The following is a 144,179-nucleotide window of genomic DNA, read 5'->3' as shown; positions in this document are numbered from 1 at the left end:
CCGCCGTTTTATCAAGAATTTTAGCAAAATATCAAAACCCTTATGTGATTTGTTGGCCAAAGATACTGTTTTCAATTTTTCACCAACTTGTGTAACTGCTTTCGAAAAACTAAAGTCTGAATTGACTTCAGCACCCATCATAAGGTGTCCTGATTGGAGTCATCCTTTTGAAATCATGTGTGATGCATTCGATTATGCCATAGGTGCTGTCTTAGGTCAGCGAGTAGAGAAGCTTCCCCATGTTATTCATTATGCGAGCAAAACTCTAAATGATGCCCAATTCAACTATTCCACCACTGAAAAAGAATTGTTGGCAGTTATTTTTGCCTTAGATAAATTTTGCCCCTACCTGATAGGATCTAAGGTTCTTGTTTATTCCGATCATGCCGCCCTTAAGTACTTTCTTACAAAGAAGGATGCTAAGGCAAGGCTCATTCGTTGGATCCTATTGTTTCAGGAATTTGATCTCGAAATTTGAGACAAAAAGGGATCTGAAAATGTAGTAGCTGACTACTTGTCCAGACTGATTGTTGAGTCATCTGCAGAATCCTTACCTATATCCGAAACTTTTCCGGATGAACAACTAATGATGATTTTCCATACCAATGTTTCAAGGTATGCTAACATAGTCAATTACCTCGTTACTGAACAAATGCCCAGCTCTTGGACCAAACAGGAGAAATTTTGCTTCCTAGCTCGTGTGAAGTGGTATTTTTGGGAGGAACCATACCTATTTAAATATTGCCCTGATCAGATCATCCGATGGTGTATCCCTGAATACGAACAAAAGAAAGTCCTTTCCTTTTGTCATGACCATACTTGTGGTGGTCATTTCAGTGGTAAAAAGACGGGTGCAAAGGTTTTGCAGTGCGGATTCTATTGGCCCACACTATTTCATGACTCACACGAGTATTGTAAAGCATATGACCAATGTCAAAGACTAGAAAAAAATTCAAGAAAAAATGAGATGCCCCTGAATCCGATCTTAATTGTAGAAATCTTTGATGTTTGGGGTATTGATTTTATGGGTCCTTTTTCTATGTCATTTGGGCACCAGTACATACTCCTAGCTGTTGACTATGTGTCTAAGTGGATTGAGGCTATCGCGTGTCAGAACAATGATCACAAAGTAGTGATCAAGTTTCTTAAGGAGTCTGTGTTCGCTCGCTTTGGCACCCCTCGTGCTATCATTAGTGATGGGGGGAAATATTTTTGCAATAGAATTTTTAAAGCCCTTGTTAGGAAGTACAACATCACCCACAAGGTCGGTACACCATATCATCCACAAACGAGTGGACAAGTTGAGATTTCCAACAGAGAAATTAAGACCATCCTTGAAAAAACTGTCAACCCATCTCAAAAGGATTGGTCCCTTAGGTTAACAGATGCATTGTGGGCATATCGAACGGCCTACAAAACACCAATTGGAATGTTCCCATATAGGATTGTTTATGGCAAGGCTTGCCATTTACCTGTCGAGTTAGAACACCAGGCCTATTGGACAATCAAACGCCTAAATTTCGATCTCAACGAGGCAGGAGAACATAAAAAGCTACAGCTCCACGAGCTTGAAGAAATTAGGAACGATGCTTACGAGTGTGTTAAGAAGTACAAGGATCGCATGAAAGTCATGCATGATAAAATGATTACTCGTAAAAAGTTTCACCAAAGACAAAAAGTTCTTTTATATGATTCTCGATTACATCTATTTCCTAAAAAACTTAAATCTCGCTGGACTGGCCCATACACGGTAGAGAAAGTACATCCGCATGGTGCGGTAGTAATATGCAATACTAAGGATGGTAGGTCATTTCAAGTCAATGGACATCGTTTAAAACCATACCTTGAGTATTTGAATCCAGAGTCGAGGAGACACTTCTGACCGACCTTGTCTATCATGAATGATTAAAATTGTCTGGCTGAAGACTTAAAACTTAGCGCTCTTGAGAGGCAACCCAACATGTAAATATTATAAAAAAATAAAATAAAAAAACAAAATAATTAAATAAAAAATAACTAACATGCAGGTTTGGGGGTTTTCGGCCCTAATTGTCACTTTACCCACCCATATCAGGTAACTTCTTCTTTGTCCTATTACTGCTTTAAATTTTCTTTAACATTGAGGACAATGTTAGATTTAAGTATGGGGGTGAGAATATTTTTGATTTTTTATGCAATTTTTTTAAAAAATTTAAAATTAAATTAAAAAAAAGAAATTTCAAATTTTTAACTCAAACTCTAATCTTTTTGGCTATACAAACTAGAAATTGCTTTGACAATAGCTTTGAGTTAAGAAATATGATAGCAGTTCTAGCTTGAGTTTTCGTCCTACCTATCTTTTGCTAACATGATACAAGATGATTTAGCACCTACACGTAAGCACATGAATAGTGGGGTATGTATACTTGCAACTAATATGAATACTTTTAATCTTCGAAATAATTTAAAGTTATATGTGTGATAAACACCCTAATAATAATAATAAAAAAGATAAAATAAAATAAAATAATGAGTTTATTTTAAGTCTTCTCACTAAGTAACCGGGCCTCTTGCCTGGCAAGCAGCGAGTGTTCGCGTAAAAAGATGAGGATGATTGAGATTAAACTCTGAGGGACTAATTTGGCCTTGAAGCCTAGTTAAATTGAGTTATTAAGCCTGTTAGGGTGTCTCTATACCTAGTGCCCTGAGCCATCTAGATCGAGAGTCATTAGCCTAACACTCGCTACATGGGTCAGCTAGAAAGCTTAATAAGACTAGATATTGTATAAATCATTCTTCTTAGCATTCAGTCTGATAAAAAAAAAAGAGATTTAAATAAATAAATAAATATGGGGTGTTCATTACCATTTAACTCTAGAAAGTCTTGAAAATTAGAGTGATCATGTGGAAGTAAGTGAAAGCCACTCATTTATATGATACTATCATGCACCTCACTACATTCTTGATTTGTTAGCAGATAGATGGGGAGTAATGAAACTTGAGTTAGAGTCTGCTTAAATATGATAGCAATAAGTCTTTATTGTCCTTGCAATTCTAAGTTCATACAATAATACTTGTTCAAATTTTGAGTTAAACATTAGAAATTCCTGACTAATGAAGTTTGTAGGTAACTTTACTGCAAACTCTCACGAGACAATACTCGTCCACTAGGGTAACCTAGGGATTTGAAGACTTGTTGCACGTGCTAAGTGCAATCGTGAGTCCCTACGAAAATGGGTATATATCTTAGTTTGTGTATTTGGCTTCAATAAAAAAAAAAAAAGAAGAAAAAGTGATAAGTTAGACTGCATCTTTTTATGCCCTCATTTTATCATTTGTTTGTTAATTGCTAGAGACTAGCAATAAGCTAATTGGGGGGTGTGATGAGAGCACAAAAGTGTGACCTACATATCACTAAAATTAGTATTATTGCTAACGGATAATGATAAATTCACTGAACTAATATTATATTTGGGTTTGATACAGATTATCATAAATTAGAGATAAAATGCATATTGAGTACAAATTTAACTTCAGAATGATCCCTTCCCAGACCCGACCCGGTTGAAGATCGGGTCGGGTCCGAGTCGGGTTCGGGTCCGAATCGGGTCCATTTTGTTTGTGCTTTTGGGAAAGAATTTTGGGCAAATCTAATTTGGCCATATCATAACTATGAGGTGCTGGGTGACCCATGACTTGAAAGACTTGCAATTGACCTCCAGTCAGAACAGATGACCCGTGACGAACCAAGTTCGTCCGTCTACAAGCCAAATTTCATATAACATTATTTTTTATCTATATGACTAATTGGACGGAACTTGGTGTCTCCCTGCTCCCATCTTAGGAGGGCAAAGAAAATCCCAGCGCCCCAGGCGTCTCCCCCTTCGGGATTCAAGACCTCTTCTTCCGCCCGTGATGCAGCACCATCTCCACGATCTGCCCAGCATCCCTCGCTGCAATCAAGCAATGCATGATCCCAGCCTGTGAAGCAGCCAAGACCCCATCCCGTACTCATCTTCCGCTTCATCAACACCTCCTCCCAGTGTCCGCCCACACCGTCCGCATCTCCAGTGGTCCCGCGGCGGCCTCCTACGTTCCCATAATCAAGCCTCCCACGATCACGCCATCACCTTCAGCCTCTCTCCCGTCGATCTCGCGGCATCTTCCCAGCAATTTCTCAGCGGCTATCGTCCCACGCCCGCCCCAGCATCACGCGTCCGTGAATGGCGTCCAACCGCGTCCGCATGCCAACCTCCAGCCCGAAATCCAGCCACGGATTGACGCCCTCCGCCCTCTCCAAGCCGTGATCCGTGTCCCAGCAATCGGATCCCTCAAGACCAGCCATCCGTGATCAGCACCCATTCTCCGCATCCGAGCTCCATGGATCGTGCTGCAATCAAGCCTCCGAGTCCACCCCCTTTCGGCATCCCAAGCATCCTCACTTAACCTATAAATAGGATGGCCATCGGAAGAAGAAGAGGGAGAGGGGAGCTCTCGGTGCAGGTTGAAGGCTCTGTTTGTTTGTAAGAGAGAAAAAAAAAAAGAAACAGAGCCATGCTTTGTTTCGGGTTGAGAAGAAAGCATATTTTATTAGGGAAGAGAAGAAAGGAGTTGTTTTGTTTTGTTTTTTTTTCTTTCTTTGTTTTTATGTCTTGTTTTGTAGAAGGGAGGAAGCATTAAGTTTCCAATCCTCATTTTATTTTTGTAATTGTCCTTTTATGCAATCCATTATTGTCATTTTCTTTTATGCAATCCATGTTCTAAGTTTTTAATTTAATTTATGTAATTTATTTTATATGTTCTGAAAATCTTAGTTTTAAGATAATTTTGAAATTAATCTTTGTTGTTCGATTGGCGATTTTAATTTATATTCTATCTTTAGAAATCAACCCCTACTCCGCATTAGAATTCAATTGCAGTTGTCTTTCTTCCCTTTGTCTATTTTTAAATAAAAAAAATATTTTCTAGTAGACTAGAGAATCATTCAACATCCCCGACGTAATGTTTTTTTTTTATCATTCAAAAATCGATTTTGAATCCGAGTGAACGTTTTTTTATTTTTAAGCAACTCCACTTGCCTCCCTGTGGATCGACCTCTTACAACCGCTATTCTTCGAGTAGAAAAGGTAAGAGTAAAATTAATTTAAATTTTGTTTATCGGTTCTTACAACGATCTATTTAGCATATTTTTAGATAAACAGGAATCGGACAACACCTTCTTTACATGTGAGCCATGGAATTTTCAAAAAGCAAGGATGATGTATGGCTCAAAGTAATGGATGTAGAGATTAGACCTTTCTAAGAGAAAAGATATCATCAAACTCAAATGGATCGACAAAACAAAATAAAAGAAAGATGGCTCCATCGAGAAGCAAAAAGCTCGCTTGACTGCAAAAAGATATACGTAGCAACGAGGCATAAATGTTACCGAGACATTTGCACTCGTGGTTCACATGAAGACAGTCAGGACTGTTCTTGCATTAGCAGCTCAGATGGAATTACCAATCTACTGGCTTGACATAAAATTGGTATTTTTAAATGGAAAACTTGAAAAGTAGTCTATGTTCAACAACCAGACGGCTATGTTATAAAAGAAAAGGAGCCTATCGACTTCAAAAGGCACTATATGGCTTAAAGCAAGCATCTCGTGCATGAAACAACAAAAGGATGAAAGGTATGCAAGATTTCTTGATTGTTAGTCTATATGTTGATGATCTTATTTACACTGGCACAAATACCATCATGGTAGAAGGATTTTAAAAGGAAATGATGATGGAGTATGAAATGACCGGCCTTGTTTTCATGAGATATTTGGGGCCTCGCCGCCCATATAGATCCCAGATCGACTTTGGTAAATAGATCATGAACTATCCTAAAAAGCACGCAATATGTCAACTCCCCCCGATCCTTACCATGTAACGCTAGACTTCATCATCGTCAAGCCCTATTAAGCTATTTGTATCCAAACTTGACTCTTATTTTATGATTTAATTAGTTGGTTTACACATATCAGATAAACCTAGGATGTTGGATGCCGCTACCTATCTAGAGCCTTGTCATTACTTCACTTAGCTTTTGTTGAGCATCTGTAGGCCCCATAATTGATAATTCATAATCTATTGCCTTTACCCTAACTGGACACCTATTTCTAGATTTGACAAATAGGATTATATTGTTATGACCGGACTACTGGGCACTGCTTCTCGACCAGCTTTGTCCTTATTTTCATGCAAATCTCTTTTCTTTTTCAACCTTGATTTTTTCATGGATGTGTAGTCATCTAGATAAGAAGCTAACAAAAGATTTTATGCTCTAGTCTCTAAATCGAGGTAAAACCTTAACCCTTTATTTATTTTAATTTGAAATTTAAGAAAGGATAGGAAAAAATTAGATTAACTCAAATATTAGAACTCCAAAATTAGAAAATTAATATCGCTGGTGGTTGATCAAAGATAAGTTGGTTATATATTAATGCTAAATTAACTAGACATATTAGTTGAGCATTTGGACTGGTAACCCTATAGCTGAATTGGCTTATTTAGCTGAATTTTGAGGTTTCAAGAAAAAAGGAGGTAAGCAACCTAACATTTCTTAGTCTTTTCTATTTACAATTGCTAATGCTTCTAGTATTTTCTATTCATTGCTTGCTCTTTTGATAAGTGGGACAAGCATATTATCCTTACTATTCTAGCTATTTTGTTATTGAAAATAGAACAAAAATCTTGTATATATTTTGAAACTTTTGAAAATAAGTTATATTGGACATGCGACCTATTTTTAGTAATGAATTTAAAAATTTTACTGGGTAATTTATTGATTTGTATGTCTATATATTCTCAATATGACTATAATTTGGCCCCACTAATGGAGAGAAAATATTGGCTCAATCAACTTGTAATCTGAGAAATTAATTTCAACATCGAGCTATCTACGATTAAAATAGCGGTACCTATTATTCGATATCTGTTATCTAGCACCTAGTGCACCTTATACCTATTATATTTGTTATTCAATACCTAACCCATGCCCCTAGGTTATGTAACCATAGCTTAATATTGAGTTTGTTAATAGTTTATGAAAAGTAAATTTTTAAAAAACATTCATTGAGATTTGATGAAAACAAGTTTTCTTGCCCAGTCAATATTATGTTTATAAATTGCTATTTCAGTTTATCATTCACTTGGCATGCTTAAATCCTCTTTGGAGTGTTATGTTACTTGCTGAGCTGTTAGCTCACATCATCTTGTTGTTTTTTTCTGGAGTCATAAGATGCTTAATAAGGGATAGTTGGAAAAGATCATCGAATGTTGGAATGGTTAGTTAGCTTATTGCTGATACTAGATGAACAATTGAAGTATGTAGTTGAGAAGTTTTACCATTTGATAATGGTGGATTATTTAGTTTGATTATTATGGCTACTATATGTTTGATTTAAATATCTAATGTTATTGAAATTTTGTTGCATGGTCTCTAGGGCCATGCTCTTGGGATCATGCAGCCATGTCACATGGCCGATCTGGGTAATAAGTTCTAGGCATGATAGAAAACTCTGACAAAAGGCTCTAAAAAATAAAGGAACAAGGTTAGAAGAAAAAGACGATAGTTGGTTCTTCCCTCCACCTATTATCAAAGGCATTTCCTCTCATGTTCTAGGTCTGGCATGGCTACAAGAAGAGGGAAGAGAGAAGTAAAATAAATTAGAACTTTGAAGAATGTGAAATAGAAAAGTTTTATCATCACTTCAAAAAGATGGTAATTGAATATGATATAAGAAGTCTAACAATTTTATCATATTGCTCTTATTAAATTTCTTAGAAACAGACAAACATGCGGATAAAGAGAGAAGAGAGATAGAGAGAGAAAGAGAGAGAGAGTGCAAGGGAGGGAGTAAAGCTCCGAAGGCTTCACTAGTCTCCTTTCTAACCACAAACCCCACCAAACTGCCATGATAAAGAGACTACAACCTCTTGTTATGAAAAGGGCTTCTACTTCCAATTGGTCAAAAACATCAAAATAGAATATGGAAGAGGGGTCACTAATAAAATTCTGGCAAATGCAACCAGATCTGCTTTGTAAAAGCACAAAGAAGCAAAATGTGTTCAACTGAATTAGCCTTGGAATTACACATAATACAATAATCCAAGTTATCCCAGTTCCTCTTGATCAGCTAATGAGAGGTGAGAATTCTATCTCTTAAAAACCACCAAGTAAAAACTTTAATCTTCTCCGGGGCATAAACTTTCCATACCTCTTTTAGAGCCAGTGAAGAAACACCTCTTGAGTTAAAAAGGAAATCATCGGAGGACTTTATAGAGAAATTGCTAGATTTGAATAATCATTATTTTTGCTGCAATATTCATCAGAAACAAAAGGCTTATGATAATAATGACTGCCCATAGGTTGGTTGTCTTAACCAATGTTGTCCCCTTGTTTCTTCAATGTCTCACTAAAACAGTTTTTAGTTAGTGATTCCATAAAATCATGTTGCTTTCTTGTTTGTAGATTATCACAGACAACTACTTACTTCTCCACTTGTTCAATGAAAATAATACCCTATTCTTTTCTAAAGTTGATGTTTCATTGTATACTAGTGAATTGTGAGGGCCATCGGCTTATTTACGAATGTTGTATTTTTTGGCATTCAAGTCAAGCATGATCTATATGCACCATAGTTGATCCAATATGGAGATTTTGCGAAAATGGCTCCCTTTACTTTCCTTTTTCTTCCATGCAAGAATAGCTTGCTTTAAAAGTTTCATGCAAGAATGGATCAGTTGCAGCATGGCAGTCAAAGAAAAAGCTGGGTGTTAAGTTTCCCTTTAAAATTTTCAGATGCTTAAACTCTCATACCAAACATAAAACTTAGCTTAATGCTTAAGCAAAAATGGATTCATATAAATTTTATAGTGAATTTCCATGCATTTATATGAATTACATAATTTCAATATTGTTGTTGAGTGCTAGAAATATCCAAAAATTTCAAAACTAGGCCATTCCTTGAACAAAAATAAAGCGGACCACTTCTGCAAAATTCCATCCACCACCATGATTTATTAGTGAGACAAAAGTGCCCAAAAATTAATAACGGACCACTTTTGCCCGACAAAAAATAAATAAAAAGTGGTCCTAACATTCAAATATATAAATAAAATGGACCATTTGTACTAAATTCCAATCTATTAGCATGATTGAATATCAAAAAGAATATTCAAGCCTTTGGGTTCATCAAATTTGTCCATAAATGAGGTATTATTGTTTTTGTCATTTACTTAGTGGAGAGAGAGATAAAGTTGGTTGATATAATATAGGAAACATGAATGTGCTTACAAGGAAATAATTAATGGGGGACTGTTTTGGTAAATAAGCCTTTACTATATAGCTTTTTATAATAGTTATCTTCATTTCATCCTAAACAAATGCAAGTTGGAAGCAACAGAAGTCAGCTTCTCTAAATATAACAACAAATAAAAAAGAAAAGCAAGCAATAGTTTACATTTCTGGTACAACCTATAGTATATATCTAAAATGATCTATTCACTGAAATATCACATTTAAACTACGTAAAGGTTGGAGCCTAATCTAGCCCTTAATCATTTGTTTCCACAAGTAGGTCATGAACATCTTGATTCACAATCAACAGTATAAATCTCCAAATTGATCTATTTCCTCCCCAAAGTACGTCATAAACATCTTCATTCAACACAATCATTATAAGTACTGAAATAAAATCTACAGTAGAACATTGGAACAAATTTCCGAAAATACTACTCAAGATTCTTTTTCTTTTTTCACTTGGTTGTAGAGATGGTGCATGCACTGCTTCAGTCTAATCATCATCATAGTCAAAAGAATTCTCAATCAGTACTCGCTCCATGTAGAAGTAGTTTATAAACCACACATCGACATGATCAAAATTACTACTCTGCATAGAAGCTATCATTTTGAAAACTATTCCAATAATCTTTAACGATGCTTGTAAGGTGTTCCTTCGAATTACAGGTGACCATCATACATGGAATCATAACCACTGCTAATCCCAAGGAGCCTCATGCTCAAGTAAGGTTATGGCTCTTGCTGTAGTGAAGCAAAATTGGGGCATTTGGCAAGCTCACATGTGCAAGACTGCAACAAAGTTATGGAATTAGAACAATTCTGCCCCTATTTTGAAGTATCCACCTGAGCTGCCAAAGGGCAAAGCATAAAACATAGAAAAAGAACTTCCCATAGAACAAATAATAATCTTCTAGACAATAATAGGATGCTTCACTTACTGCCTCACTGGAGTTTCTCCGCAGAACAGACCAAAACCTTTCAAACCAAATTAACCTTTGTCTAAGTTGATCAAACAAAACTGTATTTGCATCAAAAGATCAAATGCAGATATCGTTGCTTGAAATAAAGCGACTAAATAACATCATTTGTCTAAAGCATTAGCAATGCAGTTCTCTACCCTGTACTTCTGCAAGAATACCCCTTGAGGACATAAACTCCACTTACATCGACTATATCTAAGAAGAATCTTCATCATAGAATCACTTATCTGCCAATTAACTGATAAATTTTCATTTAAGTCAAGATAACACTTTGTAATAATTAAAAAAAACACACACAAGTTGTAGCTCCTGAAAAACTCAATACATAAAGAATAAGGTAAGCAAAAAAATAGGTGATTTGTATAGAATCTTCACCAAATGTGGCGATAAAGAAGGTGTGGTTAAGAATAAATATAGCATCAAAATTGACTGTTGGAATTGTTCAACTGTTAGTGGTTGATCTGATCAAGAACGTAATATTGAATAGGTTGTTTGGTTGTACTTTGTAAGCTAAGATGTTTTATTGAAAGTGTCAACAAATAGTTTAGATACAGAATTCTCGGAATCACCATCCCATCTGTATCCTCTGAAAAATGCTCATTTTGCTTTCAAGATTCTCATTCATCTCTAAAGAAACAGAAATAGATTTCTGTTGCCTTCTTTAGATCCCATCTTTTGTAAGTGTCTTAAGAAATATGACATTTACAGCATAGGGATTTCATGAACTTACTGACTTATAGCTGGATGCTGCTCCCGAGGTTAAAAGCTGGGTAATAGCAATAGTGAAACCATAAATCAGTTTTTAGGACACATCTCATACTAAATCAGTCTATTTTTTGCTAGGAAGTAATGCTCAGCCCTCAGGACCAATCTTTTAAGCATTAGGAACCAACTGCCGTACTATATGACTAGGAATATCAAATGAACTAAGCAGCTTGAGCTTACATCAAACTTAGCTTGAGAAAATCTTGAAGCCTTGATTAAAGGCTAAATAAATCAAGCATGAACCAGCAAAACAAGCATGGAATTAATTTCAAGCCAAGCCAAAAATTACCCCAGCTCAATCAAGCTTGGCTCAATAAGGCTTGGTGTGTTTATATTATATATACAAATAATTATATAGATAGTTGAACACTAGGTTAAGTCTTCATCATGTATTTTGCTTATTTCTTTGAAACAATTAAATATTATATCAAGCTTGAACCGAGCTTGATTCCAGCTTAAATTGATTTCAGCTAAATTTAGAATTATCAAGCTGATTATCAACCCCTATTTGTCTCACATTGAAATTAAGTTCAAATTGAGCATGAAATAAATGAGAAACAGAGCACAAATTAGCTCCTGCTTGATCATGGCCAAGCTCAATCAAGCTCCCTCAGTTGCAACCCTACCTATGAAAGTTTGACACATGGCTTTAATTTTTAATAGATGAAGCTTTTCTGCTTCATAACAAAAATAAAGACATTCGCTTTCCAGTCTTGTTATTTCTATTCTTTTTTGTACATATTATTTCTTTATTTCTTTATTTAACTATGACGTATTTTTTAAGTCAGGCAGCAATGTATCCATTAAAAATAAGCTGGTTTAACTCCTGTCAACAAGAGGAAGGCCACAAGCTACTTCAAGAAGACTTACATATTCATTTCTAAGCTGCTCCATGAATAAATATGAAAAGCGAAAGATCTAAGTTATCAATGTGGTCAGTCGCATTTCTTCAGCTTGAAAATATTAGAAGAGGATCAAGTAACTGGCATTTATGAATTGGGCAATTGTTTAGCACAAATTTTAATAGCTGCATGTCACTCAACACTACAAGTTTGTATAAAACACAAAAATGAAAAACAGATACTAAAAATGAGTTCGGACAAAGAATCCAATGCGAAGGACAGGATCCGATGCGCGAGTTCTAGACTAGCTAGCCACAGCTTACCATGCAAAACCAACACAAGTTTGAATGCATGAGTGAGATGCCAGGTCCATTCGAACAAAGAAGCACTTGTCTAGTCAGCCTTTAGTTCTTAGGATTGTAATGCTGCCCTTTCCCCCTTCAGTGCGAATTTTAGTTTTGACAACTACTGGCTTCCCAGAAAAAGCTGAAGTGGGATAAGAAAGAGAAGGTTCTTCATCATTCTTAAGCTTTGACGGTGATGTTGGTGTAGCATGAATTCTCTGATTTATGTCCTTTAGAGTCATGTCCCCATGAACTCCGCATGGTTTGATTAGGGTAAAAGGATAGGCGACAGAGGATGTCAACTTTGTTGGAGATTTAATGTGTGATTTCTTGCCTAGAAAAAACAATGAATTTAGAATGAGGAAAAAATTGTACGAAGAGAAACTGGTTGGAAACATAAATCTAGGATTCAAAATGACACCAGGTGGAGCATAGTAGAATCAATTACCAAACATACCTTTGAAAATTCTAAGAGTGGTGTGACCGGTAGTCTCTTGCACAACTTCAGTTTCCAACTCATGTGCTGTGTTGGTGAATTGAGGAAAAATTAACAATTTCATCATGTTTCATTATCATGTAATTGCCAGAACCATCATTAATAATATATATAATTGATAAGATATCGATTCTAACTCTATGCTCTTGATATCTCAACGACTAAACATATAGGAAGAGAGACTCCATCGTCCCAAAATAACTAAGATCTCTACTGACCTGAAAAACCAACTTGGCAATAGGAGGCAACGTGATCATTCCTACTGGAAAGCCTGCCATTGCCATTCACACTGGTAAATATAGTGTAAAGGACAAAAAAAAAAAATGTGAACTGGAGTTGGAAAAAGAACAAACATGTCATCAGTGTTGTAATGCATCTCAGTTTCATTAAGACAATCTGCAAGCCGCGTGTTGGATGAGTGATCCAAGCCTTCATTGCTAGAGACACACCGACCATCTAACATTTTATACTTAATTAGAACTCATGGGAAGATTTCCAGCAATGGACAGCCAAGCCCACTGAGAATTGACCAACCTGGAAAACATGAATTCAGCTGGGGAGTCCACTGCATGTTTTCTGACAAACCAACTCCTATCAGTGGCACATCCTCCTACACCGGAAACACATAAGCAAGAGAAGCAAACAGATGTTGTAGTTCACAATGGATCAGAAAGGAAAAAGGTAATGTACTCACTACTAGAAGATCTCCAACCTTAGAATTTACAGTAGTAAAGGTGATTTGCTCATTGCCCATGCTAGTGTCATTGCCATCAGAACTGAATTGCAACATACGCCGCCTTTTATGTTGTGAAGACTCTCCACATTCCTCCAAACCTTTGTTGGCATTATCTGAGCACAAATATCTTTAGTGTGTGAAATTTGAGTGTATCTCAACGGAGGCTGCCTAAGGTGAAAGATATTACCTCTTATACCCAAAACATCCAAACCAAACTCTCCACAGTCTCTTATTGGAGTTTGATTCCCCAGCATGCTCCAAATATCATCGTCAATTTGGTCAATGTTATCCCATAGGGGGTGAGCGACATCTGTGAATTCAAATAGACATAAGCATGATAAAATTCATCATGACAAGAGTTCATACACACTAAAATGTGCAACAAACCAAAATGGAATTCTTTTGGCAGGTGGTAATCTTCTTCTCGCCATTCGCACGTATCACTGCCACCCAACCAACAAAGCAATATAGTTAATTTCTATAGTCCTTGGCATTACAAATTATGAACCTAAATACACAAAAAACATGAAGAACAAGCCCCACAGACACGAGAGAGAGAGAGAGAGAGAGAGAGAGAGTAATAAAACTGATAATAATGTTCTAGTTGAATTATTCAGATGAGATCGATATGACCGATGTGCTGCAAAATTGATTTCTTTGATGCTAACAGAGGTAACATTTAACAGTGCCCACACTCATATTGAGTTTTTATGATCATGAAAGAAGACCCATAAAAAACTCGTTTAGAAAAATCATCGAATAAATTGATGATCCAATGTCTGCTTTCACTTCTTGCCATCACTCATTCCAGAACAAGAAAGGAAGTAAAAAGAAAAATGATAAAACTGGATAGATCGAACACAAAAAAGAATAAATTTACAACAAAAAAAAATGCAACAACCAAACCTTATGTCCAAATCATGCCATCTCTTCAGCATCATCTAGTATTTTGTCTCCCATAGGAATGCTTTTCAGGAGACAACTCCAAATTAATGCATTTCAAAGGGTTGATGGACTAGACATCAAAAGTTTTCAATTTCTTGTTCTATCTAAAAGCGTGATGAATAAATAAAAGGCTATAATAAAAGAAAATATTTCCGATAAAATTACTACCAATAATGATAAAATATAACAGAGTTTGAAGGAACAAAAACACTCACATGTTGCTGCTGCTGGTGCTGCTGCTGCTGTTATGAAATTCCATTGCCTCCCTCAGAAAGACCAAACCAAATCAACGACAAGAAGGAAAACAGAGAAAGAAAACTAGCCGTTAAAGGAGAGTCTCTCTCTTGCTCGCTTTCCCTGTGTGTTGTTTTGTATTTTTGTGTTGTGGTTTTCCAGATGGCGACCACACAAAGGAAAACATGCGATAAATAATAAACAATAAAGAAATGAGGTGGCAGAAGTGGGGCAAATAGCCGTTGGTTCGGGATATCGTGATATCTAACGTTAAATGAAATGTATTCAGTAATTTCCTTCTAAACATGTCTAATGAATCTTGCCATCTGCCATTTGCCACTCTTACATTGAGACCCAATATATTGATAATTGTTTATAGTGAAATATTATTGCAACTGGTTTGATTAATTCATGTAATACAACAATGATTTTTTTTTTTTTTGAGATGCCAGGTTAATTTTTAGATATATGTATAGAGGATCATTTTTTTTATCTCTAAGACCTATTCCAATTTTTTTCTCAAATTTGAAGGCAGCATGGTGTGAAAATTCGTGTGGGCGTATGTTTAGTCCTACGTCGGTTATGCATTGAGTAGATCTTAGGTACTTATATATGGCAAAAAAATCCAAATAATATCTTTCGACTAGCTTTTTTCTTTAGATAAAGTTACGGGTTGTGATAAATAGTATCAAAGCGGATTCTGCCCATGGCCTATATGGACTAAGGGACACTGCAGTATGGGCTCATAGGTGCTAACCACAGGCCGGTCGTAATGCTTGTGATTAGATTTGAATGGATTTAAACGCTTAGCCTAGCGAGGACGCCAGTGCTTAAATAGGGAGAGTATGTAAAGATCCGTGCGGGCATATGTTTAGTCCCATATCAGCTATGCACTTGATAGATCTTGGGTATTTATATAGGGCCAAAGAACACAAATAATACCTTCAGACACCCATTTTTGAGTGAGATCTTAGGCTGTGACATATGTGCCTGACATTAGACAATATCCATCTATATTTTTGTTTTGCAGTAAGTACATGAGATTTTGTTTTCCTCTTTTAACATTTGGTTATTATCTTTCTATTTGTTTCTTGGCATATTATTTTTTTTATATATGAGCATGTTATGAACAACAAGGAAATCTTAATCAAAAACCTTATTCACATAAGAGAGACCCTAAGTAAAATGTAGTTAAACATATTGGAATGAAATATGAACTAGAAAGACATTTCAGTTATGAATTTGGGTTTTTAGTTGTGCAGGCATTTAAAGTTGAGGATGATTACAAAGGATAGGAAAAACATATAAAATGATTAAAGATAATTATCTTCTAGGTTGTGTTAATAAGATTACTCTTAAATATTCCCAAATTGTTCTATCTCATTACATCTTCGATTTTGAACATTTATATCCCCTTAATATATTAAGGCGCAACTATGAAGAAAGATGAAATGGATGTGTCCTAGTCATTACTAAATGCATTTACCCTCTTGTTGCAATGCATTAGGCATTAATAATTTAAAAGAAAATCAAAATTTTGGCATAATTATAAAGGTTCAAAAAAGGGAGGCATTTGCACTAGCCAGCCCTCCCCACCCCCCCCCCCCCCCCCCCCCACACACACATATATATATATATGTAGGTATGTATGTATGTATGTATGTAGTGTATCCATCTTAGACTGAGGACACTAGAGTGTCTGGCCTGCCATGGTGTCAAGCCCCAAACCTGCCTCTTGGGCTTGGCACATGACATGGCTATATGCTCTCTAGGAAGTGCCCCCAGGGATTATGCAAAGCCTATAAACATGAATCAACAACTAAATAACAACAAACTAAAATTACGGTAAACAAATTATTTCATAACTAAATAGGTGTCCACAATACAAGGTTTAGATATACACAGTATCAAATAACATATCCAACTAAAATCTAACACTCTCTCAAATTTAGGATCGAAATTACAAGCTAGGTGTTCTACAGTTTTAAAAAGAGAGATAAAATAATAATATTAAATAGCAGCTTAATAAGAATTCCCCACATGCACCCATTGGCATGAATAGGATAACAACTTTTGGCAAATATATTACTGCTGAGAAACTAATAAGATTCATGTGCCAAAAATTTGGTAATTAAATTATTATTAGCAGATCCAATATATATATATACTTGTGCATGGCAAACAATGCCAGCATGCACATCGAGCATGCACATTATATCACCAAAATAGTAGTTTCAATATACATATCATATATTATCAGAGCAGCAATTCATTATCTAGTTAGTACAAGTCAAATCTAATAACATTAATTTTCATTTGAACTAACCTTGGTCACACCCCAACCCATGATCGGAAAACCATATTGCCGTGTTCTTGCCCGTGGCAAAGACATCCACAATATCGTAACTAGCCCATATGCACAAATTTTAAATCTTTCAATTATCCCATTTTCTTTATAAGTTATTTATTCATAGGAATAAACCATATTGCCGTGTTCTTGCCCATAGCAAGGACATCCACAATATCGTAACTAGCCCATATGCACAAATTTTATGGATAATTTTTCAATTATCCCATTTTCTTAATTAAACATAATGGAATATCATAGGAAAATAAAATATATCATTCTCATCCATACATAAAATATCCATAATCATATGAATGGTTATGCTAGAGCCCTTAAAAATTATTATCTTAATCATTACCATATAACAAAGGTATGAATAAAACATCCATAATCATGCAAGTAGCCATCTATAAGGATCCTTACCTCCACTAGTAGCACAACCAACCTGACATTCTGATCTTGGTCCACAGCACACCTAATGCACAAGTTGACCTAAAGTCAAAATTCAACATAATAAAATTTAGAAATCAACCTTCCTCACTATTTTAAGTAATTAATCACTAATTTTCTAATTTCCAAAATTCTAGTTTTTGCAATCCTAACCCTAACCCTAGGTTTTCTACATCCCAATCATAGTAATTAATTTAAATAAAGCAAGGACTACAATTTATCTTAATTAGTGAGTCGGAGAGAGACCCTACATTAGTCCCCTCTAGGTCTAGACTGCTAGATACCTATAAAAAATTAAAACAACCCTAACTAGAAATATAATCCAAGATGAAAGAGAGGATTAGGGATTCTAGTCATAGATCCAAGATGAACCAGGTCGGCCGATCTAACTAGTTGAACTAAGACCTGGTTGCCTGTCTGGTCCGATTCAAAGATTTTTTTGAAAGTGGTCAAAACTTAGTCAAACCTAAAAGAACCGGACAAACTAATCAAAGTAGCTGGTTTGGTCCAATTTGACATTTTTCTAAGAAAATCTCATTCCTTTCATCACGTCTTATGACCATCTCATTTCTTTCCTTCGATGGCTTTCAAAGCTTTGAGCCTCCTACACCACCAACTTCCGAAGCAAGCAAGGCATGCTCTTGCTTTTGGGAGTGGAGAACATGTGCGCAGAGTTGGTTGAAGGAGGAGAGTCGACAGAGGAGGAGTGATTGAACAATCTATATCTTGGCAGTATTGGGCTAGAAGGAGGTAAGGCTCAATGGGAGAGCATGAAGGAAATGGAGCCATAGAGCCTAAGGGGGGAAATCATGGAGGTACTCGAAGACATCAAGGTTAAAAAGATGATAAGGCTTGGAGTGTTCGACACCTGAATGATGTGGATGCATGCTCGGGGATGCTGTAGACGAAGTTGGTGCCATAGAAGGAGATGTCGAAGTTGATCGATCAACTGGGGGCCATGAGGTCGAGTGCCAATGTGGCCCCAGAACCACTCCTCCCAATCCTCGTCGTTATTCTTATTGGCTCTCAACTGCTCGAAGTCAAAGAGTTCACAAGATTTGAAGGAAAAGACAATTTCGCCCAATCCCTTTCAGCGAAACTCAATCTTGAAGGGGTCATGGACAAGGGCAGCCTGAAAGTCGTCGACAAGATAGAAGGAGGAGGATCCAACAGTGAGGGAGGAGAGTTGGGGGAGCTAGAGGCAACGGTCGTTGGGGTCAGGGAGGAGGACATTTGGGGGACCTGAAAGCAGCAACAGGGGATAGAGGTGTCATCATTAATCTGGAGGTGGAGGATGCCACCTTAGTAGACAAAGAGGTAGAGGAGCAGGGGGTGAGGGAGATCAACGTCAGACTTGGCATCATCGCCACTGGTGGCCTGATGGAGGGTTTGCGACGAGAGGAGGCAGGTGGTGACGACGCCGTCAAAGATGGAGATGTTGCCGCCGAGATGCAAATTGATGTACCTGACATGGTTGGATGGGATGCACGATGTCTGAAGCCCTATCGTGGTCTCATGAATCTAGCCCCCACGATGTTTTTTTTATTTTTGAGAATTTTTGAAATATAAAAAAACAATTATGACATTGTAATGACATATTTCTAACATCGCCAGTCAGATCAATCAATCTAGGAACCAAACAGCTTGTCAGCTTGCTATCTTATCTGATTTTAGAAAAATGGGAAAAGGATTGTGGCATGATGGCAAAAGCAACAGTAGACTATACTATCCTACAAGATATTGCCACATGTCAAAACATATGTTCTGATTATTGGCTTCTACTACACGCTCCATTCCACTCCTAATCCTGACCTAGTGTGTTTCCAAGTCATCTGACAATTCGAGACTCCTCGACTTTAGTCCACGTGATCAAACAGATGGTCACGAAGCATCCCTCATATTTTGAACATCCTGTTCATAAGGTCCATAAAGGCTACAAGTGCATTTGTTAACCCGAAGGACATAACAAGGAAATTATAGTGCCCATATCTTGTTCTAAAGGCTATCTCGGGCACATCCTCAATCTTAATCTTCAGCTAGTGGTAACCAAAGCGAACATCAATTTTTGAGAAAACTTGCACTTCCTGTAGCTGATCAAATAGGTCATTTAGTTAACCTTTGTTTGCTTGATCATCTCTCTGCCTTTAGTTTTCAAAGTGAATTGTTTCTTTACTCTTAAGATCCTTTAGTTTCCCAAAGTTAATTATTTTTTTTACTCTTAGGATTAGTTTACTTTTCTAGTTAGCTAGTTTAATCTCCTCTTTTTTCACTCTGAAACTGGTACTAGGCCTCCAAGTTTGCGTTAGGTAAATTGGAGTCTAGTCTACCTCATACTTTACATATATATGTAAGGACCCGTGCGTACATGTGCTTAGTCCTACATCGGTTATTTGCTAGGTAGATCTTGGATTTTTAGACAGAATCAAGGAACCCAAATAATAACTTCTAGCTAGCCATTTTGGGTGAGATCCTGGGTTGTTATAAATGGCATCAGAGCGGACCTGATCCATAACTTATGTAAACTAGGGGACACTGCAACACGGATCAATTGAGGCTGACCACGAGCCGATCGTAGTGTTTGTGATTAGATTTGAATGGATTTGAACCCTTAGCCTGACGAGAACGTTAGGACTTAAACAGGAGGAGTATATGAGGATCCGTACGGGCGTGTGATTAGTCCCACATCGGTTATTTGCTAAGTAGATCTTGGATACTTAGACAGAATCAAAAAACCTAAATAATAACTTCCGGCTAGCCATTTTGAGTGAGGTCCTGGGTTGTTACATATACATGCATATATGATATATAAAGGGATGATTATACTCCTAAGAGGGGATGGTATCTACTTTCAATACAAAAATCAATAATGAAGCATCCAAATTGAAGTCCTACACTATTCATTATGATATGCAGCATTAAAAGTTTAGATGCCTAGAACTAAAAAAATCATGTATATTGGCAGATCTCTAGTGTATGTATCAAGTGAATGCAAAAATAAATAGTTAAAATGATACGAGATCATGCTTTACTATGATTAAAGTATTAAAATCTATTAATTTTCAATCTATACATATTTTTAAATGTGTAGATCATGATTTATAAAGTAATTTTAATTAACATGCTTTATCATGTACATTACTATATTAATAAAATAAAAACTGTCCACTTCTATATGCACATGCATATGCTAAATGTGACCAAAATATATAATTTTTGATTTTGTAGGTACTTTTAATTGCATAAGTCTTGATCAATGGCATAGGTTATTCATGTGGATACTTATAGATTTTGCAATCAGCAGAAAACCTCTCATCTTGAGAGTAGAAGGTTAGCAAGGCTTGAAAAGGGCAATGGTTTTAAAACTGAATCAGACCAGCCGATTTGATTGGTTGAACTAAGACCCGATTGCCTGTCCAATCCGATTCAAAGAATTTTTTGAAAGTGGTCAAAACTCAGTCAAACCTAAAAGAATCTGACAAACCATCGAAGCATCCGGTCTAGTCCAATTTAACCTTTTTTTAAGAAAATTTCATTCCTTTTGTCAGGTCCGGTGACCATGGAAGGAGATATCAAAGCAAAGCAACTGGGGGCCATAGAATTGAGTGCCAATGTGGCCCCAGAACCGCTCCTCCCAACCCTCATCGTCATTCTTCTTGGCTCTCAACTGCTCAAAGTCAAAAAGTCCACGAGATTTGAATGAAAAGGCAGGTTCGCCCAACCCCTTTCAACGAACCTCAATCTTGAAGGGGTCATGGACAAGGGTGGCCTGAAAGCCGTCGGCAAGATAGGAGGAGGATCCAGCAACAAGGGAGAAGAGTTGGGGGAGCTAGAGGCAACAGTCATTGATGTCAGGGAGGAGGATTGGGACCTGAAAGCAGCAATAGGGGGTGGAGGTGTCATCATCAATCTGGAGGTGAAGGATGCCACCCTGGTAGATGAAGAGGCGGAGGAGCAGAGAGTGAGGAAGATCAACGTCAAACTTGGCATCGTCGCCAGTGGTGGCCTGATGGAGGGGTTGTGATGCGAGGAGGCAGGTGGTGACGACGCCGCCAGAGATGAAGATGTTGTTGTTGAGATGCAGAATGATGTACCCGATATGACTGGATAGAATGCACGATGTCTGAAGCCTATTGTGGTCTGGCGGATAATGGCAACATGGCAAAAGCATTATCCAACAAGATATTGCCACGCGTCATAACATAGATTCTGACCACTGGCTTGTATTACACGCTCCATTCCACTCCCGATCTTGACCTGGTGTGTTGCAAGTCAACAACAGTCCGTGACTCCTCCGCTTCAGTCCGCGTGATCAAACGGACGGTCACGAAGCAACCCTCTCCACAAAGATCAGATTTGGTGAACGGTTCTGATCAACCCCAATCTCATGGGAACCTCTCATTTAACTCGCCGGATTCTTCCTCCTCGCTCTCTCTCCCCCTTCTCCATGCCAGAAGTCGCAGAAAAATAAGAGTGGGGATCAACACAGAGAGAGAGAGAGAGAGAGAGAGAGAGAGAGAGGAGGAGGAGGAGGAGGAGGAGGAGGGGTAGGGGAAAAGGTGAGATCTCGGGATTTCTTGGGCTGCTAATCGGTAGATCCGGGCGCTAGAGAACAGACGGCCACATCCGCCCCGCCAGTCCCCGAAGATGAACGTCTTCCGGTTAGCGGGCGACATGACGCATCTGATGAGCGTCATCGTCCTTCTCCTCAAGATCCACACCATTAAATCCTGTGCCGGTACCTCGCCTTCTCTCTTTCTTTAGATTTGAAGTTTTCTTGATTTTTCGTAATTTTTATGCCTCTGATTAGAGTGGCGGAGGGTTTTCTGATGAGAATTGTGCTGAGATTTGAATTATTAAGCTGTTAGATTCGTTAAAAAAATGACATTTTTGAGTTTAAATTTAAACTTTCGACTTTTTTTGTTTTTATTTTTTGTTATGTGAATCATATTAGTTATGTCTTAAGAGATTTGGAAGTGTAAAAATGGGAATTAGATTGCTGGATGGATCAAAGGATCGATAATAGGAAACGAATTTGAGTTTAATAGCTGGTAGAGAAATTCTAGTTGGGGCTGGCTGGGTGTCGAGTAATGTTCTTTTTGTTTTTTTTTTCTAATTTTAAGAAAGGGAAGTGTGAATCACCCAAATTGGTTGAGTTAATAAATCTGTGTCGAGTATTGTAATGCTTGTAACATTATAGAACACGAGATCTTCTCATTAATGGTCGTGGTGGTGTTCTTTTGCATGCTAAATGAAGCTAGGCAAATAGAACATTTTATCTTTAACCTTAAAGGCAGATAATCCGTGAAACTTAAAAGGGTATATTTTGATTGTATCTGTACATTTTCCTAACTCTAGGTAGCTAGTGTTCCATGCTAAGCGGTTGAAGATTCAGAGTTTTAACAGAGTAGAGTACAAGATTGAGGGTCAAGTGAGGCCAAAAACTCCTGACTTGCGATAAAACCTCATGAACTGTAGAAATAGACAAACAAAGTGACAACAGTTTCAAATATTTTTAAAGAGAAGTTTCTTCGGATGATAACTTGTTCATCCCTGCTCCAATTTTTTTTGTCTCATTTTGAACCTAGGAAGATTTTCCATATATCAATCATAGTCATGGTTGTCAAGGCTGTCACGGCAGCTGCGTGGTCCCTATGTGGTAAGGACTTTTAGTGATGCCTAGGAACCTATGTGGCCTGCCTGGTGATTTCAAAAGGGGAAATATTCATAAAAGGTATATGAATAACACAACCTAACCTCTCCCCTACCTTCCCCATAAATCACATAAAATAACCATATATATTATAGTATAATAGGAGTTAAGATTAGTTGAAACCACAACCTGACATAATTAGAGTTTAATAGGAATTAAGATTAATTGAAACCACAACCTGATTTCATCATGTATTAATCAGCCAATTCAAATAGAGAGAAAAAAATAGAAAAAAAGGGCAAAGAGAAGACAAAAAGGGAAGGGTCTTTCAAATGAAAGGGGAAAGAATAAGAGGAATAACATGAGAAGTGAAGACAAAGAAGAAAAAAAAGGGTAGGCATGGAAAAATTACAAGGACAAAACTATTGGAGGCCTTTGGGTGGTTGAACAATTGTTGGCAGCTTACTGGAGAGCTGCCAGCAGTGAATGGCTGTTGGAAGGCTCCACAAGAGCTTCTAGTGGGTGGCACTTAGGCAGATGGATAGATTAGACAGGTGGTGAAGGACTGCTTGCCTTAGCGTCATGAGATGAGGGAGGGGGTTGGGAGAGATAAGGGAAGGAATGAACAAAGTGAAAAGGTTACTAGGTTATATTATTGGATTTTTGGCGTACATATCTTCCTAAATATTAAAATTCGCATGAATACCTTCCAAAATTGATATTGCACGTATACCCTTATAAAATACTTGTTTTGCCTGTATACCATTCATTTTCCTTTTTTCTTGCATATATGCTCATTCCATCTAACGTTGTTGAGAAATTAACGGTTTAAAATTAAAAATGACTAAAATACCCTTAATGAGTAGATATGCAAAAAGAAATATTTGATGAGGGTATTTTGTAAATAACACTTTGCGAGGATATTCATGCAATTTTACATATTTAGGAGGGTTTACAGGAAAAAAAAAATATTTTTTTTCTATTTCAACCTGTTTTAACACTCGAATTTGTCTAGTACCTACTCCTTAATATATTCCATAAAAATATTGCTTAAAAAAAAGACTGATTTGACAATTAGATAACAAAAAGAGTTATGAAAGTTCTTTCACTAATCATGTGATTATTCTACTTTATTCTTCTTCATTTATAATAATCACTATATCTTATTTCATCGAAACATAGCTTATAATATTTATTGTTATAGATGCATATATGAGGGCATGTATTAGAATATAGAAAATGATTAGAATTTCTTAAAGGCACATAATAGATTGCAATGATCAAGCTTTTTGCTACTACTATGCTCATAGGTGGAAGAATAACATCAATCATCCCCAAGCAAAATTATTGAAGGACTTCGAATTCTTCAGACTTATTAACAACCTTCGCGGCCATATGGTAGAAAGCCTACGTTGTGTACCTTAAGCTATTTTTTGTGGAGCTTTAATTTTCTATAAGAAGAAAAGATCTAGTGTATGGGGCCCATCTAGTCACAGTAATTTTAAATCAACCACCAACCTACACATGCGAAATTTTTCAACTCTAAAAGATAAACATTACAAATCTCATACACTAAAAGATAAATATTGCAAATCTCTCACAATAATTTTTTTTAAATAATTCGTAAAACTAAAAGCAGGACCTGACCATCTTCATGTACAAAAGAAAATAATGAAGGGTTGTCTATGGTGGAGAATGGAGTCAAGAAAATGGTTTTGATTCCAGATGGAGAAGTGAAAGAGATGGTCGAGAGAGATCGAAATTTTTTTTCAAAGAAGGTAGAGAAATTAGTTTCCAGTGAGATCTATTAACCTATTACCCGCTTCAAGAATAAAAAAATACTTTCATAATTTTAATTAATTTTTAATTTAAATAAATATGATTTTGGCTAATTATGTTAGTTGAATTGCTTTGTCAAGAGTATTCATACAAAAATAGTATTTTATGAGGGCATAAATGTAAATATCAATTTGGAGGACATTCATGCAAATTTCAATACTTAAAAGGGTATTTATGCAAAAATCTAAGAACTTTTTTGCATGTATACCCTCCTAAGTATATGAAATTGCATGAATATCCTTCAAAATTGCTATTTGCATGTATACCCTTATAAGCATTTCTTTTTGCATGTTTACCCATTAATAGTATTTTCGTCATTTCAATTTTAAACCCTAACTTCTTAAAGACATTAGACGGTATGGATGCATACGCCAAAAAAGAAAAGAAAAAAAGAAAGGTATACATACAAAACAAGTGCTTGATGAGGGTATATGTGCAAGTATCAATTTTGGAAAGATATTTACGCAAATTTCAATATTTAGGAGGGTATGTACACAAAAAATCCTATATTATTTCAACTTACAATTTACATAAAACAAGTTCATTTCTATTGCAACAGTGAAAACAAAGAGACAAAATACAAAACAAAAGAAAAGTAGGATCTTTTAAAATGAGTGTGGCTAGCCAACCGCTACCTAAGGGGTCTAGGCTCTCTAACCATCTAGATGGAATTGCCTAGGTACGTGCCTAGGCAGCTCTTTCAACAACTATAATCAAAATTGCTCCATTTTGACCTGTCCTTGCAGGCATAGCTTTATAGAAAAGAGAAAATAAAAACAAGAGAATGTTGCACCGGCTTGTGGTGATTGGTCATTGGTAGTGTTTGATTGTGATGATGTTACTTCAATCGTCATTGTTTGTCCTCCATCCATCCTATCTCTCTCATTTTAGTCTCTTCACCTTGTCTAGGCAAAACTAAGCAATCTCCAGTATTATACACATATAAAACCTATACTAGAAATAAAAAATAAAAATCATACCTTGGAAGCCAGCAGTTAGCATTAACTAATCAAATGGCTAGCCACTTGCACACCAAGAAACTATAATGGCCACTAGACCTATTCATGGGCTAGACGGCAGGCTAGACCTATCATGGAACCCTCCCTCCTCTGCTCGCTCTCTCTTTCCTTCTTCTTCTGGCTCTGGCAACGGGTTTCGTTTCCATTGCTCGAACCGTACCGGTGAGCCACCGGTACAGCTTGAGACGGCCGGAACCGCCCAGTTTGGAACGATTCCGCCGACCCTGGCTAAAACCAAGCCTTTTGAAAGTGTTACAATAACATCTGGTTACACACAAGAGGGGTAAATTCCGTATGGACACTGCTTTGATTCTCACATTCTAAAAGAGGTGCGATTCGATTCTCAGAAGACTCTTCTAATGCAAATGAGATCCCTTACTATGTAAATTGGTAAAGGGGGTCTTACATCACAACTCCTTCATCGAGTTGCACTCAATTAGGAAAAAGTACTCTCACAAGTCTGACAGGAGTCACATCGTCTACACAAACATAGTACTCGTGGAAACTTCCGCTCTAGCCATCGCCAGATCCGGAACAAGTTGTCACCGCCATTGCCTAGTCCTTTCCTTTTCCGAAAAGAGATTTTCGCACTTCTTTCATTCAAGACAAGACGGATATAAAAAGTCATATATTTTGGTGGTCTCTAACTTATGCATCGTGCAAATACAAAAATGGATGGTTTTCATTGCCCTAGTGGGCTAAAATATGTAATAGAGCATTTAAAACAAGATTTCACCTTATTGTTCATGATCTACACATGTTAAAACATGTACAAAATTGAAACTTAATAGATTTTAATGCTTATGTTATATCAAAACATGGTTTGATATTATTTTAACCATTCATTTTTGCATCTATCTGATGTATAGGTTAGAGACCACCCAAGCTGGTGATTTTTGTTTGTAGGCATATTTAGTGGCATAGATCATGATCAATGGTGTGAATCTTCGATTTGGATGCCTCATCATTGATTTTAGAATCAAGAGTGGTAGATATCCTCTCCTCTTGGGAGGAGCATAGTCCTTCTTATATGCGCACACACATGTTATAAAACGATTTTTTGTAATTTTAATTTTATAAACAACTTGGACTGCTGATAAGGAAGCAAGATACATCAGATTGGAGACCGAAAAAGAGTAATCTTTTACCTAGAGTTGAAGTTTAAATAAGTGACTGCAAAGGTAATTTATTCAGCACTAAACCTGATCTCTAGCCTCCAGCAAGATTGATGGCTAAGGGGGCTCAGCTAGATGACTTAAGCTTAGACAACAATTATATGTCTTGCTTCTGTTTCTCCATTGTCAATACAATACAAATATATGAACTACAATATATCTTAAAAGTGGTATTAATTTTTTTCCGTTAAGCAATTTTTGCCTTATGATGTATTGAAGTATTGAGTATATAGAAATAGTACTAAAATTTAATAGTATAAATGAAGCAATTGAATCAAAGAACAATTGAACAATCTTGTACTAAATCTATTAAGAGCTAGAGCCAAAGAATAAGCCTAGGTCGGTTGCATAGGACTGCCTGACTACCAACAATTATGGTATGAGTTTGCCCCGAAAGTGGCTAGCTGTATTCTTCATAGAGGATGCTGATTGTTTGAAACTCTCTTTTAGAACATTTGAGTATATAGGTTTATAATTTTCATTTTTTAGTATGTTTCTAGAGATATGATCTTGTAGTTGTTTGACTTTCTTATACCTATTCAAAATTTCATCATGCTTCTGATGAAATATTTGTATTGTGATACAGCTTTTCACAATAAGTACATTGGACAGCTGACTATACTTATAGACAAGATTTATTAACTATTATTTTAAATAACCAACTTTGCTGATGACCAAATTGGCATCCACAATCTTCATCACTGAGTTGCCTGGCCCATCACAACTTCCCAAGTCATTGAACTTTCTGCATGTTGTATTTTTAAATGCTAAAGTAGTGGCAGTAGAAAACAGGATAGTAGCAATTTTCAATATCCTTTTTCTTATACAATATTTGTGTTGATTGCCATAATCTGTTTGAACATTGATATTCATATCTATCTGGGTATGCATATTCTGTTCCAGTATCCTGCAGGTCGGAATCACATAGCCTGAACTTTCTATCGTTCTTGTATATATGAATGGTCCACAGACTCCATACACTGTAACATGCATTCTTCAACAGTGCACAGAATGATGTATGCTGGAAACATTTTTTAAAAAAAACAATCACCTGCTGACTCCATGACAGCCATGTAATTAGCTACACAGGTTGATTTTGCTTAAAGAGGATACTATTTTCTCAATACAGCATTATGTAGCAAACTATCACTTTTCTGTGGACATTTGTCCTTGTGTGTTTGTGGTAGTTTGAATTGTTATTTATTTGTTCTGAAGTAGTATTCTTGAGACATATATCTGACCTCACCTCAAGCAAAATAAGCTTTATGAGTGAGTTAAAATGACATGGAGAATCAGTCTGAGAATTTCTTTTACCTGAATTGAACTTTTGAACCAGCATTCTGTTAATCTTATGGTGAACCTATATAATATGTATGAGCTGGTAGGTTCAATCAATCAAAGCACGAAATATCAAGGTCATATTCTGCATTTAAAATCTGTGCTCTCTCTTTGAAAGTCCCTGTCAGTTATATTATTGTCAGTGGGGCTATGACATGGCTTCATCTGCATGGTATAGCATTGATGTTAGTGTGTCAAGATTATCCTTGAATAAACTCTTTTGTATATCTAGTTTGATTGTGAGTCTTTGTCACATAGATTATTGTGACTGCGGTTAAGACCTGGTTTCATCTGCGTGGTATAGCATTGATGTTAGCATTTCAAGATTAGCCTTGAATAAACTCCTGTATATAGCTAGTTTGATTGTGAATCTTGATTTTTCCTATATGATATGGTCATCTCGTATAGATATTTTGCTGCTTTTTTTGTGTAAAGATTAATCTTTATGATTATCTTAGACTGGTTAAACTCTTTGTTTTCCATAATATGTACGCGCAATATGACTTGTTTGATCCTACATTTGTTTGCAGGTATTTCATTGAAGACCCAAGAGCTTTATGCTCTTGTTTTTGTTGCTCGTTATTTGGATCTTTTTACAGATTTTATCTCACTCTATAATACAATCATGAAGCTAATTTTCTTGGTGAGCTCGTTCTCAATTGTCTGGTATATGAGGCAACACAAGATTGTCCGTAGATCGTATGATAAGAATCAAGACACCTTTCGCCATCATTTTCTAATATTACCGTGCCTGCTTTTGGCCTTATTCATAAATGAGAAAATCACCTTTAAGGAGGTAAGTCTGCCTATTTATTTGTAGTTCTTTCTTCAAAATTTTAAACTTATAATTGAAAAAATAGCCATATGCATGTCTAAGTATAATTACTTTTTATTCTCATTATGGTTTAGATCAAGATTCGCCGTCTTGGTACCGGACCCATACCGGTTCCCTACTAGTGCTTTGTCGGTATGATACGGTATGAGGTCTTTTCGGCATACTAAGTGTCGGTATGCCATCCGTACCGAACCGGTATGGTATAGTACGCTTCGTACTAGCCGGTATGGCAAACCATGGTTTAGAACCTTTGGGTTCTATTTTCTTATAAAAATTCACTTTTCCTCTCAATTCCTTCTTAGTTTTGCTCCCTTCCTAAAACTTTAAGCAATATTTTGGAACAGGTAATGTGGACATTCTCCTTGTTTTTGGAGGCAGTTGCAATACTTCCTCAGCTGGTTTTACTGCAGAGGACAAGGAATATTGACAACTTGACCGGGCAATACGTTTTTCTCCTAGGGTACACTACCATCCTATATCCTATTTTGATTGTTTGCCAATTGAAAGTTTCACCTCATAATGGTTGCTTGCATGACATTTCCCATTGTCACTGGACCTTGAATGCCATATTTGGACATCATACAACTGGAAGCAGTTGAATTTTATTTAGTGAAACATCAAGAAGCTAATTTATTATCTTATGGTGCTGGATGAATTACAGTCAGGATGGCTAGTATGGATCTTTTGACTAATAAAATTTGAAAATCTTCACCTAATTTATTTTCCAGACAAAGGACAAAATTTTGTTAGTCATTTGTCCACCTAATATGCTTTTTGTTTGCATTAACAAAAATGAGAGATGTTCTTTTCTTGCTTGAAAGCTTGGCACTAATATCTTTTTATCCAGCTGTTAAAGTTGCTAACATACAAGCATGTAAGGCACTTGCTCTCAGTATCAGGTTCAAAGGTACACTGATTGTTTCCCTGTAAGACGCTTTCATTGTTCAGATGTTATGAAATCTTTTGTTATTTAATTGGATTTACTTCCAATTATCCAATGCCAATTGCTCCTTTTCTTATGTGGCTTGAATTTAACCAAGATAGATGTGAAAAGATTTTTTAGCAATATATGTTTTAAAATATTAGCCTAAACTTCTTTTAGAACACGCAACTTGGTGTATTCTGCTAACCATTTACCCATTTGATGAATGTCCATGCTTGTGAGGAAAGTGGCAATTGGCAAATGCAGCACACATCAAATATTAATATCACTTTCTTATTTGATTAGATAATTGGGAACATGAAAAATAAATAATATTATTTTATAAAATAGTTGAAAAGCTTGGTGTCATTTATTTAGAGATTGTCCTATATACTAGACATCAAAAATTGTTAACAATTATTTATATAGTACTTTGGATGACAAGTACTTACTTTTTCCTTTCCATGTCATATTGAACTACGAATTTTAAACTTTAAATAGAAGCATGCCTGAAATCTGACTGTATCAAACTCAAAATCATTGTGTAGATTGGTGAAATTTTGGATCCAGATCTTTTTTGTAATCAGTATAGACTGCATATAGAACTTGAAATGATTCTAGCCATTTGCACATCTGGACTTAATGAAACTTTATTGTCCATCTTTTCTACTCGATCTCTGTGTCTATAGATATATCTTTTAAGTTCTCTTCAGATTTAAATAGATAATTATTACAACTATTTAAGAAAATAATATCGTGTGGAAATAGATATAGACTCAAGGAAGAATTCTTCTCTGCCCATGAAATATTGATAACACAAGAACATTTGCATTCTGTCCAAGGTTTAGACTTAAGGTCCAGAACCATCAAAGGAAACAGAGTAATAATTGATCTAGAAATGAGTTAGAGAAAGGAAAATAAGAAGAAAAAATAAATGTGGAAGAATAATTAAGATAAATCAAGAAGAAATAAGTAAGCTAAAGGCTTGCTAAAATATCATGGAATTGTAGTTATTTTTTAACCATAAGAGCCTTTGATCTTGGAAGATGGAAGACTAAAACCTTTTCAACTATCTTAAAAAGAAAATTAAGCATTCTCATGTTTGACATCCTACAGATTCTTCACATAGCATCAAGATCTTGACAATGATGGAACATCACACAGCTTCAAAAGGAACGCAAATAAATGTATAAATAATTAAAGGGAAAAAAATGAAATATGAGAATATTTGAAGAATGCTTTAGACTTGTTGGTGTGAGAGGTTTTCAGCTTCCTGATTTTCAAAGAGTTCCTGATGTTGTAATAGATCAGGTCAATAGCTTAGCAAATGATTTACACATGCAACAATCATGTCGCAACACATATAACTGTCTTCCCCATCTTTACTGGGGCATGCCACATATCTATTGTTTATTCTGACTAAAGCTTGGTTAAGATGGTTTCCTGGGTATATGTGGCTAGACCTGAGGATCCTGCAATGGGGCAAGAGATGGCAGAGAGGGGGCAGCTCGGGTTGTTGGTAAGAAAAGAAGAGAGTTGATGGAGAATGCTTTGCAGAAGGCCATCTTATTGATATCTCTCTGTGAATTGATTTAGGTGTGAGAAGGGAAAGATTAAAAAAGTGATGGCCAACATTTTGAAAGAAAGAGCAAAACCAAAGGAATAGATTTTATGTGCATGTATTACATAACTGATTTTTTTTATTTTGATAATATATGTATATCCTATTTATTTTATATGGCTTGCTAACTCAACGGCAGAGTACTAGGCCTTTAAGTATGACTACGATGAATGGGAGAGACCAGGGATTGATCTAGTGATACTGTTTAGATAGGAAGAGCACACACACACACAGAGAGAGAGATCACAATTGATAAAAGCAATTAAACTTATTTTGTCATTAAGATCTACCTGGTTGAACTAAAAATTGTGAAGTGAAATGATAACATTACTGAATCTTGTAAAGCATCTGATGGTCACAAAGGGTGATTCTAACTAATGCAACCAATTCCTGACTTCTGCTTAAGACCTAACCATGAGGATGAATCTGTGGGTTGGGTTTATTGTACTGTCACCAAGGAAAATAAAGGATATATTGTCATGTTGTTTATATCTACAAAAGTATGCCATATCAAATTGGTACTTTGTAAGGTTTTCTATAAAGTAATGGCATCTGATGAAGAATATTTGATGTATTCAAATCCCTCATTTTGAATAAAGTATTATATCCAAAGAACTGTGTTATTACACAAGTTTATGAGCTTGGAATTGATATTTTAAATCTACTATTATAAGCTGTTATTGTATGACAAGTAAAAGTCAGTTACTTCAAAAATTTATGTTGCAACTAATATATTGTTCTGCTATGCATTTAAAATTCTCATGTGAATCTCAAAAAATGTGGCTACAAACTAGATGATAGAGTCAACTCTTTTAGCATGAAGTTTATGAGAAAAGAGCAGCTAAATATGTGGAAAGAAAAAGTAATAATAGTATAGGTGTTTATATTTTGGTGATGGTATGAAAATCAAAAGCCACACATCAACAATTCAAGATTTGTGGAGTAGAAATATATAAGAAGTTCTTCATGCTTAAGGGGAAAATTTTGATTCTTTTCTTCTACTATATCACCATTATGCATGGCGTACCTTGATTGTGTTTTTTGCAGCTCGCTTGTCTAATGATATACTGGACCTGCCCATGCAGAGCTAAATGATAGGTTTCTGTAATGATGCATCTCACAATTGTCGCAAGTTTATATAATTAGCAAATTGTAGAGCATTTGATTTCAGAGTTTCAATATCCTAATCCTCTTTTATCTCTAAGAACCTGATCATGCTTTTCCAAATTTTCTTCCTTTTAGTTCTTTTCGTTTCATGTAAATTTGGAATAGATTTTGGAAAATCTGAACATGGCCTACCCATTTCTCATTTTGCTAACTTGAAGTCCAACCTTTTCTTTTGATAACATCTTTCTTTTATTCTGCAACTAAAAAATTGTTTTTTGACTTTGGTTTTAGATCTGCTTGATGTTCCTGATTCCTTTTCAATTGCTTCCCTAGCTCACATCATATACACCTAGGGATAAGGATGCAATTATCATTATCATATTTCATAAGCATCCTGCTGTCCCAAATCAACTGCCTGATGCGAGTATTAAATCTTATGTGGAACTTTGGGGTTCTGAAAATATGGGTGGTTGCAACAAAAAAATATCATCGGCAAAAATTATTGGTGTGAACCAAAGTCTAGTAGTAGATTATGAGGATAAGCAAGATATATTCTACAAGAATATTTCTATATTGGTCATCTTTCAGGAATGAGGTTTATTATATGTACTTATATGCTAAAAAAAGTTGGTTCCTAATAAAGATTTCATATGTTGCGTCTCAGCAGATTAAAACATAAAAGGGGTGAAGGATACATCTGGAATGCATCTGTGAGAGAAGAGCCAAAAGCAATATTTATAAGTGGGAGGAAACAAAATATTTCAAGTTATGAGATTTGATGCTAACCAAGGGGAAGGCTAAATGAGCATAATCTGATGACTACGGTTATCACTTAAAGTGGTAAAAAGACACTATAGCAGCCACTATGCTTTTGGGTAGTAGGTACTATGTGCAAAGTGGGTTTATATGGGTATACCTTAACCTTAGCATGATGACAAAATTCACCAATGAAAGGGATTTGGTGAGACCAGGAAAGACTCGGTTTGCTGCTTTTTTGTGCTTGCAAAATATGATGAGTAAGAGGAAGGAGTTAGCGATCGGGAGAATTCTAAATGTTACAATAAGGATCGGGGAAGGAAGATCCAAGGCACAGTTGTAAGATTGAAATTTTGGTTATTTTTTTTAGCGATCCTCTATCAGTTTATCTCTATTGGATAAACCTCGTTTCAATCAGAAATGATTCTATCATTGTTGTATCCGCAATTCAATATGAATCACTCAATATGAATAGATATTACATATATATGTATGTGTGTGTGTGTGTATGTTTCTCCCTTTCTTTTTTACAGTGTGATTTGGAATACTGGAACAGTCGATATTTATTCTTCTATTTTTCCGTCCTATCTCTCCCTTCTCCAAATAAAACCAGAAGAATGTCTCACTCTAATTTGGATTGTATCTTTATCTTTATCATATCCTTTTCTTAGGACCAATCCACTCGCTATACCCTATAATTATTGTTATAACTGCTTTACTTCAAGAAATAAATCAATCTTATTTTACATTAAGAAATAATTGGATTTTTAATTTATAATCATATAATATGGTATTTGCTTTGAAATTGTGCCCTTGGTAGAAGTGCTTACGCATGGCCATGAATTATATATGGAGTGATTTGATGGATGCTAAGAAGGAGAGAACCTTACATTTGTATGAAAATGAGAAGAATTATCTTCCAATTTGGGCAATTATTGATTCAAGATTGATGCATAACTTAAAGGCCCGCTGCATAGGATGGGCTACTTCTTGAACCCCTACTTATTCTATGGCAGTAAGAATAAAATTGAAAATGATGGGAAATTTATGGATGGGCTGATTGAGCGCATTTGAAATTCTATCCTAATAATCAAAATTTCCAAGATGAAGTTTCCAGAGAAATTTCCTTTGTATAAGAGCTAGTGGATCATTTGGAAGGGAGATGGCCATTAGACAAGGGTCTTGGCCAAAGCTTACGGATGTGTTAATTGTTAGTGATATGTCTTATGAATGTGTTACTTGTTAGTGATATGTCCTATGATATAAGTGGTTTATTGGAGAGAATGCATGCTTTAATTATTGAATGAAATATATGAAGGTATAACTTATTATGTAAATAACTTATAATGTTAGGCTGGTGATATTTTATGGCTTTCTCCTTGATTTTTTTTTCCTTTTTCTGCATGAAGTTGATGTGAAGTAATAATTTTTTATACTTAGCAAGCAAAGATGTTGATATGTTTTTTTGGGTAGATAAATGTTGATATGTTTCAGCGGCCTGCTTTGGTTCATAGCACCTGCTACTTCTATCTGCTATGAAACTCTCCAGCCGCTACATGCCTGCTATGTGCATTTTAATACATACGTTTTATGTTAAACCAGTTTTTGTGAAGTCTGGTCTGATGAGGTTGAGCCCATTTTGATGAGTTCTCACTTGACCACACCCATACCTGACTTGTTTGAAAAAACTGCACATGGTGCTTAAAAACTGGAGCAACACCTAACTCAAAGGTTTTGATTGTGCTTGAAAGGTTTGATTTGGTTACAATATGGTTTGTGCAGCTTACCTACAGCTTTACCTTGTCAAGTGAATTGGAGTTTGGCCTGGACAACATTTTTTGACAAATAAAAATAGAGGCCCACATTAGTATATGCCAGATGTCAGATATGTTGACTCTTTCAAGCCTGTGACTTGGTTAACCATTAGTTTATTGGTACTGGCATCATCTGTCATTGTAATAGACAAATTCAAACATTTTAGAAGAAATTTCCATGAATTGATCTGTAATTTGTTAGTCATCAAGCTTGTATTGGAAGTAACTTGTTTTAATTGCTTGACCTCAGCATTATGATTTTTGAGTACTTATAATAAGTGCGAAATTGTTGTGCGAAGTAGATCCCAAAAGAATATGTTTTTGGTTCTAAAGCTTCAGACCTACTTCTGAAACCTATAACATTAAATCCATATTATGAGTGACTTTATTAAGATGCCATTTTCAGGTTGTACTATGGATTTTCAATGTAGAGATGCTTGATAGGCCTCCTTTATCTGGGATGTTGATGTATTTTGTGTTATACATGTGAAATAAGAATCAAAATTTCTTTTATTAGGTAAATTTGTAGGCTATAGAGTTGGTTTAACGGGTAAAGAATGAAAAAGGAGGAGGGGGGGGGGGGGGGGGGGGGGGGGGGGGGTGTGGAGTGCAACTGTTGTATCCTAGACCTATAGGAAGAGTTCATGCACAACTTTACGAGGTTGTTTCTTTCATGTATCACAATTTATAGTTTATGCTGCTTATGTGGCATTCTAACTTTTTGCTAAACTAGCTTATCTTGAAGTTTTTCACAATCGGACCAGTCTTTTAGTGATATATTATATCTGAATTTTTGGCTAGGAGTTCTGACATGAATTACCTTGACAATGGCATGTAAGTCTAAAACAAATAGTTTCATGTTTCTGTTCATTCATTGCTTTCATGGTATCCTTCAGAAAACAGGTAAAAAAGGAAAAATCAGATTGATACTGAGAAGCTTTCCTATGATCTGGGTTTGCCTGAAAGCCATTGTAGCTTTATTATCACTTCAAAAGCTGATTCTTGCCCAAGTACATGAAAACTGAAGTGATTGTTTGATCAGATATAAAGATCTGACTACTGGATTATAATGTCTCCAGACATGCCCGCTGGCAGAATCAACCTCTTTCTTTCCACAGCTTCATGTAATTTTATTGCCACAACAGGTCTGTTAGAAATTCCACAAGGAACATGACCTGCCCACACTTCCTACTATTTTTAAAGAAAATGTTGCAAACTTATAATTTTCATCGCATTATTACTTTTTTTTTGTACTCTTTATAATTGCATACATTACATGAAGTGGAATGTCATTCACCTAGTTCACCCTAGACAAAGTGGTCTTGACTGTCGAGCTTGTTTTGATGCAGTGCATACAGAGCCTTGTATATCCTCAACTGGATTTATCGTTACTTCACTGAGCCACACTATGTTCATTGGATAAGTACGGATCCTCTAATTGGCTTTTGGTCCTTTCTCATGTAAAAGTGTTTCCTTTTTTATTATTAATTCTTATGTTTATATTGCTGTTTATTTTTCACAGCTTGGATATGTGGACTAGTGCAGACATTGCTCTATGCTGATTTCTTTTATTATTACTTCAATAGGTAAATAATTATCGTTTTCTGGATATCTTCTATAGAAAGCAATGTTTCATCATGACTCCCAATTTCATGTAACTTACAGCTGGAAGAACAATGTCAAGCTTCAATTACCTGCTTAACCGCATCTCAGACTTCAGATCAGCTGTGGTAGATCAGGGCAGCATGTAGAACCTGAATTCTTGTTGATTCATATAGCATAGCAATTTCTTTGTTTTACTTGGGTGCATTAATGTGCCTCTTGATGGGCTATCAGGTTGGGATTCTTTTTAGTCCAGGAGAGATGTCTACAATCGTGGATCATCATTCTGGGCAAAAAGCATTTCTTATCTGTTGGCTGTATTACTTTTTTGTGTAACCATCAGAAATCTCTATAGCAAGCTCTTATCTGTAAACTACATGGTCGTGTAATTTTCCAAATTATAATACAACATGTAAGTTTCGCAGTTATGATTTATTTTATGCAAGGATCTGTTGGCTTTTTTCAGCAAAATTGTTGTTCATTTTATGTGAAAAATCAAGCTCTGCACAAGCTCATCCGTGATCATTTGTAGCGATATTGGAGCAACGGTCCACTAGCTTCGTCTGTTGAATCACTGTAACGAATGTTATCCAGGTCTCATGATGGCACAAGACCAGAAACAGTAGAAGGATGGCAGCGAGCAGCAAGCATACCATATATGAAATGGCATAACAATGTATGAAAGAGCAGTGATCAGCATTAGTAGTGGCAAAAGATGGAATTCCATTCATAAGGGCCCTTGGCCCATATGTTGGCACAAGATGAAAACTGTCTATGCATGTCATATGGTGAGTTTAATGATGATAATTGGTAGGGCATTTAATGTATGTTATCTGCAAATGATATGGTGTTGGTAATGACACAATTGAGATTAGAAGCTAAATTAGAATCATTGAGGTAAGTTCTTGATGGTTAAAATTTTGCTCCAGTCTTCTGGTCAGCATCTCGCCGACTTCTAAATACATCTAAATTGTGGGATTCCAGAGCCAGAATTAGTTCTGCTTGATCTGTTATTCACAGCTATGGGTTGGGTGAGTGGAGGTCCTTCTTGTTTAGCACAATGACAATTTCAGGAAGTCCATTTTGACTAGGTGTGGGCACAGATTGTCGTAGTGAATATATGAGCCATTTATTTCAGAATATGCTCGGTCTGCATGGCTTAAAAATAAGCAGGAGGGGGTTTGGAAGCATGGATTGCTAACCACAAGTCTCTCGATAAGCAGGAACAGACATGTTTCAGCCAATGCGTTGAGAAGTTACTGAAGCACTCCATGAGGGTTGGAATGAGATTCTGTGATTTTTTTTTTTTTTTGAGGAATCACTTCAGCTCCAACAATGGTGCTTTCTTTTCTTCTCTTTTTTTTTTTTTTGTAGCAGATCTATTTCTCAGCTCAGTGGTTGTACTCTTGCTAAAAGGGTGAAGAAGGAATTTTGATTTGTCTTGTTGAGGGTTGTGGTAAACTTGCAACAAGCTTTTAACATGGCACTTGTAGTTGCTTAACACCGTTATGGCGAATTCTTAATTATTGTATTTCCTGCTATTTGCTATCAGTATGTTGCAGCAAATGAATGTTATGGACTATTTATCAGTGAATAAGAAGGAATAGTATGAAGATTCTAATTGTAAGCACGAAAAAGATGTTCTCACAATCATGATTGCATATTCCTATGGTATTGAATATAGAACTTGGCAAAGCTTGTGTGCTTGGCAGTCCTTTTCTCCAATTTTTAGTGGGCTATATTTCCTTGCTCTAAAGCTCATTGCTAATGGATAAGGGAAGACCAGATGATTCTGGTTCATGAAACCTTGTTGGAGATCCTCATCAGACCTCTACCAAATAGCCAAGTGCTGTGAGAACTTGACCAATGTTCTATGAATCAACTTTACATGATCGATTGAATCATAACTACCCAACAAAGAAACGAAAAAAAAAAAAAAAAAAAAAAAAGCTGATTTGGAGACTAAAATTGAAATGTAAATATTCCATCCAAAGTTCATTGTTTCGGTACCAGACTCCGTATCTGCACCACATTAGCACTCTATCAGTATGGTATAATACGAAATTTTTTAACGTATCAAGCGTCAACACTCCATCCGTACCAGGTATCGATATCCAACCAGTATGGTAATGGTATGCTCTATATCGCCGGATTCGGGCCGGTATAATATACCATGATTCTATCTCTCCATCATCATGATGTGAGCACAGCCTCGGTAGATTATAACAAGCACAATGACCGGATGAGTAACAAAATACCAGGCATCGAGCTGCCCTATTATCTAAAGATGTGGTAAATTGGTTTCTGCCGCATAATTAGGTTAGAAATACCCAAGCATTTCAGTTTTCATGTTTTTCCATGCAACATTCAGCTCCAACAAGAAAAGAGAAGAAACGAGACATGAACCATTCTTGGACCTTGCAACAAACTTAATGGTCCTTTGCAGTGCCTCAACTATGAATTGTGGTATAGTAAGCTCAACTACAAGGCACAAATAATGCACTGGCACCAGCATTTAGGGCAAGTATCATCCTAGTATGCAGTTTCTGGACACAAAAGTTTGAATTATCCAAGCTGAATAAGATATCTATTAGGTTCTTATATTTGAACAAGTTCTTCCTTACCAACACAGTTATATGCCCATGCCATAATCTCGAGGTAACCTCGGTCACCAGTTATATCGGATCCGTGACTTTGTACATCAGAAATCGGTCAAAAACTGGAGATAGATCTCAGGCTATCTTTTCAAGTTTGAAGGCTGTTCTGAATTTTAGATCATTTTTTTTTTCAGTACGCTCCTTAAAAAGAATAAGCTGAACTATAGCAAGCAGCTGCCACCGAGGTGGTAGCACAGTTGGAACGGCAACATGAAAATATCCAATCTTCCAACAATTAGGGAAAAGCATATCAATTTCAACAAGGATTCCATCTTAAAAACACAAAATAATGCTTCAATGTTCATAATCAGATAACAAGCCTCCATGGTCTAAACTATAAGACAAACCAAACACCGTGTCCACTAGCTGCGTTAAAAGGTTCGCAAATCTCCTCAGGAAACTAAAAGATATCCACATTTTCCATACCACCGCCTGTTTGGTGCAGCATAGCATCAATTTCATCCCCATCCTCCATTTCAAGCTGATAGATATCAAAGGAAGAAATATCAAGATGAAAAATCTAAAGGGAAGTTTGATTATGTTTTCATATATGCAATGCAAGAAATTCAAAGATTTACTTCATCTGGGGTCTGCTCCGCACGCAGCCTACGGCCATCAAACAGGAAAGCAATGGAATTGAAATCCACCGATTGCCGGTCACAGTATGCATTCATGAGCTTCCGTAGCTGAGTACTGCGCTTGATCCTGAAAAACACCTCGTTCCCATCCTGCATAACAAAGATAATGTCATGGAAAAACAATATGTGGATAGATAAAAAGCATATGCAAGTTACAAAGAAACCCCTAAACAAACTAGAGAGCAGTAGTTTAAAATACTAAACCATAAATATAGATACAGCCCTTTTTGACTAACAAACAAATAGTAACCTTCTCTGCTATACTTATGCACTCTGACATTTTTCATCATTTTAGTAACAACACCAAAAAGAACATCTGGACTATAATGGAACAGGAAAGGGAAAGAATAATCGCCAACATATGTTGATAAACAATAAAACAAAAGCACTTACATTAAGAAGTGCTGGAAAGGGTTATAGGCATACATGGCATAACTTGGAGCCCAACATCCCATAAACAAATGCGACCCCAAGCATGCTACTTTCTGTCAATCTTGCTTGGACCTGCTTGTTCGTCCTTATCACTAAGATACTGAATTCGAGCACAAAGCATTCCACATGCTTGTTGACAAGGTTCAATATTTTTACTGACGGTCGAAGGACAAATGACCTAGAAATGCTAACAAATCATGCCCTAGCTTCCTACACCCATTGACACGCCTTTTTATTGGTCAATGATCAACAGAATTTCGTTCAGGAGTACTAGCTCTCAGCTTCTTAACATACGTAATTGACTAATGCCTACTTAACTAGAGCACACTTACACCCACAAGACCCTTTAAACCACGTGAAATGAACCTCTTCTTCAATCTATTCATGTTGCAACCCTTACTCAACCATCTACCCTATACCTCTGAAATTAAATAAAGAAAAATTTTTATCCAACCTGATGTAGTTATTCAGATTGAGATATATGCCTAAAACATTTGCTGAAATAGGGTACTTCCCTTGCTAAACTTGTTCTGTTTTTATATATATATATATATATATATAAACATTTCTGCACAAAAAAGGCCTATCAGAGCTTGAAGCATGTCAAGAAACGAGGAAGAAAATAGAATCAGAGAAGGGAATGGCACATAAGTAGAGAGATCTATCCATCTGTTCCAGTGGGAGGAAACTGCCCACTCTCTGTGGAAGGGTTTGTTAGGTATTCAGTCCCAAATTACCAAAGAACTAGAGATGCCAGTTGTATTTTCTCTCAGATAGGATCCAGTTGACATCAGCACAAAAAAACAGGAAATTGATCTTAGCAACCTAGGGCTTGGCTTCCCAGCATTCCTCTAGCAATAACAACAAAGGAAAACTTTCATTTCCTTCGCCATTCTCCATTCACCTTAATTTTCCCCACTTAAAAACAACTAGTTCATTTCTTTTCATCCCTGAGAAGCAAATACAAACAATAATATAGTTCAAAGCTATTTTAAAAAAATAAAATGTCATAATTATGACAACCAAGACATCATGTTCAATAGAAGAGTTCCTCACAATGCAGCACCATGCGGTCAGGTATTTTTCATCAATGGAAAGCGCCGTTGTAGGTAACCCAAGTATAATCATGTAGCAGAAAAAAGCCTCGTCATAGTATCAGGCTGCAAAGCAATATACAAACTGTAACAACCTTGTTTCATGGTAGCTCAATACAAATTGCATGCTATGCTAGAATAAATTTTCAAAGGGATGGAAAAAAGGACACTCACAAGCAATCCAGAAATTATTAACCATCCTCCACCTAAAAACTCTGTATTTTAACAACCTTGACATAAGCCATGGAATACTACCCTTCTTGTGCAAGGTTATTAAACAATCACAGTCTCTCCTGAGTTTGAATATATGAAGGGTAGCTACCTTTCCCAGTTTGGCAATTCATTCTTCAATTTAAAGTGCCAATTTATGTGGATTCAATAAATTTTAGAATGACTGAGAAATACATTTGAAGCAAACAGGTAACTCCTGTCTGACTAAACAAGAATAGTAGTCAAGGAAAACTGTTCTGCAAAAAAGCAACTCCACTCCTTCTCACTCACTTTTGGTGGCAGTCCGAGTTGATAGGTCCAGCAACTCCTTTATAGATTTAACCAAACAGAGAGACCACTAACCCTTGAGCGAATGGTGGTTCTTCTGCATGGCCATCTAAATTGGTGGAAGTTGCCAAAGTAATTTAAAAAAATGCTGCCCCCTACTGTAAACTTATGTATCATTCCTTGTCATTGTTCAACTCAGAGCTAATGTTACAGAACTGTAACAACCTCATCCCTCTCCACACTATCACTAAGTGATAAGACTTACATTACCTAATAAAATTTTATTTATTTCTCAAAAGGGACTGTATTCATTATGCCCTAATCCATAAGTAGAGAACATTCAGCCAAAAAAAAGAAAACAGGTATCTTCACGAGGGGAGCATATCTCAACACAAACAAGTCCAACAGCAACAGAGGATCATCAATCACAAATTCTCACTTCTACAAGGAAAGGGGCAAAAAAGGGTAAATACTTCATTCTGAATTTATTCCAAACCTCCTTCAAGGCCTTCTAGATTATGTCCTCATCTTTTCAGACCCTCCAGCCAACTCCTCAAACATTTTAAATAGGTTCTCTCATAAAATCTCTTATTAAAAAATAAAAAAAAATGAAAAAAAATTACAGCTGCACCCTGAACTTCCTGTATTATGGCTATTCCTCAGTAGTATGCTGATCCTTACACTTAAGTCAACTAACCCATCAGTGTGTTCCGCACTCCTAGACATAACTCATTCCAAAAATACAAAAGGCATTTAGTGGTGTAACAAAAGGCATTTAGTGGTGTAGCCAAAAAATGCCATTACCCAGTTATATTCCCAATAATCTGGGATCCTCAGAAGAGCAAACAGGGACGGACCTAACCTTGAGCTTTTTTTTTTTTTTACACAAAGTGGTTGCTCCAGGACTCAAACTCGGGCCATTGAACTTGTCAGCTCAAGCCACCGCATTTAGCAGTGTGGCAATACTAAAAAGTATTTAAAAACATTTTACAATTCCCAAAACCAAGCAATCCCACAACCAATTGCACGCCAGCAATGTCACACAGCCATAGTAATAAGATTTTTTTTCAAACAAATAAGCTAGGTGGTTCTAAACAAGAACAAGACCCAGCATATTAAGATCAAAAGCGCAGAAACTAGTATTACAACTAGAACTATCCACGAAGCAGAGGCCTTTTAAACAACCAAAAAAGCATCGCCCTTCTTCGAAAATTTTAAAAAAACATCCAGATTCCATGAATTAATTAATAGTTGATCAAACCAGTAGTACTACTCAGCACTATAATCCAGTGATCCAAATAGAAATAAGAGAAAAAGATGGAACAAGATCTTACAATATAGCATCAAACTAAAGAGAATAATTCAAAGGAATTTAAAAAAAAAAAATCCCTGCAATGGATTGAGAAACCTTATACCTGGCCCTTAACCTTGAGATTGATGTGCGCTGCCTGATCGGCCGGCTTCTTGTCCTCCTCCTGCGCCGCCCCCGACATTTTCTATCCTCTTTCACTCGATTTCTCGATCAAAAATCCCTCCTTTCGATCGATAAACCCCTCCTTCGCCTTCTGGGGTTTTACACCAACCTGAAAAGAAGCGAGAAGAAGGAGAGGAGCGAACGAGTCCACGCGAGCCCTTCGTCCCTCGTCTTTGCTTTTTTTTAAAGAAAAAAAATTCAAAATTAAAATTAATAGTTTTTGGAGTCCGCCAGTGGATTTGGGACTGGGGTGGATGGATTTGGAAAACTGCACTTGCAAACGACAGCATAAAACATCCTATGCAAATGATATCTTGACCATTGAATTTTTAAAACATTCATGAATTAATAACATCAAAATAACAAAAATATATAAATATAGAAAATTTCTCTAAAAAATCAAATATGGTAGCTGAAACAATGTTGCAAGGAAAAAGAAAAAAAAAGAAATAATGGTTGACATAATGAAGATAAAAGCATTATGTATATTCCCAACCATTAATACAATTTTTTCAACATAATGTCTTCATAAAGTTAACAGTTGAAAAGAGGAATTAACAAAAAATAATAGTGTTATTTCCTTTAATGTTTCTTCATCCAATGAAATAGTTTTTCTTGAACTATAGTCAAGATAGAACTTTTATTCTTCAGCGGATACAAAAATTTGATTTAAGTATATTTTGGAAATGAAAAGCTTTTATATTACAACACAATCTGTAGATTAGGTCAATTAGTTTTGGGTTAAGTTGAGACCAACCTATACCTTTAAACATATTTTTTTTGTGAATTTGTTTATTCAAAATTATTAGTTTAAACCTCTTTTATCATTGGAGTCGAGTATAAGAGATGCACGTACAAGAATTATCTTAGAAGAGTTCGATGATGAACAAAAACATAAATATATAATTTTATTTAGATTTTTTGCATGTATACCCTTCTAAATATATAAAAATGCAATAATATCCTCGTAAAATTACTATTTGCATGTATATCCTTCGACCTATACTTTTTTTTTGGCATATGTACCCGTACCATCTAATGTCGTTAAAAAAATATTTTAAAACTAAAATGACTGAAATACCATTATGGGTAGATATGCAAAAAAAGTTATAAGGGTATACGTGTAAATAACAACTTTATAAGGATATTCATGCAATTTCTAATATTTAGAAGCGTATATATTCAAAAAATCTATTAAAAAAAGATTAAAACTCGACTGAAACTTGCTAAATTTTTTATGATTCAGATGGATCAACAGGTCAAAAAAAAATTGAGCTACATTGTTAATTTTCTATTTTAAGATTATGACTCGATCAATTTGGAATATTAGGCGATCATTTTGGTAATGTTATTGTCTATTTAATTTTGATATAATTATCATTATTAAATCTATGACATCTATATATTCTTCATTATTTTTAAAAGAATAAATATTTAAATTAATTATAAATGCTTAGATTAGTAAAACTTTTTTTTAATAATTTGTAAATGTTGAGTTGTTGTTTGTTTTTTAGGCAAGAATTTCATAAAAGCAATATAATTCATTCTATAAAAATTGATATTAACATGAGATAATGTGACATGATAATATTAATCCCTTTTTGCCATATTTTTTTTTATTAAGAACAACTAAAATATCTATACCAAATTTTGATCATTTTTATTATATTTTTTTAAGTGTATACCCTCCTAAATATGCGTAATTGCATGAACACCCTTGCAAAGTTGCTATTTGCATATGTCCTTATAAAGTTTTCTTTTTGCGCATCTACCTGTAAGGGTATTTCGGTCATTTCAAAATCATTTAGTTTTGAATGGTATTAGATGGTATGGGTAATATATAAAAAAAGAAAAAAAGGGCATACATGCAAAATAAGTATTTTATGAGGGTATATATGCAAATAGCAATTTTACGAGGGTATTCATACAATTTTGTATATTTTGAGGGTATACATACAAAAAAACTTTTTTATTTTTATAAATAAATATAAAATATATTTGTTTTCTATGCATGGTGCTTTTAGAATTCTGATGATAATGTAGGAGTGAATAATTTGCATTCATTGAGAATTATTTTTTAGCATCCTACTGGAACAATTATATCTCAATTTGAAGCCAAATGTGCCTCTAATAGTGGGGGGAAGCATATTTTGGATAAGATATGGCCATTTAATATCCTAATTAGTGAATTAACAAACTATATACCTATCTAATCGAACACAATTATAAAAGGATATGATAAAATAGATTGATATTAAGAAATAATTATTAATTTATCCCCTTTTTGATCTATAAGATTAGATCGCACCATGAGTGAAAACCATACTTAGGATAATTTAATCGGGATCTATACAAGTGCATAATTTATGAGAAATTAATATAATATTAAATCAACATAATTATTAAGAATATAGATGTATTTAGCTAATTGATAATATGAACTATGATGTATTATCACAAAAATAACTAGATAAAGAAGCATTATTATAAATTTTTTGAGATATGGAAGAAATAATCATATATTAATAAAATAAATGTTTACATTAACAATATATTCATATGTAGTTTTTTTTTGAATGAGATATATTCATTTGTACTCAAGTATTAAAAATTTTATTATAAATGACAATGTACTAATCTATCTTTGATTCACAAAGTGAGATAAGTTGCAGGTGGAGAGCATATTATGAACAAGGTATGTCCATTTAACATCAAATTAATAAATTAATTAGCAATGTCACATGTACATTAAAATTATCAATTATTGATCATAACTTGGATAAATATTAATAATGATGATTAATTTATCCCATTTTTTATCCAAAAGACCATATTGTACTAGAGGGGAGAGCATAGTTAGGATAATTTAATGACCACTTATTAAAGTAAATAATTTATAATAAATTTAAATAATGAATAAATCTATAAAATAATTTAAAGCCAAGATATATATGAGCTAATTAACAATAAAAATTATAACACACTATTCTCCAAACAAATGTCTCGGTGAATATATTACAAAATTATCAGCCTAAATATTGACCTTTCATGGACTTTGGGTAGTGGACAAACTTTAGATGTAAGGTATGAGAATGAGTGTATGTTTGGCATAAGACTTTTCTTATATTGTCTGATAAGTGAACAAAGGGTAGACAGATATGTGGACATACTAACGACATTACAATAGCCAAAAAAAAACTGAAAGAAGGATAATGAGAGTAGTGTGGATCCATGAGCCTTAACCTTCGCTATTATCACAATATCATCCAAAGAAAATAGATTATCATAGAATGTAGCCTAGACTATGATAAGAGAGATCTAAGTTAATACTATAGCTAAGATAGAGTTCTACTAGAAAATATACTGTAGGATAAAGTAAAGCTGATGCAAAGATAGGATGACATAAGATTAATTGATTAATCGAAGGTCGAAAGGTTCCTCTTAGAGTACAATTCCACTTATTTATACACAACATAATAACTTTAAGACAACCGTTGATCCAAAGTAACCATCCACATTAGCATGATCATCGGCAGTTTTGGAGGTTCACTTCAATCACGGCCAAGTCTTGTTCCTTCGGCTTGCTAATCATGGTCAATGATTGAGTTCTTGTCTCTTTGGCCTATGGTTCCGTACTTAGTGAGATTTACCATGGCTGAACCTTGCTAACCTTAGCAAGAGTCATGTAACTATCACATATTCCGATTTTCCTAACTTTGTCTATGTGGGCATTTGCTCACAACTGCCAGTTGGGTTGTGGAAATAGGATATAACTATGCGGAAATGTTGAACTATAATAAACACTAAATGACTAATGAAGCCTCTATTAGATTTAAATAATACCAAGGAACTAGAAATAGAAAATTTTGGTTGAAGGTTAATTCGAGAGGTTTTGGCAGGAGAAAGTGGCTTGGAAGAGTAGTAAGGCCTCTAGAGGTCCTTATATAGTGGTTCTCCCTCTCATTAACAAATTTGTAAAAGTCTCTCTATAAAAAGTACGATAAATAACAACTCTTATTTGGTTATGGCAGTTTGTTGTAATGGAAAATAATAGAAAATAAGGTTCATATTTACATGCCCAAGGATAATGGTAATGGTCCATCATAATTGTCAATGATAAAAAGTAATGGCCATCATTTTTCTCCCAATAATTTTTCTAAATAATGTAACAAGTGGTGGCTCAAATTGTTGTAACAATTATAGCACCTCTATTTAAAACCTTGATTGAGACTTTCTTAGAATAAAGGCTCCTAGTGTACTAATTTTAATGTGACAAGTATCATGCTATAGGACTATAATTAAGGTATCTCAAAGGCTATATGCAAAATTGAGAAATATAGAACTATTTCATTATTTCAATTTTATATTTTTGTTTCTTTTAATTTATCCATCAAAATAACCAACTCACAAATACCTTAGCTAGTTGCATAACATGTCCCATGAAACAACCCACATTATTTCTAGCAATAGTAATCGTAATCCATATTTTTATATATTCATCTTCTAAGTAGTAATCATATAAAACAAAAGGAAAGATAACCTTACATTAAGTTTATAATAGGTACAATGCAAATACTAACATATTCTTAAACTTTTTATCAAAAACAATGAAAGCTCAAACCCATATTAGCTTTGCAAAAAAAAAAAAAAAAATTACAAGTATAGATTATCAAATTATAATAGTGATGTTACTTGGAGTTGTATGAATAATAGCCTCAGATACTAAGGCTAGTACTGTCGTACAGTAAATAATGCAACAAATAGCAATGCACGAAATATAGACCGTAGTTATGAGCCATTTTAAGAAAAGGCTAAGAACATATCTTTAAGCTTATTCAATATATATTTTTAAGGCTTCAATCAATTCTAATGCCTCAACTTGATTCATGGATGGATACTTTTTGGCATATTCAATAGAATATCTAAAGTTAGCTAAACAATCTTAAAAGCACCTTTAGTTCAAAATGTCTCACAAGTCATGAATATAAATATGACAGCTTTTCTTGATCCAACAAACATAGCCTTGTTTAATCAACTTAGACATGTTGATTAACCATTCAAATACAAAACCTTTCAACATGAGAGTGGTTAGAGCATCAAAGCTCCAAAGACATATATGTAACTTTTTGCATATCAATAGGATGATTAGAAGTTTTATCAATTAAAGTTTTAGTGTATAGAAATAGTACAAAAATTTAATATTATAAATGAAGTAATTGAATCAAAAAATCATTGAGTAACCTTTTACTAAATTTTTCTGAGGCAAGAGCCAAATGATAAGCTAAGTTATATTTGTTTGCTTGACAATTATGATATAAACAAATTTGGCCTGAAAGTAGTTAGATTTATTCTTCATGGGTGAAGCTAATTATTTGAAACTCTGTTATGTTTGAATTTGGAGAGGAGGAAGAAAGAATGAGACAGAGAAAAGAGAAGAAAGAGAAGAACTTGAATTAATTTCATGATTCCTTATTGGATTTCCTGTGGCTGTATTTATAGCCAATACAGCAACGGAAAGTACAACGTGCAACAACTAAAATAGACAAAATCAAGGGAATCACAGTAAACTAGATAATTTGCTAAAGAATAGGAACTGCATCTGGACTCCTTCAACAAGCACTTACTAGGTGGTTTTCACGTGAGGGAATAGCAGGTTGGAGTACGTAACAGTTCCCCCCCCCCCCTCGAATGGTCCTTGTCCTCAAAGACGGAAACTGGGGTAGGCCCTCCGGAATTGCCATTCCGTTTCCCAAGTAGCATCCTCGACTGGGGTGCCGACCCATTTTATCATAACTTCAGATTTCAGATAGTATTTCTCTTTTTGTACTTCTCGCCGAGCCAAAATGGATTCTGGTTGAGGGAGAATAGTAGAATCATCTGCTACTGAGGGGAGATCAGGGGAGGTGGGAGCAATAGGCCCCAAGTGTTTGCGCAGGAGACTGACTTGGAAGGTGTCATAGATCAGTGATCCTGCCGGGAAATCTAGCTTGTAGGCCATAGGTCCCACCCGCTCAATCACTTTGTAGGGGCCATGGAAGCAAAGGGAAAGCTTCAGAGATCCATGAAATGCAACACAAGTCTGGCAGTAAGGTTAGAGTTTGAAGTAGACATAGTCGCCTATATTAAACGAAATCTCGCGCCTATGCTGATTGGCCTGGGTCTTCATTTGTTTCTAACAAGTTGTAGATTGCGCCGGAGTTTCCTTAGAATTCGGTCCCTATCTTTGAGATACTCATCCACAGCCTATACTTGTGTCGTCCCCGGAATGTATGTTAGTAGGCTTGGCGGCGGTTTGCCGTAGACGGCCTCAAAGGGAGTAATCTTTGTTGCTGAGTGGATAGAGGTGTTGTAGCTGAATTCCGCCCATGGTATACATTCTACCCACTTCTTCGGCTGGGATCCTATAAAACAACGAAGATATTGCTCTAATGCCTTGGTATTTGAAATACTGCTCGGCCTTGTAGATCCACCCTATTGGATCTTCTCCATTGAACTTCGAAAACTGCAGCTTGAGTGAAGATGGTGGTGAATGGTGGTAGCTAGCAGCAGACAGTGTGGCATGTGGATGGTGTGAGGATCCTTCCTGAGCAAGGGGATTAACTTCTGATGGACAAGTGTGGAGGCTTCTGGTGGAGCACAGGGTTTGTATTTCTGTCAGGACTATCTGCAGACTTGTATTCACCTGATCGAATTTTGACTCATGTTAAAGCTTCATTTACTTCATTGCAGAATTCAGCGTTTGTCTTCCCACGGGTATCCATGGCAAAAACCTAGCTCTGATACCAAAAAATGTTATGTTTGAATTTGGAGAGGAGGAAAAAAGAATGAGACGGAGAAAAGAGAAGAGAGAGAAGAACTTGAATTAATTTCATGATCCCTTATTGGGTTTTCTGTGGCTGTATTTATAGCCAATACAGCAACGGAAAATACAATGTGCAACAACTAAAATAGAGGAAATCAAGGGAATCGTAGTAAACTAGGTAATTTGCTAAAGAATATAAACTGCATCCGGACTCCTTCAATAGGCGCTTACTAGGTGGCTTCCACGTGAGGGAATAGCAGGTTGGAATACGTAAAAAATTCTCTTTTATTATACTTTAGTATATAACTTTAGAATTTTCTTTTTTTCTTAATATGTTTGCAGTGATAGGTGGTCTTGTTGATTGCTTAACCTCCTTATACCTATTCAAAATTTCATTATGCTTCTAAGAAAATATTACTACTATGACATAACATTTCATAATAAGTACACTAGACAACTTACTATGCTTATAGGTGGGGGTGGCAATCGGGCCAGGTCAAATCAAATGTGAGTCAGGTTGGATGCAAGTCGAGTCAAAAAAAATGTATCAATTTGAATCCGACATATTTATTAAATTGGTCAAAAATTTAGATCTGAACCTGGTATGTTCATTAAGTAGGTATCCTAATCTGACTTACATAACCTATTTATTAAATAAGTTAAGTCAGGTTAAATAGGTTAAATAGGTTCAGTAGATTTTTAACAAATACAATGAATTAAAATGGGTTAAACAAGTTAAGTGAGTCAGATTAAATAGAACAAAAATGGGTTAAGTAGATTTTGAATGGGTTAAACCGGTTATAAATGGGTTAAATGGGCCGGGCCTAATTATTAAATGGGTCAAAATAGATTAATTGGATCAAAGGTCTAAATCTAAATCTAACCCATTTAATAGCTAAGTTTAGATAGGTTGACCCATTTATAACCCAAATCCATTTATGTCAAACCTAAACCTACTTAAAGTAGGTCATTTGAGGATCGGGTTGATGGGTCGGGTCATAAATTGCCACTCCTATTTATAAGTAATATTTATTAGATATTGTCAAAAAAACTAACTTTTCTTATAACCAAATTCTTATCCACAATGTTCATCACTGAGTTTCCTAGAACATCACAACTTCCTCAAGTCATTGAACTTCCTACATGGTGTATTTACAAGTTACAACACTAAAATAATGGATGTAAAAATATGGTAGTAGTAATTTTGAATATTCTAGTCTTTCTACAAATATTTCTTTTAATTGCCTTAATTTTTTGAACATTGATATTGATGCCTTTCTAGATATTCATGTTGTCTTCCTGTAGATGTGAACCATCACCTAGACTTTATGTTGTTGTTGGATGTATGAATGGTTTAACACAGCATGTATTCTTCAACAGTGCACATAATGATCTATGCTATAAATAATTCAAAAAAAAAAAAACTAGTTGACTTCATAAGAGCCATGCCATTAGCTTCCCAAGTGGATTTTGCTAAAAGAGGACACTAGTTTCTCTATACAATATTATGTAGCAAACTATCAATTTTTTTGTGGATGCATTTGTCTTTCTACACCTTAGTTTTATTTTAAATAGAAATCCCAAACAACATTCGTCAATAAATGAAGGCTATGGAGGCACTAGAGTTGATTAAATCTTTGAAAATCATATTGAATAAGCTTAAAAGTACAACCCTTGGCCTATAATTCGTAATCATTGATCAAAGTTGGTGCACCACTATTTGTCACATTAATAGTGCATGATGGTTATACATACATACACATATATGTATGTATGTATACATATATGTTGGACTTGTGATGAGTAAATACCCTCACCTCTTAAGAGGAGAGTAGTCTATTTGATTCATATATATATGTGTGTGTGTGAGTGTGTAAATACACTTGTAAATATATATATATATATACACACACCCATACATACTAGCACATATATACACAAAAATGCATCCAAAAGAAAGGAAAGACATGAGCAACATGTATAGCTATATTCATTTTCAAGATCTATAAAAGTGTTTAGGTAGCTAGCTCTCTTGCTCAAAAGTGAGATACTAATTTCTTAGGTTATTCAATTTACAACTCATCACATCAATAAAAATTAAATAATTTAACCAAATAAAATATATTTAATATTTTGATTATCTTTCTTAAAATGTGAGTAAAGTAATTGAATAAAAAATTCATGTTAGGATATATGAATAAATATTAGTACTAATAATCTTTTTTTAGAAGAATTACCAATGTTGATTTGTTATCTTTCATATTAAAAATCTGTTTCTTATGCTAAAAATACTTTTGTCCTACATCAAACAAATCTTGCACCTCCTACATTTCCCATGCTAGGAAATGTACCCAACCTACTTTAGGAAAAACACCATCTTTTTGATGTAATAGAGGTTTGAGGAACATACAATGAACATTTTAATTTTGTGGAAAATCTTTTAGCGCTTCTAGAGGTTTCAAAAGTAGCAGACTTAGTAATCCCTATCGAGTCAAGCTTCATCCTTGTCACCTTGGAAGAAGACTTTGCAACATGATGATATCTACTTCACAATTGTAGTTAGTAGCGTCTAACTCAGACAAAGTTCTAAATCTTTCTAGAAGGGAAAAATGCATGGCAAGCATGCAAGTGAATTCTCCACAAGAGTTGGCTACATCTACATCAATAGAAGATTAAAAAATAATCCACAATGGGGGTGCATCAATGCTTTTGTGAAGAACTATGTCCTGCATATTGATGAGCTTCAATAGACTCCTATTCTTCGAAATTTAATATTAACTTGATCTATTCATAGATAATCAATAGCCTCAGTAGCAAGGAAGTGAAGTTTTTTTGGCAAATTTGTTAGCAGCTACGAACACCTATATTAAAGCTGGACATCATCCTGTTATCTCAGTAAATATATCATTATTAACCAATTAAATATACCTTTCGTTAAAGCTAAATTTAAAAAAGAATGATGATACAATAGTAGGAGATGATAACATAAACAGAAGCTAAATAATGACTTTGTTTAAAACATTCGATCTCTGGTTTCTTGAATTTTGGAAGGTGTAAAGTAATATTAGTTTGGCCAATAAGAATTAGTGATTAATAGATAGTGTTATAAAGTAATATAACATGATTATTATTGTTGCTGGGGGTCCAAACCGAGAACGATTGGCACAGCGGTGTGAACGGGGTTCCCTTTGAATTACTTTGGTTGCGCTCCACCTTCCGCCGGAAAACCTGCAAGCAAGCCTCGCACCACCACTGGGGTAGTGGGGGCCCTCCGACGATCAAGTTAGAGGGAATCGAAGGAGAAGGAGAGGTAGCAGGTAAGATGATGCTATGGAGAATCTTGCTCACCCTCCCCCTTCCCCCCCAGCCCCATATATATCAGGCTGGGGGGTTTTTCTGGGGATTGGTCATCGTGTGGCACGATGGGGTTGCCACTGACATGGCCGTTACAGGGCGTCGTGGGGCAGCGCAGGGTACGGCCATGGCAGGGCGTAGTGGAGCTCCGCTTCGTACGGTTGTTACAGGGGATCGTGGGGCAGCGCCGGATTCGGCCGTTGCAGGGAGTAGTGGAGCAGGGGGCCGCGGCGTGCCTCAGGAGAACAGTCTGTTGTTGTCAAGAGATTGCCGACCCGAGGTCGGATTGCTGGATCAAGGGGCAACCGACTCGGGGTCGGATTGCTGGATCAAGGGGCAACCGACTCGGGGTCGGACTGCGGAGCCGAAGATATCCGACCCGAGGTCGGATTGCTGGATCAAGGGGCAGCCGACTCGGGGTCGGACTGCGGAGCCGAAGATATCCGACCCGAGGTCGGATTGCTGGATCAAGGGGCAGCCGTAGTCTTTCTGGGCGCGCGTGCCGGTCACGTGGGGCATGGTGGCTAAGTTCCCCCGTAACAATTATATAATATGATGATAATAATATAATGATTGTATTGTTATAATATAATTAAATGATAATATAATATTATTATAATACCATATATTATGATATATAATTTATAATATTATTATATTATATTATGTTATATTGCTATAATATATATTATACTATCAAAAACTATTATCATATAGTACTATTAGCTTACAAATTATTCTTAAATTTATTTTTAAAAAATTTGTTGTTGAGACTCAAACCCAAATCTCTCATCTAAAAAATTAACTTTTTGATGCATCTCAGGTAGAGCTTTTCCCCAGTAGACTATTTTTAGTTTTTGGAGGAGTCAGAAATCTGTTTCAAAATTTTTACCAAATATCTTAAAATTATCCAAAAAAGCTTTGACCCTCCAAGAAACACTTTTAACCCTACAAATTAATGCCAAATGGGGCCTTAGCACCATTCTCCTAGTAGTTTTATAGATCAAAATAGTCCACCAAGATTGAATATCAATGATACCCAAATCTCTAGTCTCTCTTGGTTTACATACAGATCTCTAGGATATAGTATGAAGAGCATTGCTATTATATTCATGACCCACAAAAAGTTCCGAATGATTCAATTGAACCAAATTATGAAACAAATAGGGACAATTGTACTGAAAATAACATAAATTGAAATTAAACATAAATTGGAATTAAACATAGCATTGATTTAATTAAAGTAACTTTGCCTACAAAGGGGAGAGATCTCCACTTCCATGCTTCAAGCCAGAGTCAATTTTGCCTTTATGATTCATCTTCAACCTATTTCCCTTAATCGGTACATATAAGTACATACCTAACCCATCCATACCTTGCATGCTCTTGGAGTTTGATTTCTCACTTCCCAAGGGATTCAAAAACTTCTCAACAATCTATCTCTTATATATCCTCCTAAATCCTCTTTCCCAAATGATGTTCTTGAGCATGAAATTCTTTATTGCTATCATCAATTCAATAAACCCAAAGATTTGAAAATTTTGGCACTTCAAGTAGCAATCCATGTGGTATGCCTCGTCAATGCTTATGCCTTTAACAATTTCCAAACTAATCTTCATCATTAGAGAAATTGGGAAGTCTATACTATAATATAATGAAAACCCTAGGGATGCGTCTCTACCCTTGTTCCTTCCAAATGGGTCCCATATTCTTTTCAACTCCGACCTTTTGTGTTAAGATTTATCTTTTATCTAATAGTTAGGAAGCCCAACTTTTCAAGTTTTCAAGTGCAGGGATTCCCTGGGCACTTTCAACATTGAACTACTTTATATATTTCTACATGTTTTTCAATATTTAATTGGTTCTCTCTATTTATTTTTCTAGTGCAATGCATGTGCTAAAGACTAGCAAAGAAAAAGAGGTTAGTTTAGAAAGTAGACGAATTTAGAGAGTCCAATTAATAAGGAGAGAGAAAGAGTAGAGGTGGAGTCTGAGGAGTTAACATGAGATTTTAGTAAGTATCAAACTCAATCAACAGAGTTAGAGGAGGGAGGTGAGATTATATATATATATATATATATATATATATATGGTGTGTTAGGAGCTCCAAAAGGAAAGCATAAGAATTGTTAAATATCAAGAGTCAAAAGTAGTACTAAGTGATAAAGCAAATAATTAATATCAATATTCTCAAGTGCATATAAGAAAAATACCATTGGTTGAAAACTGCTTGTGTTCAAAATAATTGTATAATATAATTTTAAAATAATTTAACTAGTGATATTTTATTGAAGGAGAAATTTGGTAAGCCCAAAATCCTCCAATGCACTTGTTTTGGTAATAAAAGATTTTTTTAAAATTATTCTAAAACAAATGCTCTTTTGATATAGTAGAGATAAACTAATTTTGATAAATAAGCACTAAATGCTCTTTTTGAAAATAAACTATTTGACTTCTCTTTCAACCCGAAGGAATAACTGTTGAAAATATGTTTGTAAGCTTTTTGAAATCCCAAAAAATATTTTTTACTGCCATTCAATTATTGGAAAAGTTGATTGGCTAAACAAGGTAAAAATGGACTTTATTTAAGTTTAATCATGAACCAAAATGTCCTTGCTTCACTTATCTATATTATATTATATCAAAATAACATGCCTATTTCGAGTCCATCAAGTTTGTTGGTGTTGGAAAAATAGTTATTTATAATAAACATATAATTTGTAGATTAATATATGGATAAAATTAGAATAACAGATACTTCTTGCATTGAATAAATCAATTTAAATTTTTTAATGGGCTAAGCTAGGTGCTCTTCTTGATTTCCTTTTCTCAGTATAACTGTATATGACTACCACTCATTCTAATTCTAAAAAAAAAAAAAAAATTAAACCCATTTGCATGCTAAAACAGACTTCACATGTTGATGTGATATGATAATATGGTGTTAATATATATGTGCAATTTTATGTAAGAAAGAATCAAATTCTTTTTCCTCTCTCCCATATGTCTTTATTCCTCATCCCATTTTCTCTCCTTATTAATTTAGTTTCTGAAGGGTTTTAGCATGTTATAATGCGCAGCGGAAGTTAGGAATTTTAAAAATTTCTTGATAAAGTTCCTTAACATAAAACCCTTATAAGCCAAGATCACCTTAATGGAAGCAATCAAATAATATAATATAAATGCAGAAATAGAAGAATACCTCTAACGCTAATCCAATATGCAGAATTTCCACTAGGTGCCCAAGTGTTCACCCTCCAACGTTGATCCACACGAAAACTTGATTTAAGTCTTAAGCTCCAAAGACTTTGATCCTTAATGCAGAATTCTTAAAGAACTCTAATGGCTTGCTTTCCTTTCTTTCTATTTTTCTTTAACCTTCTAAAATCACTTCTAATCCTTTTGTCCTAAAGAAGACCACCTTGTCTTGGCTTAGGACACACTAGAAGCAATGCTAGAAAGAAAGAAACTAATGTAAGAAAGAAAGAAGAGAGGAGTGGGGTGGAGTTGGAATGATGAAACCCATGGAGTGCTAGCCTATTTATAATAGGTGTAGGGATGCATCTCCAAGGGATGCATCCCATCCACACATCCTTTCATGAAAGGACATCATCTAAGGGCCATATCAAATAAGAGGAGGTGCAGATCAAGTGAAGAGGTGTATCAAATGATATGTCCTTTCATGTGGTGCCATATTTTGACCAAGTCAACATCACATGCTAATCACATGTCCATCATGCCTCACCTCTTGATCTTTCATGATGATGATCCAAGGGCTCCAATGCAAGGCGCCATTTACTTGACCCATTATGTCTTCATCCAATGGTGGGATTAAGATCCAATGGTCAATTATGATAGCCATCCTCTAACCCAATCCAATTGGGTTAAACCAACTCTCCATTATGTCTTCATCCAACGGTAGATCAAGATCTAACGGTCTAGATTGAATGATTTATTAAATCTAATCCAATTAGACTCAAACCAAGCCAATTAGGTGCCAACTCTTGGCTAACCCATATTAGAAGATGATCTAATCAAATTAGATCAATTAAGAATCAGATTCGAATCCAATTCGAATCAAGAGCTAAGGGTTTGCAACACCTGCTAGGATGTCTATCTTGCAAACATGATCTAATCCAATTAGACCCTTAATAAGTTTTCTTGTGTGTGACCCATTGGGTTCCATACTTAGCCAGCAATAGGTGTGAGTGCAAGTTGACCCAACTTGATTAGAACTCTTCTAATCGATTTAAGTCCAAACTGCGCGAACCCAAACTTAACAATTAGAATCCTTTCTAATTGGTGATCGAATTAAACTTTTTAATTCGATCAAACCTATAAGACAAGATTGACGTCTAGCAACGTGTCATGTCTACCCGAAAAATATGAAATTTGGTGGAAATACCAAAAATACCCTTCAGTGGCAAGTTACCGTGCAATTCAATCCTTTAATCAAACTCCCGAATATGTATATGAGTATGAATATATGTCAAACTCAATTTTATATTTATATATTTCTCAATCTTCTAATGATAATTCGAATAATGAAATATTAGAAACTCTTTCTAATTTTCATTGTGCTTTGATCAAAGACTTTCTGAATTATCATATGATTAGAATAAATAGGATGCGATCTTCTCTTACTAGAAGTGATTAATTCCTTGTTGACCTACTCATAACCTTCGTACACATTCCACCATATCCAGAAGACCTCGTACATAACTTATTGTCATGAATGAGTGAAAACCAAAATATGGATTTATGTGCACAAGATACTATGGTGATCTCAGGTCAAAGGATCAGTTGCACAACTCCCACTAAGAGAATCATCTTTTGACATGTAAGTAAGACTTCATAAGATTTCTCTTGGTAGGTCAATTCAGTGAACTCATTTATCTAATGAGCACCCACATCTTTGTATTAGTGTCTCCACACAAGTGATTGTGAGATCAATCACCCTCTGCATCGAGCATACATAAGATGTGCCAGTCTTTCCGGTAAACATTGATCCTCGACTCAATGTACCAATGACTGAGAATATTTAAGATTAGGATTTTAAGATTTTAGGTCTCACTAGTATGATCTCATCATAGCCTCAAAATCATTGTCTTAATCTAAGAGGTTCATCACAAATATAATCAACAGCATATGATGAAACACAATGCCTTTATTTATATTAAATGTCATGTACATGATTTAGAAAATCAAAAGAAAATCCTTCACAATACATATTGCGATTGGCTTGTAGGGCATCTACTCTTTCAATCTCCCACTTGCACTAAAGCCAATCGCCCTTATATTTCATCCCCATACAATCGAGGTGGCGATCGAACTGCTGTTGTGGTAGAGCTTTAGTGAACGGGTCTGCTAAGTTATTTTTTGTGTCTACTCGTTCAATGACTATGTCTTGTCTCTCGACGATCTCTCGAACGAGGTGGAAGCGTCTTAGAATGTGCTTGGATTTGTGATGAGATCTTGGTTCCTTTGCTTGAGCAACAGCTCCAGTGTTGTCACAATAAACTGGAACTGGTCCAGCAATCTCAGGAACTACTCCCAACTCAGCGATGAACTTCTTCATCCAGACAGCTTCCTTAGCGGCTTCACTTACAGCGATGTATTCTGCCTCAGTAGTTGAGTCAGCTACAGTTTGCTGCTTGGAACTTTTCCAGCTCACTGCACCACCATTTAGGGTAAAGACATACCCTGAAGTGGACTTGCTATCATCTGGGTCTGATTGAAAACTAGAATCAGAAAATCCTTCTAGTTTCAACTCAGATCCTCCATAAATTAGAAAAATATCTTTAGTCCTTCTTAAGTACTTAAGAATATTTTTCACAGCTATCCAATGATTTTCTCCTGGATCAGCCTGGAATCTGCTTGTTATGCCTAAGGCATAAGCAACATCAGGCCTAGTACATAGCATAGCATACATAATTGATCCTACTGCCGAAGCATAGGGAATAGAATTCATTCTATTCCTCTCTTCAGATGTCTTAGGAGACATCTTCTTAGAGAGACGTATGCCATGACTCATAGGTAAGTAACCTCTTTTACTTTCTTCCATGCTGAATCTTTTCAGCACACGATCTATGTACTTAGATTGGGATAAGCCTAACATCCTTTTAGATCTATCCCTATAGATCTTTATACCAAGTATATAGGATGCTTCTCCCAAGTCTTTCATGGAAAAGCTTTTTGATAGCCAAGTCTTGACCGATTGTAACATTGGAATATCATTTCCAATGATTAGTATGTCATCTACATACAATATTAAGAAGACAACGGCACTCCCACTAGTCTTCTTGTACACACATGGTTCATCCACATTTTTGATAAAACCAAACTCTTTGACTGTTGTATCAAAACGGATGTTCCAACTCCTCGATGCTTGCTTTAATCCATAAATGGATCTCTTAAGCTTGCATACTTGATTTGCTCTACCACTTGAGACAAATCCTTCTGGCTGTGTCATGTAAACCTCTTCCTCAAGATAACCATTAAGGAAGGCGGTTTTGACATCCATCTGCCAAATTTCATAATCATAGTATGCAGCTATTGCAAGCAAAATCCGAATAGATTTAAGCATGGCAACTGGTGAAAAAGTTTCATCATAGTCAATTCCTTGCTTTTGCCTGAAACCTTTTGCCACCAATCTAGCCTTGTAGGTTTCTACTTGGCCATCTGCTCCAATCTTCTTCTTATAGACCCATTTGCAACCTATAGGATTTACACCTTCTGGTGCATCAACCAAAGTCCATACTTGGTTGGTATACATAGAGTCTATTTCGGATTTCATAGCTTCTAACCATTTGTTAGAGTCATTACTCATGATAGCTTCCGAATAGGTCAGAGGATCATCATTTTCGACGATGTGGGCTTCATCATTCTCAATGATAAACCCATATCTCTTAGGTGCATTTCGCACTCTATCTGACCTTTGGAGAGGAGATGTGTGTTGTGGTTGTACTTCATCAATGGGTACATCTGGTTGAAGAATTTCTTGTGTTTCTATTTGTAGGTCTTGAACTTCATTAAGTTCAATTCTTCTTTCACTGCCCTTTTCTAAGATAAACTCTTTTTCTAAGAAAGTGGCATGCCTATTAACAAATACCTTTTGTTCAGTAGGGTGATAGAAGAGATATCCAATACTTTCTTTGGAATAACCTATAAATGTACATTTATCTGATCTAGCACTTAGCTTATGTCCAAAATTTCTTTTGACATATGCTTGGCAGCCCCATATTTTAAAATATTTAAGATTGGGCTTTCTACCTCTCCATATCTCATATGGAGTACTAGATACAGATTTTGAAGGTATCCTGTTTAGCACATATGTAGCAGTTTTTAAGGCATAACCCCAGAAAGAAATAGAAAGATCTGTAAAGCACATCATGGACCTTACCATATCTAATAGAGTACGATTCCTCCGTTCAGCTATACCATTTAGTTGTGGCGTATACGGAGGTGTCCATTCAGAGAGAATGCCCTTTTCTTTAAGATGATTTAAAAATTCACTAGAAAGGTATTCACCTCCTCGATCAGATCGAAGGATTTTAATACACTTTCCGGTTTGTTTTTCAACCATACTTTGATACTCTTTAAACTTATCAAAGGCTTCGTATTTATGTTTCATAAGATACACAAATCCGAACCTTGATAAATCATCAGTGAATGTGATGAAGTAAGAGTATCCACCTCTAGCTGGAGTTGTCATAGGACCACATACATCTGTATGTATAAGTCCTAATAACTCACTTGCCCTTTCTCCATGTCCAGTGAATGGAGACTTGGTCATTTTTCCCATAAGACAAGATTCACAAGTTCCTAATGATTCATAATCATAAGGATCAAAGAACTCTTCTTTGTATAACTTGTTGATTCTTGATTCACTTATGTGACCAAGTCGGCAATGCCAAAGGAGGGTATTATTCACTTCCTCTCTCTTTCTTTTATTGCTTTTATTAAAATGAAAGACATTGTCATTAAGTAATAAAACTAGAAGACCATTTTCCATAATGCCATTGCAAAGATGCTTATTAGAAAAATAAATAGAGCAACCATTGCCCTTTCCATTAATTTCAAAACCATTCTTTAACAACAAAGGAATGGAAATTACATTTCTAATAATTTTAGGCATATAATAACAATCTTCTAATTGTAGGAGCTTTCCCAAAGGCAATTCCAAGTTGTAGGTTCCAACAGCTTCAGCCTGGATGGACTCTCCTCCAGCGCCATACAGCTCGAAGTCACCTTTCTTCAAAATTTTAATTTTCTGTAGTCCATGCAAAGATTTGCAAATGTGAAAACCACAGCCGGTATCCAATACCCATGAATTTGAATTTGAAGAACTTAATGACAAGTTGGCATGTAACATAAACATACCTTTTGATGCAACTCTTGCATCGGTCTTCATACTTGCAAGAAAACTCTTGCAATTTCTTTTCCAGTGGCCAGCTTTGCCGCAATGAAAACAGGTACTTGATCCGGAGTTTTTCTTTCCTTTTTTCTTTTTGATGCTACTCTTGGGGTTCAATCGTTTCTTAGAACCCTTATTTCCCGATTTCCTCATAGAGGTGCTATTTATAAGAAGGAGTGGACCTTTATCCTTCTTAATATGCCCTTCAGCTGTTTTGAGCATATTTAACAGCTCAGGCAGGGAGGTGTTCAGCTTGTTCATGTGAAAGTTCACAACAAACTGAGAGAATGAATTAGGCAGTGATTGCAGGATCAAATCCTGACTGAGCTCACTATCCATAGCAAAACCTAATTGACTTAATCTGGTGATCAAGTCTATAACCATAAGAACATGGTTTTGCACTGGAGTTCCTTCATTCATTCTAGCACGGAACAACTGCTTAGATATCTCATACCTAGCAGTCCTGCTTTGTTCTCCATACAACTCTTTTAAATTGAGAAGTATGGATTGAGTGTCCATGCCTTCATGTTGCCTCTGTAATTCATTGTTCATAGAGGCAAGTATGATACATTTGACAGTCACACTGTCATTTTTCCACATCTTATGTGTGGCAACCTCCTCTTCTGTAGCATCATCCCCTAGATCTCCAAGATCAGGAATTTCAAGTATATAGGAAATTTTCTCCTGAGTGAGTACTATCTTTAAATTCCTCAACCAATCCACATAGTTTGGTCCGGTCAACTTGTTGGCATCTAAGATGCCTCTTAGTGAAAGTGAAGAAGCCATTTAATAATTCTACATATGCAAGAACAAAACTAATATAAGCAGACCAATCATGATGACATGTTTGCAACTAGATAAGGACTTTAATCTAATTTGTCTCCTACTATTTTTATCGAATATCATAGCCCTCTCCTATGATAAACGTGAAAATATAATTTTTCTTAGTAGGGTTGAGATCCTAATTCATCATAAAAAGCCTTGTGTTTACACAACAAACTCTTATGAGTTCAAAGGTAGAAAACTCTTTCCAATTGCATCTCATGCAATTCTCAACTTTATCTTGTCCTCTTAAAATACTTATTGCCTTGTGTTAGCACAACAAACAATAATATTTTAGTTAAGTCAAATCCTTCATTTCCATATAGTCATATTCGAATAATATTGCCCTTGTGGTTGCACAACAAGGCAATATATATTAAAATATGCCATAAGCATCTTAATGCACCAAGACAGTATAACATCATTCTCCATTGCAAGTCTTGTGTTAGCACAACAAACTAGCATGGATCTTGACATAATAATATCGAGGCATGAAGGAAGGCTATCAATAGTGTTATATTAATATTAAGCTTATCCATAATAGGCAATCAAACAATTGGCCAGGTAAGCAGGTGGGAGGCTCCCCTTACTCAGAGAGTAAGGTCCTAATTAAGTAACCACCTTTAGTACTTTCCTTAGACACCTATTAGATTAATTGTTCTAGAATGGGTTAGCTCAAAGTTTTTCAACACTATGACTTAATATAATTTTTATTGAGGGCTTACTAGTCTCTAGCACATTCTTTAATTGTAACATACATTTAACATGTCTAAAATAAACTATTATGCATCATGGCTATCTCATAGCATGTATAAATCATAAGCAATTAATTAACATGCTTCAACATATTTTCATATGGAAAATTTCATATCATGATATTTTATAACATATCATATATTAATCATATATTTCAGCATTTCTCTAAGCATATGACATTACTATCTCATAGTAAATTAATAATCATACATCATACATAATTATTTGATTGAACCAATTAAGGATGGCTCTGATACCACTGAAGGGTTTTAGCATGTTATAATGCGCAGCGGAAGTTAGGAATTTTAAAAATTTCTTGATAAAGTTTCTTAACATAAAACCCTTATAAGCCAAGATCACCTTAATGGAAGCAATCAAATAATATAATATAAATGCAGAAATAGAAGAATACCTCTAACGCTAATCCAATATGCAGAATTTCCACTAGGTGCCCAAGTGTTCACCCTCCAACGTTGATCCACACGAAAACTTGATTTAAGTCTTAAGCTCCAAAGACTTTGATCCTTAATGCAGAATTCTTAAAGAACTCTAATGGCTTGCTTTCCTTTCTTTCTATTTTTCTTTAACCTTCTAAAATCACTTCTAATCCTTTTGTCCTAAAGAAGACCACCTTGTCTTGGCTTAGGACACACTAGAAGCAATGCTAGAAAGAAAGAAACTAATGTAAGAAAGAAAGAAGAGAGGAGTGGGGTGGAGTTGGAATGATGAAACCCATGGAGTGCTAGCCTATTTATAATAGGTGTAGGGATGCATCTCCAAGGGATGCATCCCATCCACACATCCTTTCATGAAAGGACATCATCTAAGGGCCATATCAAATAAGAGGAGGTGCAGATCAAGTGAAGAGGTGTATCAAATGATATGTCCTTTCATGTGGTGCCATATTTTGACCAAGTCAACATCACATGCTAATCACATGTCCATCATGCCTCACCTCTTGATCTTTCATGATGATGATCCAAGGGCTCCAATGCAAGGCGCCATTTACTTGACCCATTATGTCTTCATCCAATGGTGGGATTAAGATCCAATGGTCAATTATGATAGCCATCCTCTAACCCAATCCAATTGGGTTAAACCAACTCTCCATTATGTCTTCATCCAACGGTAGATCAAGATCTAACGGTCTAGATTGAATGATTTATTAAATCTAATCCAATTAGACTCAAACCAAGCTAATTAGGTGCCAACTCTTGGCTAACCCATATTAGAAGATGATCTAATCAAATTAGATCAATTAAGAATCAGATTCGAATCCAATTCGAATCAAGAGCTAAGGGTTTGCAACACCTGCTAGGATGTCTATCTTGCAAACATGATCTAATCCAATTAGACCCTTAATAAGTTTTCTTGTGTGTGACCCATTGGGTTCCATACTTAGCCAGCAATAGGTGTGAGTGCAAGTTGACCCAACTTGATTAGAACTCTTCTAATCGATTTAAGTCCAAACTGCGCGAACCCAAACTTAACAATTAGAATCCTTTCTAATTGGTGATCGAATTAAACTTTTTAATTCGATCAAACCTATAAGACAAGATTGACGTCTAGCAACGTGTCATGTCTACCCGAAAAATATGAAATTTGGTGGAAATACCAAAAATACCCTTCAGTGGCAAGTTACCGTGCAATTCAATCCTTTAATCAAACTGCATCCCGAATATGTATATGAGTATGAATATATGTCAAACTCAATTTTATATTCATATATTTCTCAATCTTCTAATGATAATTCGAATAATGAAATATTAGAAACTCTTTCTAATTTTCATTGTGCTTTGATCAAAGACTTTCTGAATTATCATATGATTAGAATAAATAGGATGCGATCTTCTCTTACTAGAAGTGATTAATTCCTTGTTGACCTACTCATAACCTTCGTACACATTCCACCATATCCAGAAGACCTCGTACATAACTTATTGTCATGAATGAGTGAAAACCAAAATATGGATTTATGTGCACAAGATACTATGGTGATCTCACGTCAAAGGATCAGTTGCACAACTCCCACTAAGAGAATCATCTTTTGACATGTAAGTAAGACTTCATAAGATTTCTCTTGGTAGGTCAATTCAGTGAACTCATTTATCTAATGAGCACCCACATCTTTGTATTAGTGTCTCCACACAAGTGATTGTGAGATCAATCACCCTCTGCATCGAGCATACATAAGATGTGCCAGTCTTTCCGGTAAACATTGATCCTCGACTCAATGTACCAATGACTGAGAATATTTAAGATTAGGATTTTAAGATTTTAGGTCTCACTAGTATGATCTCATCATAGCCTCAAAATCATTGTCTTAATCTAAGAGGTTCATCACAAATATAATCAACAGCATATGATGAAACACAATGCCTTTATTTATATTAAATGTCATGTACATGATTTAGAAAATCAAAAGAAAATCCTTCACAATACATATTGCGATTGGCTTGTAGGGCATCTACTCTTTCAGTTTCTACACTCATCACCCCTAGTAATGTTGATAAGCAAGTTATCAGAAAGCAGATGATTGGCCCGTGCTAACATCGATTCCGTCTTTGGCTCTAGGTTCTCTTATTTAAAGATCATAGGTTTGTTAAAGGTGGAATAAGGGGATAGATTCAAGAATGAGTGCGGTAAAAGATGAAGGAGCATGGTAATTATAGATATAAAATGCAAAGTAGAGGCTAAGCAGACATGGGATATATCATAATATATAGAAGTTCAATTCTAAACATAATGGTAAATGAGGGGATGCCCATGAGATCCTACTCCTATTAATACCAACATTTCTCTTGTGAATGAAGAATGAGTGTGATCCACAATGTTGGATCTTATCAGTGCTTTCCCTATTTTCTCTCTTTTGGAAATTGTAATGATTTTCGTATATAGCAATCTAAATCATTTTCCATTCCTTACGTCTATATTTTATATCTTTTCAAAATCTTCATAAAATGTATTAATCATATCAATTTTTTATTTTTTCATGATATTCACTTTATATTATATAGAGGCAAGCCACTACAATTCTACTACTAGTACTAAGTCTAGGAGAGCTTTAAAAATAATCATAAATAATTTTCAATTCAAACTATTGACGAGTCCCCTTTTATAATTTATCAAAATAACTACGTGATATGTCCCTATTAATGAGTCATACTTTTATAATTCATGAAAATCATTGTGTGATATGTCCCTATTAGCATCTCAAAGTGAAAGTAAATGGGTTTGCTCTGTTCTTCTTTAAGTCCCCCAAAAACTAAACAGATTATATAACATGCTCCTTTAGAAGTAAGCACAAGAAAAGAAAAGGTTGAAAGTATGATTGTTGCTAGAAATCACTTGGAATCTACCTTCTTTTAGTCTAGGTCTCCTCATCCCTCCTCTCCACTAGGGTTTGTTCTCCACCCTTTTGACCATTGTATAAGCAACTCATTTGTGATCACAATGGATGGTGGCTTAAATTGTTATATTTAGTTATTTTTTTAATTTTTCAAGATTAATCAATTTTTCTATATCTTTCTCATGGGCAACTGTGCGAGACGGTTGATCATCTATACTTTTGTAAAATATGAACATAAGGGTTCAGCTCCATCGCAAGTTCAATTTTATGACATTTCTATTCTTTTAAATACTGAAGGAGTCCAAATTCAATTTTTAACTCCAACCGTCTTCTCGAATATCAAGATAGAGACTTTTAAAGTTACCATGCATAAGTGCTTCCACCCTATCTCTTATTTCTTTTCAAAGGGTTGACTCTTTAACAAACTATTTTCTCATATAATTTTTATATGCGAGTCATATGCGTGCAAAATACTGGTCCAATATAACTAGATAATAATTATTAAAAATTCTCTTTCATATATCGCAGGATAGCTATAACCTATAAATTTCTATTTTGTGAAAAATCATTTTATTCTGTCTCTTCCCTTGCCCATCACACATTTGCACAGGCCAAGCTAAACCCAATGGCATCTCCTTAAGGTGGAAGGGAAAACATGAGAAAGAGGCAAGTGTTCTCCCCTATTTAAGTCCCAGAAGCGCAAAATGGCAGCGTCCAGCTTCGGCTCCTTAAGAGCATAAGAAGGGGAGCGGTGGCCATACTCCCAGTGCTGGAACTATCCATCCTTCCTCTCCTCTTCCCTTATGCCCTTCCTGCAGCCCGTTCCTCGCCTCCATCTCCGAAGCCGATAGAGCTCGATAGGGGTAGAGATGGAGGGCTCGGGCTCTGCGCCTGAGCTCAGTCCGGAAGAAGAGCGGATCCTCATCCGAGACATTACCATCGCCGCCGAGGCCGTTACCAAGGAGGGCGACATCTTCTATCTCCTCTCCCAGAGGTAATCCCTTAACCCCCCCAAGCAGAAATGTCCGATCTTTCTCTGTTTCCCGATTTTTCTTTAATTTTTTTTATATTTTTTGAAAGATTTTCTGGGTTTCGATTGAGTGCACGGTGGTTTCGGGAACAGAATGGAACCCGATCTTATAGAATTTGTTCTTTTTTCACTTCCAGTCGCGTTTAATTTAGATCGCGGTTTTGATTTCCAGTAGAAATTCGTTAACAAGGAGACGTTTTTGAGTTTGCTTCGATTTGTTTTTCTCATTTCGGTTGGATTATAGAGGTTTCAGTTTGAATTGGTTTCTGTTTCGGTTGTTCCAGTGGAATGTACCACGTTTGATGATCTAGAATTGGGACGTTCTTCACCATAAATTTACCTTTTTTCAGTGAAAAATATTCATGGGGTAATTGAATTTGGAATTCCTGTACTTACCTCGTACTTCAAATTTGGGATATTTCTTTGGCCCAGAAATTTTTTTTTTAAATTTTAATCCATGAAAAGAACTTTAGTTGTGCTACCATTTGAAATTATTATATTTATATGATTTTTAGGCTGTACGCCATGTCCATTGCTGCGGTGGCACAGCCCATCAAGTTAAATTCATAAGCTGCAAATGTCTAGTTATTTAGGTTTAGGTCGCGCTGCTTTCTGGTAAGCGGATAAAAGATTGAGCGAGTGCACAGTTCAGTTGTGCGCTGAAGTCTGAATTGAGGTTTGGGATTAGAATTTGGAAGTTCAATACCTGCTTTTGACTATTGCATGCGACTGACCAGCTCTTGATGGAGAAGAAAACTGCATCTACTTGAGGCCTTTTGTGTTTTCAGATTTTCTATTTAGCGTTATAATGAAAATTAGATGGTATGTATGTTGTCCCATGGACATATATACATTCCGAAACCCAACCTAATACGGCAATATATTGAGCAGTTCTGGTGAATTGGTTCTAGGATTAAGAATTTGACATAGAAGGTGGTGAGTCTGATGGAGATAGTGGAGAACAATCAATGATGTGGCCATGAATTTGAAAAATGCTGAAGCAATCTATTCTAGGGAAAAGAAAAGGAACTTGTGGGAAATCTCAAAGTGGCTTTTGAACTAGAATGTGGACTGTCAATAGATTGGCAACTGTAAAGTTGTCTTAACCCTAAGAGTAAGAGAGTTTTCTCAAGCCATTATAGGAGAAATTTGGTCAAAATTGATTAGTACAGCATGGAATGTGCATAGGCTTATCTCAGCGGCGATATGTTAGAAACATTGTATTGTACTACAAACATCCATATTTGAATATACAAGGCAGAATGCTTCATAATAGCTTCTTATAGATTGGTTCAAAGTACAAGACATCTTAAAGTGGGATATATGAATGTTTCTTCTGGTCCTTTTCGTTTCTAACGAATAAATTTCTTGGTTACCTATGCTAGGTGAATTATTGGTTCCATTTCTCATGGGAGAAGCAAGTTTCTAGTAAGCGATTTATGCTACTCGATTTTGGCACAACTCATGCCTGGATTTGTATATCAGAATCTTCTTGAAGCCTCTCTTTTGGCATGGGAAGCATCTTGTCATTTTCTGTGCCATTGAAATTGCAATTAAGATTTAATTATTACTTCTGCAATATGTTTAAAATCTGTGATTTAGCAAATCTTTCTCTTATAATGTATGCTTTGCCTGCAATTCTGTTGTCGTGCTGTTCACAGGATGGTTTCTTGTAAGCCAGGTTGAATTTGAAAATTATAACCTTATTCCTTCAACTTGAAAAGGAGGTCCTTAAGCAAGACTAGTTGATCTCATGTATTTGCTAACGGGCAAAAAGTGCTTTTCAGATATATGATTGAAATAAATGGAATAAAATTTATTGATGCTTAAGGGTTGTTCGTTATGTTATATCTTGATTAGAAGATATCACAATGTAGAAACAAAGAATGTGTTAGAAACCTCTCTCTTTTTGTTGCATAAGACATAAAATCCTAAATGCATGCTGTTTCAAGTATCAGATAGAAAAAAAACATTACCTCATGAGTATTTCCATAGCTATCTATAGTGACTGCATGCTGATATCTTTTACATTTTAAGAATGTTTTATACCTTATGTTGATCCCCTTCTGATTGGATGTGTCTATCAGATAATATGCTTGTATTTTATGGATAAACAATCATATACTTATAACTTCTTCTTGTTGTTTTTTGGGTGTGTGGGTGGGATGCGAATAGATGGTGGCAATGTTGGCTTGATTATGTTAACCAGGATATGACTGCCACCTCGATCAATGGGTCCTCTCATCATCATGAAACGGCTGGTTTAAGTACTCCCAAGAGACCTTCGGCTGTTGACAATTCTGATTTAATTTCTGATGTGACATCTGAATTATCAAATGTGGAAATTGAGCTTCATGACACTTTAGTCGAAGGTCGTGACTATATATTGCTCCCTCAACCGGTTTGGGAGAAGTTGCATGGATGGTGAGTTCTGAGAATATGCATATCAAAGAACATAGTTGATGTCTTACCATCATTTATTTGCCTATCATGTTGTTGTTCATTTATCCCGGTTCATATAACATTTTCTTTTGTTGAAGTTCATAAATTCAAGAGTAAATAACAAAGAAGGCTCTTTGAGTCTATTCCTATCAAATAGGATTAGACATGCTTGTTGTAAGTATTAGCTTGGTCATGATGAGTGCCAGTCCTGCTCATCTTTGAACTTGGCTAATTCATCTGGTTATTAAACAACTTGATTTTATGTAGGGTCAGTAAATCCATAACTTATGCGTTTTTCTTCATGATTAGAAATGAAGGCCTAAAAAATCTACATATGCAATTCTTCCTTTTTGTCATACTAACTATGTTAATCATATTGTTTTTTTTTGACCCATTTGATAGGTGAACCATGGTCAAGGACAAGGGAATTTGATTAAATCATAAACTCATCTTCTAATCGTTCTATAAATGAATTCACATTTCTGCTCCAGTCGATACTATCTCTTCCGTTTAGAGATTGTTTGGCATTGTTGTAGATAGTAGAGCTTTTGTATGTCGAGCTTTGGACAGTAAAACTTTAGCAAATAGAACTGTTAACAAAAAGCTGTTTATTTTCCATTTGGTAACTATATTTTCGAAGTACTGTGAAATTTTAACATTTGTTTAGTGACTAAATTGAGAAAGTGCTTTTAGTATCAGAAAATGACAATAAAGGATATTGGATAGTGCTTTCAATTATCTAACTATTTGAACTATCAAAAATTGTTGTTATAAAATATGCTAAATTTATAAATTTTTATTTGATATTTTAATCCAAATAATATAGTAAATAACAAATATATTATTATTATTATTATATATTTTATATTATTATATTAAATTATATTTATATCATACTCTGTTATATTATCATTATATAGTACTATAAAAAATTGTTAGCATGGATATTTTCATCTTTGTGGAATTTGTATTAAAATGATAATAGCTTCCGACGTGTCTCAAGTAGAGCCTTTTCTCAAAAGCTCCAATTTTCTGGTAGACTTTTTTTAGCTTTTGGAGGAGGTAGAAAGCTGCAAATTTTTTACGAAATCCCTCAAAATCACCCAAAAGAAATTTTGGCTCCCAAACGGCAATGCTAAACATGGCCTTAATCGCCTTGCTTGGGGATTAAGTTATTAGGATTGTAATAGGACTGACTATGCTAGAAGAAAGAGTGTGCATGTGTGTAACTACAGAATAGCGCAACTAGATGATTTATCAATCAACGAACAAATAAGATCCTGAGATGTTTTAATCTTGTTTTATGCAACCTAGGTGCAGCCACTGCAGGAAATGAGATCAGATGTTGTTGAAAGAAACATAAAATGGATATGGAAGGGAAAGCACTTGAAGAAGCTTGCTGTGACAATGAAAATGCAATTCAAGCTGATGCTTTAGGATTTTAGTAAATAGCCTGCAATCTGATGAGAAGTCCAATAAATTATTAGCTTATCTATTTAATTACTTTCACAGAGTTCTGTCAATAATGCAAGCATGAAAGTGGATCAATGATTTGCAAACATGAACAGAAACCAGATTGGGAAAAGGATTATCATCTTAATAGTAGGTCCTTAACTTATCTCAAAAAAAATAGATCCCTAACAAACATATTATAAAAAACAGTATATAATTCAAAATAAACAATTGATTTATGGTTCAAGTTCTTTAAATCTACTTAAATTAAATGCTTTATCCCCTAAAAAATCTGTTTGTTCTATTAATTCAACTCAAAGGTCCAGTGAACTAAATTATTTCTTAAAGAATTTCTATGGTGTTAGCTCAAAGAAACTAGAACTCAACCTTTTATATAATTCCTGTTACAATCAACTCAGAGCAAAGACACATCAGTGAAGCTATGGGTAAACTAAAACCACAAGAGAGATCTGTCTGGCATGTCAAATGTTACTATTCCCATAACTTATCTTGCATGTGGTAACATAATGAGCTGGAATTTGAAAACATAAGAAAGTAATTATCATTTTTAATGTTACACATATTTGATGCATACCTTTAGAGTATTTACTATGCTGCTGTTTTTTGTATAGAATAATTGTATACTTTTGTGTACTATGCACAGATCAGTGTTCCTTCAGCTGAGTACAAATTTTTTTCTTTTTTTCTTTCTTTCGTTCTTTATTTCTTTTCTTTTCTTTTTTCCCAATCTATGTCTTGTTAATGTTTTTTTTGCTTCTAATGCTTTTAATTTTTACTCTTCTTTTTAGCAAATCAAGTTACAAACTTCCCCCGATTATCCCAATCTTCCTACAAATCAACTAACTACTTTTTTATTGCTAGGCCATTTCAATTCCACCCAATCCTAAATGTTTTTCCACATGATACCTAGCTACTACTAGATGCATAGTCTTCACTCCCAATCATTAAATCCCCATGCCCAAATTTCATTCAGATTCGATATTATAATCATATTGCTTTTACATCTTGTTTCATTAAAGTTTGAACCTTACTTTCTGTAAAAGATAACAACCAATTTGACTCGTTAAATACTTAAACGAGGATGTCTTAAATTCACTTTTTCCTTTTTTTACTGGAATTCCATGTCAATTTCACAAATAGGCTTTCCTTGTTGAATGCAGTTGAGCTTTAAAACTAGATACTCTTGTCAAGCACAATCAAACTGAACTCTTTTTCAAGTATAACTTTCTAATTTGAGATTAAATCTCTAAAAATATTGTTTCAATACCTCTCCTTCTAAAATGACAAGTAAAAGCATCCACTCTAATGGAATCAACTTAAAAGAGTTCCAACCAAGGTAGGCTGTATTGCACCGAATTGCTTGGTTCTAGGCATACTGAATCGAACCAACGAGGAATTGGGACGGTTTTCCCTTTCAACTTGGAACACAACCCCACCATTCGATTACATCATCCTTCCATTCGATTAAGACCCGATTTGATTAAACCCTCCCCCTCTTGGCTCAGATCATTCGGGAACCGCTGCCACCTCCAACTCATTGACACTACTCCCCACCCTCCCTAGTGGCGTCATTGGTAAGTGTCACCCCTCTTCTTCTCTTGCTCTGCTGGGTTAGGGTTTCCCTTGGCCCTCCCCCTTCCTTCGTCCCTCCTTTCCTCCCTCTCCCTCTCCCTCTCCCTCTCCCTCTCCCTCCCTTTCTCTCTCTCTCTCTTGCTCTGCTATGGTTAGGGTTAAGGTTTAACCCTTAGTCCTCACCCTTCCTCCCTCCCTCCCTCCCTCTCTCTCTTCCCCTCTCCTTTTCTCCCTCTCCCCCCTCCCTCTCCCCATTTCGATAAGCCTCGGAATGGCATGGTATGGACCCATCCTGTGTCGAACCAGTCACCGACCTATATGCCCTTTGGTACCAATTCGACGAACCTTGGTTCCAATGCTATCCACTCTATTGTAATTTGCTATTTTGTTTTCTTTCTTTAATCTCCATCCTTAGGATTGGCAATGGGCTGGGTCAGGTTGGGTTTGGTTCTGGTTGAGCCATGTTAAGGTCAAAGACTCTCACTCCATGCCCATTCCATTAATTTTACATGAACCCTTACCTGCTTACCAACTTATCTAAATTTTCACTCATCAATCATACATATAACTAGAGAATGAAGCAAAACATTGTACGCTAAGATCACAATCAACAAAATCAAATATAATCTCAAATATATCATCATAATCACAATAAACTTAAGAATTTAGTGTGCATGACAATTCTAAAGGAATTTAAACTAGCTAAAATGCAAACCCACATCCGATAATGTCATGGTCCATCCTATTCATCACTCTTTACAACCCTTCTATTTTTAATGAACCGATTCATAGAGAAAAGATTAGAGAACTATCAATTATGCTGGGTCTAGGAGCTATTTGACTTTTCAACCAAATAAAACTGGGTGACTCATCAGGTCTAGAGGGTAAGCCCAAACCCACCCATTTATAATTGGGTTAATTTCAAGTTGATTCAGAACCGACTGGGCTTTGAAACCCCCACCCAAACACATTTATTGGAGGTGGGTTCATGGGGTTTGGTTGGTGTTGGTCAGAATTTGCCTCTCTTATCCATCATTGACATTGCACCTAGTGGCAAAGCTAGGAATTAAACTCAGTGGTAGGGGGTGGGAGGCAATTAGGCAATGTTGGAATAACTATTATCTCAATAAAGATCATTCATAAAAAGTTCTTGTAACACATGCTACCGCTCATATTTACTTACGATCATTAAATAGCATGGCAAAGGATTATGTCACTAGTATCTATTTATCAGCAAAGCTAAAGATTATTTTGTTAAATTAATGTAAAATGATTTTATAATTTTCTTCCTTCTTTTAATATTTTATGAATCATGATATTTGTTTTTAAAGAAGGTATTTTAAATTTTCTAAAAAATAGCATGAGACAATTAGGTAAATTTTAGAGACAACCAGGACATGTATTGAATAATGGTTTACAAATGAAAATTAAAACAACATTCTAAAATCAGGAACAAAATTAGAAATATGATGATTCAAATATTCTTTTAGAGGAGAAGATGCTTCAAATATTATGTAGTTGTAACAAAATAAGTTGAATAGTAAGAGATGCAGGAAAATGATATATAATAATCTAAACATACAACAAATAATAACTACCTGTTTACGTTAATCCGCCCTTCACTAGCTTGCCCATTAAAAGAAAATGAAATAACTAAAGAATGAATACAAATAACAATATATGATTGGCTTTTTAGGCAGACTCCTTATCAAGGTCCGCCGTACCGGTACCGGTCGGCGTACCGGTGGCCGGCCGGACCGGTACGGTACCGGTCCGGTCCGGTACGTATCGGCTGGTACCGGTCCCGTACCGGCCGGTACGCGGTGGTTTCAAAAACCACAGCGCCGCGCGGCGCTGTGGTTCTAAAAAAAAAAAAAATCGTACCGGTGCGAACCGGCCGGTTCGCACCGGTACGAGGTCGGTACGGGCTCCGAACTGGCTGGTACGGGCCCGAACCGGCCGATACGCACCCGTACCGGCCGGTTCGGATAAAAAACCGAAAAATACCGATTTTTTATCCGTTCCGGTACCGGTCCACGGCCGGACTGGTACATACCGGCCGGTACTGGCCGGTACGGGCCGGTACGGCATTCCATGCTCCTTATCTTTATTTAGATCACTTATCCATGGATTGATAGGGTGCTGGTGCAATGCTCCTTTAATCAGTTAGCATTCCCTGAAATACTTGGGAGAGAAAAAAAAGACCTCGAGTTATAGAAACCAATGACCATGCTTGGTAGGTTCTTTATTTTTAATTGAATTTCTAATTTGAGAACAATATCTATAACTTGGAAGATTTTTTGGTTTAAATATGTGTAAAAGAAGCCAAAAATATAGTACTCCATGAACCTTAAGATACTATGCTAGAAACAGAAAATCCAGGGAGAAAGAGCAGGCACCACAAGAAGAAAAGGAAAAATAACAGGAACAAGCCCGCACTCAACCAGGATTTGATAATCTACCTTTTTATTTCCTTACCTTTTCTCTCATTCTGTAACATAGAGAGTTTTTTTTATTATCTTAATTTGCTTTAATTTTCTCAAGTCCTCTTAAATTCATTAATTCTGTGTGGTCAAGCATTTACTCCACATATCTTGATAAACATCAAAGCAAGGCAACCATTAACATAATGTTGAATAGATTTTATCTGTTTCTTGAAAGAACAAATTTAGTAAATATGAACAAGATTAAGAAGAATATAAAAAAGAAATCTTCTCAGAATGACATTACAAGAATAACAAATTAGTGGATACCAGATCTCTCAAGAAATGCAAAAGAAAACACTTATCATAGGATCGGAGGCTTCATAAACAATCAAGATGGAGAGCATTGTTGAAATAGAAGCAAAGGAAAAAATTACATTAGCGATTTTACTGTAACAAGGGATTAATTGACAGATCTTTGTTGACTTTTCCATTTTAGACAATTACGCTTTACATGACTTAGTTACCAGTGGAATCATATAGTATATAATATTTAGAGCGAATGTAGTATATAATATCTGGAGCTACGATTATCATCATCCAAACTAACCAAAATTCTAGCATGATATTTCCATGTTGGTTTCACATATTTATCCTGACATGTGCAGACGATAAGATTAGTAAGTTCGAATACTGTGCTGGGCACTCTAGGTTCTACATCCTTTAACATGAGCCTTTTTAAAGTTCAACCACCATGATCACCATGACCATTACAACCTTATTCTCCATCCTTTTCTCTTTCAGATGATTTTAAATTTACTTTGTAACATGATATGCTGTATCAGCCTGAACCGGATGGTACGGGGCGTACCGTACGGGTTCGGTACCGGTACTCGGTACGGATAGTGTACCAACATTCGGTATACTAAAAAAATTCCGTACCGTACTGTACCGATACTGTGCTAGTGTGGCACCGGTACGGGGTCTGGTACCGAGACGGCGAACCTTGCTTTATAACTTTTAGAGGATTCCCTTGGAAAAATGAGGATGTATTATTTCAAGTGTATACATGATTGAAGAATTCTCGTTGTTGGTTGAAATGAGTCTGTAAATGTGCCTGTTGCAAGATCTTAAGTTGAAAAGAAAGAAAAGGAAAACCTTTCCAAGATCTCTATTTGTGGCCGATAGACACGTAGTGCTAGGTCCACATAGATATCTCCACTAACTGGTGTTGTATGCATCAAGATTGTTAATTAAAAAAATATCTTGAAATAATATATGAAACAAGATCTATATTTCTTTCCCACTGAATGCCATTACAGTGAGACTTCAAAATTTTCTCCTGTTAATCAAGAACATAACACTACTCTGTAGTAAGGCTCCACACAATGTTAATAGTCATGCCAAAATATTTTATTCTTCGTTTCTGCTGTCACTTGGATGAGGCATGCACACAGCCAAATTGATTATCCTTTTGGATTCAATGAAGTACTCTTCATGTTTGTCTCCTAAAAGGAAGTTGAGCTTATTCAATTTGACTGAGGCCATCCATTAGATTGAAACCCTGATCTTGCCCTCATTGCCTTGTATTTAAACAAATAAATGATTTCTGCCATAATCTTTGATAGCCCGGGGATGTGAAAGGTTGGTCAATATATTTGGACAAGTTGCTCAGAGCTGGTGTTATAGATATCTATTCTATGTCAACAATGTAATATGCACACACAAGGAAAAGTAACATTGCATGGATATGGGCCATTTCTTCTGCAGATCCGAGAAAGCCGAAGCTCTCTGCCTCTTGTGCAGTATTTGCCGCAGAAAGAAGCCCATACCCCCACAATAATGTTTGCAAAATTTTTTAGGAGTATGGCTAGAGCCTTACGAATTTGTGTTTCCACACCACACATAGCGAAACATTGTAAGGCTTTTTGCTCCAAATAATTTCCATACATTGATCAAATTTGATTCTCTTCTTCTTTGTACACATATGGGATCTACATGTTCTTTTACTTTGAAACAATAGCTCATCCTTTACAATGAGAGCAACATGGACCACTGCATATTTGAGAGAGAAAAGTAGGTCTGTCCCTTTAGATATGTGAACTCAGCATTTGCAAGTAACACGACAGATAAAAAAATAGGTTAGGAAGAGAATGGAGAAAGACAAGAAGAAAAATGGTTGCTCCAATGCCATAATGTTTTCAGAGGAGAAAAGAAAAAACAGAAGCAGAATGGAGGTGCAGCTCTTTTCCATTTATAGCCATGTGTTGATTCAATTTTACTTTATCATGTTGTCATGTCAGATGAGAGAAAATGACCTCCTTCCACAAAGAGCCACATTAATTTATAATCTGCTAATCTAATTGCTTCTATTTAATACAGTCTATGTTGCTTTGGATGAAATCAAAATGTTGGATAACTAGTAGTTGAATTTGGAGAGAGCTATTTTAATAGATTATATATATAACGCTAACTAGTTGAATTTCGAATGTACCTTTTCTGGTGTGATTATATATGCCATTTTGAGCATGATTGTGCTGAATAAATGGTTTATTTTGGCAAATAAGTAGTCTAGGCACATTGTAGAGCCTAAAAGGATATGTTTATAGCAGTGTGATGATTAAGTTTTAAAAATGGAATATGCAACATTAAGATCCAAAAGAGACCAAATGCCTTAGGACAGGACTGGAACACTTGGCTGCACCTTACATATACATATACATATACATACATACACACACACACACACATACATTATACACATACATACATATATGTAGGTATATATGCATGCGTGTGTGTGTGTTTGTGTGTGTACATATATATATTACAAAAAGGTTGAACTCAAATAATATGATCAGGGATACTTGTTATTGACATTTAAGTGGGGGCTTGTATCTTTAGAGAAGCTTGAGTGGGGAGACTAGATATCCAATTCTTTTTAGATTTTATAAAAATCCTAATAAATAAATTCTTAGGAGTGTTTATGTTATTCCCATATGTTTTGTGAATGACAAAAAGGGGGAAAATCTAAGGTGGAAAAGTAGTTGCTCTCGTTATGGTAGGACAGAGGAGATATGTGGTGGTGGAGGGAGCTGGAGGCACCCGAAAATGAGCATTACACTATGGCACGTGAAGTAGAAAATTAGTTTAGATTGGGAATAATGCATTGGTAATGATGAAATGACAATCTATCTATAAACATTAGTGAGATGAACAAAATTCGGAGGGATATGTTCATCAGTAGGGCAAAGGTTGCCTCTTAGAACTTGAATGCTTGTCATGTCTTCCAGGGATCTTCAACTTTATGACAAAAAAAGGGGTTCTATGAGTCGATGAAACACTTAGTCGTGGATCCTTTTAACCCAGTAAAGCTGTAGCATATGAGGATGGATTGTGAACTTTTGAATTTTTTTTAACACTAAACTGAACTGTCGATGATATGCAGAAGGTAGAAATGCCGGCAAAAGAATGATGCAAGGTTGTTAATAGTTACTATCTTTCTTAACCAAAAATAGCTAAAGATGGATATGTTCTGTTCTATTATGTTATTTCTTTTATTTGTTTCCGTATATAGATTATTGAAACACAAATGCTGTAAGAAGTTGCAATATATGATTTTTGATAATTATTGCTCCAATTTGTTCCAATTTCATCTATTTTTAATTTAATCCTGTCTCTGAAAGTGACAATTTTCTCCTTAATGTGCCTACGTATCCTGAGGATGACTTCTGAGCAAGAATTTAAAGTGTATATTGCTTCGTTCAGGTATGGAGGGGGTCCAATATTACCAAGGAAAGCCATCAATACAGGTTTGTCTCAGACTGAGTTGGCTATAGAAGTATATCCTCTACGCCTTCAATTACATTTGATGCCAAAAGGAGAAAGGGCAGTTATTAGGATTAGCAAGAAGGTACAGTTTGTTAATCCTGTTTTTATCTTTCTTTCATCGCCTAATGCTCGTTATTCCTTTACCTATACCCTCCCATATGTTCAAATTACTGTCCTGCATGTGAAACACTTTGGCTGGAAAATCCTGTTGAAGTTTTGGTACTTTCTACAGGTAGAAGTATTGATGGGGAATATAACTCATGTATGAAGTTCGTTAGTGTTGAATAGGGGTGGCGAAAGCTAACTCGGATCCGTCAACCAGCATGAACCCACCTGAAATAAATGAGTTTGTGTTTTCCATTTTTAAATTCGGGTGGATTTCGAGTCAACCAAGAACAAACCTGTTTATTAATGGGTGGGTTTGAGTTTAGCTCTCGAACTCGGTGGATCGCTTGAGTCAAACCAGCTTGGTATTCTAGCTCCCAAACTGTGGACCATGTTGATCTCTCTAATTTTCAACATAAGCTTCTGTTCATTGGTTAAAAAAAAAAAACTAGGGCTGGATAGAATAGTTAGTTCATCATTAATTAGTTTTTGATTGTCATATATCCTGAATTCTAAATTTTTTGTGCTTGTAGTAATAACTTGCAAGTTAAATATGTTTTTTTTGGTGATATTTGCATGCTATGGTTTACTTATATATGTATGTCTTTATATATTTATGTATATATATAATTGACAAATGAAAACTTAAATGTGTTGGTGGGTAAGTATGGTTTATATAAGATGAAGGGTTTGGTTACAGATTTACATTTTCCATCCATTTATAAATGGGTCGGGTATGGGTTGGAAGGTATCAATTAGATGTTTTTTAACCCTCTTCAACTTGACTCTAACCCTCTTTAGCTCGACCCTACCTGATCTATTGCCATCCCTAGTGTTGGAAGGAGAAACAATACAAAGCAATAAAAATAATAAAAAAGTAGAGTCGAACTTGGGGGTGATGTACCCCCAAAATTCACATACCAAGGTTTGCAGAACTAGTTGGCGATTGGTATAGCACAATATGGATCCATATCGTGCCATTCTAGGACGTACCGAAATAGAGAGAGGGAGGGGGAGAGGGGAAGAGAGAGGAAGAAGGAGGGAGAGAGGGCCTCCTAGGTTGGGGGAGTTCTTCCAATGGAGGGACGAGTGGAGGAAGCACTGACAGTTGGCAAGCAGATGTGTCACGCTCTCTTGGGCCTCAGCACCGCCCTCTCACCTTCAACGCCTACCTTGTTAGTGAGACCATGTATAACTGCGTTAGTGAAGTTGAAGGTGGGATCCTTGAGCAACTCTAGCTTGAGGTGAAAGTAGATCTGGTGGAAGATCAGCTTCACATCCCCTCGGGCTCTCCTGTTCGCGGAGCACGAAGACAAAGTAGGGGGGAAAGGGAGAGATAGAGAGAGAGAGGGAGGATCGCCTAGGGCATCAAAGGAGGCTCGGGAGACTTTAAAGGGTCGGATGGGGGGCTTGGGAGGCTTTAAAGGGCTGAACCAATCCAACCGCATGAGCTATTTGGCTGGCTTGGGTTGGTTCGGCCTTCCTTACACATTGCTATAGCGGAGATATCATCTAACTATTAGTAGGACCTGAACTAGGCTTCTTATGTTATTATAGTCATAATCATTTGATGCCTCAATTTACGATCATTTTACATGGAATGATTTAGTCTATAATAGAGATGTTCCTGGCAAAAGCTTTGTAAGTTATACCTTTTTGAGATGGCCTCGAGATGTACCTTTTATGGATGGAGCAAGTTTGAACATGTCATGTTAATTTATGCAGGACACAGTTGGTGAACTTCATAAAAAGGCTTGTGAGGTTTTTGATTTGGTCATGGATCAAGTAAGATATTATTCACTTGTTCAATGTTTATTTTTTTTCATGTGTTCTGGTATTCACATTTTGCTAATTGCAGGTGTCTATCTGGGACTACTATGGTCAGCAGAAACATGCTTTGATGGACAACATGGAGAAGACCCTTGATGATGCAAATATACAAATGGACCAGGATGTAGGCCTTTTAACTTCTTTTTTTAAATGTTTATTCTTGAAAAATAATTATATTTGAGTGGAACCTGCTCCTTGGTATGGGAAGATGAATTAACCTTTAAAAATGAATAGATTACTCTTTATAAGATGCACATATGATGCAAACATATAAAGAAGTAAGTTCTAGTATAATGATTTCAATGTTACATTGTCTGAAAGGTAGATATGCTTTCTAAACTCTAAACTACTTCAGGGGTTCCATCTTCTTCCGCAGTGGACTCTGGGTTTCTCCAAATACATGGAATATCCACATAATACCAATATTTGTTACAAAAAACAAAATCTATAACCGTGCTACTAGGCATTGCACAGTCAACATAATAAATGTTTGCAGGGGAGAAACATTTTTATCTAGTGAAACAATAATTTCTTATGCTTTCACTTCAATGAGCTTTGTCATCTGTCCCTCCATGAATGCCAATACCCAGGGTTGGCAGAATCGTTCCAAACCGAGCAGTTGCAATCATACTAAGCCGTCCAGGCGGTGGACCGGGACGGTTCCAGCCATGTTCCGCTGTACCGGTACCGGTCGGCGTACCGGTGGCGGCCCGTACCGGTCCGAACCGGTCCCGTACCGGTCCGAACCGGTCCCGTACCGGTCCGAACCGGTCCCGTACCGGTCCGAACCGGTCCCGTACCGGTCCCGTACCGGTCCGAACCGGTCCCGTACCGGTCCGTACCGGTCCCGTACCGGTCCGAACCGGTCCCGTACCGGTCCGAACCGGTCCCGTACCGATCCCGTACCGGTCCGAACCGGTGGCGTACCGGTCCCGCATGGGTTCTTCAACAATAAACTACCGGTACCGGATTTCACGTTGATCCAGTACCGGTCCCAGGCCGGACCGGTATGTACCGGCCGGTACGGACCGGTATGTACCGGCCGGTACGGACCGGTATGTACCGGCCGGTACGGACCGGTACGGCAGACGATGGTTCCAGCAATAAAAACGAAATCCGTTAGCGGAGGGAGAGAAGGAGAAGGAAAGAGAGGAAAAGAGAGAGAGAGCGGGGGAGAGAGGGAGAGAGAGGGAGGGAGGCTGACAGAGGGTGGCAGAGGCTAATTGAGGGCCGTCAAAGGCTGGCGCCTGGGCAGAAGGCGAAGGTTGCAGCCATATCTCCTGTTTAGTTCAAAAGAGGGTCTGGCCACTAAAACATTTCGCGATATTTAAGTGAAATTAACAAATCGCTTGCCGACTTTACTTAAAAATTATGAAATTTAAAAGCGATCGGACCCCTATTTTGAATAAAACAGGAGATCCGGCCGCGGCCTCCACCTCCTGCTCAGGCACCGGCCTCCCTCCCTCTCTTCTCCTTTCTCCTCTCTCTTGTTCGCGCTCTCCCCTGCCTCCTCTACTGTATCAGTACCGGCATGGCCCGGCACGGCACGGCAGGGGGCCCGTACTGACCCGTGCCGCCGGGCAACCGGTCCGGTGCCCAGTACTAGCATAGTAGATCATGCCAATACCTATGTTGTAAAGTTGAACACACTAGATTTTGATTATCTAAGGTGTTAATGTGATTATTTATTGTGGAATATACAGTTATCAAAGATATCAAAATATGACTTTTTTTAATTGATATACATTTTAGAGGCGTGTTTGAAGAATGATATGCTTGTGAACATGAGTTGAGATCTCAGGTGAAGATTGATAAATACATGCTTTGGAGTTGAAGAAAAAGCTTGAAAAATAGGTAGCTTAATCATGTCACATTGTAAACGAAGGATCCTAATTCATTTTACTCGTGCATTTTACCTTAAATTTTTGGGAAGCGATGAATCTGGAAATTGATATTACATGGAAAGATTGTTGCTCATATGTCAAAAGGAAAAGTTAGTAGGTTTCGATAGATGTTATCATTTGCATTTTAAGTTCATCACCTCTATGTTTTGATGTAATTGGAGGAGGCTGGTCTGCTAAGTATGGTGCCGTAAGCTAGAGTGGTGCAAGATTTTTATGTTGTTTTATAGTGCTTTTAATTTTTTTTTTTGGAAGGGGATATCTGTTGGGGTGGGTTGGGAGGGGGGGGGGGACAATAGCTTATATAAGGTAGAGTTTTCATTATTGTTGACTAATCATGAAATTTTGACCTATTTATCTTTCTACCATTGCAGGCGATTGAATTTTGCAGGAATGTTAGACTTATCTTTGGGTGCTCAAGATTAAATATAGAGGGAAGATATTCTCATCTATTGGATGTTGATCACTAAACTTTCATATTTTCTGTGCAGATTCTGGTTGAGGTTCTCAGAGTTGGAAATGGTACTGCAGATGGTGGAGGCCAGAGTTCTGTACAAGAAAATGGGTACACTGAGAAGGACTCAAATTCTATGGTTGTAGAGCATTCTAGATCGAGTTTATCAGTTGCTGATGGTTTGTCAATAAACAACTATGTTTCCAGAAGTTGTAGTTCGGAGTTCTCGCAAAGCCAGTACCTGGCTTCCCCAAGCAGTGACTTGGATAATTTGCATGGAAGCAACAGCATTACTACGAGGGGTGCTCCTTTGGGCCTGACTGGGCTGCTGAACCTTGGAAATACCTGTTTCATGAACAGTGCAATACAATGCCTTGTCCATACACCAGAGTTTGCAAGATATTTTCGCGAAGATTACCACCAAGAAATAAATTGGAAGAACCCGTTGGGCATGGTTGTAAGTAACTGTTGACATATAGCATACACCATTTTCTCTCAATTGTAGAATTTCAAATTCCCACAATGAAGTTACCTGTCAGTATAATTATAGAATTACAATTCTGTCATTGATATCTTCTTTTGATTTTCCTGCTATGCCCCCTTTTTTTTCCAAACAAGCTTGTGTTAATGTTGCTTTACAAAATTGGTTTAGCTGTAATTTATGTTACAAAGACTTATGAACCTGTGGAACCTTTCTTTCATAGGCATTTTTCTGTATTTAGGAGAATTTGTATTACTGCTTTGTTGGCGCTAATACTTAGAAACAGCAAGTGCTAAATTGGGTTTATTCTTCTAGATGTTTAGTAAGAGTCTGATGGTTGACACATCTCACATTGTATAATTTTCCTTGACTTTTTAACATTATAGCAAGTTAGCAACATTATAATTGTTCTGCTGTAACATTTTAAATGCTGATGTTTTACTTAGGGGCAGTCTACAATGATATCAATTTTGGTTATATCTCAATTTGTGTTTATCTAATGGGGCTTCTAGTTCGACCCTCAGATGGGTTGTCTTTTGCGACAAGCTTGCACTACACTTCCTGTTCATACATGTATATATTTTTTTCAGATAATAAACACTGTAGAGCACATTAATTTAGCAAAATTTAGATGCTATTAATCAATGCTTTTGTGCATTGCAATAATATTATTTTTATTAAGTGTAACATATAAAATTTTCTGTGCATGTCTTCATTTTTGGAAAGTTGCAGTAAGAAAGCTCACATATTTTTCCTCCCCACCATTGGAATAATTTTATTTTATCATGTAATTTCCTTTTTTGGTTAGATTTCATATGTGTATTACTTGGACGAAAGTTCATGCTATTTTCTTTTTGTTTACGTTAAGTGGGACCTTTCAAGTACCAACGTTGGACAAGTTTCGGCGGCTACACTTTAGCTAAAACTTGCAGGGCTCCTTCCAGATACTTATAATTGAGGAATTCTGATTTCATAGGAAGAAATCCAAAAGTTCCTTGTTGTAGTCCAATATTATTGTCGATTTTCTTGGATTATATTAATTGTTTTGTGTATCTTATGTTTATTCATATCGTCATTTTTGCTCTTAACTTCATGCAAGTGACATATTCATATGAAGTTTCTTTAGGTGTCAGCTAGATCTGACTTGTTGGTTGCATGTGCTTTATTCAAGGAATGTTCGATGGATGGCTGGGATCCCATTAATCAAAATTATTTACATTAAAATTGATAAATACTCCTTATTGTATCTTGCATGGCTTTTTTGTTGCTTGCTAAAGAGTGACTATAAGGGATTTTATTACTAAAAGAAGTGGGTATGATAGGATTTGCAGATATTTGATTGGAGAAATGAGACTAGTGGGCCTCATGGATGGAGACTCAAAGGAGTTTGCATCAAGGTTCGCTGTACCAGTGCGTACCACCGTATACTAGGCATATTGTACCGTATCATTACTGAACTGAAATGCAATATGGGGATGCACGAGTCTTGGTGTGCCAAACCGATTTCAATATTGGGTATACTAACATTGTACCAGCATGGTACTGGAACGGGGTCTAATATCTAGATGGCAAATCTTGGTTTGCATTATAACAATAAAGGGTCAATCTTAAAATATGCTTGAAGTTACTTTTATACACATGCAGATATTTATGGCCATGTTGCTTGAACCTTTTCAACTATTTTCTCCAACTTTTGAGGAGTATTTAACACATTGTCTTAGAGTCACCAAATGCTTGTGATGGACAATCAACTAGTGCTAAATGTATCGTTAAGCACCCTCTACATTAAGCAGGTCTATCCAATGTGACCAATTTAACTGAATTAAAAAAAAGTCTGAAACATCTGATCTGCCAATTTAAAGCTTCTCGCACTGGACCTTCTGAAGCATCTATCTTGCTGATTTGAATCAAGCCTACTCCCCAATTTACACAACTGCCATGATACACACCTCTATTTTAATGGTTTGGTAGAACATATGTTGTAGTTTTATATCCTATATATCTGCAATATGACAAGAAGTTACCTGAAGACCAGCAAATGTCTTTAAATGTGTTTATACCAATTTAAATCATCACCTGAACCATCACCTGTGCTGTTTGTGGCAATTTAAATCATCGTGATAAAATTGCACCAAACTGATCTTTTTTAAGCGTCTTTTGTCCCATTGCATCCTGTCCATGTCGTTGAGGCATGTATACAACATGAGTGCCTGCTGTGCATCCGTTTCTCCAAATCTGACATGAAAACCACCATGTGCATACAGATGTGTCTCATCATGGATAGGTTCAGTTTGTTGATCTTCATTGTTTTGTTTGATAGCTTGATGGTTAACAAGTCATAAGTATGTTTATGTTTATGTTCACATGCATTCTAGAAGTTTAAGCTGTGCACTTTGATACATGATGCAATTTCATGCATCTGTTAGATATACCAATTCATGATGATAACCTTGTAGGGTGAGCTTGCTTTGGCTTTTGGAGAGTTACTAAGGAAGCTGTGGGCTCCTGGGCGTACACCAGTTTCTCCTCGACCATTTAAAACAAAGCTTGCACGTTTTGCACCTCAGTTCAGTGGGTATAATCAGCATGATTCTCAGGTTAGTTCCTTTTTTCCAAAATGAATTAATCTATGCAACTTTCAATTACTTGATGTGAATTTTGCACACATCCCTGCAGGAGCTTTTGGCATTTCTGTTAGATGGACTTCATGAAGACCTGAACCGTGTTAAACATAGACCTTATATAAAGTCTAAAGACGCAGATGGACGACCAGATGAAGAAGTTGCAGATGAGTACTGGGCAAACCACATTGCTCGAAATGATTCAATCATTGTTGATGTATGCCAGGTTAGTTTCATGACCCATCGAAAAACAATTATATTAATGTTACTCATTTACAAGCAATAAAACATATGGTGCTCCATTGGTTATAAAATCCATTTATACATATATATGTGTGTGTGTGTATGTGTGTGTATTCATGTATACTAAAATTTTCTCATTTACGGTCTTTGATTTGTACTTCTTGGCACTACTCTTGAAATTCACAATGAGACATTTTGCATATTTTAGGCCTCATTTGGCATTGCTATAGGTACTAGAGCTTTTCTTTATAGAGTTTTCAATAGTAGAGTTTTCTCCAATAGCTTTCAATAAAAAGTTATCTGTTGTTTAGTGACTACATTTCTACAGTACTGTGGAACTTTAATATATGTTGGTTAACCAAGCTAAAAAAGTATTTTTAATTTCAAAAAATGTCAGTAAAGGACATTGCATAGTGCTTTCCATCGTTAACTATTTGTAGAAATTATTTACTTTAATATTTAATATAAATAATATAATAATTAATAACTTGTATTATAAAATATAATAATATAATTATTTCATAGTATGATATTATTATTTCATTCTAATGTTATGATAGTATTATATTAAACATCATAATATAATAGTATTATATTATTATAATATAGTAAAATGATAACAATATAATTTAATTTAATATTATTATATTTTATTATATTATATTGTTATATATTGTACTATCAAAAACCATTATTATAAAGTATTGTTAATGTATAAATTATTTTTTATTCTTTAATCTAAACCTAATAAATAATATAATTATTTCTTTTGGTGATTGCTAAGTAACAAAGCATAGCAAACTGGGTAGTTCTTGATTCTAATAGCAACATAAATATTTGACATTGTTCGCCCAGATACAAATGGCAATAAAATTGTTCATATATTTACAATCATAATAGCAACATAAATATTCATCAATATTTTTCGGCATCCATATTACAAGCATAATATCCTAAATAAAAAAGTCAATGACTCATAAAGAGTCACAATATGATCATGCAAAATATATATCTCATAGTTATATAATGCTTGTCTTTGTTCCATGCTCCTTTCATTCATCAATCTCGATACAATTAGGAGGGAGCATATCCTCAACATCATCATAAAGTTAAACACAAAAAGACCCAATTGCTTGAACTTGGGTCTTTCGATGAGCTTTTGCTGAGAAAAGAAACATCTTCCCCAACGTGTCTCAAGTAGATCTTTTACCCAAAAGGTCCAATTTGGAGCTTTTTCCTTGTAGACTTTTTTAGCTTTTGGAGGAGTCATAAAACTGTTTCTAAATTTTTACCAAACATATCAAAATTTTTCAAAAGAGCTTTTGGCCATTTAAGAAGCACTTTTTGGCCCACCAGAAGCAATGCCAAATGGGGCCTTAGCTATTACAAACAAGCATATATATATATATACAGATTTTATACTGCACATCTTTTGTCATCAAGATATTGTGATAGGTTTGTTACATTGCGAAATATTTTTGTATAGGTACAATGTTTCTATATTTTGTTGCAAGTTTTTCATTTTTTATTTTTAATATTCGTTGTTAGGCCTTCAAAATGTCCGTGATTGCATCTTCTTCAAATAGCTGAACAAATAATGTGATTCTTGTGTTGTTATTAGTAGCTTTTATGGCTTAAGTGTTGCTGAACTTGTTGTATATATAAGTCATGCTTTATGGATCAAATTATTGCTACGTGAAGTTTTTAATTTTATTTTACTTGTTTTTAATGACTGGTTCTCAACCTGACATCACCCCCTTATGAATTCATTCCGAAGGATCTAAAAAAGAGAAAATTATAGTGACACCCCCTTAACTTTGGACATGTTCAAAAGACAGCCTCTAAACTTTAAAAAATTTCAAACTGTCTCATCATGTTTTCAAATTGTTCCAAAATGGTTCTCCAGCTCCCTAACTTGCCAACGCCATTAGCCTGTCGTTGCAAATGAATGTCTTTTGATCATGCAGATGAATGGAGTTTGAAGTGCTTTGAAATTTGTGCAGTGGGTGATCCTTGGGTGCTTTGGGATCCATGTAGGCAGATGAATGGAAGAGTTTGGAGTGCTTTGAGATCTGTGTCATGGGTGATCTTTAACTATGGGCTCTATACTAAGGGTGCTTTGAGATCTGTGCTAGTTGACGAATGGAGTTCGGGATGCTCTGAAAGTTGTGCTGTGGATGATCTTTAACTATGGGCCATATACTAAGGATGCTTTGAGATCTATGCAAGTGGATGAATAAAAGGGTTTAGTATGCTTTGAGATCCACATGTTAGGTGTTCCTTAACTATGGGTGTTTTGAGATTTGTGCAGGTGGATGAATAAAAGAATTCGGAGCGCTTTGATACCTATGGGTGATAATTAACTATTGGTCATATACTAAGAATTCTGTGAGATCTGTGCAGGAGGATGAATAAAGTGGTTTGGAGTGTTTTGAGATTTGTTTTGCACGAAAGATCCTTTGAGACTTCACCCCATTCAATACATATCAATGGTTTTTTATCCTACAACTGCTTTGTGCTATTATGTGATGATCACATGCCGCCACTAAATGGAGATGAATAGAAGGGCCACTTTGGAATGATTTGGAAACTTGAAGGGTTGATTTAAAACTTTTTGAAGTTGAGGGGTGACCCTGGGACACGTCCAAAGTTGAGAGGGCGTCACTATGATTTTTCCTTTTAAAAAAACCGCGGGTGGGTAGGAATATCTCCTGAACATTTTGATTATCATACTCTAAATTCTAGTAATAGGGTAAGAACCCTTGAAGATCCATAACATGAAAAGAAACGGCTTAAGGGAGAAGCTGGCAAGTTTGCTGTAGGGAAGCTACATGTTTGACAAACATAAAGTAAGCACAAGAGCCATACTGAAATAAAGCCACTGTATTGTTCTCATGGCTCTGTAATTAATGTTTGATACAGGAGTTAGTCTAAATATTACATAAATTTCCGGAATAAATGTTTTCTTGTGTTTGTGATGATGTCAGTAAGTTCTTGCGCTAATAACGGAAAACCTGAGAACCCTTATAACAGCACCAACTTGCATATATAATGGAAAATGCTTGCCCAGCTCATTTTGATTGAGTGTATTTAGCTTGTAAAAGAGGCAAGATGTAGAATATTAGGAATGTCAAATATGATTTTTTAAGGCAATAATTCTTTTGGGAAAATATGGAGACCTGCCATCTTCAATGAGACACTCAGTCTGGTTGCTTTATACACAAGTCAAGAAATATATTTCAAAAGGATTCACTGATTGTGATAATCCTAATATATTATATTTGTGTTAGAGCAAGCTGATAAAAAACCAGGTTTAAAGAATTGCTAATGAATCTTTTCATGGAGTTATTGTGAGATATAAATAATGTGTAGAATCTATTATATACGAACTACTTTGTAAATTATCGGAATAATCTTTTTCATTCCTTAGATGATGAATATAAGATTTACTTCATAAAGTTTCAGGGAAAAAAAATTCACAGATTTTTTTGGTGAATGTCAGAGAGATAATATGCTGTGTCACCTGGATACTTGTGTCCAACACCTACAGTTTGGGTTGGACATTTGAATCGGACGTGTCAGACACTTGGATATTTAATCATTTTTATTTTTTGCATCGGCTTTTAAACTTCGGTAGAGATTTACATCTTGCGATGGTGCTTTATTTTCACCTGACATTGAAGTCTCAATGCTTCTCTATTTCATCCTCTACTTCATGTCTTCCTTCACTCGGTGACCATGTTGCCTGTCTTTCTGAGTTATTCCTGAGAAAGCCCAAAAGGAATCCATTTCAGGTTAGAAAGTGGTCTGAAGTACACATAAGTAATCTTCAAAACTCTGCTAAATAGACTGATACATAGCTGAAGTTTCTCTTCCAACTCTTCCTCCCTCATTCCCTCCCTAATAAATCAAATACGGAAACTGGAAAGCTTAAGCCCATTCATTCTTGACACTCTGCAGTGTCAGGTCCGCTGAGTCAAATCGTCACTAAAGTTGACACATTGGTGAGTTTGGATAGCTCCAACTTGCAGTTGGACAAGTCCAACCTGCTAGCATATTTGCTCTAAGTCATGCCTAAACATGTTTATTTAATCAGTCTGACCCTTGAACTGAGCCCCATCCAACCTAACCAATTCACCCCAAGATTTTAGTCAATTTCTGTTAGTTGATTTGTGACCCATTATTAGGAGTTCTGTTTAAGTGAGTCACGTGTTGTTTAGTTTGTTTGTTACTAAGTATATGATAGAACTACTGCCAGTTTGATAATAAAGCTGGTCAAGAAAGTTTTAATTAAATTAAAGAAACAAAGAATTTACTTAATATTGGAATAAAATTTCCAGAAGTTTTCTTCTTGTTCCTTCCAATAAGTGTTGTTTCTTCATTTCTGATGATCATATCATGAAAACATACTACTTGGAGGAAGTGATGACCTGGCAATCAGTTATCTTTGCTGGCCAGAGACTCTTTTTTGAAAATCCCCTGTTACACCCTTTGAAATCTCAATATAGCCATAGATCCTGAAGTCCTTACCATATCCTTGTGATGTAATATGGCTGTTTTCTACTTTTAAACCACCTACTAATTATATTCTAACTGAAAAGTAGGTCTCCTATAAGGTTCTGGCAACTAGCAGTTCCAACTTATATTTCAAATTATTGCAGATCTAACCCTTCCTTATCTATATTAGTTAGTATATAATGAGTAAAAGTTTAAAACCTTGAACCAAGGTCCGCCGAACCAGTACCGAGACCCGTACTGGTCGGCGGGTGGTAATCAATCTTTTTTTTTTTGAGTTTTCAAATTTAATTAATTGGTAATCAATCTTTTTTAACTTTTCAAAAATTTTAAGTCTAATTTGATACGACTCGAAACTTGATACGACTATGAATCCTACATTTTGTGCGAGGTCATTTACAGCTGCATCATGTCCTCCTGAATGACCTTAAGGTGCCCGTCTCCTATATGCACTTGTATCCTCACGGGCTCCACCAAATTGTGCGCTATGATCTCTATCATGTGTAGCATACGTAAATTGAGACTCACCGGTTAATTGAAGACCACCCTGTGTCTATCTCATAAACGGTGATCTCATGTCTTCTACTTTCTCCCGGGCAGCAGATCCAGGACCACCAGAATTGCTGCTCCTGGTCTCTGAATTTGAGTGAGCTGCTCCTCCACACTCTCTATGGAGGTTGTAGGTGCCTTTTGTTTTTTTTTTCGGTGTGTTGAGCAACTGCCGCTTATCTTTCATGCCACTCTCTGTCTGCTCACCCTTTGTGCCATTCGTTGCCTGCTTACCCTTCATGCCACTCGTTACCTGCGTACCCTTCGTGCCACTCTGCCTGCCTATCCTTCGTGCCACTCTCTATTTGGCTATGCTGAATGTATGTCGCTCTTCTGATCGAGTCGACTGGATAGCGTAATGGCCTCGTCTAAGCATCTCTCGATCATATCTTTGAAAGGATGTCTTGAATAAGGAGTCATGTGGTGATCGGCTCTCCTATGGTTGTGGATGATCAGCTGAAAGAATGCGTGGAATATTGCTCTCAGCCTATTGCTGGCTACAAAACTAGCCGGTCGTAGAGGCGATCCTCGCTCATCAAGTTCCGGCTCCTGCTGCTGGCCCATAAGCCATCCGACTATAGGATCATTCTCATCATCAACGAAAATACTATGGATTGAATCTGTGTACTTGAGCTCTACTTCTTCCTAAATGTACTTCAACCTCAACCTCAGATTGTAGTGGACATATAAAAGGTCGTTGAGGTGCTTTTTTGTCAAACGGTTTCTCTACTTATTTGGATGAGGGCAAAGGTAGACCAGTTGTGTTCACAGCCACTCGAGGAGACCGTCTAGAAGAGGATCCGGATAGCTAGCCGCTTAAGATTTTTCACGGACAACGCAAAATGAATCCACTATTCAGTTGCAAAAATATTAAAAAAATTATATATAAGATATACCATATTAGTAACTATCTAATGCCAGGTAAATGTCCTCCTGATGTGTAACATACCTGAATTCATACTTTTTTACTCACGAGCTGCCGAGACTCCAAAGCTATCGCTCCCTTCTCTAAATATTTTGATCTATGGAAAATAACCTGTTATACTATGTTAATAATAGAAAATACCAGTTAACTTACACATGTCACTTAAGTTAACTTACTTCTTCTAGGCATTTGACCATGACTTCTGGATCTGGCTCCATCGTGTAAATCACATTATGCAGAACAACCAGAAGTTCGTCATCTGTATTGATTCTAGGTACGCTGTACTGGAATTGAGGATTCAGGTAGTATGCCGCCCATAGAGTTCGTTATTGTCGTAGTAAAATTGTAGAAGTGCAGGAGCAGTCTAATTTTTAATGTTCTTGCTTATCTGCTAGATGCAAGTTTCTATTCATCTGGTAGTTCCACCGCCGCTCAATGATGTCGATGTACTCGTGGGCATGCGTCAGATCTGCCTCGATGATCTGAGTTTTTGTCCTCTTCATCATGTGATACAAGAAGCCATCTAGGAGTATCTCTTGTTGTCCACGTCCCAAAGCACTTCATACAATGGTCTGATATCCTTCACTATTGCAGTGGTTTGCTGCCAAAATGTCTGTCTGGTCACCAAGTCCTCGACGCTGCTCCCTTCAGTGCCAGCCCTCGCGTATCTACTTTCCTGCCACTTGGACTGATAAACATCTAATGTAGGACTGCTCTCGTGTTAAGAAGGCTATCAAGCACAATATAGTTGGTAGCAAACCGTGCGACTCCTGGTCTTAATATCTCTCCTTCTGCATACCTCCTCATCAGTGAAAGGACCTATGTATGGTTATAAATAAATATCTGATGATGGTTTGGGCTATCTCCACTGTCTGTTGCACCCTTTTAATCTTCGCAATGTTTATCAACATGAGATCAATATAATGTGCAGCACACGAGGTCCAAATAATGTCGCTGCGGCTCCATCAAGATCTCCCCGGTGGCTTATATTGTGGCCCATTATCAATAAAGATCTGCACGACATTCTCCTCTTCTACATGATCAATCATCTCCATCAATTTGAGGTTGTACTTGGCATCGTGCACCTAATCGAAAGCATCAACCGACTTATGGAAGTTTCGTCTTCGTATCATAATATATTAAGAGTTGATAATGCTCTGCCTGGTAGGACCGGTCCAACCATCACACATCACCATTAGTCTATATATGGGCTATTTGCTCTTGTATGAGGCAATCCACTTCTCTAGCTCCTTATTATTGTCAAGAAACTTACCGTAGATGTCCTTCGGTCCTGGAGGATCTATACTGGGATAGGCAACCTGTATGGAGAAATGAAAGATTGATAGTACTTATTGTCTGCCATATTCGCTGGGATGTGGCTGAAGTGTAATTAGGATCCAATAGTTCGCTACATATCCTTCTTATTCTTCTTCAATATTGTGTCAACCCTCTACTGCTTCGAATTCTTGTTGGGGAAGGCATGTGGATCTAAATCATGGATGGTGGCTCTTGGTGGAATCTCCTTGGATGACTTTTTTTCTCTCATAGGCCTCCAGCATAGATGCAATACAACCACCGCCTCTATTGACAGCTTCCTTAACTGAGGCCCTCCTAAACTCTGATCTTCCCTGTTGCATGCAGCTCGTAGTATGAGGGCCCAAATCGAGCTCTATGCCTGGCTACCTTATTTTGCTGCCACTGATCATTCAGGCTCGCCTGAATAGCAGCCTGGATCCATGCCTCGTCATTTAAAGCAGACATCTCCTTGGACTTCCTAAAGTGATAGAAATGTAGCTCTGCCACTGGGCGGTCCACCTTCACATTTTTCTTGGCAATCCTCTCCTTTGCTTTGAAATCAGTGAAGTGCTTCTTCATTAGCTGCCGAACCTCCTGTAGGCATTTCCTATATATAGATGCATCGAAGTAACTACCGGCTAAGTACTGGTTTAACTTGGTTATCCCTCCTCTCTTGAGCTCTGTATTGCACCAGTTGCACTTTCAATGATGCCGATTCAAAAGCATTTGCCCATGATCCGAACCAATGTTACGCTTTAGCTTCTTCTTCTTTGATGGTTCCATTCTTACAAGTTTATGAGTATGTTAGTTTATCAATTTTTTAGAAAAATTTTGTTACGATGAAGACAATTTTTTTACCTCAGAAAATATATCTGATTTATCAAATATATAATACTAATTTTTTATTTTTTATTTTTTATATATTTTTAATAATTTTTAAATTAAAAAATATGTTTAAATACATAAATTAGCAAAATATATTTTTTACTTCAAAAATTACTTTGAAATGTGTATTACGTACTACTAATTTTTCATAATTTTTGGTATTAGTTATATATTTTAAATTATTTTTTAAATTTTAAAAAATAAATATAAAAATTTAAAAAAATTAATTTCAGCTCATATCTATATAGAACTTAACAATGGATGCTACATATATATTTTTTAGCCCTGTGAGCATGCATCAAAGGCTACTTATTTCTCAATTTTTTTTAAATTTAGGCCTAGGCCACCATGTGCATGATCGTATCAAAAATTGAATAAATAGACACCAAATTTTGCTGGAAAGTAGCTTGCATGCCTCTAAATACGCTTCTGATTTGATTTTATATTTTGAATTTTATTTTTATATTTTTTAATCCAAAAATATATTTTAAATTTTTAAAAATTATATATAATCCGAAAGTTAAAAATTTTTATGTCGTCGTATAGATCATCCATAGATTTATAACATATCATAAAATCAAGCCAAAATCAAAAATTTTGGTATGATCTCCTTATGTTACAAATTTTGAGCTATTTTTTAGAGTCCAAAAATAGAGGGAATGAGATAGGGGAGAGGAAGCACACCTTATTTAGGCTTAGATGTTTCTTCAATCGTGCTAAATCGGTGTGATTTCGCCATGGGAAAAAGGGGGAGATGTTTAGAGAAGTAAAAAAATGTAGCATTCTTTTATGATGAAACAAATAAAGGGAAAGGGGGTTGTTCCGAACCGGCTTGACTCGATGCAAATCGGACGGTTCGTACTGAGTTCGAACGAAACCGGCCGCTTTTGTCTAGTTCCGATTGGATCGGGCCGATCCCGATTTTAATAGCCGAACCGACCTGGCCCCCCACTGGGTCGGCTCAGTACGGGCCAAACCGGGCGGTTTAGTCCGGTTCAGCTGACCTTGCCTTGAACCATAATCTTTCTGTCTCAACACAAATCAAGCCATTGAATCACCTAACTCTGATCCTTGGGCTAACTCAGAATATGATAGGGTTTCTTATTTCAAAGGCAACGAAAAGTTAAATTCTCAAATCTGAGCCCCAATTCGGTGACTTTAATCCTATTCACACAAATAATATGGACCACAGGTTCCTTCATGCTACTCCCATTGCTTTGACAAGCCTTAAAGGGCATCACTTGGATCACATATATATCAGTCACTCCTCACATATCCTAACTAGTTTTCCTCCTGTAGCTAGGTGGGTGTAGGTTTGGCTATACTATTTCTTGCTGCCAGACATATCCTAACTGCCTTATTACAACTATATCTTCAAAGATCATATTATAATCTAACTGAAAAGTTGGAAAAAGTAGATGTTGTGACCCACAATTTAGTAATGTGAGTATGTGATTTTTCCTCACTAAGATGTGCTTCCTCAACCTGTAAGTTAGCAGAAACTTTCTGCTATACACTAATCTTTGATCTTATGTTTTCAATTGATTTTTCACATCTTTGCTGCTGCTACTAGATATTAGATGGCCACTGCTGATGACAGAATTGTTTGACCGTTACTTATGTCTGAACAATCCAAATTTGACAGGGTCAATACAAATCAACTCTCGTCTGTCCTGTCTGCGAAAAAGTTTCAGTGACTTTTGATCCATTCATGTACCTTTCATTGCCTTTACAATCTGCCTCTGCTCGGACAATGACTGTCACAGTTTTCACTAGTGATGGGACTGCACTACCCACACCATGCACTGTAAGTGTACCGAAGCAGGGGCGGTGCAAGGACCTGATCCAAGCTTTAAACAATGCATGTTCATTGAAAAATGGGGAGAAGCTTCTACTTGCACAGGTTTGTTGGTGATTTGCCTGCAGTGGGTACAGGCTAATGAATCTTTAAGTTTCTGATATGTAACACTGGCACTTACCTGACTATGAGTTGAATTATTTTTGCAGATACGTGGTCACTTGATTCATCAGTTTCTGGAGGATCCATCACTCCACCTGTCTGCCATCAAAGATGATGATCGCCTTGCAGCTTATAAGGTCCCAAAGTTGGCGAAGAATTCAACTTACCTTCAGTTTGTACATCGTCGTGAAGAAGTGTAATCACCTATAAAAATCTTAGCTGTTTCACTTCATATGCCTATCACTATGATAAATACCTGAGTTTAAACATTGAGTACTTGGTCTTTTTAAATCTGTGAAATGCTTTGTAAAACCGAACATATAAATTAGCACCCAAACCTTGGATCTTGTGTTTTGTGGGTATATTGTTTATTCTTTCTGTGTTGCATTGCAACTGCTGAGCTTTGCTAAAATCAGGTGAACCTGTAGGCTTTCTCCTACGGACATCTACTTTCTTTGTTAGTGCTGCACTCTTCCTGAGAAGCTTCTGATTTTGCTTTGTTTTATCTTTTTACTATGACTAGAAAACCATGCACTTGCGATGCATGGTTGACAAAAATAATGATAATCAAATGCAGATAAAAATAATGTATTATAATATATATATTTTAGTTGGAATGAATTTATGAACACCAAAGAAAAAGATAAACTAAAATATACAAAAACAAATAGAGAAATAGGATTAGAGAAAATAAATTTAGAATACAAACAAAAATTTATAACACAAAATGAGAAAATGAAATTAAAATATATAAAAGAAGAGTAAGAGCAAGATCTATTTAATATCATAGTAAATGATGTTAAACATATAGAAATATAAGTAAGTTTAACCAAAAAAGAAAATTGTAATAAAAATAAAAGGAACTTAAAAAATTAAAAATCATAAAGATACAAACCTATATGGTAAAATAAAAACATAAAATGGTTCAGAAAAAAGGTAAACATCCAAATAACAAAAGTAGTTCAAAAGAAAAAAAATAGAGTTCGGTGATCTAATAGGAAAAAAAAATCTATACTAAAGATATTGAACAAAAATTTAAAAACAACATAAATGAAATAAAAGTAAAAGTTAAGTCAAATAGAAATCGAAGAAAATAAACTAAACATATTAGGTAATTAATATGATAATTAGAAGTTTAGAACCATTAAAATCGATATGTTGGTTAGCACCAAAACATTGGGCCTTGTGTTTTGGTGGGCATATTGTTATTCCTTTTGTGCTTGTCATTAGCAATCACTATGATTTTCTAAAATCGGGTGAAGCTGTGGCTTTCTCCTTTAGATCTGTACTTTATTTGTAAGTGCTGCATTTTATGTTGGAGAAGCATTTGATTTTTTTCTTATGTTGTATCTTTTACTATAATAAGGTTAGCTAATATCATTCCTCTAACATTTATGTGGTTCTTAATTTCATGTCAGGGATCCTGGCAATAGTAGAAGCTCCATAATCTGGAAACCCTTTGCCACACCTCTTATTGTGCCAATATCACTTGACAAAGTTGTGACAAGTGCTGATATCCAACAGATTGTCCATACAATGCTTACACCACTGTTAAAATTTGAAGAGTTACAGCCTTCCAGCCTATCAAATTCAATCATGGCTGCGCCATCCCAGGTCCAGGAACATAAAAGTGACAGTGAAATATACATGGATTCTGCTGAGAGTGATCATAAAGATCAGGAACAAAATTTTAAGACAGCTGCAACTTCCAAACTGCATCTTCACTTGGTCAATGAAAATAATGAATGCATTGATTTATCAACAGGAGAAGAGAAAGCAATCAGGGTGTCCTCATCATCGGCAACAGTCCTTGTGTTTATCAATTGGTCAAAGAGGGACTTGAAGAAGTATGATACACACTATCTGGAGAATCTTCCGGAAGTGTTGAAGTATGCTCCTGCACCTAAGAGGACTCGTGGTGAACCTCTCTCGCTATACGCATGCCTGGATGCTTTCTTGAGGGAAGAACCACTGGTGCCTGAAGACATGTGGTTAGTGCCGTTTTCCTACTATAGATTACCTGGTAGTGTAACAAAGATCTGTAACCAAAAATATAGGGAAGATTACTTTTCCAGAATAGTCAAAGCAACTGAAAGAGATTTCATTTAAACCCATATAGTGATTGCAGTTATTCAATGTATCTGAGAATTTGCTGTTCCAACACAATTTACATGGATTTTTGAATGTATAATTCATGACAATGTGCATCTGCCTCCTTACTGGCATGCTTTCTGAAAACATATCGTGCATCTTGAATTCTATTCTATCATGGGTACAATCATCTTATATTTGCTAGCTTTGAAGTGTCAAGCATCAAAAAAGAGTCACTTGATGTTTATTTACAATGCTAATTTTTAAGCATACTAGTTGCCCATACTCTAGAGATGGATGTTGCATGATCAAACAAGCACCCCTATTTGCCTGCGGTGTGTGGGACTTCTTTCAGTATTAAATACTATATAGTGAGTGATTCTTTCTGGGCCATTGCTTTCAAAAGTCTAACTATGTAGTTTTTCAAAAGGTATTGTCCAAGATGCAAAGAGCAAAGGCAGGCTAGCAAAAAGTTGGACCTATGGAGGCTACCTGAGGTGCTGGTTATTCATCTGAAAAGATTCTCTTTCAGCCGTTCGACAAAACATAAATTGGAAACCTTTGTCAATTTCCCCATTCATGACTTGGATTTGACAAATTATGTTGCTAACAAGAACAGCTCTCAGCGCCAGATTTATGAGCTGTATGCTTTGAGCAACCACTATGGTAGCATGGCAAGTGGACATTACACTGCACATATCAAGGTTAGTTTCTCCTTGCATGGTAATTATCATGTCTACATTACATGTGGATGTGGCACTTTGTCAACATAGCATGTTAAGTGGATTTTTAATATGAAGGGCCAAAGCACCAATTAGCATTATGTTTGAACTTTGAATACTTTTCTTTCAGGAATCATTGGTTATTACCTCATTATCTCTAAAATTATAATTCTATATCAGAGCTGTCGCCAGAATAGCACATCCTACTTTCAGGTTTCTAATTGATGGTTTCCTCAGGCTGTGGATGCATCATAATAAAATGACTAGTTATAAGTTCAGTTTCTTCATTTGTCTTCTGTAAGGCGCACGCAAGATTGTTATCTACCGCAAGAACAAACTGATCATAAGCATTGAGATAATTTAAATAAATCATCTGTTAAGAGGGTTCGTAGCGGTGTAGCCTTAGTTTCCTATGTAACCCCACAATATATTATGATGAATGTAATCTCACTGGTTCTACTCTGCAGCTTCTGGATGAAAATAGGTGGTACAATTTTGATGATAGCCACATATCACCGATTAACGAGGATGATGTGAAGTCAGCTGCAGCTTATGTGCTCTTCTATAGGAGAGCCAAAGGAGAAGGGGCCTCTGCAAGCAATGGAGCTCAGTCATGTGCAAACCAAAACTACAATTCCAGCCGCAGATAGACTCCTTTATCATGCATTGTCGCCCTCTCTCATGCTCCAGCACTGAATAGCAGCAGATATTTGGAAGCAAAGCCATGTACATTTAAGACAGATCACAGGGATCAGTAGCTTTCTTCGAAAATTGAGACATGCTATGTAACGCTCTCCCTGCTTGGATAGGGTGAGCATTTTTGCAGGAACATGCTCTGTACCAAAATGTGTATTACATTCTCTCTGTTTGAGCCATTAAAACAGTATGTAAGATATAATTTTTTTAAAAAAATTTAAAAAAAATACCATGCCTATTTGCTGAATTTTCTTTTCCTTTTCATTATGGTGAAATGGTTGGTGTACAAAAAATAAATCAAGCCTGTATCAGCATCGATGATGAATGATAGAGACTATTGTTAAAAACAAAAAAAAAAGGAACTATTTTTGGGTATGTTAAAGTTGTGGATGTCATGATTCATGAAGGAAAGACAGAATTCGAGCAGGCTGTCTGATTGCAATTTGTTATGTTTGTTGTTGAATGTTTCCTTGCGCGGAGCAGCCATTTAACATGCTACTAACAACGTACCAAGAGGCTGAAATTTTCATGGTTAAAGTGTCATGTCACATCTCTCTCTCTCTCTCTCTCTCTCACACACACACACACACAGAGTAATAAGAAAATATAATTTTTTTTAAAGTAAAAAGTTGCCCAACTGAAAATGAAATTGCATTAATGGATACACATTTTATGGATTTTGGTACTTATTAATTTGCATAACTAACATCATTCAATAATTGAGAAATTAGTAATAGAGGTAGAATGAGGATGCAAGGTTGTTCAACTCACCAGTTTTCAATATGTAGTCAAATGCCATGGCGCTCAAACTTGATGGATAGATTTAAGAAGGCTTTCTTGTAAACCTACAAAAAGAAGGAAAAAAAGGAATTTTGCTAGAAGCTAGGAATCTTTTCATCTCATGTTTTGGTAAGGATATAAAAATCCAAATCTATGACAAGCCTACTAGTTCACATATACCTTGTGCTTCATAAACCAGCAGAGGAAAAGTTCTTAAAGGCATGTAACCATCATAGCTTGACTTGCATTGATAAACTCCCTTAAGCTTAACAGCGAAATAAAGCTTTTGCATTAATTTTTGTAAAGATGTACGTATAAATTGAATAAGAATATATCACCGCACTAAATTAAAACTAAAGAAAAGAATGAAATAATTATAAATAAGACTAATTAGAACCTCAAGAACCATAATATCAGGAACTTCCTTTACTACCTAGCGTGGGCAGCATAAACTCATGGAATAAAGAAATAAATTTAGCTTTTATTTCTGCATGACAATGATTGATATTTGGTAGAAATTTTGATGTGGAATAATACTAAATCCAGGCAAATATAGCATACTAGGATTCTATCTCACATAAGAGTAGAAAACTAGATTTGATGTACCCTTTTTGCACAACTCCGAAAACTCACAAAAATAGAGGAGTTAAAAAGAAAAAGAACATAAGAACAATAAACCAAAGCATAGTTTGATCGAGACTGAACAAGAAAGAGAGAGAAAAAAAAAGAAAGAAAATGGGAAACATATAAAAGGTAATAAAAACTTCAAAATCACATCGAGAGTTAAAAAAGTTAACTCTATAACATGGACCATGCACCATCCTACCTATAACAAAAGGAGAAATATGATAAAGCAAAAGAGCTATTAACATGGAAAGGGAGAAAAAAGGAATGAGAAAACCAAAGTCATTCATGAGAAGTAAAAGCAATAAGACGAACAGGAAATTCTAGGGATCTCCTAGATTAGACCAAGACAGCAAACTCACAAAATATATTAAAACCTAACAAGAAAGCATACAATAGCCCCGATCAAAATTCAAGAGAAAAACTAAAGAACATCAATTTCGTTATAGCAAATATTAAATTCTAACAATTATGAAACCTATTTTTGATATCCCCAACAAAAAAGAAAAACATATTTCTAAAATAAAATAACAAAATCTGATAGTTAAGAGCTCCATGGTTGCTATAATAAACAAAGCAAATGCCTAGTAAGAGAATACATATATGGATAACTTGAAGAAATGAAATTAGTCCACAATTTATTGAAGCTGGCAAATACGAGGCTCGAGATGACAATCGTAGTACCAACCGACCACTTTCTGTCTATTGATCATGAGAGAATGAATAGTTATGAGCCATCAAAGTGGAAAATAATATTTAATAATTGTAAAAAAGATCACATATAATTTTATAAATTTACTAAGCTTGAACCAAACTAGGAATCAATAAATTGTAAATAACAATTACGATATGAATCTACCATCAGTGCAAAAAAAAAAAAAAAAAAGCAATAGCAGGCAGCGAACAATTCAATGGTGATGACAAAACTAATAGACATCAGCTATCAAAATGAAATGCAGCAGATTATACTAGAAAAATGATGGAATAATTTTATAAGACACCTATTCTTAAAACACTATTTTTTTCATATCACCAACTTGATATGTTCTTGAATAACAATATGATATTAATAAATTATTTTACAAACAATGAGGATAATAGTAGAATACATGTTATCACCATTTTATACATAGTTTACATGGATGAAATCATATGTGCTTTGGAACTTTAACAATAGTTGTAAAAACAATCAAAGAGTATGTAAGGTAAAATCCTTTGATTTTGTTTTTCTTGAAGGATCATACCCAACTCAGATCTGAAAATAGTATTGTTATTAGTACCATATATAGGTTTTACGTATTCTGTAAAAGTTGGCATACAATTTAGAAAGAAAAAAAGATAAATATTTTTTATAGTTGATCTTATTTTAACGATAGAATATTAATTTTATTGTTCCATATATTACTTGTCTAGAGAGAACAAATTTTATAGATATATCCATGATAATCTTTTGAATTCTTGATGCCAAAATTTGTGTGTTCAATTTATAAATATTTGTGAAAGGAACTATGGCATTAATTTTTAATAAATTTATTGAAATTATGTATAAAACATGATTGATTATTGTAGAAAAAATTAAAAAAAAATTTGAAAAATATATATCTTATCATGAGACAATAATGATGCAATATCTAACAAAACACTCAAGGAAACAAATAATTTTAGAAAAACAAAAATTATAATACAGCTATTTGTTGGACGATGATCGAAAAGAAAATAAGAAAAAAACAGTAAATCCACTCTTAGAAAATTAATTTTTGTTTGATTCCTAGTGTTCTCAAGCAAAATTTGAAAATTGCATCTCTTGCATTATATCTAATATTGATCTCCATACTATTGCGCAAAACCAAAAAATTCAAAAGCTCAGATTCTAAAAAACTAATTTCCTAAACCCTTGGATCCGAACACCAATTTAAGGTGCCCTAAGATACCAAATTTGATTACATCCTTTTTGAACAAATTCTTGATCTACCTCAAATTCCTCTAGCTCAAACCCGCAATATTCTTTATATCTCTTCTTCTCTTTTGTTTCTTTCCTTTCTTGTAAAGAAAATGCAAGAATAATAGAAGGGCAAGAAAAAACCAGATCATTGAATGAAACAGAGGCAAGATAGCTTTGGCTGCCAGATCTTGTTCATGTATGCAGTATCGACTCCACTATGTCCTGCTCTTAGGCTGTTGTCACTGTCTCCTACATCTTCTCCATTAGACAATCTAAACATCCTCTACATAAGATCAAGAAACCATATTTTACTAGATTAAACATATTGAAATGGAGATCAAGAGTAGGTATTTGCAATGAGATCAAAGATGAGAGATCAAGTATGGGAGAAAGGTAAAGAGAGAGCAGGAGAAAAAGATAGAGATAAGGAGAGTAGAACACCCAAAGTTCAATCGAGCCTGTGGGCAAGCCTTAGTATTTCAATATCACTTTGTAGATCCTTTTGTTCCATGAAGCTAAAGAATGATGACTCAAATATCTGAACCTTCAATAGCCAGAGAAAGCGGTCTAAACCACAATATTTTCTCTGTACAAAGGACATGGTTGGCATTTGCCAAAATTCGAAGGTTATCCTATGAAAGAAAAGTACAAAACTTTGTCTTAAGCAAGAACATTCTCAAATGCCATGGTAGCTTTAATAAGACAAAAAGATAACATAAAAACTAACCATTTATTTGAAAATATCTAGTTGCACTTCATTATTTTTTTAATAATTAAAAAAAGCAAGTTAAATAATATCCCATAAATATGATCAACATAACAAGAATTATATACACTAAGGATATCAATAGATACAAGAAAAATGAATATTATTCTAAAGCTATGATACACTGATTACAAAAATATGAAACATATTTAGTAAGAGACCAATCAATTGCTCGCCTATTAGTTATAAGTAACTACTTTTCTTACTCTAGCTAGTCTATCAAAAATAACTAACTCTATTCCATCAAAGGAAGTGAGGTGCTATTTATGGATGTTAATCTCAGTTGGAGTGTTTTAGGTCCATGTTATCGTTTTTATTTGGCTTCTTTCTCTAGAGGACCGAACCACTGTTCAACCATGTCTTCCTCTAGCCTTGTTGTACACTTTTTTAATTTCTTTTCCAGTTACTTGCTTTTGGTTTAGACTTTGTCTCCTTCACTTTACCTACAAAAATAACTAGCTATAGAACATATGTTACACAAACTATCCTGCTAATTCTTAAAAACAAAAAAAATACAACAAAATAAATTATGGATTCTAAACTTGAATGAATGACAATGATATTGCCTCATATGGATTTATTGTGTGCTTTCTAAATCAAATAATACCATTTAACAAAAACTTTGTGATTTGAATACAATAATAATATTTTATTTTGTTAGGTGAAGCCCTTGATAAATAAAATGTGAAAAAATAATGAAATAATCAAATATCTAGAGAAAGAAGTATACTAGGCTCACAAAGAGATTATCTAAAAAAGTCCACTAAGATATTTTCATAAAGAAAATGCCTTAGAACAACATAAAATACCAAACAAAAATCTATAACTATATTTATAAATCATAGTCTACTTAAAAAACCAGAAATCCCTCTATCTTTCGTCAATCCTCTAGGTACCATATAAATTTATAACAAAAATAAAACACAATCTACTCAAAAGTAAATGTATACAAGAAAATTAAGAAAGATAATTTTTCACCAATAACCACTCTAAACCAAATATATTACCAAATAAAATATTTTACAAATTATATAACACAACAAACTAGAGCATTAAGACAATAAAAAAATGATATTGAGATCTTTTGGCAAAGATTAGGTTGGCGAGTAGGATATTAAAGGGAGTCGGTGGAAAGAAATAGAGATGGGAGAGAAGATTGAGAGAGGGATGAAGCATCTTTTGTTGCATGGCAGATCCGAGAGGTATGTTCTATAGTACATATAAACTAGCACTTAAGCCTTCAACCTAGTATAGTTCTTTCCATCTTTGATTAAACAACATTTGGGCTTCATGTGTAACTAGTGTAATTTAAAACTAAATGGTTTAATCTCTATTATAAATAATTATTTTTGGATAATAAATGAATGAATATAGTATTTTTAAAAATGGAAAAGGTGACATTGTTGATATAAGTGCAAGTAATTTCTTCTATAGAAAAGAAATGAGGCATTTATAAGTTTAAAAAATAGAAAAATACATCTATTGTTGTTGTCTTCATTGTGTGACAAGCAAATACCTCTTGCCATGAATATTTACAATAACTTGGAACATAATTAAACAAATTCAAAAATAAGGTGATTTTATATATACATTGAAGCAAAATGTGTGAAAGTAGAAATGGCAGTAATGAAAATTCCAACTTTCTACCTCAAATTAGTGAATACTTCTTGGATGTCAACTTTATATTAACTTCTAATATATAAAAAATATAAAGAATATTGGTGTCCAACCATGCGAGGCGAGCCTCTAAGATTTTTACATGAGGTGGCTTATTTTAATAATATAAAAATTCTTATAAATTTTAAAGTATTTTGTAAGAGAGAATAATGCAAGAACAAGACCGGGATATCTTGAGTACATATCAACATGAGCTCCTAAAGAAATTATAATTTGTGATATCTTATGTGGGATCTTTTTTAGAAAATATCCATCCCGAGTGTTGATTATTTATTTTTAGTTATAAGATTAAACCACCAACAAATAATCCATTCTGCACCACAAACTCCATAAGCAACTGTATACCAAATCTTGCCTTAGCGTATACATCATATCTAAGCATAGATCATAGCTATAATTAGAATAATAATACTTATAATACCTCAATTGACTCTTCTTTTTTTTTTTGGTATTAGCAGATTAGTTGGACCCAAATTATCATTTATTTTAACCATACTTTACTATTTGACCATATTTGACTTCTTTTGGATATGATCAAAATACTTGCAAATTTACGTCAAATATCCCTCTTCCCTACTAGAAATCTTACTTTGAATTTTCAGCCCAAAATAGTTTTCTCGTAGTCCTTAATTGCCCATTTTATTAGAGAGTTAAATTGTCATACTATGATGCTATATATAATCTTCACATCCAGTACTTTATATCCTTATTTTCACCCACTTTAGGACTATAAAATGACCCACTTATCTAGCTAAGACATGTGCCTAAATTAAAATTTAGCCATAAGATCAAACTTTGTATCTTGAAAAGTAAGAGTAAATATTAATGACCTTGATTTCTCTTTCTTATCTCTGAATAAACTACCAAAACAAGAACTAATAATACAGGAGACAGAAAAATTTAGAAAGAAGTGGAGGGAAGCTACATATATGTAAACGCCTCTAGATGCTCCTTTTCTTTCTCTCCTCTATATCTCCACCCCTTCAGCTACTATCACAATCTTTAGGAGTTTATATCTATGAAATAGAAAATTAAATCTAGACCCTAAGAGAGTATAAAAAAGATCTTGATTCTAAGTTGGTTATGCCCTCTTCCTTTTAAACGAGCAGTGCATGTGTGCTATTGAATGGACCATATTTAGCATTTCACTCTTGGTTAAAGGTGGCATCTCGAATGATATTCAGCATAGTATTAATTGTATTTGATCTCGCTATGAAAACTATAGAGTTAAATCAAAGGAAGAGAACGTGTTAGCAACTAACAAACCAAAGGCCTAAAATTTTACAACAAAAGAGAACTAATGGCCAACCTAAGCCTTTTTAGAAAGAGCCCTTCCATCCTTAGGGTCCCTCGTGTGATTTGAACCATTCAAAAAAGATTTCTTAGTATAACCTCTAGAAAAATAGATAAAAATAAATTGTTTTCAATAGAAGGTTTAGAAGATATTCAACTACCATTTTTACAAGCCCAAGGAGCACACAATCAAGAGATCAAAGAGAAATGAAGACTTCAAAATCTTAAGTAGATAAGGGTGGCCCCTTAGGGATCCTCTCCAAAGGAGAGCAATATTAAGAACTAATACGCCATTAATTGACTCATATATCTTAGGCTAATTTGAACTCTCTTACTCTTTTTTTTTTTTTTAATTCAAAATTATTATCATATATTAAATTTGAGTTCTAACATGTAACTATGGTCCTTGAGATAGAAATTTTTTATTATATATGTCTCTTTTGTTGTCCCTGTTTTTGCTTTCCATTTAGCTATTCCTCTTCAAATTTTGTGTGGATTCATGAGGAAAAAATAGTGATCAAATTTTGTGGGGACTATGGATAGAATTCATTGGTGGATGCCACTTGAATAGGGGATCATTGTAGTGAACTTCTTTGAACTATACTTTGAGATCAAGTAAAAGCTTGGTCATGGACCTATAGGTTTCTTTTACAAATATTTATACATTGAACACATAGATTTTGGCCTCAAGGATTTAAAAGATTACTATCAGCTCTTTTAAGTAAATTTATTTACTTAGGAAAGCAATATATGGAACAATAAATTGAATATTTGTACTCAAAATATGAGTGTATATAAAAATATTTTTTCTTTTTCTGTCTAAATTTCACACATGCACTTTTCCTATAAAGTTCTTAGGACTTATATATTTGTCAATAATATCGATACTCCTACTAAGATCTATGTTGAATATAATCCTTCAATGTATACAAAAATCAAAGATTGTTACCATACATGCTTTTTAACTATTGTTATAACTATAGTCAAGGTTCTAATGTAAGACCATATAAATCATATATAATAGACATTACATGTATTCTAATTAATATTCATAATACTTAAAGAATAACTTATTAACGTCATATTATTACTCTTGAGCGTATCAAGGTGCTTTGCTGATATAAAAACAAATAGTAGAACAGTCATTTTATAAAATTATACAATCATATTGCTGATATATATCATCGACTACTTTCTACTTGAGTAGATAGTGGCTACTTGCTAGTGGATACTTGATTGCTTACTATTGTAATTGTCATCTACAACTTGTTGACTCTTAGCTTTGCTCAAAAATAGTAAACTTGTTAAATTACATAACATCATTTATTTTGTTATATATGCTATTCTTCATTTTGGTAATAGATCGCTATAAATTTTGTTGTTGTCTAAATTTATTAGCTACTAACTTCAGTATACGTTTAGATGTGGGTTGATGTCATTTTTTCTAGTTATCTATTTATGTACATTCTTACTAGGCCTTGGTTAGGCTTATCATAGCAGATAAATATTGTCCTTAACAAACAAATATTATCCTTTCTTATGTTGGAGTTACCATGAATAGATTTATAATAGGAATTTAGCATTTGCTATAGTAAAATTATTTGCCCATAGTTTTCTTCTTGAATTTTTATCATGATATCATCTACTTTCTTATCAGTTTTATTGTTTTTATATGAGCATTTTGTGTGGTGCAATCTAGGCAATCTGTAGAGTTATTTGTTTTATTCATTACTTTTTTTTTTTAACAAGTATGCTTTCTTGTTCCTTTTTCTCCCTTTCTTTTGTATTATATCCTTTTACTTTGTCATATTTCTCTCTCTTTATTGTAAGAAATAATAATAAAGTGGGATGGTGCTATCATTGATGTCATATGTTTAATTTATTTTGATCTTGATGTGCTATTAAAACTTTTTTAAGTTTTTATGTTCTTATGCACTTTTTATTCTCTTACCTATATGCTTTAGCTTGCTATTCTTATGCTCTTTTTAACTTATTTTATTTTTATGACATGTTTGTTATCCGCCATATTAGATACAAGTTTGTTTTAATTGAGATGGAATTCTAATATATTGCATCTATCTAGCCTCATTTACTTTTGAACCCCTCACATTTTTGTTTATGGTAGACATTCGTTATTATCCAGTAATCATAGCCCTAAAAATTTGTCTCGTCAAGTTAGGTCACCCCTTTGCTCAAGAAAAGTCTAAAAAAGTTTTAATATGATTTATATCCAACCTTTTCGAGCTTGAACTTGAGCTCATCCTGAAGCTCAAATAGGTTCGACTAGAGTCAAACCTAAAGGAGGAAGGGGAAGAGAGAGATCTGTAGCAAGAAAGACAGTCGAGAGAGATCATACAAGTGGGAGGATTTGTTAATTTTTATGGATGGGGGAAGGAAGGAGAGACATACTGCTATAAGAAGATGATTGTAGATAGGTTAGGTAGATTGCAGTTGCTTGACCTTAATCTAATGCTTTTAGATTTTGGGACTTAATTTTTTCATCAAGTTGGGTTAGGTCCGAGTCAAGCATGACCTAGAACCAACCTAAAATATAATTAGGTTTGTATTAGGATTGGGTCAATAATTTGATCGGGCATTTAGCTATTTTTGCAGCTAAAAGAATAATAATTGACCATCAAATAAAAAATCACAAAAGATTTTTAAATTAAACTAAACAATTGCTAACTTAAATATGATTTCTTCCTCATAAATTTTTAATTTGATTTAAGAAAATGAATATTCTTAGCATACAAGCTTACAAACTACAATTTCAAAAAAAAATAATAATTGATGTCCTTGAGAACATTTTAAATAAAAATTCACCGAAACAAAAAATGAATGCTTAAATACAATTAAGAGTAGTTGAGAGGTGGAGTTTTGGGATGAACAGAGTTCGTTAGATATGGGTTCATATGACATACACAAAAATATGTTTTGGAATGAGAATGGATGTTATACAATTTAGTTTTTCGAGGTAGGTTAACTTGACTTCGAGTTGAGCCAAGTATAGACCTAAATTAGATCCGAACGATACACGAGTGATTGGGTCAAAACCAAGACTAAAACAAGTTTTAAAAAATAGGGGTAATTTTTTTATGGAGATTTAATCCACAAGTCTCTTGAAAAGACATTAGGCCAGGTCTAATCAAGTTGAGGCAAGATCAAGTCATGGGTTTGTTTTGATCCATTTCATCCCCAGAAAGAGTACTGAGGAGGGATGGGGTAGGGGGAGGGGGCGAATCTTCCTATATTGGGGGAAGGAGAGAGTGATTCATTAATCTCCATGTATGGGGGAAGGGCGGGGAGAGAGAGATACCAAGGAGATCAAAGGATTCTCACATGCTGGGCCATCCACCATGTTATGGAGAGAAGAGATCATGAGCACCGGGCATGGGATGAGATGAATGGAAACAAAGGCTTTGTCCACTGTGATCAGATGATAAGAATGGGCAAGATTTGAGTTGAGATTAGTAATATATGTATATGTATGCATGCATGCATGTATCCATGCATTTAAAACCATACATGAACAGGTGTCAGGCTCTCATAATGTTGAGGCTCACGACCTCCAATGGCGGATCCGATGCTCCCTACACCGCCGCGGACACCCCACCGCCGCCGCCGCCGCTGCTGATGGCGACGCACCTCCACCGCTCCGCTGCCCTTCTCCTCCTCCTCATCTTATCCCACGTTCTCGTCCGGCCGGTCCTCGCTTCCGGCGGACACGATGGCGGAGGAGGCGCAGAGGAGGAGGAGTTCTCGGAGGAGCTTCTTCTGAAGCCCTTGTCCGATCGGAAGGTCCTCGCCCACTTCCATTTCCAGAGCACCGCTCTGCCCTCCGCCACCAATGGCCGCCACCACCGCCTCTTCCCTAAGGCCATCGCCCAGCTGGTACTTGTTCTCCAATCCCTTCTCCATTTCCCAATATTAGGGTTTTATTGCAGCCTCTTCGATTTGTTTCTTGGTGTTTGATTGCATAAGTAGCATAAAAGTAGAAGAAATCGCAGGAATCTCTCAAGTAGTATAAAAGTAGAATGAGATCCAAACCCCAAGAAACAAATAGATGGTGGTAAGGTAATCTACTTAAATGTCATATTAGGGTTTTATTCAGCCCCACCGATTTGTTTAGTTGTAATTAATCGTTTAGATTTCCACAGTATATCATATTATCTCGTCTAGGATTTGGTGATAAAGGTACTCATGTCGTGGTCCTTAATTCTTCGTACCTTTTGTTTTTTGATGCTCAAAGCTATAGTGGACTCAGTTTGAAGGTTTACCATTGAGTAGAAATGTCAATCTTGTCTTCAAGTATGCGGGGATTCTGATAATTTTCTTCACTACCATAAGTGAGGGAGTACCTATTTGGGGAACTAAATGTGCTTTTTCTTTTTCCTCAAACCTTAAACTCAAAATCTACGTGCTCTGTATCTTATCTTCTCTTCAATTAACTAGAAGCTATATTTTTACAAGCAACCTAATGCAAATGATGCTATGTATTCTCATAAATACTAGGTAAGTCAATTATGAAAAAAGAGTTGTAGAGAACTATCACTTCCACAGTATGGCTATTGTTCCATCTAAACAAAAACCATCACTTGTGAAGTTCATGAATGCAAACCATTTTCATATTTTGCCTCAATACATAGTGCAGCTGGTAGACACAGATACTTAAATTTGCATTTCATGTCTGCATAGGATTCATGTCAAGTACTAAAAAGGGTGGCCTAATGCATGAGATTCCCATCATTGTCGTGTCTTGGAAGGCTTAGATGTACACAACCTTACTCTCTCGTGTAAAGAGTCCGTTTCCGTTCCGTGTTTCAAACCTATGACACCTGGGTCATAACGGAGCAACCTTATTGTTGTGCCAAGGCTCTCCATCATTCATATCAAATACTAGTACTTTGGCAAAATATATTTTATGTTCTTATTTTGAGTATTCTTTTAAGCTAAGAAAAAGACTTAAGATTGCTTGAGGTACTTCACAAATACCTCTGTGAATGAGGAAGATGACTTTCTCTTTCCTTTTTAGTGAATGCTGACCTTTTAATGATGGATATGATGGATTCTTAAATTTAGAGTTTGTGATATTAATGTTATTATATTATCTAAAAATTACGGTGTTTGTATTTAAAAATTGACTAATAAATAGAGTTTGTGGGCTCTTTTTGTACACACATAATGTCATATTAGATGTATCATATCCAATTTTTCAAGGTTTGTTGTATTATGAATCTATATCATGTTATATCTATATTCCATGTCCATCTCCACGCTTCATATAATGGATTGCTCAATACACTGTTTTTGAAAATCCCAAGTAAATTTTGACAAAACCTTGCTCGTGTATACATTTAATTAGGTGCATCTACTCAATCTTATCTTGTAATGGTTTCTCCTTAGGCACAATAAATTCATGTGGATCTACATCTTGTAATTATCCCTTCTAAAATCATGGATGATCATGTTTTAGTTCATTTAAATTATTGTAAGATTAGGTCACACCTTGTCAAGAAGATGAGAATTTACCATGTGAAAAAACGAAAATAGATACAAGAAAACTCAATGTGACACATCAAGTCACCAGTGTGGGTCTCCTTCTAAACAAAAGATGGGTCTCCTCGAACAACAAAAGTATTCTACTTTTGAACATGGTTTAATTATTTGTGGAAGCAATAATAGACTTATTGATCCAAAAAATCTAACTATAGAACATGATATATCATGCAGCAGGTGAAGATACCTGTGAGATGCATGCTTAAATGAAAGAACTTATTGTTGCCCAGTAGATACAACCCAAGAGGGGGGTGAATTGGGTGTTTTAAAAACTTTTTGTCTGATTAAAAGAAAACACACAAGTGTATGTGCAAAAGTGAAACTAAAGTTGTAACCACAGTCAATCGCAAACACAAAAATTTATAGTGGTTCGGAGCTTCCACTGCTCCTACATCCACTCCCCAAACACCTTTGGGAATTTCCACTATAATCCGCGATTACAGTACGGTAGTTTTGCGAGTTCACTACCCAACTCGTTGTTTTACCCCGGGCTAACAACGAACCCTACAATCCCCCAATTTGACCTAGGCTTGGGACGCCTATCCCTTGTTTCAAGTCCCTTGACTGGAACAAGCACAATAAACAAAGGTTTTACAAAGATTTAAAAGCTCTTAATGAAGCGAATATAACAATGAGAAATAATAAAATCCGGAAGAACCCTTTTAGCCGTTGGAAGCGTGGGTAATGGTGGTTCTTCCGATGTGGATCGCGTTGGCTTGAATGTGAGCTTTGAATGCCGAGTGGGAGTGAGTAGTTGAGCACGAAATCAGATGGGAAAGCTTGAATGCACTTGATTTCTCCTCTTGAAAGCTCTAACTCCCTTGAACCTCTTTTTCTTTTTTCTCTCTTGAATGATCTTGTGTTGGGTTGGTGAGAAGTTGTTGGAAGGCACTTAAAAGCTCCCTTTTATAGCCCAAAAAGCAATAGATCCGTTAGACACAAAAATATGACCGTTTGAAATTCAAATTTACCTGCAAAAATGTGTCAGTCGCGTTCCAGGCGCTCCGGAGACGTCTCCGCTTCGACGCGAGACGTCTCAGCTTTATAAAATTTCTCTTGACGGTGTTTGGAGTCGACTCGGCACTTTTACGGGGACGACTCTGAAGAAGAACGACTTGAATGCTTGTTCTTCTGTTTTTCTGAGAGAGTCGGCTCGGTACTTTACGGGGACGTCTCGGGATTTTTGCGCTTTTTGCATGGGGACGACTCCGCGACGTCAGGGACGACTCCGCGACGTCTTCACAATGAAAAAGCAAGTCCTCTGGAATCGGCCTTTCTGCCGTCTCTGAGAGAGTCGACTCCGGAAAGCCGGGAGTCGACTCCGACCCTGCGAGACGCCTCGGCAGGTGCTGGGGACGTCTCCAGACGTGCCAGTTTCTCCTCTACGTTTCAGAGACGTCTCTGGAACAAGCCGGAGACGTCTCGGCTGCCCCTGATCTGTTTTCTTCATCTCAAAAATCTTCAATAAATCCTCCGAAAAATATGGGAACATGCCTTGACAATTCTTAACAATATTCTTAGATAAACACCTGAAATGCTCAAGTAAATTGTTAATATAAGGGGAATTATACTCTAGTGTTTTGTATTCATCAAAATCCATTAGGAGGTCAACAATCTCCCCCTTTTTGATGATGACAAAACACTGAGTATATGCAAAATTTAAAATTTAGACATATACACAGTATTTGATCAGATGTACAAGTATTGTGTTTTGGTTAGAGCTAGATACAGTATGCATAATTCAATATAGTCAACTGTCAGTTCTATCCTTATGCATAAGTATTGATCTTAGTAGCTCTTTGAGCAATTTTGGCATATCATCTATCACTTTTAGATTTGAATCAAGTTAAAGTGTAAATTGATGAAATATTGATGCTAACAACAATTAAAACCCAATTCTTTTGACTCCCCCTTTCTTTTCCAGAAGGACAATTGTCTTAAAGCCAATATTCTTCAATTTTATCTTTTCATTTTGTTGATTCTAATTAAACTTTCAAGTATGAGTTTAAATTTTGCATTTTGCATTCCATATTGGTTCTACTCCCCCTTTTTGTCATCAACAATGAAGGGGACAAATTTTTCTTAGGTGCCTAAGAACGCGATGCAACCTTTTAATACCATGAAACATACAATGATTTCCAAGTTATTTCCATCAATGAATTCAGCATTCATTTTACTCCCATTCATTTCATACCTTTTAAATGCAGTTATTACAAGTTGTGCTCCCCCTGTTTCATATGCATTGTCAAGTTGGCAGAATAGTAAAATGGTTGCACATTGTCAAATTTGAACATTCAAGGTATGTTATGACATTTTCATGGCACATCACAGAATTAGAAACATACACCAAGATTCAAAAAGAAGGGTTATGTCATTCATGTAGTATTACAATCATTTGAAGCCGTTACAAGGATAATTTCAGAGCAAATTATGATGAGAGCACATCGAATGTGATTCCAAGGATAGTTTTCAACTCAAGTGTAGATGGAATCTTTCTTAAGTTAATTCAAGAAGTACCATAAATGATATTCAAGGAAAGTACGAATGGAAATCTAACCTCTCTTCAATAATAAGTATGAAAGCTTGTTCATTTAAGATCTTTTGCCCAATATATTAAGTATTTTATCAACATGAGAGCAATTTAACTAATTTTCAGAGTATAAGAGCAGTATATTAAGTATGATTGCAAAGTTCTTTTATGGTGTAAAAATATTGTGGCATAAATGCCAAAAATATGAATTCATGCAATTTATGATATATCTTAGAGCATACATAAAATTCAAAGCTTTGAAGGTTCTTATAAAGACTTTAATCCTTTAAAAAGGAAGCACATTTTGGTACATATAATAATCAATTGGCATAAAAAATGAAGTTCTAGAGAACAAGCCAATAAGAACTCATCAGTAAATTCCAAAAATAGGTTTTCTAAGAGATACTCAAGAAAATTCAACACATTATTCTCCCCCTTTTTCATTAAGTTAGAGGCTCTTAAGATCAACTGTTTGAATTGCAATTTGGTTCATGATTTATGCATAAGATATATTAACCAAATAACAAGCCTCAAGGTGTATCATAAAGATTTTCAGATTTAAATTTCAGATGATACATATTGAAGAGCATTAGGATCACTTTTCATTTAGTATGCTTTCTCTCTTCTTTAGTTATAGATTTATGCGATTAAGTTCCATAAGATCTCTCCTTCTGAGATTTTCTTTCTTCCCCTCAATTGATTATTCCATTTAAGAGTTTAGAATTTGAAGATAATGTTCAATAAAATTGTCAATTTCAAAAAAATATATTTTCTATAAGTTTCAGCTTATTTTCATAAGACTCAATGTTTGAGATAAGACAACCTTTATAGAACTCATCACAAGGTATAAACTTATTATATAATTAAAGCAAGTCTTGCAATATACGGAGGTTCATCAAAATCAATCCATAAAAATCAAGGTATGAGATACCGAATATCTAAATCTCCCCCTCAAAAGATGCATTCTTCTTTAATCATTCTTTTCTATTGTTGAATTTCAGATTTTAGTGATAAACGTGAATAAAACTGAAATTCTATGATATCGAGAATGTAGAGTAATCTAGTATTATTCAAAATTTGTAGCAATTACTCTTTCTAATCCTTCAAGAACAAGTTATGCTTTCTCTTAATCTTAGAGAAAATGTATAGAAATATTAATCAGAAAATGATTCATTTGAAGCTCAGTTTCTTTCAAAAGCATTTACATTTTCTTTCTTTTAGAATCGTTTGAGTGAGCTAAAATATTTCTAGCTTTAAGATCATTCACTCTATATATATTCTGATGGAAGTCTTTAAGAATGTAGGAGAGAAAAACATATAGATTACCATTGAGGTATATATATTTATAGAGCTCAATCACAGTTTTTCAGCAATGTATACATGAAACACAATAAATTTTTTTAATATCAAAATAAAGTCATATATTTAAAAATTTTTGTTTGCAATCAAGATCATCGAAAGACACATCATTTGGACCAATATTGGTACATTCTAAAGATAAGAAATGATATGTTTCAGATGCGTATCGGAGCAATCAACCAAGGCATCAAAATTAATTCTGTTTTTCTTACATTAAGATTTTATTTAGAAATCATATTGAGTTTAAGCTTTTATACAAAATCAGATTCTGAATTTCATAAAGATTTTCAATAAAGGCTTTCAAAGTCATAATTTGAGATATGTATCTTCCACATTGTAGTCTCATCTTAAATCATTATGATTGAAAACACATATTTCAAACATATAAGAGCATATTCAGAATATTTGTATTTATGTTGAGTTTTGGTATGAGTTAGAACATTATATACCAAAGTTATTGCCTAAATAGAGATATCCTTCTCTTCTCCTTTTTACAAATTTATTCAACTTTCAGATTTTGACGATGATTGTGTACGACAAATCTAGAATTTCTTTTCAATATTACCAATCAAAAATTTTATGTAGTATTTCAAACATTCAATCGAATTGTCCAAGCATGGAGCATTACAAAATATTGAGAACTCATAATTCAAGACATCATGCCACATGCAAAATATATTATGTGTTAAGTCATGCATTAAAATAAGAAAAAAAAATTGTCAGGGATCAAAATCAATTCTTTTCAAATAAACTCCCCCTATTTAAATATAATTTTGCACTGATTTCATCCTTGAAATGTGTTTTCAAGTGATTAAAGCTTGACTTGATTCTTCTTATATACTTTCATTTACTTTGTCATTCATTTTTACTTTCCTATGCTCTATACTCTATTTGCTCTCTATCCGGTGGAGTTGGAAGGGGCACGAGGTACTACCACTAGCCTCCCTCTTGTGTCGTCCCTAATATGCCCTACACCGAATAGTTGGATCAAATAGTGCCGGGTACTATCACTAGCCTCCCCATTGGCACCATCCCTATGATGAGCAATATAGAAAGGTTAAAATATTTACTTTAAACTCTCCCTCTATTTAAGTGTAATTCATTACGGATTTTATCCTTCCAAAAGAATGCTCATACAAGTCTTACAAATGTACTGAATATATTACGCTTGTTTTGCTTTTTCTTAAGATTGGAGTATTTGCCTTTACTTAGATTTTACTTCTCTTGAATAATATCCATTATCTTTTCTTTATCTCTCTTTCTTTTTGTTATTCTCAAGTAATTTACTTGAAAGAGCAGAATAAAGAAATAATCAAATGTATCATATAGAGGTATATCATGCAAACACATTTTCATTATGCTCAAGAATTCATAGCTTCTCACAAGTCATTTTAAATCAAAATTTTAAGCATAAACTTGTGTAGTTCATGGTTATGACATAGGTAAAGATATATTTTAGTTTGGGCAAACCATGAAACAATTTCTAAAAGCACAAGTCAATCAATACATATATAGACATGATATCAAGAAATTAATAATTAAAGACTTTAATCATGCCATAGTAAGATTTAAGTTAATGACTTTGCTCAGCTAATTTATGAGAGAGGTATCTAAAATTATCGAATCATTCTGCATTCTTCAAGTCAAATACCTACTAGATTTCTTATGTGTAACCTTTTGGCTGAAGAAAGTCCTCTCTCTTGTTTGCATGTGAATGTTTATTGTACCTTTTATGGAGGTGTCCTTCAAGTTGAAATCTCTCATTTTCTTGCTTAAGGATCCTGCAAACTCCTTTTCTTTCTTGAAAGAAAGTCATTAGTTTCTTCAAGATACAAAACATTCATCTACCCTATCTTTAACTAGATGATTCAATACACGATATGACACTAGTTGAATGTTGAGTCATTTTACTCAAGAGATTGCCTAAGTATAAGCAAGCACATATCACTTGAACTAAAGAGATAGTTTCATTAACCAAGATGGTTCAAGGACAAGCATGTGAGGCAATAGGAAGATTTATCAAGGTCAAATCAATTTCTTATTTTCAAAATCAATTTAGTTTAGATTTTATTTGCTTAAGATAATTATCAATAAGACACGCTAGCTAAGTTTTAATCAACTTATCTTAAACAGTTGTTTCTATCAAAGCTTAGATCATGATTTATTTGTTATCAATAAATTATGATTCATTAGAGTTAGATTGAAATCTTGCACATAATGAGCATACAATCTGGTCTACTGGCTGTATGATAAAATAAGTATTCTATCATGCTTCAATACAGCTTTAAAAACAATAGATCTACCTTGCTCATCCTTTTCAAATTCTACAAGATGAGGTCATAGAATACCTTCTTCATGCCAATCTTCTATAAGAGTTTTCTTGTGGACTAACTTTGGTCAATGAAGATTCTCTTTCTTGTTTCTCTTAATTTGGAGTTTGAGAGAAGATGTTAATTCATTCATCATACATTTTTCAAACTCACCTTGCATGAGCTTAGTAAAATCTTCATATAAATCCTCGTTTGTAGAACCAAAAGTGATATCATCAATGTATACTTTGAGCAAATAAGATATCACAAATTCTTCTTTTTTGATGCATAGATTTATCACTATTACTTTCTATCAAAAAGTTACTCAAGCTTTTATATTATGTATATTGGTGCCTGTTCCAAATCACATATTGCTCTATCATATTTGTAATGAGTGTTTTCTACACATTCATTTGACAGAATATAAAGCTCATGAAGCAAGCAAATGATAATGGTGATCTTTACTTCTAATCATGCAAGAATTTCATCAAGATCTAATTCATCTTTTCTTGATTGAATCTTTTAGTAGTCACCAATTTTTCTTCATTAAGTGCATTTCTGAAAACTCAATTGGTTCTAATTATTAACAAGTTTTCAGATTTTATCGACAAGATTTCGAATTCTCTTTCTTTTAAAAATGATTTAGTTTAATTTGACCAATTCTAATCTTGTTCATTCTTCTTAAGGTGTTTTAGTTTTAGATTGTTATATGTAAGAAAAAAAGATTAACATATACATATATAATCTGATTTTAGTGACTTGATGAAAGATCATTAGTCTCATAAAATGAATTGATATTTCTACAACTAGGATCTTTTCATTGAATATTCTATATGCATTGCTTGATGAATGATGCCCAAAGATAAGTATCTTTATCAGATTTGGCATTATTTTCATAAGAACATATCAAGCATAACATGTACGACTGAAAAATATGAAAGATATGCAATAGTTCATTTTCTATTTTTCAGAAGATCAAATGGAGTTTTCATCAAAAGTAGACCTAATAGAAACCATATTTATGACAAGCAATGATGATAGCTTTTAACAAAAAAAATTAAGTAGATGACTATCATACAGCATTGCCTTTTTAATTTCTTCAAGGATTCTATTAATCCTATTTTACTTATGGTGTTCTTGGTGCAGAAACAATTGTATTTAATATTATTTTCTATGCACAACTTAATACAAAATTGGTTTTCAAAACTATGTCATGATACTTCGTTATTTTCATAGTTTGCAAACCTTTTTCATTTGAACCCTTTTTGTGAGTTTGTGCCAATGTAGAAAATATTTCAATTTGAGTGCCAAGAACAAAGCCAATGTAAGCTTTTGAAAACTTAGTGTTGGAAACAACATCTTTAGATTTAGAGATTGGTTTTTGTTTGTTTCCTTAGTTAATATGCATAGCAAACTTTGACGTTGCAGAAGATAATCTAAGTAAACCAATGACAAGATCTTTTGAGATTAAGTACATACTAGCATGAGTTGATTTTATATCCCAAGGATGGTTTCTTTAATCTTGGTATTCATAGTGCATATATTCAAAGGCATACCAAGTGCACATTTTCATATCTATGATCGATAAACAATAATGCCATGGATAAAAACTCTCAATCAAGCATATAGAGAATTCATAGAGTTATTTTTAGCAACTTATCCAATAGTGAGTAAATCATACTATAAAATGAAGTGATTTGATTATATTTCCAAAAGTATTTTTCATATCACAAAATTGATCAATACTTGCAATTCATATTTTAATCAAATACTAGAGCAAAAATAATGATGAGATGCAAGGGTTACTGATTTCATTATTATTATTTTTAATCACTTTTCATAAGTATATTTTAAGTTTCAATTTTTTTGACGTGTGTCTAGAACACCCATTTGTATGAAAGTTCTATTTATTCCATGGGTATCTTGGCACACCTACATCTATATCCTCATATTTTCATTTTGGGTACCCAAGCTTGCTTGGGTCCTTGAGAGTTAGGACATATGGTTCCTTTTGGAACCCAAATTTGTTTAATTGTAATAACTTTACCACTTGATTTAATTATGTTAGAACGATAGGTAAAGTTGTTATGTCCATTCTTTTCATGTTTGAAATAAGTTATCTTATTTAATGGTTTGCTTGATGCATTGATAACCTTTTTCTCTAGAGATTTATTGTTAAGTAAAGGAGTCAAGCCAAGTTTTGGTTTATCATAAGCAACATATTGGCTTTCAAACATCATTTTTAATCGTTCTGAACTTACAGTAAATTTGTTAATAAAAGATTTTAATTGATTAATTTCTTTACTTAAGTTTTGATTTGTTTTGATTGAGCTATGATTTTTCTGAATCAATTCTTCTGAAATTAACCCTAAGCTTTTATATTCAGAATTTAGTTTGTCATGTATTTCAGCAATAGAATTTTTTTCTTTTGAAATTTCCAAATTAAGCTTTTTAAGATTTTTATTTTTCATAGCTAATTCTTTACATTCACCATACAAATCATGAAAAGCATTTAAAAGTTCATCATAAGAAAATTCTTCTTGAAAATCATTTGATGTAAAAGTAGATTCAGATTTTACCTTATCTTCTTGTGCCATAAAGCAAAAGTTAGTCATCTCTTGTAGTTCTTTGGAGCTAAAATCATCGTTGTTGCTCCTAGCTTTCATTTTCTTGCTTGACTCTTCCTTGGTCAAAACTTTCTTCCTTTTTATCTCTTTCTTTCTTTCTTCTTGCTTCCTCTTCTTCTTTGTCTTTAGGAGGCTTTTGAATCTTTCGGTGTTCGGGAATGGATCCTTGTTTCCATTACCGAACTCTTTATTTTTTGAACTGATCTGCCTTTCAGACTGTTCTTCTCTAGGAGTCGACTCGTACAAATTGGGAGTCGACTCGGCTAATGTCGAAGATTCTGCAATCTCATTGTTAGTACGCAATTGAAGTACATGTGAGCTAATCTGAGATTTATCATAAATAATTGTTAAAGTATCCCAGATTTCTTTAGCAGATAAGCATGCAGCAATCTTATGAAATATAGATTCATGGATAGCACAATATAGAAAGTTCATGGCGTTAGTATTCAATTGTGCTAACTCTTTTTCATTGACATTTTGAGAGAGTGTGTGAGGTCCATCTAAAATGATATTCCATATTCTATAGTTTTGTGATTGAACAAAAATTTTCATTCTAGCTTTCCATTGAATATAATATGTTCCATCAAACAGTGGAGGTCTGTTTATGGAAAGTCCCTCGGCAAATAATATGTTATGTGGGGTTGTCATAATCTTTAGCTCTAGTCGGTTAAGACTATAATTAATAGAAGAGCACCTGCTCTGATACCACTTGTTGCCCAGTAGATACAACCCAAGAGGGGGGTGAATTGGGTGTTTTAAAAACTTTTTGTCTGATTAAAAGAAAATACACAAGTGTATGTGCAAAAGTGAAACTAAAGTTGTAACCACAGTCAATCGCAAACACAAAAATTTATAGTGGTTCGGAGCTTCCACTGCTCCTACATCCACTCCCCAAACACCTTTGGGAATTTCCACTATAATCAGCGATTACAGTACGGTAGTTTTGCGAGTTCACTACCCAACTCGTTGTTTTACCCCGGGCTAACAACGAACCCTACAATCCCCCAATTTGACATAGGCTTGGGACGCCTATCCCTTGTTCCAAGTCCCTTGACTGGAACAAGCACAATAAACAAAGGTTTTACAAAGATTTAAAAGCTCTTAATGAAGCGAATATAACAATGAGAAATAATAAAACCCGGAAGAACCCTTTTAGCCGTTGGAAGCGTGGGTAATGGTGGTTCTTCCGATGTGGATCGCGTTGGCTTGAATGTGAGCTTTGAATGCCGAGTGGGAGTGAGTAGTTGAGCACGAAATCAGATGGGAAAGCTTGAATGCACTTGATTTCTCCTCTTGAAAGCTCTAACTCCCTTGAACCTCTTTTTCTTTCTTCTCTCTTGAATGATCTTGTGTTGGGTTGGTGAGAAGTTGTTGGAAGGCACTTAAAAGCTCCCTTTTATAGCCCAAAAAGCAATAGATCCGTTAGACACAAAAATATGACCGTTTGAAATTCAAATTTACCTGCAAAAATGTGTCAGTCGCGTTCCAGGCGCTCCGGAGACGTCTCCGCTTCGACGCGAGACGTCTCGGCTTTATAAAATTTCTCTTGACGATGTTTGGAGTCGACTCGGCACTTTTACGGGGACGACTCTGAAGAAGAACGACTTGAATGCTTGTTCTTCTGTTTTTCTGAGAGAGTCGGCTCGGTACTTTACGGGGACGTCTCGGGATTTTTGCGCTTTTTGCATGGGGACAACTCCGCGACGTCGGGGACGACTCCGCGACGTCTTCACAATGAAAAAGCAAGTCCTCTGGAATCGGCCTTTCTGCCGTCTCTGAGAAAGTCGACTCCGGAAAGCCGGGAGTCGACTCCGACCCTGCGAGACGCCTCGGCAGGTGCTGGGGACGTCTCCAGACGTGCCAGTTTCTCCTCTACATTTCAGAGACGTCTCTGGAACAAGCCGGAGACGTCTCGGCTGCCCCTGATCTGTTTTCTTCATCTCAAAAATCTTCAATAAATCCTCCGAAAAATATGGGAACATGCCTTGACAATTCTTAACAATATTCTTAGATAAACACCTGAAATGCTCAAGTAAATTGTTAATATAAGGGGAATTATACTCTAGTGTTTTGTATTCATCAAAATCCATTAGGAGGTCAACACTTATGATGAATCATTATTTAGACTAAAATCCACAAGCTTAGAAGGCTGTGATCATGTTAAGCCCCTGTCACAAATTTGTGTCAATATATTGGTGAATAAATGGACGCCACTGGCAGGTGCCTGATAACCATACATATATATGAGCATTTTTTGGCATTTTAACATAATACCCAAGACAAATGGTCAGTGGACCCACTTAGAACAAACTTTTGTATAATTACCTGAGAATTATTGCAATGGAGTAATGGAGAAGTAGAGATTAAGAAAAACAAGAGCCTTGTGCCACATAAACACAGTACCCTTCTTAAGTAGTACCTTTACCCATGTCTTGGATAGTCACCAGCTAAAATTTGTGGAAGCAAAAGGAGTAATTTTTCGATGACTAATTACTTGTTGAATACAACTTGCTTTAAACAAAAAAAGCTTTAGGGACTGCCACCGTAAAAGTAAATTAGTCACTGTAAGATAAGCTCATCTATCATTGTTTAAGGGTTCCAACATGTTGGATTATATATGTCCTTGAGGCTTGGTTGAAATGAGCATCTGTTGAATGGACAAGCCATGGACCTAGGTGAACGGTCTACTGGTAAATCAACTTGATGCAGAGAATAGACACTTTCTTGCAGTCAATCTGTGCACATTTAAACTGAAAGTTGATATTAATGAGTCAGCTTTTCATAGGAAACCAGATTACTAGCTCTATGTTGTTTAACTTAATTGAAGTAATGTAGCTTCATTTTTTCTCATCCTGGTTTCACATTTCTTAAGAAAGTTGTCAGCCATGCAAGTTCGCAAGTGATAGGGTTCTCAGCCTGCATATAAATTCCTAACTGAGCTAAGCTACCATATGTTGCTTGTTGCCATTCAATGTTAATAGATTCAGCCCCAATAAATATGCAGTAATGGACCTTGAATACTCTCACATCAATTATTTTGCTTTAATTCCTTCTCTCCAATGTGGCATTGTTTAACTTGGTATTTGTTTTTTGTTATGTCTCTTGAGGTTAAATTTGAGCAGTAACTGATTTTGGGCATCACTTTGTGCAAAACCTGTTAATGGTGTAAAAACATATTTGAAACTAGCAAATGTTTGGTTTGGATATGTTTAGAAAAATACTGGTTAATGAACCATCAAGGTTCATGTATTTTTATCACCTTGTTTCTTTCTAATAATCTTAATTAATTTGTCTTGCTGACTTAAATAATTGGTATGAAATCAGCAATGAATTATTGTCGAAGGTTCAGTATGAATACTGTAAAATATGTAGTTTCTAAGTGCACAGCCCTTTTTCTAACATTATATGCTACTTAAAACAGGTCGAAAAGTTTCAAATTAAGGAAATGGAGTTATCCTTTACTCAGGGACGATGGAACTATGAGAACTGGGGAGGATCTGATCCGATGTCCAGCACCAATGCCAAGCCCCCGGGTGTCGAGCTGTGGACCCTCTTTGACCTTCCCGTCACGCAGGTTGATGCCACTTGGAAAAATCTCACCCATTCCCTTTCAGGTCTCTTTTGCGCATCCATCAACTTTCTTGAATCCTCCACAGCTTATTCTGCTCCTCGTTGGGGATTCCATCCAAATTCTGACAACCTAAGATATGGTGCATTGCCCCGCGAAGCAGTTTGCACTGAGAATCTCACTCCTTGGTTAAAGCTTCTCCCATGTCGAGATAAAGCTGGGCTGGCTTCTCTATTGGACAGGCCTTCTATTTATAAAGGCTACTACCATTCCCAAAGATTGCGGATAGTCTCAACTAAAGTTACTGGTATAGTTCTTGAACAGACACTGACTGTTGTGCTCCAACCAAATGTCAAAAGGAATAACCCTGTTTCTTCTACTGAGGGATCTCTGCAGCCTAATTGGTCCATGAGTGCAGTATTTAAAAAGAAGATAACAGGACAGTGTGTTCTTGCCAAAGCTAGTAGAGTGTTCCTTGAACTAGAGGAAGGTTTAGTTGCTGAACTTGAGAAAAGGGTATTTAGAGATTCTTGGAGTAATCCTTTATTTGAATTGTCTGCTATGCCAGATAGGGAAATCAAAGAGATCAACGCCTTGCAAGATCAAAGTGGTTCAATTTTATATGAGTTCAAGGTTGCTAACTACAACGAGTATGAACCTTTGGATGTGGGCATGATGTGGAAGGTTCCTTTGGTCTGGTCTTGTCCCCATGCACCATTCCATGTGAGCCGGTTTCTAATGGGAAGTGGAAATGAACGAGGCTCACTTGCTATATCATTGCAATCCACCCAGTCGCATGAGCAATTCTTAGGTGGCTCAGATGCTTGTACGCTACAAGTAGTTGTTTTTCAGGTTGTTCCATGGTATGTTAAAGTTTATCATCACACACTACAGATTTTCATAGATGGGAAGCCTCAGACTGTCTCTGATGTGATTGAAAAGTTACAAGTGACCCCTTCAGAAGACAAGTTGTTACCTGGGACATTGGAATTGATGCTTAGATTTCCTTGCAGCATGCACTCTGCTACGTTAACTTTAGACTTTGACAAGGTCTGTTGCAAGATCTGTTTTCGGTTTTCATGCAAGTCCATTTAGTTGTGCCCTATGGGAATATATCAGATTTTGTTCTTAAGATACCTTTTGATGAGATTTATAGTTCCTTTTATGTCCTTTCTTGTTGATGAACTACAAAATCACTCATAAATCTTCTCCATGTCAAACATTTTTTGGGCTTCTAAAGCTCGTTGAAGTAACTACTTAACCTTATTTAACTGAACCGTCATACTGTTTTAGGGATTCTTGCACATTGATGAATATCCTCCAGATGCTAATCAAGGTTTCGACATTCCATCAGCTTTAGTTAGTTTTCCTGGCTTCCAGTCAAGCAGAAGTTATCATGAAGATGACTCACTGAAAAATTCTCCCTTGCTTCTGAAATTCCAGGTATCTATCTGATGTTTGAGCTAGTTGAGAGAAGAAATAATGTTGTTAAATTGGTGCAATGAAATAATGAATAATGACCATCTTCACCATTTGTAGTTGTTACAAGTGGTATTGCTGATTCTTTTTGGGTTTGTCGATCGTGGCAGGAGAAGCATGTTATGCGGTCTTATACAGAAGTATTGCTTGTACCTTTAACAACTCCAGATTTTAGCATGCCTTATAATGTCATCACTTTTACTTGCACTGTTTTGGCATTATATTTTGGATCATTGCTCAATGTCTTGAGAAGAAGGATTGGTGAGGAAGAGAGAGAATTGAAAAGCAAAGGTAAGTCAGATCTTTGACATACCTGATTCATGTGCTCAATAATGTTCAGATTTTTATATGTAAGGGAGTCTTCTTGAAAAAGATGTTTTGGACGTTGATCATCTTTTGAGATGGATAACTAAAAGATAATACTTAGTCTATAGAATCACTAAGATTGACAAAATTACATGTCTAACTACATAGAGCATTGAACAGTTGAAAACATTATTATTTTTGATAATTGATGTCATGCATGATACAAAGGGAACCTTGTGATAGATACTTCCAACTTCCAAGGCTTTCATGGAGAAATATTCTTTTCGTTTCATAATTTCTATAGTTTGGTCGATATATGTCTATGTTGTAGAGTCTGAAATGTGAACCTGGTGTGTATCCTTGTCATATGGTGACACTAGGGAATAGACATAGACTTGCACATTCATCATTGAATACCATTTAGTGATTGTTTTGAAATATTTCAAATTTCAATAGATAGCACATATTTCTTCATTTGTTTAGTAATTGAGTTAATGATAGTGATGAATAATATTGATTGTGTCATGATGATACTAATGTGCTTCCTCATAAAGAAATCACACACATTTATTATATAATCTATTATGTACTTAAAAACTGTGTCTCTCAATCTTCCTTTAACAATCATCACCTCCAAGCTTTGTCCTTGAGTTTTTAAGTGTTGGATTTTATGAATCCTCATTGACAAAACATTTCTATTAAGACTAACAGAATTTCGATAAACACAGAAACTTTTTGACCAGAATCGCCTGATCAATTTTGTCATACAAAAATATATTTTTTTAAACCTCCCCAAGCCAAATTATGGTACAAACTCTGGGTTTTGGAGTCTCTGTGTTTGAAATTTATGCTTAAATCATTATACTATACTAGTATGTATGTCAGCCATTTTATAGGTTATTTCGGTCAGCCTACTTCATATTTCCTTAGTGCAAAGAACTCATAGTTGACCAAATAGATAAGAGCCCAAATGTGACAATTCTTGAAGGCTATGGAATGATATAGAAAGTGTGAAATGCCTGCCATGGAGAACTCAGTTTTGGAGCCAGGATTTTATTCCTTTTTGTTGGGGTGTGGGCAACAACAAAGTTACAAAACAATGCTACCTAGAAAAATATTTATATATAACATGTTTATTAACCACTTGGCTTACAATTATAATACATAAAGAACACATCACATTGTATAGAAAAAAGTAAAAAAGAAAAACTCCTGTCATGGATAAGCTTCTATATCTAGCATCCTATGATCCTTCCTAATGCCTTGATTTTTAAGGACATGATTTTAGTACATTACCAAAGAAGAGACTATAAATAATAATCATTTCTAAGAATTTTAATAGATATCTCATTGAAAGGAAAGGGAATAAAAGAATAGATAGGAAGAGGAAGAAAAGAAAGATAACAGGAAAAGAAAAGTCACGATCCTGGGCAACCTGGGTTTTCTCCTTTTCATTTTTTTTTTCTTTGCCAATTCTTGAAACCAGCTGGCAAATAAAGAGAAGGGATGAGTGCACAACTTCATGGTCATTGTCTGAAAGATAAGAAGAAGAGAAATAGGGAACTGTGGGAGATGGGAGAGTAACCGACTGCTCTAGTCTTGGATCTAGGAGGGACACTTGTCTGTGATCGAACAAAATATGCACCATAACTACTTATTTGTGTTCAGCAAGAAACTTTAATAGATACTCTTGCTTATCAAAACAATCTGCAAATATAGACTAATATTGATATCAATAATATTCTTATCTAAATTTACTGGTTAACATATCTATAATCAAGATTTTGGAGAAGGGGAGTGGGGCAAAGGATCCATCAGCTCTAGAATTAATATGGAAAATCTAAAATCCATGGGGTGCACTTGCCATCCCTAGCCCCCTGACCCTGCTGGTGCTTGAAATGCATTAGTGATGAATGTTGTAATGTCTTGAAATTTTTTAGAACTCGTCCATGGGCACTAAGTGGTTCTTGCTAGGCACATGTCCCCAAGTGTCAGAAGCAGCAGCCTCTAAAAATCTAGGGATAGGGACATGGCATATGCACATAATATCTATGTACACGTGTAAGTATGTATGTATGCACATAGGTTGGTAAATATGTACATAGGTGTGCGCATACGTATTGTATGTTAAATTTTATGCTTATCCTAAAACAAACTCAAAAGGGGAAGGAGACATATGCTTTTTAATAAACAAAATAAAGACCATCCATGTCCTTGCATGTATTTTAACAATGTTATTTTAAGGGTATTCTAGTAATGGACGATATGGACCCAAACTTCCAAAGCCATGAACTGGAAATGTGAGAGGCAAAGGCTTTGAGAAAGCAGATATTGTTGTGAGATCCTTAGGTATGTTTGAGGTTACCTAAGATGTTTTAAGATATTTAAGTTGATAATAGCTGTGATATATATTAAAAATACAACGGCAGTTTAGTGTCCAACACTTGGAAAAGAGTACATTGTGTGATGCTCCAAAAAGTTGCCAAGCGTTGGTGCTTTTTTTTTTTTTTTTTGCTAATACGAGTGGAGCGTCCAGCTGTGTTATTTTATGTCATACAGGTGTCCCAAAGTGTTGACCCTTCCTGGAAGCTAAAAACTGGAGTTTCCAAGTAATAAGCACCCCAAGTACACCTGTATTTGGAGTAATCTTCATAAAAAATCTTAGTCATCACATCAAGCTGCATGGACTGCACTTCAGCTGTGTCACCGAAACTTCTCCTGTACTGGTTCTTTTTGAACTCTGCTTAGTGGATGCCTTGCATCCTAGAAAAGACTGTACTATATATGAAGAAAACTCCGGTTGACTGAATGTCTGGACTTTCAACCTTCACATGACTCCAATATGAGAATGTAAACCTGATTACTTGTGGATAGGGGGGAAAGGAAAAAAGAAGACTGCACTATGAGAAAGAAGACAGCATATGAGAAAGAAAAATGGATGGGATCAGGGAAAAAACTCAATTGATTCCCAAAGTGCTGGACTACCTAGAATCTAGAAACAAGTAAATTTCTGAAGCAGTAAATGGGAGGGGAAGGGGAAGAAATCTGAATGAGATGGAAACCTGATCAACTTGAGTGTGCAGTGTCAGGTGCAAATTAGAAAAAGAAAATTCAAGTTATGAGATATGTTTACCATCTCTATTAGAGAGTTTGTATATTTTGATTGATGGGGTCCCAGCTAGCTATAAAATTTTCCTATTTCTTGATAAACCACATGCATCAGACATGCCTATGACAGAAGTTTAAAGGAATCTTTCACACTTTCAATCATCATGCTTCCTTAGTCAAATCCCTAGCTGATCTCCGTTCATATTTTTGGTTATGTGATGGCGAAATTTGAATGTTGTGTTTGTTTAACACGTCTTCTATGGAAGCAATATAGAATCCCGAAAAGATAAATATTAAATAGCCTATGACGACCTGGATTCGTATGGTTTACGCAGAACTAGGTGTTCCGTATTGTTTTGTAATGAGAAATTCCATATTTGCAAAAATTGTCTAATTTTTCATAGTGTTCTGAAATGCAGTTAGGTGACTGCATATGCATTCTTGCATGGTGGATGCAGCCTGGTGACCACTCTGTATTGGACTAATAAGGTCCTAAACTATGCCCAAGCCACATACAGAATTACCAGGCACTGGCATGGGCATAGGTGACATGTGTATGCGGCCCTTGTGCATATAGTTAGTGATTGTTATGAGTCATTGTCCAAGAAGTCACTTTTCAACGAAGATGATTGATTTTTTCTTATCATATTTTTAATAGCTGGTAGCTTAAGTACTATATGATTTGTGTATACTTAATTACAAGCTATGCGTCTTTATTTCTTGTATTTCAATTGTTCGTCATTTGATAATTGGTATTTGTTCAATACATTGTCATACTTGAAAAATGAGCAAAAATTATGGGGCATATTGATATATCTTTATTTTTTTAACGTTAACATGTCATATATATTACATTAGGCTCTCAAATAAGTGTGAGTGTGTTTCATTTTGAAATTTCGTTATTCTTTTTTACTAATTTTATTTATTTATTATTTATATATTTTAGGGCCAACTACATATGCACCCACATATTGCATGTGCACCATGCAAAACCCCAGCTGCCCACATATAGCTGCTGCTTCACAAAACCTTGAGTTTTCTTCGAAAGATACGTAGATTGTGCAATTGGGAATTCTCTATTAGTTATGGATTCGGCACTTTATAGTCTATTTTAAGATTTGAAATAACATACTTTACACATAAGGGCATGGAAGCACTATAGTTGACCTTTTGGTGCCTTGAATCTTCTTCTGAAATAGAGATGATTGGGTTGAGAACTCTTTATGGACCTTGGTGGTGGGAATTTTCTACCCAGGGTAGCATGCCCACTTTGGGAACTCATCAGAATCTTGAACTTGCACTTGCTTCCTAGGCACTTAAAATATTTCAGGAATATTCCCTTTTCCTTCACCCACACCCGCCCTCACACCCATTCCCGATTTTGGCAACTAGCTTAGGGATTAGATGTGAGGATTCTACTAGTTTGTATTCAGACTGTAAATAATACGCCTTAGATTTAATGATGCAACAGCAATGTTTTTTTTCTATTTTGGGCTTTCTTTATTGTCTTAGCAGTTGTATCAAGCCTTGGGGTGCTTTATAGATTTTTCTTTTTCCTATGATTTTTTAGTGGTTTTTAAATTAATTTATAGGCTGTATATTGTGATTGGTTTCAAAGACCTATTTATCTAATAGCCCTCATATGAGTTGGATTGAGGAAATCATATGATTACTATAAAGTCTATAAATTTTTAGGATGTCTATATGTAAGCTGAAAATCAGTGTCATATTACAAAAGAACCTAACTAAACCTCATCACCTATAAAGTGCAAGCTCAATTAAAACTGTTTACTTAACGTGAGCTAGCAGACTACAATAAACACTATTCTTATCTACCATTACCAGACAAAGTTACAAATAGATATCCTAGACAAAAAGACGGCCCCCTAAATCTTGAATATCCGCAAAACACACATAAGACAAAATTCACACCATAGTTCAACTGAAACTTTAGGTGCCTGTTTGAATGTTTGGAAGAAACTTGCTAAAGAACTGAAAAACTGGAGGAGTGGAGTGGTGCTATAGCAGAATTCGATGGGAAAATTTTATTTTTGGGTTCTGACATTACTGTTTAACCGCATAAAAATTAAACATACCTAGGTAATATGAATATTTTGTTTAGAAAACTTTTATCAGGCTTTATGCGACCAAGTAACTACTTATGAAGAATGCCACTGATTATTTGAACACAGGCTTTGGCCAAAATATACAATCATTTGATCCCCTGTACTAATTGATGGAGAATATCTATCATCAAAGAGAAAGTGATGAAAGACAAAAAAGAATAAAAAGGCATTCATGGAACTTAAAATATTAAAAAAAGAATCAGGTCAAGTTTTTTTTTTCGGGGAATGCCTAGAAGTTACAACATTAGGATTCTCAACCTTCACCTCAACACAATTTACAAAAACAAGAAAAAGGGTGGCCCAATTCATGCAGGAGAGCAAACTTACCATTGCACCAAGGCTCACCCTCTCACCTAACCACAATTTACAGAAAGAAAAAAAAAAACTGTTCAAGTACTCCAAATTTTCCTAGTATGAAAAATGAAAGTTTGGTTATAGATTCAGCACCTCTCTCTTTAAATCTTTCCTTACATGATGCAACGCCCATGATTTGCAGCTCCTATAGATAGTAGATTCTGACCCCGGAAAAAAAAAAACTTCTTCATTTTCTTTCCTGCCTAACTGGAGTTCTAAACCTAACCACAAACCTTACTATTTCTTGAGTAGATCCATAGAAATTGAGGGAGAGAGAGAGAGGGAGGCGGGGGGGGGGGGGGGGGATGTAGGCAGTGTAGTGGCAGCGCCATGATAATGCTGAGCCTGGTGATAGCGTGGCTCGTACTAAAAATTAGAGGCCAGAGATCCAAGAAAGAATGGAAGTAAAAGTGGAGGTTAAAGAAAAACTTGGCTGGAAGAGCCTTGTTTAGTCAGGAAAATGCTGCTACAACAAGGAACCAGTTAGGGTGTGGAACTTCTTTCGAAGTGGAAATGATAGGTTACAACTCACAAGCAAAGGGACTCTCAGGCAATCTGTGGGAACGAAATAATTTCAACTTTGTAGATTTCTTTTTCCCCTGGTATTGGTTGCTTTATTTGGTATTGTTATCCTGTCAAAACTCTATCCAAACATGTGCTCAGGTACAAAATACTTTGTGGTTTTAAATAATCATGAAATTCCTGTTTCCCACACAATACTACGGAAACAAGATGTGTAGGAACAGGCCTTTAATTGACTGTAATGATAGATGTCTTGGTATTACTTTTCTTTTATGCCCTTGCATGTTTCTTTCTTAAGTATTACTTAGGCCCATGATGCCTTGTGAGTTCCTTGTTGGATCACCCTATCGTCAGAAACACATTATATAACTGATGAAGACTTGTAGTTTGAAGAAGTCCTCTCTCTATCTCTATCTCTTGTGCGCGCGTGCATGCGTTCACACACACACAAAGAAGAGAGATGGATACTTTCTCTTTTTTTTTTCTTGGGTGGGGAAAGGAAGTAGGAGTAGGGAAAAGTGGAGTGGATTAGGGGGTTGGAGTTTTGGTGTTTGGGGATTTTCTGCAGTTGAAATAAGGGGTTGACATGACAAACATAGAAGGGAGGTCGGTGTTACCTAATAACTGCAGATTGAGGTGACTATCAAGTGGTGTTATGGGGAGAATTTATCCATATTATCTTTTATATAATTCTAGAAAACATTTAAGATGTAGAGAGCTTTTAATACTGTATCAGCTTTGGAGCAGGTAGCGTGTATGGATATGTTTGTTTCCAGATTGAACGGTTAACCTTAGTGACTGATACTCTTGAGCATTGGGAGGTTAATTGAGGTACAGCTCTTGTGAAGGGAGTATGATGATCTTTTGGTTATAAAGGCCATCCAGAACATTCATTTGTGGAGATTTTATGTAAGAGGAAATTAGTTTCCGAAATCTCCTTGCTTTTCATGAACATATTTATATCTTGTTTGAAGGGGAGTCTTCTTTTGTCTATGTTCTTTTGTCTAGAGACTTGTATTACATTTCTGTAAATTTTCTTTAGAGGCAACAGATATTTGACATGTGATTGAGATCTTTTCCTTCTAACAATATCCAAAGAGAACTCTAGAAGACTGCAGTCCGAAAATACGCTCAATTCATGAACATCAAAGACTTTGTTGAACCTTCTTATCCACTGTCAACTGGTAATCATTCATAAATTTTTGTTCAATTTAGGACCAGGAAGCTGCGAAAGTTCCTTTGACTCTGAAACTTATTTAGGTGCAGCATTCCAGGTTATCAATAAAAATGTGTTTTCCATGCGAAGGTGATCATATAGGTTCTCGGTTGGAGAATTAGAAAATAGCTAAAGGCAAGTATGTGCAGATGAATAGTTTTTGGTAACTTTACAATCAATCAGAAAATTGATGAAAGAAGGCAATTTCATAAAGGAAGTAGCTTTCAGTTAAACTGTTCTCTCCTAACTGGAATGTTATTCTGATGCGGAAAAAAAAAGTCGCTTGCATTGATGTATTATAAGTACCTAAGAAGATGGGTACAAGAAATTTCCATGCCTAACAATGTGAAGAGCACTCATTAAGGGAAAACAGGAGTTAACTCCAGCAACTCAAGCAGATGAGATGATGCTGATTTGTCATGATTAATTTTGAAGTATGTGGAGGTTATGCAATTGTAATTGCTTCGTCAAAAGGATTGTAAATTCTTAACAAATCACATGTTGGATAAATCACTGTTTTACCTATTTGAAAATCCATATATTACCTTATGGATGATGGACCACATTTTAAGAAAGGGGGTGGGAAGGGGCAATATCTACGGGCTTATTTTTGTATGAATTTTGGTGCCATATTTCTTGCCTTTCTTCTTTTTGCATGCTAGTTGTTCTTTTATTAGAACTAAAATAACCACCAAAATGAATGGTCAAAAAATTAGAATAAGGATCTCTAAGAATGATAGAAAAGATGTGTATGCATGGGTGTGTTAATTATCATAAGGAATTGCTTCGCAACACCAATATCATCTTTAGCCATCGTAGGAAACATGCATGTGATGAAAGCTGGTTTCCTTGATCCTCTTAAACTTCAACAACCTTTTCTCTGGAGCATAGTGTAGTAAGCAAGGTTCATTGTCTCGGTACCGGAACCCATATTAGTGCCACTCTAGTATAGTGTCGGTATGGTACGGTACAGAATTTTTTTACCGTACCAAGTATCGGTATGCCACCCATAATGGGTACCGGTATCAAACTGATACGGTACAGTATGCATTGCACCGCCAGATTTGGGCCGGTACTATGTACCATGGTAGTGAGTGGCTTTAAATTTTAAAATGAGCAGTGCAGGCATAGCACACAAATCTACACTAAATAAGCTGCATCACCAATAAGCTACCCCTTTTCTTCCTTAAAAAAGAAATTGTTGTTTAACTCTCTCTATTACAGCCGGCACCGCAAATGCTACCAGATTGAGAAGCAATAGAGAAGCTATAAATCAGCAATATAACTTTTCTTTTTAGATTTATGTTTGCTAAATAGTTTCCCTTTTGTCATGCTTGACATGAAAGTTGTGTATAATGGGGAATATGGTCTGGTGTACCTAAAATTATTCACTCAAGATAAGAAAGTACCTTTGGTAGGGGCTATAATGGCATAACTCTATCAGATTGGTGTTCTAAACCATTGCATAGCTCTAATCTTGAATGCTATCCTTGTAATGTCTCTTTGGAAACTAAAACTAATCTTTTTTTGCACCTTGCAGCTGCCAGGCCTGGGTTGATCCCCCTGCTTCTAGCTAAGTTGTCTTCCAAGTTAAAAGGACGGACAGATGAGTCATCCCAGTCATCGCCATCATTATCATCATCTTCACCATCTATATTAGGACCCAAGCTATTATTCAAAGTCATATTAATTGCCGTGTTAGCTGTTTTTTGGAACTATTATTTAAACAATGGCTGAGGTCAATGGATAAGCCATATACACTGAGTAAGATTGATTCGATACGTGTTGTAACTTAGTGATCACTTTATCCTCTAGCAGCATGTTGCCAGCCGGTTATACTTCTTGTATCATTGATTTCTCGATTGTTTAATGCTCATTGTAACTTGCATCCTTTTCTGCCAGGAATGGTTATTGGTGTTAATTGCAGCTGAGCTCTGAAACGGTCTAAATCTGACTTGTAGCTGTTGATCACGACGGCAGTGCTGTGCTTTGCTTTGTTCAGATCTGGATCCAACGGTTCTTTCAAGCACAAAATGGCTTTTGCATGTCTAGATCTATCACTGTTGAAACTTTAAAGAATTGTGTTCACCAAGTGAATTATATTTCCCTAACTTGGGTTTAGGAAACTTAGGCTTAGGAAATTGTTGTTTATTTGATAAAACAGCAGTTGCATGTTTAGACTTGTCATTGTTGTATAGAAATATTCGGCAAGAGGAACATACTGTGGATATATGAACAGGATCATCCTTTAGGATGAGAAAGATACCAGAGATGCTTCGCAAATTCTTTCACATTGCAACATGGTTTGTTGTGTAGCACCCCTTCTTCTATGAAGCAATCTGTGTGGAGGAAATTATTGGGAAATTAGAGCCGAAAAAGAAGACTCGAAATTTTGTGAACATTGCATTGATTCTGGGATATGAAGATATCGCATGCGATAGATCAAATTTGCATATCCGGTGAATCTCATGGGATATTTGAAATATCTTCTTAGTTATGTCATGAATCTTCTAAATAGACCTCTTAAAGAATTGGCAAACCTAATATATGCCGATATGTGATTTTATCAAAATTTTTATTTTACATATTCAAACTAAGAAATTGTCATCTCAATTGGATTGAATAGGATAGTCCAACTCTGTCATATGTTTTGGGAAAACTAACATGAAACTCAGAATTAGGGGTATATTTATACTTCTAATGAAGGGAGAATTGATCCATGGTCAATTCTATAATAGATAAATAAAAAATTCCTAGTCATACCTCATGAAACAAAGAAACTTTTTCCCGTAATTAGCCATTTCATTTCTTTTAACCATCCTTTTAGCCCTATATTGACCCGCATATCATGAGATGCTGGTTGGTACATTGCAATTATACTGATGATGTATCTTGGCATTAAATGACTAAAAACTAGAAATCAAAGCATGATTTGGAAATAAGTTTTTCTTGGCTAATATGTTGGTATTTGTCCTCTACATGGTGCCAACTTTCCATGACCTTGATACCATTAGTCAAGGAGCATTCAGCTTCATCCATCCTTAGTCCTTGAAGGAACAACCCATTTGAGCTCGGTGCCAATGCATCACCACTCACAGATAAAGCTAAGTTGGGGGATGATGTGAAGTGATATTGGAACATATAACATGATTCTCACATGAGTTCCACATGTCCTTTCCTACGCTTTGCAGCTTATTGGAGGCAGGGCTGCAACTTATGCAGGTGGGATCGGGTTAAGGGCAAACCCTAACCCAATCTGATTTCTAAAACCTTCGGCCCTAATACAACACATCCCATTCTTTGATTGGGATTTCTTTAATGCAGTTCAAACCCACTTTAAGCTAAATTCAAGATGAATTGGGTTGGTCAAATCGGATTAGGTCAGTCAGATTGAGTTGGATTATGTTATATTAATCAAGTTAAACCAAGTTGAATAGGAATTTTAAGATAAAAAAAGGTTGGGGCAGTTTTATTTAATTAATATTTGTTGGATTAAGATCTCAATCATTCATAAATTTCAATTGCACACTTATACAATTTGATGAGATTAAAATAATTACATAAACATATAAGTAACCTATATGAAACATAAATATTATTCATTATTTGGTTGGGTTAGGTTAGGCTCTAGTTGGATCGCAGTCGGGTTCGGGTTTTTGAAGGTTAACTTTAACAAATGCTGCATAAAGTCGGGTTGAATCTTTCGAGCCTAATCCAAGTTGCACCCTACGCAGCAACCCCAGATTGGGAGCTCCGCAAAAGCAATCATACCCTCTGAATCTACCAGCAGAATCCGGCCGAGCAAGCTAATGTCGCCGGACTCGACTTTCAGGCGGCGATCCGTCTCTGCAGCAACACTCGCCATCTATGGTACCATGACTCTAGCTCCCAGTGCAAGTTGATATGCTGTTCTAGTCTGCTCGGGACCAGAGAGCCTGCAGGAGACTAAAACAAGCAGTACAATTTAGAATCTCAAATTTGCTTGTGAACATGGATCCCAAAGCCTTAGCAGATTTCTTGGGTCGGAGGGCCAAAGCGCCTTGGAAAATTTGGAAATGCTCATTTTGGATGGGTTAACTCACTATTGCTTTAGCCGTATCAGTACTGTAACAATGTGGAATTTGATGATGATGCCCGTTAACTTAAAAATGCTCTTCCGGGAGCCTCCGGAGCCTTAAAAAAAGAAAAGCGGAGGGGGCTTCACGGGTACAGCATAGAGTCAGGGTTTTAGCCATAACAGCATAAAACAATATCCCATATAAACTATTAGTAATACTATGAATTTAACCAGAGGATTCCATCAATTAAAGAAGCTTATTTTTTTGATATCTTAAATGATTGGAAATTCGCATTCAGTTGGAACCCTTTATTAACATTTGCTGAAACGTTATAGAACCTTTTTTTTTATTGGAAACTAGAAAATGGCTAAGCTGCCCAATGCCCTACAGATAATGGTTACTTTGGTCACTCAAAAGTAATGATCTTGCTAGGAGAGAATCTGCTGCTGGAAGCTCAGCTGGATGGCTGAAAGCTAAGGTATGATAAGCATTGATCAGTAGAAGCAACAACATAACAGCTGATATTCAGGTTGTAGAGCAAACATTGAGCCATGGTGAGACAGAGACATCAGATAGCAAAAATTGAGGTTGTACAAATTGACTGCGCTAAAACTGCCATGGGAAGACCGGAGACACCATAATTCAAAGTTCGTCGTACCGGTACCGGACTCCGTACCGGTGACGCACTAGCATAAGCATACCGAGTATCGGTACGGTATGCTACACGGTATGCCAGGCATACCGACACTGGTGTACCGATACCGGTATCCACTGGTACCGGTACCGGTACGTTCGGTACCCACCGGTACTGGTACCGGTACTGACGTATAGCGTACCATGCACCAGATAGTGTTCTGTCAACAGTTTGGCGGAGACTTCAACTAAGAAGGCAAATACTCCATCAAAATTGAACAACAGGAAAGCTTAAATCTGATAAATGCATGAAAATAGAGTCATTACAACCTAGTGGCGAATTTCATGTGACGCAATCATTTATGCTTAGAATAGTAAAAATCATGGACAGTTGCTTATATAAAATCAATTCCTCAGTAGAATTTCCTTTAAATAATCTCCAAATATGCACCTGCATAATTCGCAAAAACTAGTACCCGCTATAGGTAGAGTAAACTAAATCACATGACAAAAGCAAGCCTAGCGTCCTTCTCAATCAATGATAGAACGATACATGGTTCTTGATTTCTCATTTCCTGAAGACAAGCATTAGTAATGCAATCAAACAACTGCAAGTAGGACACAAAGGTGTGATGCGCTGAGTTTTTTGCATAAGTTTTCTTGTTTCTTCCTCTTCTCATTTCACTCAATACTTTCATGTTTGTATCAGATTTCTGTTCAAGCTAGTGAAGCAGAATAAAGACAAGTACCCATGTGATTGATACCTTCAACTTAGAGAACTCCAAAGAAGGGATTGGCTATGGCAGAATTCAACTCTGATCCAGCAGAATTCAGGACTGCCGTATCAACCTTGTCCCTAGGTAGAAACAGAAATTCATTGTCATCAAGCCTTTGAAAGCCACATATCTCGAGAAACTCAATGCCTCCACGAAGGTTACCAACTCTATCCTGTTGAACGAAATTAGAAAGAGAGTAACCAATTAAATTTTTAAGGAAATGAAGAGTCAAGCTAATGCAATATGAAACTCATGGAATTTCTCAGTTACCTGAAATGTTGGATTATTTAGCCGGATCTTTCTGAATTTCTCTTCATCTGGATTTTTGGCAACATTGCCCACATAAGTGAGAAGCGTTTGGAAAGCTCTCTTAACTTTAGCATCCTCATCCTACCAGATTGAACATTAGACAGTTGGTATATAATGTGATTCAACAGCAAGCAACTATGTACCATAATTTATCCGTAAAAGAACAACATATTTGCCAATTATATAGAAAAGTCCTTGTACTAAACATTTTAACCATCATGTCAAAATCCTTTTCAAGCCAGATGCTTGCCCCTAACCAAAGAACAAGCATTCAGCACAAGAGCCACATTCTGTGATGCATGACACGTGCAAACAAAATGATCAAAATTTTGTGGCTACATGCTATAAAGTTGCATCGTTCTATTTTATGCAGTATTTTTTGTAGGAATGAAGGAGAGCCTTGGCACAATGGAAGGTTGCTCAATTGTGACCAAGAGAGGCCGTATTCAAAACATAGACACAACCTCTCTATAAGCAAAGGTAGGCCTGCATACGTCAGATTCTCCCCAGAATCAACAATTGCAAGAGCCTTGTGCATTGGACTGCCCTTTTTTTTTTATTTGTTTTAGAGGTGATGTCAGTCTTATGAGTTGGAAAGTAGCAAAAAGTGAAGTAGATGGTGAAATCGTTTGAATGAGCAATTTTGACATGTTAGCCCTCTTTCTCCAACCTAATCCCAAAATGGTCCCTTTTTCTTCCAAAAGTACATGTAGCACATGGTTTTGATTATTAGACAAAATAATCCTATTATTCAACTAATTATTGATTTGACTATTGTCATCTAAAAATCAAATAATTGGATTATTCTGTTCTAATAACCAAAAAAGGTGCTATACGTATTTTCACAAAAAAGTGAACCATTTTGGGATTGGGTTGGAAAAAGAGGACTAAAATGTCAAAATCCCTTTGAAGTTTGAACAATTCTAGAAGACAGATAAAAGAGGGCAGCCAGTGCTTAAATTTACTTCGTTGATTAAGAATATGAGACTTTAACAAAAAGCTCAAATGCATGTTGGCACTTTTCTACGTTTGAAATGAGTAACAGATCCCAAATCTCAGCCCATACTTCTCAGAGAATTTATGAGAAAAGGTAAATGAGACTGAGGATACCTTGTGATGTTGCTTAAGAGAGCGTAAACAGTCTCTCATGCGCTCTGCCTTCGAAGCGGGCCTAACAGGTAAGAAACTCTGCAAATCGTAAAGCATGTGTGCCCATAAATAATACAGTTTTACTCGGTGTTCCACACACACCAAGGCTTTTAACTTAATTAGGAGGCTGTAGGAAATTTATTTGAATCAATTGGATTAAAAAGTACCTTCTTCTCCTCCACAGGTGGTGAGCTGGGTTTTGCAGCTCCAGGGTCCTCAGGAGGCAGCCCAAGTTTCCGCCTTCTTTCTGCCTGCAGAAAGATTTTATGTGATGGTGCTATGGGCGATAGACCTCTGATGTTAATATAGATAAGAACCAAGCACTCTAGGACAAGAACAGGGCTACTATATAACAATAGCCCACTATCCAAAAACAATGGATACGATCACTGACATGCAAACATTTGATGGTGAAATAATTAAGTCCAAATTCTTTTCACTGCAGATTCACATGATACTATCATATGTTCTCGATACATTGATACCTCCTGCTTAGGACATACATCAAGCCAAAGCAAGTTATTGAACATTCCCGGTGTCTTAAAGGAATGTTCGATGCATTAATGTCAATGACTGTAACTAGAAACAATGAAAAGCAGCTGAGCTCCAAGAAGCATGTCATAAATTGTAGGGAGTAATAAATGACATAAATAACTACTAAGGAAAAGATATTAGTTGGATATCCAATAGAAGGTTCCCGAGGATTCTACTAGTACAAGTGTATAACAGTTAGGCAAGTAAATCTTATCTGCCCCTTTACTTATCCAGAAAAATGCAGCTATGCATAAGGTAAAATCATAGGCATAGCAACTAGATAACTTGCATTCTTATGGACTTGATTCAAACATATTGACATTGCAGTCCAAGCTTGTCAGCTAACTAGTGTGGTTTATGCCCTTTAGGTATCTCATCACACAATAATACAAATACCTAAGAGGTATAGCCCATTATTAGTGTATAGAGAAGCACTGCCATTATAGTATGTGTTCATCTCGCAGAACATACTATGTTCATCAAAATCTCAAACTTCCATGATCAAGTTCATCAGTCAAAGACCCAGCATTCATTCTTTGTTCCAACCCTATTATTACTTAACCTCAAATTAACAAGATATACTTATCCCATGGGTTGAACTCGGATGTTTTAATATGTTTGCCACATAAGCATGACATTTTCAAGTTTCACCATAATCTTGTACTCAGTTTTACAAAACTAATGTAATGGATTAAAGCCTTCCTGAACTGCAATATGCAAACACATGGCACACAGGATCACTTCCTAGACTTTAAAGTCATAATTGTTGAATCATGAATCATTAGATCCCCCCACTCAGAACAGACAAGCAACAGAAAAAGGATAAATGAAAATATCATTTTTACTCGCATCACAATTAAGCATCACAGTGATAACATTTTTACTACTACAATCAGTTCAAAAATCATCAAAAAAATAGATCATTCATAAAATTATAACCTATAATAATCATTATACAGACAATTAACAAAAATTAAGTATAAAAGTGAAGGCAATAGAAATATAAAATGGATATCTTATATTCTAGAAGATGATAGCTTCCAAACAGCAAGCAGAAATGAAATGGTTTGCAGAATACACAAAGCCAAAATTCCAACAGAGAAAAGATCTAA

The 144,179-nt window shown here is 35.6% G+C and overlaps 6 protein-coding genes across 17 annotated transcripts in view; 3 read left to right on the top strand and 3 right to left on the bottom strand.

The window, feature by feature from the left end:
* Positions 1-8,936: 8,936 nt before the first annotated feature.
* On the bottom strand, positions 8,937-14,980 carry LOC103697997 (protein XRI1-like). Of its 3 annotated transcripts, none has more exons than XM_039133814.3 (9): positions 14,382-14,552; positions 13,863-13,918; positions 13,663-13,785; positions 13,434-13,588; positions 13,274-13,349; positions 13,093-13,195; positions 12,958-13,010; positions 12,701-12,766; positions 8,937-12,577 (listed from the first exon to the last, which is right to left on the bottom strand). In XM_039133814.3, exons 1-9 carry the CDS (start codon positions 14,414-14,416, stop codon positions 12,297-12,299), a joined length of 948 nt encoding a protein of 315 aa, XP_038989742.3. In that variant the 5' UTR covers positions 14,417-14,552; the 3' UTR covers positions 8,937-12,296. The 3 variants fall into 3 exon arrangements, with proteins under 3 accessions (XP_038989742.3, XP_038989741.3, XP_026657250.4); XM_039133813.3 differs by lacking the exon at positions 14,382-14,552 and adding an exon at positions 14,636-14,980 and having other exon boundaries at positions 8,938-12,577; XM_026801449.4 differs by lacking the exon at positions 14,382-14,552 and adding an exon at positions 14,636-14,978 and having other exon boundaries at positions 8,939-12,577; positions 13,452-13,588.
* A 6,727-nt stretch (positions 14,981-21,707) lies between these two features.
* Positions 21,708-38,435, top strand: LOC103710818 (ER lumen protein-retaining receptor-like). 4 transcript variants are annotated; one of them, XR_015977008.2, is made up of 7 exons: positions 21,708-22,186; positions 29,003-29,268; positions 29,652-29,767; positions 36,877-36,950; positions 37,050-37,113; positions 37,193-37,541; positions 37,724-38,435. XR_015977008.2 is itself a non-coding variant. In XM_008796717.6 (6 exons), the coding sequence occupies exons 1-6, from the start codon at positions 22,096-22,098 to the stop codon at positions 37,227-37,229; spliced, it is 648 nt and encodes a 215-aa protein (XP_008794939.1). In that variant the 5' UTR covers positions 21,708-22,095; the 3' UTR covers positions 37,230-37,564. The 4 variants fall into 4 exon arrangements, 3 of the variants coding, with proteins under 3 accessions (XP_008794939.1, XP_088575793.1, XP_088575792.1); XM_008796717.6 differs by lacking the exon at positions 37,724-38,435 and having other exon boundaries at positions 37,193-37,564; XM_088719667.2 differs by lacking the exons at positions 37,050-37,113; positions 37,724-38,435 and having other exon boundaries at positions 37,114-37,564.
* A 1,562-nt stretch (positions 38,436-39,997) lies between these two features.
* Positions 39,998-44,096, bottom strand: LOC103710819 (small ubiquitin-related modifier 2-like). Its single transcript, XM_008796718.5, has 3 exons — positions 43,864-44,096; positions 40,365-40,514; positions 39,998-40,267 (listed from the first exon to the last, which is right to left on the bottom strand). Exons 1-3 carry the CDS (start codon positions 43,939-43,941, stop codon positions 40,187-40,189), a joined length of 309 nt encoding a protein of 102 aa, XP_008794940.1. The 5' UTR covers positions 43,942-44,096; the 3' UTR covers positions 39,998-40,186.
* Positions 44,097-67,965: 23,869 nt separating this feature from the next.
* UBP5 (ubiquitin-specific protease 5) lies at positions 67,966-101,763 on the top strand. Of its 2 annotated transcripts, XM_039133817.3 has the most exons (14): positions 67,999-68,415; positions 70,627-70,875; positions 80,130-80,274; positions 82,023-82,082; positions 82,156-82,251; positions 84,520-84,593; positions 84,690-84,939; positions 87,420-87,560; positions 87,640-87,810; positions 97,643-97,900; positions 98,005-98,153; positions 99,376-99,948; positions 100,479-100,752; positions 101,238-101,763. In XM_039133817.3, the coding sequence occupies exons 1-14, from the start codon at positions 68,291-68,293 to the stop codon at positions 101,418-101,420; spliced, it is 2,748 nt and encodes a 915-aa protein (XP_038989745.3). In that variant the 5' UTR covers positions 67,999-68,290; the 3' UTR covers positions 101,421-101,763. The 2 variants fall into 2 exon arrangements, with proteins under 2 accessions (XP_008794941.4, XP_038989745.3); XM_008796719.6 differs by having other exon boundaries at positions 67,966-68,415; positions 84,520-84,939.
* A 9,917-nt stretch (positions 101,764-111,680) lies between these two features.
* On the top strand, positions 111,681-137,891 carry LOC103695658 (GPI transamidase component Gpi16 subunit family protein). 6 transcript variants are annotated; one of them, XM_088719664.2, is made up of 7 exons: positions 111,825-112,008; positions 112,082-112,439; positions 126,351-127,547; positions 127,791-127,940; positions 128,087-128,267; positions 137,149-137,372; positions 137,511-137,891. In XM_088719664.2, exons 2-6 carry the CDS (start codon positions 112,098-112,100, stop codon positions 137,343-137,345), a joined length of 2,067 nt encoding a protein of 688 aa, XP_088575790.2. In that variant the 5' UTR covers positions 111,825-112,008; positions 112,082-112,097; the 3' UTR covers positions 137,346-137,372; positions 137,511-137,891. The 6 variants fall into 6 exon arrangements, 5 of the variants coding, with proteins under 5 accessions (XP_038989747.3, XP_088575789.2, XP_038989746.3 ...); XM_088719663.2 differs by having other exon boundaries at positions 111,701-112,008; positions 137,149-137,891; XM_039133818.3 differs by having other exon boundaries at positions 111,701-112,439.
* A 2,803-nt stretch (positions 137,892-140,694) lies between these two features.
* Positions 140,695-144,179, bottom strand: part of LOC103695657 (ubiquitin-associated (UBA)/TS-N domain-containing protein) — a 23,065-nt gene continuing 19,580 nt past the window's right edge. Inside the window, exons 9-12 of the mRNA XM_008777031.6 lie at positions 142,701-142,784; positions 142,495-142,572; positions 141,346-141,465; positions 140,695-141,247 (exon numbers count right to left, since the gene is read on the bottom strand). Of these exons, the coding sequence (XP_008775253.4) occupies positions 141,071-141,247; positions 141,346-141,465; positions 142,495-142,572; positions 142,701-142,784 (459 nt within the window). The 3' untranslated portion in view covers positions 140,695-141,070. The remainder of the gene's footprint in view (positions 141,248-141,345; positions 141,466-142,494; positions 142,573-142,700; positions 142,785-144,179) is intronic.

The sequence above is a fragment of the Phoenix dactylifera genome, chromosome 4, assembly GCF_051530095.1.
Source record: "Phoenix dactylifera cultivar Ajwa chromosome 4, Ajwa_hap1_PhDact_Kaust_v1.1, whole genome shotgun sequence".
Classification (NCBI taxonomy): domain Eukaryota; kingdom Viridiplantae; phylum Streptophyta; class Magnoliopsida; order Arecales; family Arecaceae; genus Phoenix; species Phoenix dactylifera.
This window is presented reverse-complemented; position numbering and strand designations above follow the sequence as displayed.

Coding starts and splice junctions, on each gene's coding strand:
- LOC103697997 (XM_039133813.3), bottom strand. CDS start 14,679: ATGGAATTTCATAACAGCAGCAGCAGCACCAGCAGCAGCAACAT. Junction 13,350..13,433: donor AGGTTGGAGATCTTCTAGTA/GTGAGTACATTA, acceptor TTTCCGGTGTAG/GAGGATGTGCCACTGATAGG. Junction 12,767..12,957: donor TTGCCAAGTTGGTTTTTCAG/GTCAGTAGAGAT, acceptor TCACCAACACAG/CACATGAGTTGGAAACTGAA.
- LOC103710818 (XM_008796717.6), top strand. CDS start 22,096: ATGAACGTCTTCCGGTTAGCGGGCGACATGACGCATCTGATGAGCGTC. Junction 22,187..29,002: donor CACCATTAAATCCTGTGCCG/GTACCTCGCCTT, acceptor ATTTGTTTGCAG/GTATTTCATTGAAGACCCAA. Junction 29,269..29,651: donor AGAAAATCACCTTTAAGGAG/GTAAGTCTGCCT, acceptor ATTTTGGAACAG/GTAATGTGGACATTCTCCTT.
- LOC103710819 (XM_008796718.5), bottom strand. CDS start 43,941: ATGTCGGGGGCGGCGCAGGAGGAGGACAAGAAGCCGGCCGATCAGGCA. Junction 40,515..43,863: donor ATCTCAAGGTTAAGGGCCAG/GTATAAGGTTTC, acceptor TTTGTTATGCAG/GATGGGAACGAGGTGTTTTT. Junction 40,268..40,364: donor CGGAGCAGACCCCAGATGAA/GTAAATCTTTGA, acceptor GATATCTATCAG/CTTGAAATGGAGGATGGGGA.
- UBP5 (XM_008796719.6), top strand. CDS start 68,291: ATGGAGGGCTCGGGCTCTGCGCCTGAGCTCAGTCCGGAAGAAGAGCGG. Junction 87,561..87,639: donor ATAATCAGCATGATTCTCAG/GTTAGTTCCTTT, acceptor ACATCCCTGCAG/GAGCTTTTGGCATTTCTGTT. Junction 87,811..97,642: donor TCATTGTTGATGTATGCCAG/GTTAGTTTCATG, acceptor CAAATTTGACAG/GGTCAATACAAATCAACTCT.
- LOC103695658 (XM_039133819.3), top strand. CDS start 112,026: ATGTATATGTATGCATGCATGCATGTATCCATGCATTTAAAACCATAC. Junction 127,941..128,086: donor CCTTGCTTCTGAAATTCCAG/GTATCTATCTGA, acceptor CGATCGTGGCAG/GAGAAGCATGTTATGCGGTC. Junction 128,268..137,148: donor GAGAGAATTGAAAAGCAAAG/GTAAGTCAGATC, acceptor TGCACCTTGCAG/CTGCCAGGCCTGGGTTGATC.